Here is a 137,639-nt window from a genome sequence, read left to right as displayed (position 1 = left end):
GAAAGGCTTTTAACTGATACTTTGTCACACCCCTAAAGGAACCAGAAAATTATGAAAATAGTGACTAGATTCCATCAACTTTTCTGATCTTATGAGCACAAAAAAATCAAGAAGAAAAACATTGGTTGAACTTGCTCTACAAAAACTAGATGTGGCAAAATGTGTACAAGAAGATGGATGGGACAGAATGGGAATCTGAAACAGGCTGGAGCACGTGGCAACTGGCAACACAAGAGAAGTGGAGTAATATGTTGAAGAAAGGATAGACAACAGAATGAATGGTGCCTGGGAAAATTAGCTTTCAGCATGGAGAAGGAATAAATGACTTTCTGATGCATTAAAAATTTAAATGCAGAGCTTGGAGATGTATATCCGTGGTAGAGTGCTTGTCTAGAATGCCCAAGGCCCTGGGTTCAAACCTCAACACCACAAGAAAACAAAAGCTAACAAAATTTAAATGCAAACAACAAAATTGTAAAACACTTGGAAAGAAAGACAGGACAATATCTTAATGTCATCGGCATAAATATACAAAGTGCTGGGGTTTGAACTCAGGGGGTCATGCTTGCTAGGCAATCACTTTACCACTTAAGCCCCTCTGCCAGCCCTAGAAAAGATATTTTAAAATGTCATCTAAATTCATTCAAAACTGAAAGGAAAAGACTGATGAACTGACTCTGACTAGTGAAAATATTTATTTGAAAAAGACACTGAAAACAAAGTGAAAAAGTCTAGTTACAAGTTAGAAAAAGATGCTTATAATATATAGAAACTAAAAAGGATAAGAACTAAGTATAGATGAACAACTCCTATAAACCAATAAGCTATGATCAGACCAATAGGGAAAAAAATGGGCAAAGGACATAAATGAGCAAATGTGAAGAAAATTTGAAGAGCCAAAAACATGAAAACATGTTTATTCACTAGTAAGGAGGAAGATGAGTAACTTTATTTAATAGTCAGAAGTATTGGCAAAGAGGAAGAAAACTAGGATTTCACAAACTGCTGGCAGAGATGTGTATACTGGCTCAGTGACTTTAGAAAGTAATGTGGCACTATTTGGTCAAGACAGGTGTGTATATCCTCTGGCCAGCAGCATTGCCTTTATGGCTCTGTCCTAGAGAAACTCATCCTTGTCCCTTGCTGGATCTGCAGTGTTCCCAAAAGTTCATGTGTTGAAGGCATGGTCTCCAGCCTCCCGCACTATTGGAGGTGGCGGAACATTTAGGAAGGGAGGGTTAGGATAAGGAAGTTAGGTCATTGGGCGTGACATTTTTGGGATTTGGGGACCCAAGGCACTATGTGGCTGCCATGAAAAGAGCTGCTTTGCTCCATCACACATTCCCATGGTAGTGTATTGTGCTGCCACAGGCCCCAAGCAAAAGTCAAGTGATCATGGACAGAGAACAATGAAACCATGAGCCAAAATAAATCGTGCCTCCTTTGAAGTTGGTTTTCTCAGGTTTGTCAAGGTGATGGAAAGCTGACTAACACATCCATAACAAACATCCAGTACAGCAGTGCTAATTGCAGTGTTCCTTACATCAGCAAAAAAAAGGGAAAAGTCAAAATGGATGAATTTTGGTATGTTCAGTAAAGGAATACTGCATCTACTGTGCAGCTGTGAAGACTAAAGAACTAAAGCAACATGCTTCCCCATGAATGAATTTAAGCATGTAATGTCACATGGGAAAAAGCAAGTTGCAAAAATCAATACCAATTATTTTATATTATGTCACGCAATATTATCCATAGGAAAAGTACAAAATTTTCCTATGAGGAAGCAATTCAACCCTTCTGCATAGTGGTTCCTCTAGTGAGGGAAGAAGAAAATGAGGCTTGGGGCTGAAGTGAATTTGATTTCATCTGTAATTTCTGATCCTTAACAAATACCTAAATCCAATATAGTCAATTGAGGTGTTGGTGTGGTGAGATTATGTTATTTTCTGTATTCATTTGTCAGATTCTAAATATTTTTCTTTTCTAATTTATTGACACACATTAATTGCTCATAATAATTGGATTCAGTGAGATTGTTACATACACACAACATGCCAGTATTGATCAGAGTCTCAATTGGGCTTTCCCTCTATTCACCTCAGATTCTATTGTGAAGGACTTTCTACCACGTCTGATGCCATAACATGTAATTACTTTAGTTAGCTGTCCTGTGCATCTTCCTCCTCCATGTTATCTTTTGCTTCAGTAATGAAGCCCAAGACCACAGCCATGGCAAACACAGGCCAATGTGGCATGGGGGTATAAGTCCATGATACAAAGGTAGTCTTTTCTCCTCTTTGCTCATCCTGCAGTCAACAAACGTATGAATGTCTGTTAACTGCAGATCTTCCTGTGATTGTTTTTCTCTTTTATTTCCCTGGCCACACTTACTCCATGTTTGCCAGCTCACGTTTGTGAAATTTGTTGTCACTTTCTCTTTTTCTATTAGTCTACAAACTATTAGTCTACAAATAGTTGACCCTACTGCCTCTGGGCCCTATCTTTCCTATCCTCTTGCTGTCCCAGCTACTAACTTTGGGAAGAGTCTGTATTTATGACCTGGTTAGTGATGAGATTGTTCAGATCAAAGGCAAAGGTAACACTTTCCACCCCCAAACTCTCCTCTGCAGGTCAATGTTTATCCAATGAGAATAGTCTTCAGATATGTTCATTATGTCACTTCTTTACCTTACACAGAATTGTAGTGCCCTAATGTATCCACAGGGGATTGGTTCCAGGATCCCCTGTAAACAGCACACTCCACAGATGATCAAGTCCCTTATGTAAAATGCATAGTATTTGCATGTAACCCACAGTATCGTCCTGTATACATCATCTCTAGATTATTTATAATATCTAATGCAATGTAAGTGCTATGTCAATGGTTGCTATGCTGTATTGTTTAGGGAATAATGCAAGAAAAAGTGTGTGTGCGTGTGTTCAGTACAGACACAATTTCTTTCCAAATATTTTTGATCCATGGTTGGTTGAATCCATGAGTGTGGAGCTCATGGAGATGGAGATTCCTGTGTATTTCTATGCTCAGATCTCTACCATTCAACTTTCTACATCTACTTTAGCATCGCATTTCAGCAGCAATAAAAAATATTTTGGGATGGACAGGTAATAGAAATAGCTTTATTTAGATGAAAGTACAAATCACACCTTTTTCTGTATACATTTCCAAACTTTTCACTACAAATTTTTTCTAAGCCAAAATGGATCATGTTGTCTACAAGTCAAAACCTGCCTTTCCCATTGAAGATTTATCCCAGTCTTCTTTTTCAAATCAATGAGCTTGAGCCGCCATATTCCCAGCAGCACTTGCAAACACCAGGCAGGACTGTTCTCACCCCTGGTTTCCTCTGGGTCTGATTGCACTCCAACAATAGTATTTCACCCTGGTTTGGGGCAGCCTTCCTAGAAGTGGCCATGAGACACTTGAAGGGAGCTTGGCCCTCTGTGAACAGAATATGATTTCAACACACATGCCCGCCCTACATGGGTCACCCCAGGCAAGCAGGGCAGGTGGATGGTGGTGTTCTTTCTTGGCTTATAAACACATACATAATATCCTTTTTATTCAGCAAAGGCTAAAATATATACCATCAGGCCCTTTATGAAAAATGTGTGTCCATCCCTACAATAAATGATTATAAATAAAATAGACGGTGATTATTAATGAAATAAAATTTGGCTATTAATAAAAAACTATATAAGAAGGAAATGAACTATTTTTTCAAACTTCTGTAGAGCTCATCATTTTTGGACTGATACTTTCCTTACAATGACATTGTTAACTACCAGTTGATTTCTTTCAATGTTATTCAACTATTCATGTAGAACAGCCATGTACAGTGTAACGGTGCTTCCATGAATGACAGACCACATATCCAACAGTGGTCCCATAAGATTACATCACTTAGTGACAGTGTAGCCACCCTAGTTTTTGTAAGTTCCTTCTTCTCTATTTTCCCACACTGATGAAATCACCTAATGACACATTCACATCTGCCTGAATGTATCCTCGCCATTTATAAGATGCATGACCAGAAATACAGATGTGTGTATCAACCATCAGCTTAAATGACCATAGTTTTAAGCAGTTCCTAACAAGACTAATTCCAATATCTGCTGATGATTTAATGCCCTCATGAATAGGTTTGTGAGACTTCCCTTAGTTCCAGGAGGGAAGGCAGTGACCCTGTCTGTGGGGATGGGCCTGCCTCCTTTTCAACATATTCTGGGGCTTCAATGGCTGCCCTGGGGTCATTACCTGGAGGCAGCAACAGTTTGCAGGAGGTGTGGGCAGAGCTTGGACCTGCAGGCAAAGATGTCCTTGCAAATTCACTCCAGGATCTTGGCCTTGCTGAGAAAGATCTGGGGGGGTGTAAAAAGAAGTGGTGGCAACCTGAGAAGCTATCCCTGCAGTGGCACATTCCAGCATGGATGCTAAAGACTCTAAGCAATTTATATCCAGAATTGGTCTCCCAGGTTGATAAAAAAGACAAAGGGTAGAGCCCATTTCATTTCTTAGCTTGGTTTATAATTTTGACATGTGTTAGGTTAGCCACCATTTGTCTTTTTCTGCAGTCAAATGCTCTACCACTAAGCTATACCACCTTTTTTTCTGAATTGATAGATAATTCAAAGTACACCTGCATACTTGTATGCATTATTGTGTGCATGTGTGTGTGTGTGTGTGTGTGTGTGTGTGTGTGTGTGTGTATGCACTACTGGGGTTTGAATTCAGGGCCTCACACTCACTAGGCAGGTGCTCTACCTCTAAGCCACTCTACCTGCCCTTTTTGTGATAGACATTTTTGAGCTCAAATCTCACTTTATGCCTTGGCCAGCCTGGACCACAATCCTCCTATTTGTGGTTCCCTGAATAGCTGAGAATGGGGATAGGAGTGAGGATTGTAAGCACGTGCCTAGCATGAGTAGCTAGGGATGGTAGGCACATACCATAACACCTAGACATTGATTGTGATGGGGTCTTACAAACTTTTTGTTTGGATTGGCCTCAAACTGCGATCTTCCAAACCTTCACCTCCCAAGTAGATAGGACTACAGACATGAACCATTGCACTTGATCTCTGTATGTATCATTTTTGTGCAACCAGCTCTTTTGCAATATTTGCAAATTGATTAAGCAGTCATGCTTTTCCAGCATCCTCTTTCAGTTCACAGGTCCAGACTTTCTAAATACCTATATTTGATATTCACTTTACAGATTATGAACAGTACTTTTTATGATTTAATTTGACCCATACAAAGCCTTTCCACGTAGATGCTTTTCTTCTCAGCATACAGGCCAGGGTTCATGGGTCACCAGTATTCAATTTCTGGCTCATGTCATGCTTTCAGTGTTTTTCTCAGTATCCCCTGTTGCTTTTCTACTCCATCCCCATCATAGCCTTTCTCCAAACTATGTTAGATACATCTGTATATAATTCCTAACATGAGTATTTTATTCTTACAAAGGTTTGAAAGAGGTTGATTACTGTTAACTCTCTCCCCTCTCCACACTAGTCTTCATCTCCATTTAGAAGAGACACACATCATCTCCACATAATTCATGGACCCAACCTAACATGTTCCCCACTTTGACCCAAGACTCTTGCACTAAATTGGTGTCTCCAGCAATCATTCTGGAAGTCATGTACCTGCCTTCTGTCTATGCCCTGCCCCTTTGGGCTGACCCTTTGATTTTAGATTTGTCTGTTTATGGTTCAACTTTCTTTTTTTCTTCTGTAGACACTATCACTTGGATCATTGATGACTATACATACCTTAGTCTAAGCTACTCTTGTGCATCTCTGCACCAGAACAAGTTCACAGGTCCCAGGCAAGGAAAGGTCCCTCTACCTTTGCTCCCTGGAAGCCACAAGGCAGATGGAGGTGTTCAGTGAACATAGTGCTGGTGGGCTAGCTGGCCAGCTATAACTTCATTTGCCACATATTAGGCATTCTGGACATGTCAGACACAGTGCTAGGTCCTGGGACTGGAGAAATGAAATGCAATTGTCAACATCAAGAAAATCAGGCCAGGGGATATCCAAGATGGTGACTAGAGTACAGAAACAGACAGCATGAGCTCTGTAAATCAAAAATATTTCTGAGACCCTGGAGCCACACTTGGCAGAAGAAAAGCACCAAGAAGAATCAAAACTTCAACACCCTGAACCCCCAGCATGTACAAAGCTTCTCCATGCCATGTTACACTGAGAAAACAGGAGGGCTCCTGTGCTGCAAGATGCTAGCTCCAAACCTGCTTAGAAGACATCTGGCAGACCAAAAGGTGAGCAACAAACATCACACAGTATTCCCACAGCCACCCCTGGGATAAATCAGTGTAGCCCCTGGACAGATTGACCACCCACCCTGCAAAAAAATAGAGAAAAATAAACAAGGAACTGAAAAGGAACATGCAGTGGAGGGGGTAGGGTGCTGTAAGCACACTGGAGAAGAGGGGAGGAGCAAGGAGCTGATCTCCATGGGAACTTTCAGTAAGTAAAGGCTGGAAAGGCAGAAGGGCTGGCAGTAGGCAAGTGATAAGCCACTGCCTGAAATAGGACAGATAGCAGTCCACAAAACTCATCTCCTGAGCCACAGAGCAACATCCAAAGTCAAACAATGCTGCAAAATTGAAAAACAATCAGCAAACCATCATAACACACTGACAGCAGAGAGCCAGCTGACAGATCTCTGACCTTACCCCAGAGAAAGGGAACAAGGCAAAGAAACAAACCCCAAATAAACCAACACAGCAAAAACACAACTCAAAAGTAGGACAGCTGATGGGCAAAGAGCTATTCTCTGGAATCTGAGGACAATATATATACTCAAACTGCCACACCTCACTGAGGGAAGAGCTGACCAAGTAGCTGCTGCTAAAGACAAGAAAAAAAACTGGGGAGACTCCCCAACCACCTGGTGGGACTAGCCTCTCTTAGTAAGACTAAGATAGATCCTCTGCTTAAATACCAACACCAGGACTGGATGCTGAAGGAGTAACACAAGAATTACTAATACTGAAATTCTATTGTTCTTGAACCTGGAATTTTGTGTGTGTGTGTTTATTTCTTTTGTTTCCTGTTTGTTTGTCCATCTCTCTCTGTTAATTTCTTTTTTTGTCTGTTTTTATTTTACTTTTTTTGTTGGTTTTACTACTGTGAGTTAGCTAATACTAAATTACACACAGACCAGGGACAGAAATAGCATACATACACTAACCTAAAACCCAACACACCCACAAAACAAAATTAAACCAAGGAAAAGAAAACAGGTGATTGAAACCACAAATAGCCTATCAAGAACATAGTTACATAGTACCAAGTGGAGAGATGGGAAGATGAAAAAGGGATGACAACCACTCTCCCCTCAAATATAATTTAATACAGGATTCAGAGGGAAATGACGAAAATGGATATCCAGTTCCAGACTCCAAAAAAAGCAAAGATAAACTATGCCCAGGAACCCAACAAAGAGCACAAGAACTCTCTGAAAGAAGAAATTCTGCAGCTAATCACTGAGAATTTCTTGGAGATATTACTAGACATGGTCAACCAAATCATACAAAAGGCACTCAATAAATTCCAAAACACTAAAAATAAAGAATATGAGAAAACTCAGAAACAAATAAATGAACACATATCAGCTCTAAATAAACACCAAAGTGAAACAGAGAACACTATAAATAGAGATATAAATGATCTAAAGATGAAAATTGACAATATTAAAGAGGAAGTGATCATCCATGATATGGAAAACCTCAGAAAAAAGAATGAAACAGAAATATAAAACACAATAGGAGGCCACTCCAGCAGACTAGAACAAGCAGAAGGCAAAATCTCAGAACTTGAAGATGAAATGGAAATTAAAGGAAAAACTGAACAGTTATTAGTCAAACAACTCAAGACCTGTGAAAGGAATATGCAAGAACTTGCCAACTCCATCAAAAGACCAAACCTAAGAATCATGGGCATTGAAGAAGAAGAAGAGGTGCAAGCAAAAGGAATTTGTAATATATTCAACAAAATAATAACAGAAAATTTCCCAAATCTAGAGACAGCTATGCTCATTCAGGTACAAGAAGCCTCCGGGACACCAAACAGACTTGACCAAAATAGAACTACTGCATGACATATTATCATTAAAACAACAAGCACAGAGAATAGAGAAAGAATATTGAAGGCTGTAAGAGAGAAAGTGAAACCCAACATAACCTTGAAAGGACAGGTAGTACCAAACCACAGGATAAGAAAAGACAAGGAATGAGAGAGTAACATTGATTCAGCTGTACACAATTAAACCCTTAAAGAATAAAAACAACTAAATGACAGGAATCACCACATACCTATCAATACTAACACTGAATGTTAACGGACTTAACTCCCCCATCAAAGACACCTTTTGGCAAACTGGATTAAAAAGGAAGATCCAATAATCTGTTGTTTACAGGAGACCCATCTCATTTACAGAAACAAGCATTGGCTTAGGGTAAAAGACTGGAAGAAGATTTACCTAGCCAATGGCCCCCAAAACAGGCAGGAGTAGCAGTATTTATCTTGGACAAAGTAGTTCAAACTTACATTGATCAAGTGAGATAAAGAAGGACACTCCATACTAATAAAAGGGGAAATACACCAAAAGGAAATAACAACTATCAACCAATATGCACCCAATGTCAGTGCACCCAATTCATCAAACATACTCTGAAGGACTTAAAAGCATATATTGATTTCAACACAGTGGAACTGGGAGTCTTTAATACCCCCCATCACTAATAAATAGGTCATCAAAAAAAATCAATAAGAAATTCTAGAACTAAATCACACCATAGATAAAATAGACCTAGGTGATGTCTACAGAATATGTTACTCAACTTCCTCACAATATACATTCTTCTCAGCAGCCCATAGAATCTTTTACAAAATGGATCATATCTCAGGACATAAAGCAAGCCTCAGCAAATATAAGAAAACAGAAATAATCCCATGCATTCTATATGATCACAATGCATTGAAACTAGAAATCAACAGCAAAAACAACAGTAGAAAACGAGCAAACAATTGGAAGCTGAACAACACATTGCACAATGATCAATGGGTCACTGATGAAATAAAAGAGGAAATTAAAAGGATCCTGGAAGTTAATGAAAATGAAAACATGACTTACCGCAACCTATGGGACACAGAAAAGGCAGTCCTAAGAGGAAAGTTTATAGCCATGAGTGCATATACTAAAAGGACAGAAACATCTCAAATCAATGACCTAATGCTACATCTGAAACACAGAGAAAAACTACAACAAGCAAATCCCAAAACAAGCAGAAGGAGAGAATAATAAAAATAATGGCGGCAATTAATGAAATAGAAGCAAAAAAAATCATACAAAGAATCAATGAAACCAAAAGCTGGTTCTTTGAAAAAATAAACAATATTGACACACCCCTGGCAAACCTGAGTAAAATGAGGAGAGAAAAAACCCAAATCAGTAAAATCAGAAATGCAAAAGGGGAGATAACAACAAACACCATGGAAATCCAGATAATCCTCAGAGACTACTTTGAGAACCTATATTCCAATAAATTTGAAAATCTTGAAGAAATGGACAGATTTCTAGATACTTATGACCATCCAAAATTGAACCAAGAGGTTATTAATCACCTGAAATTATGCATAATGCTAAATGAAATTGAGTAGCAATAAACAGTCTCCCCAAAAAGAGAAGTCCAGGACCTGATGGATTCTCTGCTGAATTCCATCAGACCTTTAAGGAAGAACTAGTACCAACTCAACTTAAACTGTTCCAAGAAATAGAAGGGGGAGGAAAACTGCCTAACTCATTTTATGAAGCCAGTATTACACTTATCCCAAAACCAGACAAAGACACCTCTGAAAAGGAAAACTATAGGCCAATCTCCTTAATGAACATTGATGCAAAAAACCTCAATAAAATAATGGCAACCCAAATCCAACAACATATCAGACAGGTCATTCACCATGACCAAATTGGCTTCTTCCCAGGGATGCAGGTGTGGGTCAACATATGCAAATCTTTAAATGTAATACACACAGTAATAGAAGCAAAGACAAAAATCATTTGATCATCGCAACATATGCAGAAAAAGCCTTCAGTTAGATCCAATACCACTTCATGATAAGAGCTCTAAGAAAACTGGGAATAGAAGGAAAGTACCTCAACATTGTAAAGGCTATATATGACAAACATATAGCCAACATCATACTTAATGGAGAAAAACTGAAACCACTTTCCTTAAAATCAGGAACGAGACAAGGGTGCCCACTATCCCCACTCCTATTCAACATGGTCCTGGAGTTCTTAGCCAAACCAATTTGGCAAGAAGAAGAAATAAAAGATATACAAATAGGTAAAGAAACTGTCAAAATGTCTCTATTTGCAGACAACATGATCCTATATTTTATAGACCCAAATAACTCTATCCAAAAACTCATAGACACCATAAACATGTACAGTAAAGTGGCAGGATACAAAATCAACTTACAAAAACCATTAGCTTTTCTATACACCAATGATGACCAAATTTTCTTAAGGAAACAATTCCATTTACAATACACTCAAAAAAAATCAAATACCTAGGAGTAAACCTAACAAATGATGTGAATGACCTCTACACGGAGAACTACAAACCCCTGAAGAATGAGATTGAGGAAGACTATCAAAAGTGGAGAGATCTCCCATGCTCATGGATTGGTAGAATCAATATACTAAAAATGGCTGTACTACAAAAGCAATCTACATGTTCAGTGCAATTCCCATCAAAATCCTAATGACATTCATCACAGTAATTAAAAATCTACTCTAAATTTCATGTGGAAACACAAGAGACTGTGAACAGCCAAGGCAATACTCAGAAAAAAGAGCAATGCTGGAGGTATCACAATACCTGACTTCTAACTATATTACAAACCAATAGCAATAAAAACAGCATGGTACTGGCATAAAAACTGTAGACCCTTGGAACAGAATAGAGGAACCAGATATGATTCCACACAGCTATGCCAACCTTATTTTTGACAAAGGCACCAAAAACATATGATTGAGAAAAGACAGCCTCTTCAACAAATGTTGCTGGGAAAAGTGGTTATCTGCCTGCACACAACTGAAGCTAGATCCATGTTTAACACCCTATAATCAAAATGGATCAAGAACCTTAATATCAGACCTGAAACTCTGAAGTTAGTACAGGAAAGAGCATGGAATACTCTGGAAGTAATAGGTATAGGCAAGGACTTCCTTCATAGAACCCCAGCAGCTCAGCAGCTAAGAGAAAGGATGGACAAATGGGACTACATAAAGTTAAAAGGCTTCTGTAAAACAAAAGAAATGGTGTCTAAACTAAAGAGACCACCCACAGAGTGGAAGAAAATATTTGCCACCTATACATCAGACAAAGGACTGATAACCAGAATATACAGGGAACTTAAAAAACTAAATCTCCCAAAATAAATGAACCAATAAAGAAAAGGACAAATTAATTAAATAGAACTTTCTCAAAAGAAGAAATTCAAATGACCAAAAACACATGAAAAAATGCTCAACATCTCTGGCTATAAAGGGAATGCAAATCAAAACCACACTAAGATTCCACCTCACCCTTGTTAGAATAGCTATCATCAAAAACACCACCAACAACAGGTATTGTGGAGGATATGGGGAAAAAGGAACCCTCCTACACTGCTGGTGGGAATGCAAGCTAGTGCAACCACTCTGGAAAAAAATATGGAGGCTTCTTAAAAAGCTAAACATTGATCTACCATATGATCCAGCAATCCCACTCCTGGCGATATACTCAAAGGAATGCGACTCAGGTTACTCCAGCACTGTTTATTGCAATGCTATTCATAATAGCCAATTTATGGAAACAGCCAAGATGCCCCACTACTGAAGAATGGATTAAGGAAATCTGGCACTAAAACACAATGGGGTTTTACTCAGTCATGAAGAAGAATGAAATCTTATCATTCACAAGGAAAAGGATGGAACTAGAGAACATAATTCTGAGCGAGGTTAGCCAGGCTCAGAAGACCAAAAATCATATGTTCTCCCTCATATATGGACTTTAGATCTAGGGCAGATGCAGTAATGTTGTTGGACTTGGGTCACACATTAGGGAGAGCCCATACAGGAGTTATGGGGAGAGGTAGAAAACCCAAAACTTGAAAGTGTTTGATGTCCCCAATGCAGAGGTGCTAATACAGAAACCTTAATGTGACAGAGGTCAATATGGGAAGGTGATCAGGAACTAGTGAAAATCAGTAGTAATTCAGGTTGTAACACACTTGTGCATAGAAGCAACGATAGGAATCTCTCTGTATAGCTATCCTTATCTCAACTAGCAAAAATGCTTTGTCTTCCTTATTATTGCTTATGTCTTCTCTTCAACAAGATTGTAGAAAAGGGAAGAATAGGTTCTGCATGGAAGTGAGGAGGGTGGGTAGGAGAAGGAGGGGGTGGGGAGCAGAAATAACCCAAATAATGTATGCACATATAAATAAAAGAAAAAAATGAATAAATAAGATCAGTCCAGAGATGAAGTCTGAAGAAGAATGAAAAGATCACTATGGGTTTATTATTATCACAAGCTGGTGGTGTGAGTATGAAAGGCTGTGTCCTCCACCCAACTGAGGATGGAAGTGGGAGCCATTGCAGAGCCCTCCAGACATGTACCCAGAGGTGACCAGAGAGTCACACAGTTTCTTTGGCTTTCGAGGTAAAATTCAGAAGGCGACTTTTTTTAAGTTTTAGTTAAGATTATCTCCAGAATTTGTCCCTCACTCCATGTGGGTGGCAGAAAAGCATCCCTTTGTCAGAGGAGTCCCATGGACAGTTCCTGAAGAATGGGAGCTACCCTGCCCAGTGTTGCAGAAACTCTGCTTGGTGATGGGCATCCTGAAAGCACCTGCCAGGCATGGCTTTCACAACTAAAACCAAACACCTGTCCTTCATAAGACATTCTGGAGTCCTTCAAGGGGGACCCCCACTGCTGTGAAGTGCAGTTTCCCCAGGTCAGACAGCCTCAATGGCAGAGCCACACTATCCCTGCCATCCCCACTCACTGTCCAGGCCTCCAGCCTGTCCCCTCCTATCCATATTCACTTCAGAGTCACCTCTTACCACACAACTGCTTCTCCAAGTGCATGTGACTGCAAACATGCAGGTGTGGAAGAAGATGCAGAAAACATGCAGGGGGTGAGGTTGAGGAGAGAAGAGGTCTGGGAAGTGGCCAATTTCTGTGTGAGTAGATGCTGCTGGCTGCTTGGCCACTTGACCTTTGACCCAAGTCCTGGGAAAGCTCGGCTTCCTCTCTTTCATTGTATTTATGGCTCTGTGCAAGCTTCCTATTTATGTGAAGACTCTGACAGATGCAGGCTTTCATTTGGCCAGATACCAAAGCCAGAGGAAATTTTCCCTCTGTGGGAACAGCTGCCTCTCTCCAGAGCATGTGGCTCTGCCTACAAGGCAAGTGGGTTGTGAGGTGTTCCCTTGTGAGTGTCTTCTTGTACTTGAAGAAGATATTCCATGCCTGAAACTTTCTGTTGTGTGGTTCAAGAAAACATACTGCATCACACCCAGTCTCCTGTTCTCACTGCTGATAATTGGGACCAGAGTTAATTGTTACTTGTTAATTGAAGGCATTATTTATTGGGAGCTAATGGATATTTATTCCTATTTCCATATTGCACAGAATGCAGAAAAGAGATAAACGAAGTAGACTTTTCACACCGTGCTGGGCACAGCAAGTCATTTGATCAGCTTAGACTAACCAAGCATGGTTTCACTCATGGTTTCATTTTTTTTCTTTTTCTTTTTTATTTTCTTGATGGAGGATTGAAATGAAGGGAGATGCAGAGGAGGCCAGGCAACAATAGGAAGATCATTGTCTCCCATGACAAATAATGACAAGAAGAAATGAAATCACATACAGTGGGTGCTGAGGACCTGAGTCTGAAAGTGAGTGAACTCACCCTGAATCTCACTGACAGTCATGTGTCCTGGAAGGAGCTGTGCAGGGCAACCCTGGCCTCTCCAGAAGCTGGGGGACCCTTGGCTCACAAGATTCACCTTCAATTCCATGACACCCTCCTCTGACTAACTGTCCCAGAGCAACAACCCAGAGGCTTCCATTTTTAACTTGCAAGATGGACAAGTAAGCTTTGAGATGCAGGAACTCACTCAAGTCTTTGTACTATATATATACTGAAATCAGCTCTGCAGACAAAGGGCTCTGGATATATTTTCTGTGGTCAGTGGGAGAAGCCATTCCAGGGACAAAGCTGCCCCCTTCTTCTTCTCATCCAAACCTGCCCCTTCCCTGGCCAAATACTTGACAGATGACTTTTGTATTTGCAGAGAGGATATGGCTAATTTTGTTTCATTTGTTTGTTTTACACCCATGGAGCTCTCTGCATAGTGTGTTGAGTAATCTCTAATTATGTCTTTCCCTGTGCCCCTATGAGGCTGATGACCACTATCCTTCAAAAGGAAGGAAGCTGCTCAAGCATGAGTCACCTGGGATATTAAATAGAACCAAGTCACAAATAGTCTGTGCTCAGAGACCAGCGCTAGAGTTGGTGTTCTCTGTGGTTGTTATGGGGCTTTGAACGCCAAACCCTTCCCAGCCCTTCAGCCATGTTTTCTCTTCATGGAGGCACCATGAAGTGTGTTGGACACAGAGAATTGCTGTCTGAGAAGTTGGCTGCCATCAACTCCTTCCCTAGACCTCAGGGATCCTCTCCCACCTTCAGAGGGCAACCCTGTCATTATCTTCCTTGTGGACCATTTTACCTTCAGTGATGCCATAGTTCAGAGGAAAGGAAGCTCTGAGGAGGCCTCCTGCTGGGACTAGAGATCCTGGTATGCACAAATAAACTAAAGCCAGGCTGCCAGGTGTTGGAGTGGTGAGGAGACATCTAGCTGTTTGGAAACCACCAGCCTAATGGCTGCTTATGTTTGATGAGCTGTTGGAGCCTTGATCTCAGCAGCCTCCTGAGAATCCTCGTAGTCAACAGATACCAGGTTTGGAAATTGTTTTATGCCACAGACAAAGAAGTTTGTGGTGCTTTGATTTGTTCAGAGGGAGCTATTGTAAAAAGGACAACTCCTAGGGTCTGTTCTTCAGACACAGGCTGTGACCCCCATAAGAGACTGTCTCTAGGGCTGGTGGAGTGGCTCAAGTGGTAAGACCACCTGCTTAGGAAGCATGAAGCCCTGAGTTCAAACCCCAGTGCTGCAAATAAATAAATAAATAAATAAAGAGGCTAATCACTGTGTTCAAATGTCATCAAAAGCTGGAAATATCCTAAGTCAAAAGTGTGCCAAATACACCTAACCTACCTCACATGGTGACTCAGCCACACAGTGCATGCAGTGCTGGGTGTTTCCCTTCATGGGTGGGGTTGGCTGAGATCTGCAGCTCACTGCTGCTGCCTGGACTCATGAGAGAGAAGCAGGTTGCATAGGCCAAGTCTGGGAAAAATTCAAATTCAAAATTGTAAGCATGGGCTCTACTGAACAAGTCTCTCTTTTGTAACACCATTAGAAAGTTGAAAAACTGTAAGTAACCATCATAAATCAGGAGACATCTGTACTTACTTACTGTCTCCATTCAGATACACAGAGCCTCTCTGAGAACTCAACCATTTTCTTCATGCATTTACTCAACAAACACATTTATCAGCCAAAACTGAGTCATTATTGTGGAAAACGGGTGTTTTACCTACCACATGAGGTAGTCTTAAGGACTGAGTTAATACAAACAAACCCTTGTGAAGAGCTCTTGGGAGGTTTCTGATATTGTGCACTGGTTTTTCAGGGCCCCTCACTTCTGGGCACACATACCCTCAGTGGTGGGGCTTGGCTACCAGCCACCCATAGCTGAATCCTGTTCTGGAAATTGACCTTGGCTGAAGGAACCTGCCTCATCCAAGGTCATGCCTCCTTCCTGGTGACAGACAGTATCCTAAGAATGGTCATGGTGGGGATGCAATGTCCAAGCCCCCTCAACTGGATCAAGGCTATCTCTAGAAGGCATCCTGGCCCAGAGTTCCCAGAAGGATGGGGTGAGGTCATTGCTACATCTACATGGCAGCTGGGTCTCACCTTCATTCCATCCAGGCACTGTTCCTTAGAACACTCCACTCAAAACCTCCCTAATGCTAATCTTAAGAGTCTCCAAGACTATTTTCAACTCCTCATTATGCACACCCTACACCCAGGCCCAGTGTTGTCACTTTTGCCTCTCACAGCCAAATAAAGTGATTGATATCATGAAATGAGACTTCTCCTGGACCAACATGGCCTTGGCCGAATACAACACACTAGAGCAAAATTCAATGAGCTTTGACTTAGAGCTAGAAAGCAGTATTGAGACTGACATTGTTACAGGTGGCACGTTGTACTCCTGTAAAGAAAGGATTTCACTCCTCTCTTTCCAGAGACCCCAGTGAAATCACAGAAAAGAGATAAACAATATGTTAAAATACAGTTAATGAAAACCACTCACAGGCAAGATATTTCAACAAGACCATAGAGCTGGAAGGCAGAGATGGAGAGGGATGGAAAACTGCAAGTTAATCCACTTTTTGGAAGGATGTCTGTGAAAGATGGAGCACCAGTGAGCCCAGCAGAACCCAGAGGCTGGAGGTGAAAAATGAATTGGTACAGGGTGTGGACAGACCTTTTCTTTCCAGGACTTTTATAAATATTCAGTACTATTTAACATTTTTAGACACCTGCATGCATTCCACAGTTTAATAACAATTTAAATCATCTTAAATAGAGAATGATGACTATTTGGAAGAGAATTAAGAATTCTCCATACTCTTCCTTTGGATCAAATAAAATCTCACCCAAAGCCATCCAAATGCTTAGTGATGCTGTTGAGCAGGAAGGCACAGGGTCCTTTCCCTCTCTTGTCTCCTGGGGACAGGGGATGTCTCTGTGGGACTCTAGGACCCAGGGACAAGAGGTAGCATCCCCTGGTGTAAAGGACTAGAGAATCCATGTGCTCTGAAATGGTTCTTCTCCCTTTGGGAGAGTGTGGCCTACAGTATTTCTTGAACTCTGCTGAGTATTATGCAGAAAATTAGCGGGACTGTGATCTCAGAAGCTCTAACCACTTTCTTGTCAGAAACCAAGGTCACCAGGGACTCCAACTGAAAAGAAAAGCACATCCTGAAACAATCCACAGGAAAGGAGAGCCCTGATTCTTGTGGGGTTTATCACATCATGGTACTCTTCAGAGCCAAGGACAGGTGATCTGCCAGCCCAAGTGGAAGTGCCAGCTGGGTTGTTCAGGGAAGAGAGCATTGCCATGATTTTCCATCCTCAGCCTCCTGCCACTCATGTGGTACCATGGCAAAGAAGCACGTATGGGAGGAAGAAATTTCAAAGAGGTTTAAGTGGTGAGGAGATGGAAGCCAAGCTACAAATGACCTGGAATGGTTTGGACTGTAGACAAGGAAGTTGGGTCACTGCAAGAAACATGACCATATTTCACATAAGAAAGCACCAGGGAAGGCCAGTGGAGTCTCCACTCAGGCAGCCTGTCTCCAAGCATTGGTGGAGAGGTCAGTTAGTTGAAGAAGTGTAGAATGGCATATGAGATTGAGCAAACATGACTCATTCCCTCAGCGAATCTAAAGGTATGTCAGTCATTGTCACACATGGCTTTCTCATAGCATTATTCTAAAGAAGATGCAAAGAGTTGATGAAGCAAGCTGGTCATCCATTTATGGACAGGAGAAATTGGTGATCCAGACCCTGATGGTGGTGACAATTTTGGTTGTGCTAGTGCTTTCTGCATGCCTGACTCTGTCCCGTGGCCTCATTCTGGGCCTGTGGATTTCAGCTGGATTCACAGCTACCCAGCAAGCTAGATTGTCAGGTGGGGTCTTCCATTACAGGGGTGCAGCAGAGAATCCCAGGGCCTAGGGGGTGCTTTGCTAGTCAATGACAACATCAGATGTTGAGACTGGGATCCTTCAGCCTGGGGGAGAGTTCCATTATGTAAGTTCCTATTCCTCCCCTATGTGGTCATTCCCCCAAACTTCTTTCACCTATTTAACCTCCTCCCCAGCTTCCACCATAGCTCTTCCTTGACCTAGGCTCCCACTCCCCTCCTTCTTTTCAATCTTCTTTCTCCTTCCCAGAGCAAGCCCTGACCCTCTCAAATTGACCTGTCTTCTATCCTTTCCTGTCAGTTGTTGCTCCCAAAGGCTTCAACCAGATGATTTGATAACCTAAAGTCCCCTCCCCCAATGTGGATTTATTCTAGCTAGTATTTTATGTGAGTGATGCCTCAGTCATGGGGACACTCTCAATGTGGCAGAAATTTGTGCAAGGGACTGTTCCCTGTGTGTCAATTCAATCCTCAGGAACACTCTCAGATGGCTTTCAGAAGGACTTGCTCCTCTTAGGTGTGGATGGAGCCCACTGGAACTTGTTATCCAGAGCAGCATAGAACAAGACCATGGCAATGGAGTCCCCAGAGCAATTTGTTCTACTATATGGTTACCAATATCTTCATGGCTTGTGGTGGTCATCTTGGTAGCAGCTCTTTTTTGTGTGAGGTACACATTTACAGGCCCTGGGAGCTAGAGTAGGGATATCTTTGTGGTTGGCAGTGGAGAGAGTGTGGCTCTGTCTCCCCTCTGGAAGTGATAATCAAGCTTGTGGGACACTTGTGCCTCTTAGAGTGTGCAGAGAGATGCAAAGACAGCATCTGGGAATTCTGCCTGATACCAAGCAGATGTGGGACAGCTGCTGTGTCACTGGTGACCCCCAGTCTGTCCTGAGTAGGTAGGAGAGTTGTGGGGAGGAAAATGGCAATGGAAGTAACTGGGAACAAATGTGACAATTTTGGTCCATGTTCTACCCACAAAGCAAGTAATGTTTTTCTGAGCTTGGACAATCTTACAGTCCACTTATGAATCCATGAGGGTAGAGAAAAGTCATTTGCTCAGAAATGCACCTCACAGAGATCTCAACATTTAAATATTGTCTAAAGCAAGCCACATTGTGACAATCAGATTCACAGCCTCATTTGTGAAAACTGAGGATGAGGGAGGTGGCCAAAACCCCCCACAGCTGGGAAATGACTGTTCAGTGGGCTTGAGTTGAGTCAAGACTGGAGAATGTGACCCTTGTGCCAGTTATGTAGGAAATGACTTTGAGTTAAAGACATCTAAGCATAATGAAAATGAGATTCCATTTTCAGGACATTTTGTTCTGTTGCAGTATGACATGTCTCTTAGAAGATTAGTTTGTTTTGTGTTACTATAATGAAATACCAGAGGAACACTACTGTAAAAAGAAAAGAGATTTACTTCAGCTCATAATTCTAGAGATCCAAGGTTAAGGACCTGCATTTGGTGATGACCTTCTTGCTCACAGTCCTGACACAGTGCATGGCAGGAGAGAGTGCACACATGTGTGCATTTTCTGATCTCTCTCCTTCTTCTTATAGAGCCTTGTGGGAGGCCTTTAGGTCATTGGGGATGTGTCCTTGAAGGGTTAGTAGGCCCTTTAACCCTTCTTCCCCTCTTTTGCTTCTGGTGATGAGGTGAGCAATTTGGAGCCACCACACTCGCTCACACTATTGTGCTGCCTCACCCAAAACAACAGGACCAAAAGAACATGGCCTGTGGGCCAAAATGAACCTTTGCTCTTTATAAGCAGTGACTATCCACACAAGAAGGAATTTGGCAGCTTATCTAAGCATTTCAAATAATTTATACTTTCATAAATTTGTCCTACAGAATAGTCATTAGTCATTTGGCTTAGGAATTTTGTTTAATGGTATTCACTACAGCAAAATCTTGGAAACACATTCTATGTACAATAATTAGGGGAGAGTCAGTTAATTGTGGTCTTTCCTTATGATGGAATGTTATTAGGAATCCATTAAAAAGTGTCTTTGCACAATGGTAAGTGCTAATTAAAACCACAATGATGTGCCATTTTACCCCATCACATGATAAGCATCTATACATCTGGCTATCACGTGTATCAATAAGAACTCTAAGCAATGTGAATTCTCTGCAGTGCTCATGAGAGTAAAACTTGCAACCACTGAGAGATCAGTTTAGCAGTGCCCAGTGGGGCAGAATATACACATGTCTGGCAATTCTGCTGCAGGTTTAGTCCCTAGAGAAACTCTCTTACATGTGAAAAAGATGACATGCCCATGAATCCTAGCAGCAAAGGTGTTTGTCACAGAAAAGTCCTGTAAATGATACCAAATATGTTCATTCCAGTACTGTGCCTACATTGTTGTACATTTCCACAATGGTTCCCCATACACCAGTGGAGATAAGTGGCTGTATCGAGCCAAGTCCACTTGGATCCATCCCCCCAAACCATAAATAATGATGGGACAAAAAGCAATTTTAGGAAAATATATAGTACTGTTACTTAAGTTCATTTATTTGTGTTTACCTATTTAAGTTTAAAAACAACTCAATATATTTTTTAAGAATGTAAATTTATGAGAGGAAAATATAAAGAAATGTTTAAGATAATCACCCAAGTCCAAAAGTTGAGAGGTGGGAAAGGTACACAGAGATCTTTCACTGTACCAAATACATTTTTCCCCCCTGGGGGAGGTATAAGGTTGTTCTTTCTATTTTTTTGTAAGTATTAAATATTTTTTAAAAGATTACATGGTGTGAGAAGATACAAAGTAATATCAACTGAAAAATATGAGATATGAAAGTTTGTTCCATAGAATTCATACACTGTGCTGCGTAGGTGTACAATCTGTGTGTATATATAGAATATGTACACAGATTACTCATACACATACTGAAATGCCCATAGAGAATTACTGCTAGTACTGGGATTATTCGTGATGCTCATCTTCTTTTCACATCATGCATTCCTAAGTTAAATATACTGTTTCTGTCACCAGAAGAAATAATTTTTAAATAATAATGCTTTAAATTTAAAACTTGTATCCTATTGAGCCCTTGGATTGGAGTGTGTGTTGATCAGTTTCAATTGACAGCTTTCTGGGAGCCCTCCACAAAATATCCTTTGCAGTAAAACATGATTTCTGTGACAATATCTATGGAAGGCTCCTAATTGCTAGGGAATTGTCCCCTTTGAGACAAAGGTAATCATAGTGGTCAGACTGAAGAGAGATTCCTCTTAGAAGTTATCAGTCTTGGGAGAGCTATTGATTGGGGGGATCAAGCACACTGGGGGTGGGGGAAAGGATTACAGGCATTTTAAATCCCTGCACACCTCCCCCAGGAAAGCAGAAGGGACCCAGCTTCTAGAACTGCTTGGACTGATTCATGGCTGGCACTCCACTAATGGAAGAAAACACTGGCAATGTGTTCCCACCTGGCTTCTCTTTTCTCCAGCACCTCTTCTTTATAGACTATCACACAGGACAGAGGGCTTTAGAACAGGAAGGAACTACTCCAGGCCACAGTGTTTAATGGAAGAAGAACTCTGGTACCCACCTCCTGCTCATCTGATAGAGACTTGGATAGATTGGGGAGATTCTCACTCAGGTGGATTTAGTGAGTCCCCCCATCTACTTGTTCAGCACAGACCCTTTCCTCAGAATTGTTTCTGAATATGTAGGTCACACAAACACACAGAATAAGTGGGTTAAGTTAGCTCTGCTTATAAACTGCAAAATATTTCCAGCAGCTAAAAGTGTATTGTGCATAACTGAGTGAGCACTACTTTGTTTTCAAAGCCATCCTGCTGATACCTGAGACTCAGAGTCACAGAGAACTGACGGTGTTTTGCTTTCCTTTGTCTGGGGTTTGTTTCTCTTCTCTTTAGCCTGAGGTTTGTTCTCAGCTGGTGCATCAGAAACTTGGCAAGTAATCTTTCTGGACTTACCTGGCACCCTGGCCACCCAGGAGAGCCCAAGATACTTCATCTGAAACTTAACGATGGGCATCTCAAGATTCTAGTTAAAGAGCAAATCAGGGAGTGGGACTAAGATCTTCATTAAAGCTGGTGATGCTCTGATTTGTAAATGTGGCCCCATGTGTATTTTCAGTAAGTTTCTAACCATAGCAAATACAGATACATGTGAATATGATTACTTCTTTTTGTGTGTGTGGATGGAGGCAGTGCTGGGATTTGAACCCTAGTAAGGGCCTTGCACTTACTAGGTAGGCAAACTGTCACTTGAGCCACTCTGCCAGCTCTTTTTGTATTGGTTAGTTTTGAGATAGGGTCTCACTTCATGCCTGTTTTGGCCTAGACAGTGATCTCTAATTTGTGCATCTCCTTGTAGCTGGGGTTGACAGGCACCCATCACTATATCCAACCATGGACTGAGATGGAGTCTCCTGACCTTTGTCCCAGGCTGACTTTGAAGGTTGATCCTCCTGATGTCTGCCTCTTTAGTAGCTAGGATTACAGGCTTGGGCCACTGTACCCAGCTGGCCCTGGACATTTCAATGATGAGGAAAATATCAGGAGTGTGTCCACATACAGCAGGGGTTCATTGGATAAATGAGAGAACAAGAGATTCACAGGCTCAAAAGAGAACATTCTTGTTATATGAGGATGACAAGCCTTACTCAGCTGGGAGGTGCTTGTGACTAAGAATAAATGAGGAAGTGACTGTACAACATTGTGAGCATACCAAATGTCACTTTCATTTGCCTGATTAGATTATATACTAATCAATATACTGTTTTAAAAAATGCAAATGGGACTCTTTTCGAAACAACTTTAGTCCATTATCTCCCATACTTTTGTTCCCTCATTGTTATATAAATTTTCATGAGACAGGTGTCTGTCATGTGATTTCTGCCTTCCTCTGGTCTGGCTTAGCTGGAAGTTCCCCAGCTGAGATGGACTTCAGAGAGCCACACATCTGCCCACCTCCACGTGGGAAATGTGTTTTATTGAGAAGTCCTTAGGTGTGACAGTGTTTCTCAGTACATGACAATTAACCTCACTCATACAGTGATTTCTCTCACTTCATTTTCTGAGCAAGGTCTTGATTTGTTAGAGATTTACTGCTGAATCACTTATTATTCAAGCTTAACCGGTCCATCTCTGCATGGATTCTCTGAATTTTGCTACTATCTCACTATGATCTGTGAATGGAAAACATGGAAGGGAACTGTGGTAAGTATTCAACCCTCAACAGTCTCAACCTGCTCATGGGAGGATAAAGATCCAGAAGCAATTCTGCAGAAATCATTGTTTTGTGAATAAATTCTATTGAAATAATTGGACATCCATGAACCATGAAAACCAAACCACTTAAACCTCAATACTTGCACAAAAGCCAATTCACAACAGAGCTAAATACAAAAATTGAACCTTGAGAACCAATAGTATAAAACATAAGAAGAAAAAATTTTATTACACAGATTTAGTTAAAATGTTCTTTGTTATGTACCATCATAAACTACTAAAGAAGAATCAGCAACAATGTTTCTCAACATATTACATCATACAGAATTGCAAGAAATGCTCCCACACACATTCTATGAAGCCAGTATTATTCTGATACAAAACTCAGTTAAAGACAAGATAAAAAAGAAGACTATAGACCACATTATATGAACATAGATACAGTTATCCTCAATAAAGTCCTTGGAAACTTAATTCAACAAGACATTAAAAAGATCAAATGCCATCACCAAGTTGGTTTCATACCTCAAATAACATGTAAGCTCACCATAAGAAATTAATAAAAATAATAATAGCGCATAAAGGAAAAAATTGTGTAATCATTTCAATAGATGCAGAAAATACCTTTGACAAAAGTCAACATCTCTTCATGATAAATCCTGAAGCAATTAGGATTATAAGGATCATTCTTCCACTTAATAAAGGTATGACAAACCAATGGTTAACATTGTGCTCAATGGTGAAAAGCTGAATTTCCTCTAAAATTAAGAATGAGACAGGATGTGTACTTACCCCAATTATTCAATACAATCTTATCTAGAGCAACAAAGCAAGAGAAAGAAATGAAAGTGATATAAATAGGAAAGGAAGAAGCCAAATTTTCTGTTTGTAAATGACATGATCCTACATGTAAATGACCTGAAAGATTCCAGTAGAGCACACTTAGATACACAATTAACATACAAAAGTCAGAAGTTTGTCTACATGCCAACAATGAACTCAGTAAAAAAGATACCAGGAACACATTTCCATTCACAATAGTCCCAAGAAGCCAAAACAAAAAACAGGACAAATTTCACCAAAGATGTTAAAGACCTATACAATGAAAAAAATAAAACACTAATGAAAGACTGAAGAAGACACTAGAAGATGGAAAGACCTCCCATTTTCATGGATCAAGAGAATTATTATTATGAAAATGGTTGTACTATCAAAAGTGACCTACAGATTCAGTTCAATTCCCATAAAAATTCCAGTGGTTTTCTTCACAGAATTAGAAAAACAATTTCAAAAACTATATGGAAGCAAAAACAATTCTGAATAGCAACAGCAAAAAGGAGTGATGCTGACTTCAAACTATACTCAAGAGCCATAGTTACAAAAGTAGCATGGTACTGGCACAAAACATACATGTAGTTCAATGAAATAGCATAAAAGATCCAGAAATAAGTCCACACAGCTACAAACACCTGATTGTCCATGCAGGTGCATAAAACATACACCGGAAAAAAGTTTCTTTAGTGAGTGGTACTGGCAAACCACTCATTATACCCACATGTAGAAGACTGAAACTACAGCTCCATCTTCACCTTCAAAAAAATCAACTCAAAATGTACCAAGAGCTTAATGTAAAATGTGAAAATTTGAAACTCCTACAAGAAAATATAGGGAGAACACTTCAGGATTTAAGTACAGGCAGTGGCTTTCTGAATAGGACTCCGATAGCTTAGGAAACAATAGCAAGGATTGACTAGTTGGCAGCATGGCTCAAGTGTTAGAACACCTGCATTGAAAGTGAAAGGCCTAGAGTTCAAGTCCCAGTACTGCAGCAAAAATGAAAAAAGAGAAAAACAAACTTAACAAGGTTTCAGAAATGAGATTGTACCAAAGCAACAGGTACAGAATCTAGATAATCCTATTCAGCTGTTCATCCACCAAGGGATTAATACCCAGAATATATAAAGAACTCAAATAACAAACACCAAAATATCCATCCAATAGATTAAATGGGCAAATGAACTGAGCATACACTTTTCAAATGAAGTAATGTAAACGGTCAATAAATACCTGAATGTGTAACATCTTTAGCCATCTAGGAAAGGTAAACCCAAACTATATTGAACAAAATCTTCTCCTGAGGCTCAGGTTCAGGGAGGAGCTCCTCCACTGCTCCACTGGGCCCTCATCCTCCAGTACTCACTCCTTCTCCTCCTTGGGCTCCTGGTGGCATGCGCTTTCCTGTGTGGGATCAGAATGCCAAGGAACTCGAACTTTTTCCCATAGGTGCTGCAGGCATGCTTCTGGTCCCATTGGGCTGGGACCTGGTTGCCCATGGCACCTGCTTCCCCCTCGGCCAGCTTGAAGTAGATTAGCTTGCTGGTGAAGTCAAGGTCCAGGCTCTGCTTGCTGGCTGTGTTTATCTCAGGCCATCTGCATCCCAGGTGCTCTCCTCCATGGTGTGTTCTTCCTCTGACTTTGTGTTCTCCTCCAGTCTTTTCTCTTCCCATTTCCAGGGGAGACCACTCTGTACCAGCTGCCTCCACAGGAGGGTCCTCTGAGACTGGGCCATGCTCCATGGCTCCCTGTGATGGTGGCTGCTCTTTATCCTGGGCTGTGAGATCCAGCACCTCATCTACCATAGCCAATGTCTGTAAGCATGACTGGCTGTCAGAGTGCATGAGCATGTGCCCCTGGAGGGAGCTGGCCTAAGGGAAGACCTGGGGACAGTGGGGACAGTTGATCTTCTGTAGACAGGTAGCTTAGGAGTTCTGCTTTGCCCTCAGCAGCCTGTCTTCTCGGGGGTTGCCCTGCTCCTCATCACACGCAGGGCTCTAGCCTCCTAGTCCTAAGCATCGTCCTCTGCACTCTGCAGAAATGGACTGAACTTGTTAGTGCCCTGAGCATCCATCCTATGCAGGCAATAGAGTCCCCTCTACCTAGCTGCCAGCAGTGAAAAGAAGCACATCCTACTGTAACCTACCTTGTATTCAGCACCCTGTCCTTCAGCTGAGACCCTGAGGACACCCAAGCCATACTGCTGTGGGGCTCTGGGTTGTTGAAGTCTTATGGAGCCTCTTCCTTTTCTAGGAGGTGTCCCTCTGTCCCAATTTCTCTTTCCCTTCCCGGCTCCGGATGCCCCTCTTCTGCTTACAGATTTACACATGGAGATGAACATATGCCTTTTTCTCCACATCGTCACCAATTTCTATTGGTAAAAATCCAATGCCCCGACTTCAACAGAAGATAGATATCCTAGAGGGAATGAAGTGATGCTTTTGCATATGAAAGGAAAAAAAGGTTGAGATACAAATGATTTTTGACAATGTTACTGGTGTGAAAACCAGTTTTAAAATGAGGTTTATTTACTGTAGAGATGAATGCAAATCAGAACTAATTATCCATTGGTCTTGAGTTAAAACCAATTCATGCATCAATTTTTAGTTGTGTTCATTATTATTGCAATTGTTATTTTTGTTATTGTTTGAAGTTTCTTGTGTTTTTGTTTTTCTTTGCAACTCCCCACACTAAACTCTCAATATTGTTGGGAGAAGCCATGACTAGACTTGATGCTATGGTGAGATGTAGCAGGGGGCAGCTTCAGCAACATACCTATGAAGCCAGGGCTGCAGCTAACAGTAATGACTATTAAGCCTTGATTGTGCCATTATACTCATTAAGGTCTTGCTGCATTTTATAGTGAGGTTGAGGAATGTTTCTTTTTGTATGTTGTTCTTCTCACCTGCCCAATATTAAACTGAAATCTGTGACTTGTGGAAACCCTGGGTGAATCACAGCTTAGTCTGCACATCAAGCTAATTTGTTTCTATACATTTTAATGCTCTCTTTCCCTGAGGAGTTAAACAAAAAATGTGTGTGTGTTTGTGTGTGTGTACATATGTATATATATAAAAAGTGGTTTTTCAAATGCAGATTTTTGAAAAGCTTTTTTGAGATGCAAGTTTTTTCACTTTGTTAATGAACACAGTGCTGCAATTCAATCACTGCATGAACCTCTGGCTGTGAAAACAAAATAAAACCCCTTCAGGGCTGTTTTCGGAACAGATCCAGGGAAGATCCAGGTGCCAGTTTCAGACAGATTCATTCCACTTTCGTCTCTTTCCTCTTCTCTTTCTCCAAGAAGGAACTTGGTGATTTCAGCCCAGGCATTAAACAGAAAATAATGACAAATGTGTAGAAGTATGTTTTTCTAAAGGGAATTTAAAAACTGCTGCCACATGTCATGCACAAAAATGGCTTATGCTACATAAACAGAGAATCACATGTTTTGTTTTGGTACTTTTTTTCCTCTTTGTACTCAGAGGCATAGACTTTCCAAATTCAGTATGAAAAGCTGTTCTGTATCAAACCACCTAAGCAATAATTGTTCTAATTTTTAAAAATGGAAAAAAAGCTACATTGACATTAATTTTCACTTCAGTCAGAATGGATAGCATCAAGCAAACAACAAACAGGAAATGTTGGTGAGGATGAGGAAAAAGGAACCCTTACACACAGCTTTGTAGAATGCAAATTAGTCTAACCTCTATGAAAATCAGTGTGCAGGTTCCTCAAAAAATTAAAAACAGGACTTCCATAGGATCCAGCTGAGCAACGCTGGGTATATACCAAAGGGGCCCCAGTCAGCTTACAATTGAGATACCCGCATTCATATGCTTGTTACTGCAGTGTTCACAATAAGCAGGTTAAGGAATTAGCCCAGGTGCCCATCAAGAGTTGAATGGATAAAGTTTGGCTCACACAGGAGGCAGATAGGGAGGATCCCAGTTTGAGGCCAGCCCAGGAAAAAGGGACCCCTCAACAAAACAAGTGTAATCCAAGATTTGGCGGATGTTAGACAGGAGGATAGTGGTCCAAGATTGGCCAGGGCCAAGTCCTGAGAACCTATCTAAGAAACGGCTAAAGCAAAAGGGGGAAGAACTGTTTCTCAAGGGCTGGAGCCCCTGACTAGCAAGCTCCAAACCCTGAGCTCAAATCACAGGCTCTCCAGACAAAGGAAATGTAGAGTATTTACACAATGGAGTTTAATTCGGCCACAATGAACAAGGATTTTATGTCCTTTGCAAGAAAATGGATGGAACTGGAGATCATCAGTGACATATAACAGTCTCACAAAGACAAATACTGCAGTTTTCTCTCATTTATATAATCTATGAGGGAAGCTAAGGGCAACAGTTATGGATGTTGAAGAGGATAAAGGGATGGGGGATTAGAAAGGGTAATAGAAGAGGTGCATATGATCAAAGTGTTGTGGAAATATTGACAGATGAGAAACCAAGCAACACTCAGAGAAGAGGAGAATTCTCAGATTTTATTTACACCAGCAGACCCAGATGTGTTCACACACCTTATCTGGGTATTGTCTGAAGGATTCACAGGATATTGAAAAGGCAGTGCAGGGCATCAGGTTACAAGGAATGTACTAGGATTAATTGGGGAGCTAGTAGTAAGTTAGAGACCTAAGGTTGTTTAGATAACAACAGCAGGGGAGTCCTGCTTTAGAAAGTTTATTTACAAGAGGAGACAAAGTAAGGTGGGAATGGCTGATTATCTCTGCATGGTGCCCTTTATCTCAGCCCTGAAATTTCTTTTATGGCTTTAATTGGCAATTTCTCATTCTTTACAGTTAGAGATAGAGTTCTCTAAGATACCTGCTTATCAAGGCAGTAGAAAAGGAGTGTTAAGCATGAAAAAGCCAAAGCCTCCTAACTCCACCCTGAGAGCTGTCAATCACAAGTAACACCCATTGGTGAAAGATTATACTCAGTTTTGGTGAGCATTAATAAATTCATTTTTTAAATTTTCTTTTATTCATATGTGCATACAATGTTTGGGTCTTATCCACCTCCTTCCCCCAGTCCCCTCCATTTCCCCCAGCCCTCTCCCTCTCTCCTCCACTCCCTCGCTACCAGGCAGAAACTATTTTGCCTTTATCTCTAATTATGCTGAAGATAGATTATAAGCAATAATAGGAAGGACCAAGGATTTTTGCTAGTTGAGATAAGGATAGCTATACAGGGAGTTTACAGGCATTGCTTTCCTGTACATATGTGTCACATTCTAAATTAATTATTCTGGAACTAACCTTTTCTCTTGTTCTTGGCCCCCTTCTCCTATTGGCCTCTGTCACTTTAAAGATTCTGCATTAGTTCCTTTGCATTGGGGACATCAAATGCTATCTTGTTTTTTTTTCTGGTTCCCTGCCTATCCTCAAAACTCTCTGGTGTGCTCTCACCTCATTATGTGATCAAAGTTCAATCCCTTTGTTGTGTTTGCCCTTGACCTAAAGTCCACATATGAGGGAGAACAAATGACTTTTGGTCTTCTGGGCCTGGCTAACTTCGCTCAGGATGATGTTCTCCAGTTCCATCCATTTACCTGCAAATGATAAGATTTCATTCTTCTTCATGGCTGAGTAATATTACATTGTGTATAAATACCACATTTTCTCGATATATTCTTCGATAGTGGGGTTTATTGGCTGTTTCCATAACTTGGCTATTGTGAACAGTGTTGCAATAAACATGGTTGTGCCTTTGGAGTAACCTGTGTCACATTCCTTTGGGTATATCCCCAAGAGTGGAATTGCTGGATCATATGGCAGATCTATGCTTAGATTTTTAAGAAGCCTCCAAAATTTTTTCCAGAGTGATTGTACTAGTTTGCTTTCCCACCAGCAGTGTTTAAGGGTTACTTTTTCCCCACATCTTCACCAAAGCATGTTGTTGTTGGTGTTTCTAATGATGGCTATTCTAACAGGGGTGAGGTGGAATCTTAGTGTGGTTTTAATTTGCATTTCCTTTATTGCTAGAGATGGTGAGCATTATTTCACGTGTTTTTTGACCATTTGAATTTCTTCTTTTGAGAAAATTCTGTTTAGTTCACTTGCCCATTTCTTTATTGGTTTATTAATTTTGGGAGAAATTAGTTTTTTGAGTTCCCTGTATATTCTGGTTATCAGTCCTTTGTCTGATGGGTAGCTGGCAAATATTTTCTCCCACTCTGTGGGTGGTCTCTTCAGTTTAGACACCATTTCTTTTGTTGAGCAGAAACTTTTTTTTTTATGAAGTCCCATTTATCTATGCTATCTCTTAGTTGCTGAGCTGCTGGGTTCCATTGAAAAAGTCCTTGCCTATACCTATTACTTCCAAAGTATTTCCTACTCTTTCCTGTATCAACTTTAGCATTTGGGATCTGATATTAAGGTCCTTGATCCATTTTGAGTTAATACTGGTATAGGGTGGTAAACATGGATCTAGTTTCAATTTTTGCAGACTGCTAACCAGTTTTCCAAGCAGTTTTTGTTGAAGAGGCTGTCTTTTCTACATTGCATATTTTTAGTGCCTTTGTCAAAGATAAGTTGGTTATAGTTGTGTTGATTCATATCCGGGTGCTCTATTGTGTTCCACTGGTCTTCTGTTTTTGTGCCAGTACCTTGCTGTTTTTATTGTTATTGCTTTGTAATTTTTTTGAAGTCCGGTATTGTGGTACCTCCAGCGTTGGACTTTTTGCTGAGTATTGCCTTGGCTATTCGTGGTCTCTTTTGTTTCCAAACAAATTTAACAGTAGATTTTTCAATTTCTTTGATGAATGTCATTGCAATTTTGATTGGAATTGCATTAAATATGGAGATTGCTTTTGGAAGTATAGCCATTTTTACTATGTTGATTCTACCAATCCATGAGCATGGGAGATCTCTCCACTTTCTATGGTCTTCCTCAATCTCTTTCTTCAGGAGATTATAGTTTTCCTTGCAAGGTCATTCACATCCTTTGTTAAATTTACTCCCAGGTATTTGATATTTTTGTGGCTATTGTAAATGGAATTTTTTCATATATTCTTTCTCAGTTGGTTTATTATTAGTGTATAGAAAAGTTAATGATTGTTCTATGTTGATTTTCTATCCTGCTACCTTGCGATAGCTGTTGATGGTGTCTAGGAGCTTTTGAGTAGAGTTTTTTGGGTCTTTAAAATATAGGATCATGTCATCTGCAAATAGGGATATTTTGACAGTTTCTTTATCTATTTGTACTCTTTTTATTCCTTCTTCTTGCCTAATTGCCTAATTGCTCTGGCAATTAGTATGGAATGTCCTTCTTTATCTCATTTGATCAATGTCTACTTGTCTGAGATAAGTATTGCTACTCCTGCTTGTTTTAGGGGGCCATTGGCTGGTTAAGTCTTCTTCCAGCTTTTCATCCTAAGCCTATGCTTATTTCTATCAGTGAGATGGGTCTCCTGTAAGCAACAAATTGTTGGATCTTCCTTTTTAATCCCATTTGTCAAATGGTGCCTTTTGCTGGGGGAATTAAGTCCGTTAACATACAATGTTAGTATTGATAGGTGTGTGATGATTCCTGGCATGTAGTTGTCTTAGTTGCTTGAGGGTTTGATTGTGTGTAGCTAAATCAATGTTACTCTCTACTTTCTTGCTTTTATTTTCCTGCAGTTTGGTACTGCCTGTCCTTTCATGGTTATGTTGGATTTCACTTTCTGTGTGTGGAATCACTTGAAGAATCTTTTGTAGTGGTGGCTTTGTGGTCATATATTGTTTTAGTTTGTGCTTATCATGGTAGACTTCTATTGCTCCATCTATTTTGAATGATAGTTTTTCTGGGTAGAGTATCCTAGGGTTGAAGTTATTTTCATACAGTGCCCAGAAGTCCTCACCCCAAGCTCTTCTTGCTTTTAATGTTCTGTTGAGAAGTCTGCTGTGATTTTGATGAGTTTACCTTTGTATGATGTTTGTTTTTTCTCTCTTACAGCTTTCGGTATTCTTTCACTAGTCTCTGTACTTGTTTTAATGATAATATGTCATGGGGTAGCTCTATTTTGGTCAGGTATGTTTGGTGTTCTGGAGGCCTCCTGTACCTGTATGGGCATAATTTTCTCTAGATTTGGGAAATTTCCTTTTATTATTTTCTTGAACATATTAGGCATTCCTTTTGTTTACACTTCTTCTCCTTCTTCAATGTCCATGATTCTCAGGTTTGGTCTTTTGATGGAGTCAGTAAGTTCTTGCATTTTCTTTTCACAGGTCTTGAGTTGTTTAACTAATGTTTCTTTGGTTTCTCCTTTAATTACCATTTCATCTTCAAATTCTGAGATTCTGTCTTCTGTTCATTCTAGTCTGCTGCATTGGCCTTTCATTTTGTTTTGCATTTCTGTTTCATTCTTTTTTCTGAGGTTTTCCATATCCTGAGTCACTTCCTCTTTAATATTATGTACTTTCCTCCTGATTTCATTTATCCCTTTATTTATCATGTCCTTTGTTTCACTTTAGTGTTTATACAGTGCTTCTACAGTTTCTTTTATTTGTTCCTATGCTTTCTCAAATTCTCTATTTTTGTTGTCTTGGAATTTCTTGAGTGTCTCCTGTACATTTTGGTTGACCATATCCAGTATCATCTCTATAAAATTCTCATTGATTACTTGCAGGATTTCTTCTTTCAGATTGTTCTTGTGGGTTTCATGGGGTTCTTTGGCATAGTTTATCTTCATTTTGTTGGAGTCTGGATCTGGGCATCTGTTTTCTTCATATGATTCTGGTTCCTGTACTGGTCATCTCCCAAGCAGGTTAGGAGCTGGTGTCTGGTGGCATGGGAGCCCTCCTGGTTTCTCCATTTAATGTGGCATGGGGATGCTATGAGCAGGCTGGGCGTGTGTGGGTGTCAGGGTTTTGCCACTTCTTGGTGGTTTTTCCTGCCAGGTGTATCCCCAGCATCTCTCCAAGAGTTTACGTTAGGAAGCACGCTTTCTGCTTCCTCCCTCTAATCACCATCTTGGAATCTCTTCAATTTTTATCTAATTCAAAATCCAAGGGTTGAGAAAAGGAGGCAGAAATTGTTTGGGTTGAAATAACACTATAAATGGCAGGCACAGTAGGTAGAAATGAAGAAAGCAAATAATGTCATTGACTGACCCATTTGAAGTGGCATGGTTTCATGGAAAACTTATAAACCAAATATTAGATATCTGTCAATTAAAGGATGCTAAAGATGTCAAAAACATTTTTAAGGTAATGCTTCCTAAATGCCACACAACACACAAACACACACACACTCACACAAACATGGAGAAAGAACTACAGTAAATCCCATCTACTACCTATTTTAAACATAGCCTTAATTATATGGGAGAGTTTAGAATACAAACAGGAAAATAAGAACATTTGTGGTTACCCCCAAAATCAATCACAGTAATTAAAGATTGTAACAATGAACTTTATTAAAAACATGAGTCCACTCATTAACACAAATATCTTAATATTTCTGGTTAATATTAACTTTGAATTAAAATTAAAATTTGGAGATAAAATGTCCTTTTTAAAACAAAACACCAGCAAAAGAAGTATATGTGAAAAACTGAATTTTAGAATTTAAGGAATGCAAACATGGATGATCAATTTTGATGTTAAAAAAAACAGGATGTGGATAAGGTGGAATGATGAATAGTAATTTTTCTAGAGGAAGATCATTGGAGAAAAATATATTTATACATTCTCAAAGTTTTCCTCTCCAAATGGTTTACACTATGCCATTTAAATGGACTCACAGAGTGGATGCCTCCTTCCCCAAGTGGACAGTCCTAGATAGAGACATGAGTGATGGACAAACTGGAAGGTCTTGGCCTTCAGGTGGGGCATGACAGGAAGCATACAGCATTAGCTGTACATAGGTTTGGCTAAAAGTTTAGGCTGCATTTATCCTGGAAAATTATCAGACAACTGAAGAATGTGGACCATGCTGCCAGCCATCTGACATGTTCCCTATACACAGGTCAAAGTCATCACAGACTCTGACAACAAAAAAGTGAGGAATGCTTTTAAGTTCAAAAAGACTAAAAAATATTGAAACAGGGTCCAGTTTTATCTGCTGTCTTCTTCTGCTGTTCCTACCCTTGGGTTTTTGCAGGGTGGGGATTGCAAGGGCTGGGATTAAGGTCTCTCAATAGTTCTATGGACCTTGCCCTTGGTCTTGGGTATTAATGACAATTAGAGTCTAAGAAACAGTGATTTCTCCAGAAAAACTGGCCTTTTGGAGTGAAAATTGTCACATCCATTCATGATTCTGAAATCCCATGATCAAGAGGATCTCATCAGTGTTCTATTTGGCCATAGACATAGTTTGTTTCCTATTTCTTCAAATGGAAAAGGTAATTTTTATGATGAAATCTTGTTCAAATTAGCAATATCTCTTCTTAGTTCCAGCAACACTTGGTATCTAAGAGAGGGAGAAAGAAATAAAATGAGAGTCTTTGTCAAGTCCTGGGGGCAGAGACCACCTAATTCCTATGGGAGGAGGAGCCGATTGCTGGGACGCAGGCTGCATGAAGTGGAATATGGCATCCACAATGATGTAAAGAAAACCTTCCTGAACTAGGGCCCCTTCCTAGTCACACCCATCAACTAGATATCAGCCACTTTCCTCTTGATCCACCTTCTCCTGATCAATTTGGGGGCTTTTCCCAATTCTCAGTGCCATGTGTTCTTAGCACCCAGGATGCATATCCAGAAACACACTAATGAGCGAGGGAGAAAGACCTTCCCTTTTATGATTGAAAAGGGAAGAGTGGGTATGCAATTGGCAGAGCATAGGAAAGAGAGCAAGCAGGCTTCAGACAACACCCAAGTCCAGTCGCACCTTTTACTAAAGAGAAGATTGATGCCTTGCAGCCCAGGTTTAACTGAAGCCACATGAGCTCTTGTCAACCCTGAAGCTGGCCCTCTAAAAATGCTGAGGAAAAGCAAGGAAGGCAGAAAATTGAGGGCACAACAAACACAATGGATGTTGGGTCACCTTGACTAGACAGGAAGATAAATTTAAAAGAGAGGTTTGGAATATTTTTCCAAAGTAGATTAGGAAAGACCAGAAAAGGATTCACTCAAAATTGAAAGAGTGAAGAGAAAGCAGACAACTACAGTCCAACTCTTTGTTCTAATTTCATAAAGGCAATTCCAAACCAGATCATACCATAAAGCATTTGTAGAAATACTCTCAATATCTGGAAAAATGAATCTCTAAAGTAAAAAGGATTACACTGTACTTTACTATATTCTCTGCTCTTTGTAAATTTTATTTCCCCAAAGTGCTCATTCAGAAAAGGTTCCTTTTAGCATTACACAGTATTCAAGAATGGCATAGAAGCCTGGTGCTAGTGTCTCAGAGTTGTAATCCTAGATACTTAGGAGGCAGAGAACAAAAGGATTGTGATTTGAATCCAGTAAGAGTAAATATTCTAGAGACTGTATTTTGAAAATACTAACACAAATAGGGATAACACAGTGGCTCAAAATGTAGAGTGCCTGTGTAGCAACTATAAGGCCCAGAATGCAAATCCAGTACCACCAAAATTTTAAAAAAGTGGAAAAGAAGTATAAATATAAAAACATTTCCTGAGTTTCAGTTGTGATGTATTATATTTTTTTTCAAGGAAGGGAGACTGAAAAGTTTTATGTGGGTATTTTATTTCATGAAATTCCCTGACCAAAGTAAATATTTTAAATTGGAGTACTGATCCCATTGGAGGACTGGGAAGTTAACATGGTACAATGTAAACTGCCAGATTTAATATAAAAATGAAAAAGAAAATACTAAATAGCATTATGTGTAATTGGAGGAAGTTTTTTTTTGATACACTGAGTTTCCATGTAGTTACTATTTCTTCATTCATCCATCACCAGTTTGTGCACATGTGCTTTAACTATGGAGGCTGAAAGTCAAATCCATTCATCACCATGTTTTTCTTTGACATACAAAGGTTTGGTTGAGAGAAAAAAAAAACAAATTCCATCAACAGTTAATGGTGCTCAGCTCATTATATGGTGTAAGCCAAACATATGGGAAAATTCTGCGTTGAAAACATGAGGTCATGATGAATGACTGCTCTTCATTTTTTGCCATGTTAGAATCACCAGGGAGCTTCTAAAAAACACTGATGCCCAAATCTTATCCCAGACTATTTAAATGAGTCTCTCCTCTGTGTGTTCAAGGCATTCATCACCCCAGGTGCTTGTATCAGTGCAGTGTGATCTACAGACAGTGAATGGACCACCAATACCCATCACTCTTAATTCATCTCCACATCTCTTTCATGACTGACTCCTGACCTACTGGCTCTATGGATTTTACTCTTCACATTGACAGTTAAAGAAAATCACTCTCTTGTCAATTGCAATCAGTATCAAGCTTGTCCTGTATTCTCAATCAATCATATTGGGTGTTGATATACCTGGCATTGGAATCACTTTCCATTAAGTTAGTTAAATAAAAGACTCCCATAAGTCTCAGACCTGCAGATTCAATGGAGCTGTATTTTAGCCTCTTGACATGTTAAGTGGAAAAGGAAACAAGAAGAGAACACACAGCCTAAGAAACTCGTGACCTGTGCAGCATTGAAGTACTACCGTTGGCATCTACTTTTGGAGTGATGCCCCTTTACAGTACCATTTAATATCCTCCAGGTAATGTGAGTGTCCATGAGGTACAGCTACTGAGTTCTGATCAAACCATGCACATTGGGAAAGAGCTGGAGACATGGAGCTGAACACAACATTAACTCCTGGACCTGTCTTTCTCACACCAATAGCCTAGTTTGTAACTTAGATTTTTGTAATCAGGGTGCCTTCTCATTAATTTTAAATATTATCATGTACATGTCCAATTGAAGACCTAGAATTGACTTGGTCTGGGTTCTCTTGCACAAGCACAAGAGAAACTGAACAAATGATTCATAAAGGGCATGGTCCCAGAAGAAAGAGGCAATGGAGCTGGGGATGCTGGAAAGACAGGCAAAAGTCAAGAAAAGGTGGTTTCTGGGAAACTCATGTACTCAGAACCAAAAATGATTCTCTTTATACAATGGGGATAACAAACCACTGGTCTTACCTGTGGTGGTTAAAGTATTAAGAGAGCAGGGGTGCTTAGGAGCAGATTTCAGAATGTTCATAGGAGATGAAGATGCAGGAACTGACACGGTCACAGCCCATGGAAATTCAAGGTAAGAAAATGCAGAAGGTACATCAATTGTTGGACAGAACCAACCTTGAAGACAAAGCACAGTAGGAAAATGAGCTCAATCCTACACAGAGAGTCCATCATAAAGAATAAGTGCATCCAAGAGTCACATGTGTGATTACCTCTGCATGTTGATGCAGGGAATCTGCATTCATTTCTCCACTTGCTGAACAATAGCATTCTTTGGATAATCTCCTGTTTTAAGACATTTGTGGCATCCATGAAGCCACATTGAAACTCATGTATGTTGTCAAGTGAGTTTTCAGCAATATCACACTCCAGCATTTCAGGCTTCTTCACTTCAATGGAAGCATCAAAATTTGACTCTGAAAATAAACCCAGAACCATTGTTATTCATGCCCTTATTGTGATATAACACAGACATCAAGAAAAGAGAGTGGAATGAGACAAATAAGTGCAATTGTGGAGGTGAATGCTATAGACACTCTGATATTTGCATTTTGGTTGATGTTTCTGGCATATTCACAGTAATAATAAGATTGCCAAAAAACAATGGTACTTCCAATTTGTTGTCAAAGAAATTGTCAATCACAGTGTGAAAAGGACTTTAAGGAGCCACTAGTACAAGATCCAAGGCCAGTTCCACTTTTTACTAAATAAGAGACATGGATGGCTTTGGGCTGAACTTTAAATGAAGCCACATGACCTCTTAAAGTCTAGAACAGACCTGTTCCATCAACATTGAGGAAGAGCGAGGAAGACATCAATGGAGGCCACAGCAGGTACTCTGGATGTGAAGATGCTGTGAAAATCAAGCAACCTGGTAGACATCAGGATGAAATCAGAGCATGGAGTAATAAATGGAGGATTCACACACCACATGTTCCCCAAACCTTTCCTGAGTTGGCTTATTGATCTGGCAACTGTGAAGGTGACCAAGAGACAGAGTGACTGAGCCCAGGTGTTGAGTAATGGCTGGGCTTGTGGGAAGCCAATGGAAAGGAAAAGAGAGGCCAGATGGACAGGAAGACAGTTAAATACTACATGTTATTCACATGGGACAGGGAATACAGGTCCCTGGATACTCAGGAGCACTTCCCATGGGATTTTCACAGTGGGAGACTGTGGCCCCTTAGCCCAGATGACCTTCACCTCCTGACATTACCACCATGCAGCAACAGAGGCTCCTGGAGTTGATATTGAGAGTGATACAGGGTAAAGATGAGCATGATCCAGATACATTGGACATGAAGGATTGAAACCTCAATCTTAAGAATATCTAGATCAACCCAGCTACTTGGGATACAGAGACTGGGAGGAAGGTGGTCTGAAGTGAGATGGAACAACCAATGAGCAGGGCTTGGTGGATTGTGCCTGTCATCCCAGAAAGAGGACCTGATGCCTCAGGTCAAATGGTAGTTGCCCTAGTAGGAGTGAGACCCTGACTTCAAATGCCAGTAATACAAAAAAAATTGTTTGTTACAGATTTGTCAAGCACAGTCATTATTATCTACAAGCTTGTTGGGACATAAGAGGGTCATCGAGTTAACATAGTAGGCTAGGATGAGTCATAGTCCAATGATAAGATGACTTCTAAAGATAGACATTCAACACACCCTTGCTGCTCATAAGCTCATTGTCGCTCTACATGGCTCATGATCCCCTCTCCAACCTGCTGCCTATGGATCTGTGGCCTCCAAAGAGGACCTGGCTGATAAAGATCTGGCCTGCCACTAGGAAGTCAGCAAAGTGCTAGAGCCACCTGCCCTCTCATCTTCACTGAACAAAAATGGGCCTCATAAGTGGCTTACAGAAAAATTTCAGCCTAGACATGATGGCAACACTGGATTGGGGGTTCCTTTGGGAGACCAACTGAGTTTATTCCATCATGTCAAGAGTACTTACAGTTTTGATTCAGAGCAGGGCTGACTTTAGGCCCATCCAAGGGGAGGGCAGTGCCTCTGAGACATTCTTGTGAGTCCAATTGATCAGGATGAGTAAAAGGGAGAAATACTCTTCACCTGATGAACCTGTGAAGAGTTCTTTCACTTTCTCCTCTTGCAGATGACTGTTGAGTCTAGTGGAATCAGAAGGAACAAAAGATGAAGTCAAGATGGACTACATGCCACAGCAACCCAGCTAGTGCTGATGAGAAGCTTATAGGTGGAGTCCAATAGCATGGAGCTCTCCTTTCCAAAAAGACAAAGGAAACCATTCTCTGATGTGGGTAGAGCTTGATTTCCATGGAGCTGATAGGAAGGCAGAAGGACAGAGAGATTGAGTGTGACCCAGATCAGTGCACTGGCCAGCTAAATAGCTGATGGGAGGAAGGAGACTCAGCTCCACCTGCGAGGTGCAGTCTCCATAGCGGACAGGCAAGGAGAAACATAATGGTGGGTGGGCCTTTCAGAAATGACATTGAATTTTACATACAGCTATGCAGTGAATAATGGCTCCATCATTGTAGACTCCCAATGACTTGTGACTTCTAGGCCCTTTTCTATCAGTAGTGGTATGTGATAGGAGTTTTGGGGGGCATATTTATGTTTCATGGCACATTTGTCCATAACCTGGGGCCAAGAGTGAAGAGAAGAGATGTGCATCTCATCCTGATTTTAGCCTTAAAAAGGGAACAAGTGATTTCTTTAAGGGCAACAAGTACTAAGACTGCTTTGTTCACCTTGGTCACTCATCTTACAAGTAGCTAACCTTGCTAACTGGTTGAGTGAGTGATATCACTACCCACAGCAGTCTTTCTTTACACTCAGTCTGTAGCAATTTTCACCTCATGATTTGTAATTTAATTTAATCCTTCATCATTACCTGGAATTCAGGGAGTCCTCTTCATTATCATCCTCATCATTATGATTTTCTGCAAACAAATTCAGGAATGTCAGAGAGTCATTAAGTAATTTCCATCTGACCCATTTCAACAGGGTGCCCTATCTGGGCATGCAGATATAAATCATGTATGTATGAGTTCAGAATGCACTGGGAGAACTATACTCAATGATCTCCTATGTTGACTTTGGTAGTGGGGCAGGGGATAAATACAATCAAGGTGCCTTCTAGACAAGTAGAAAAAAGTAATAACAAAACACACTCTTTTGTAAAATTAATATACACTAATAAAAATACATGTAGAAAAAGAAAGAAATGGTCTGTGACAATATGCAGACCCTTTGTGCACAATGCCATGAATTGGTAGATCATTATTGTAACATCAGGTGTTCAACTCCATAAAGTTAAACTGTATTTTGCTCTCCCAAGCACTGGATATGTGTCCAATTTCTTCTGGATTTAGTTATCTATGTCTTTCTTCCTTTTAAAATGCTCATTGCCAGGCTTTAGGGGCACTGAGGGGTTATATTTTCACTTAAGTGCAATTCACGGGCACTCCCTCATTCACTCTTTACAGCTAGGAAGCAAAACATGATTTTTTCCACTTTACAGAGGAGAAAGCTGAAATCTAGAAAGGACAAATTAGCCACTTGCTACAGTCATGAAGTGAGTGCAGAGGAAAATATGGGAAACTCATTCATAGAAGGCTCTCAGCATTCTAAGAATCTACTTCTGGTCCTTGAGCACTGGATGGATACAGCTCCTGCCCAAAAGACCATATGCCATCCTTCATGGACAAGAGAGAAAACTGGAATACTTTGACCTCTGAGTGCATTTCTCCACTCTGTTCCCACCTAGGCTATTTGCATGCTGCTGTGACCTCACATGTGAATGGAAACCAGGACAGCTGGTAAGTGTTACTACTGGAGGTGTGGAATGGGCTGTGGTCCACTTACCTGCACTTATCTTGTAGCCAAAGGGCTCCACCAGCCTGCTTGCCTCAGTCAGTTGTTCTCCATGGTCCTGGCCCCAGTGGTTGTCAGAGGTTTCCTGAGTGTGGAGGTCCTTGATTTGCTGACTGAGGGAGAAGAGGGCCTCACTTTTTTCCTCTCCCATCTGAACTTGAACTAGGATATCATCTTTCCTAAGGTGGGACAGAAGAAATTGTTAGAATAGAAATGGTGTAGTGATACATGTTGAGATTTTGAGAGAGATTTCTGTGGGAATAACTCCATAATACCATCCAGGTATAATTCTGGCTCATTCCTTTGTGAACAGTGGCTTTTTCTGTTATTATATTCTGAATTCAGTAGTTCAGAGGAAACATGCTCTTGAGATATTTATAGACTCCCAGAAGTTTTGTGACTTCTAGGCATCTTTCTCTTAATATTAGGGCAGGATAAAACTTTTGTTTTGGGGGGGAGCTTTTTGTTTGTTTGTTTTGCTGTGAAATGCCTACCAAGTGAATGTGAACCATTCAGAAAACAGGTGCACCACTGGATCTTAAGCAGGCAGAAGAGAACAGCTCATCTCTGAGTGTGGGATATTCCTCACCCTGGTTCATTCACTCTATGAATGAGGAAGACTCTATGAATGGGAGAGACTACAAAGTGCCACTCAGAACAGACAGTGCTATTGGCTGAGTAAACAAAACGAGAGTAAGAGCAGTTCTTGACCTCTGCATCATGAATGTGGCTACCTTTGGCTTCTTTGTATGATCCATTGGGGCCACTCTCCATAGTTTTCATGATCGTTACCTTCTTCTATCACTGGTTGTTACCTTGGGTCCAATTCTGATAGTACTTGTTCTTCATTATCATCATCTTCATCTTTGAGATTTTCTATGATCAAATTCAAACAAGCTCACTTAGACATTAGGCAGTTCTATTCAGCCATTAGAAGTGGAGTGACTTATCTTGGCACAGAGTCATAAATTATCTGTGTGTGAATTCAGAAAGGCCTCATGTCTGTCTTAAAGAAATGCCTGCCATGACATTCTAACCCATGAAGTGAATGGCCCAATTGGGGGGATCTCCATAATAGCATCCTCTACATTTAATTGGGCAAAGAAAGAAAAATGTCTTTTGTTATCCAGATTCATATATACTGGAGTATCCAGTTGCCCTCAGGCCTTTCCATGGTACCTCCCACTGTCAGATAGCTGGTCCCCAGTCTCAGTGGCTTGACCATTGCTTTCACATCAAACCAATTACCTTCTCTATGAAGACGAAAAATATCCCCATCCCACCTATTTCAATACATGTAGTGATTTCACTGGATCCTTCATGCCTGCTTCTGTCATTTAATCAGACATGTTACCTGTTAAGTATTCCAGTACCCCACTGCCAGATTCTACTACGTCAGGACCCTATGCCAGCCCCTGTCAGTGAGTGACTTTGTCCTACTCTATGTATGCTCATGACTTTACTTATTCAAATGCTACAACTACCATCAGCACATGAGGAAACAAATTTCTTAATCATGTTTGACATGTGGAAACAAATCCAGGAAGGATAAATCACTTCTCACCCTCAATATTCCAGGGTGAGGATACCTGGGAAGCTTCCATTCTTAGCCCAGAGACTTTTCAATCTAACAAGCTTCTGCCTGTCATACCCTCCTTTCTCTGGGGTTGCTGGTAGAATCTGCCTGCTGTGCAAATGCCATGGTTCACCAGGGAGCACAGGGGGAGTTGTAATTTCCTCGCCTGTAACCAGTGTATTTCTTCTCTCCTCAAACTGAGACAGTCCTGCTCTGTTAAGGCTCCAAATGAAATGTAGATAGCAGGAGATCCAGGAAAAGATGGCTTGTCCTGTGGAGTCTTGTGTGTGCTGAGCACTGAGGAGCAGCTCAGTGGAAACTGGGCCTGTGGGCTCCTCACCTGGGCAGATCCCATGGGCTAGGTGCTCCGCCAGCCTGCACCCCTCAGCCAGCTGCTTTCAGTAGCCCTGACCATGATGGCTGGCAAAGTTGTCCTGGGTGAAAAGGTCATTGACATGCTGACTGAGGAACAAGGAGGCCTCTCTACCTTCCTGCAACTTCTGCCTTAACTGGGTCAATTCTCGTGCCTGAGCTTGAATTAGAAAATTGAATTCCCTAAGGTAGATATACAAGGGAAAATTAACAGTTAGAACTAAATAAATAACAGATTGTTAGGGCTTTGACAGACATTTCTATGAGAATATCCTCTTAAAGTTAGAATTCTGGTACATTTTGGGCAACTATATATAAGTTTTTGAAGGTTAAATACACTATCCAGGGCAACTACTGAAGGCTTAGAAACCCCTGAAGGTCATGTACTTTGTAGGTTTCTCTGAATATGCTTTTTTCTACATACATATAAATATGTATATATGTATGTATGTTTATATGTATGTATTGTGTATGTATATATATATGATGTGTATATGTAAGTATATGTATGTGTGAGCTTCATATACAGGGAGATGAATATAAATTCTACACACATATGCATTTAATTTCATTCCTTGCTGTGAATGTGAACCGCCTGTCAGTGACCTAGATGCAATATGAGGAACCAGGCATGAATTTCACTCTGCCTTATTACCATGCACAAGAGTACAGGAAATCACCTGAGACTGATTCAAACGACTCTACAAGTATCAGAAGGACAATACACATGGTTGGCTGAGTGAACAAAATTGGTTGAAATGAGCAGTCTATGTTTAAACTAGCATCATGAATGGGGCCACATTGTTCTTTTTCCTTTCAAGGACCCTCTCCAAATTTTGCCTGTTCTGATCATTCATTTTTGACATTGGCTCTTTTTCTTCTCCCTCATTTTCATGATTTCCTACAAATTCAGAAATGACAAGTCAGACATGAAGTAGTTCTGTGTCTGTCTGGTCTTCCAGGCCATGGTGACATAAACATTTGTGTATGATTTTAAGGTACACTGAGAGAATTGCTTTAAGTGGTCCCATATTTTCTCCTTAAAGAAATTGTCTAGGTTACTTTCATGATTCTTCAGAAAAACTATCTGCAATAAAATGAATCCCCATCATAGCGTGTTCTTTCTAAAAGTGGGGGAAAGTTTAAAATGCCTTTTGCTCCCTTGATCACCAGATCCTTTTCCAGCTTCCTTCTGGACTTCTCCATCTGTATCCAACCTCCTGTCACAAAGCCGTGCCGGGCTACAACTCTATGTCCTCCACCCCAGTGTGTTTCTCCTTTGGCTTCCCATGCAGGTGGTTCTGACCTTCGGAAAAGCCCAAGAGTCATGTGAAATGATAAGCTTCATAGAAAGTTCACTGGGGGAGATGTGGAGTGTTCTGTGAGCTGGAAACCTTGTAGCAGCTCAGAGTAGTCAGGACCTATGATCACCTCACCTGTGCTGAGCTTGCAAACAAGGTGCTCCACCAGCCTTTGCCCTTCATCCAGCTGCCCTCGACATCCCTGGTAAAAGGCAGTATCTTTCTGGGTGAGGAGGTCTGTGAGATGTTGACTAAGACAGAGGGCGGCCTCTCTCCCTTCCTGTAATTGCTGGCGTAATTGGGTCAGCTCTTTGCCTGATCATGAAGGAGGGCACAGTATTTCCTAAGGTAGGTAGCAGGAAACATCGGGTGGAAATGGTGTAATGATAAGTGATAAGTTCTTTAAGAGAGAATTCTCAGAATCCATCCAATATTAGTCTTACTGAAAGCATTGTGTCACATATTTAGTGATTAGAGCAAAAATTTTTGACTACTTATAGAAAAAACAAGTGAATTCCTGTGTCATTGTACATCTAGATCTAATGTCTTTGTAAATTTTTCTTTATCAAGTCACTTTTCTTGCTAAGAAATACCTGCAAAGGCTAGGCACAAAATGTAGAGAGCAGGTGTGTATCCCTCTTATTTTGATCATTCAGAGGGGAACTGTCACATATATGTGACTTTTAAAAACCAGGAGCATTTCTCACTCACCTGAACTCTACTTTTAATTAAAAAAATATTTAGAGGCACCTGCACACCTATGTTTATTGCAGCACTACTCACAATAGCCAAGTTATGGAAACAACCAAGTTGCTGATCTACTAATGAATAGCAAGGGCAATGCTCAGCAAGAAGAACAACACTGGAGGTATCACAATGCCTGACTTCAAACTATATTACAAAGCAATAGCAATAAAAACAGCATGGTACTGGCACAAAAACAGACATGAAGATCAGTGGAACAGAATAGAGGACCTGGATATGAATCTACACAACTATAACCAACTTATTTTTGAAAAAGACACTAAAAATATACAATGTAGAAAAGACAGCCTCTTCAACAAAAACTGCTGGGAAAACTAGTTAGCAGTCTGCAAAAAACTGAAGCTAGATCCATGTTTATCATCCCATACCAGTATTAACTCAAAATGGATCAAGGACATTAATATCAGACCCCAAACTCTAAAGTTGGTACAGGAAAGAGTAGGAAATACTTTGGAAGTAATAGGTATAGGCAAGGACTTTCTCAATGGAACCTCAGCAGCTCAGCAACTAAGAGATAGCATAGAAAAATGGGACTTCATAAAACTAAAAAGCTTCTGCTCAACAAAAGAAATGGTCTCTAAACTGAAGACACTACCCAGAGAGTGGGAGAAAATATTTGCCAGCTACACATCAGATAAAGGACTGATAACCAGTATGGGGAACTCAAAAAACTAAACTCTCCCAATAAAGGAATGGGCAAGTGAACTGAACAGAACTTTCTCAAAAGAAGAAATTCAAATGGCCAAAAAACACATGAAAAAATGCAAACCATCTCTAGCAATTAAGGAAATGCAAATCAAAACCACACTAAGATTGCATCTCACCTCACCCCTGTTAGAATAGCCATCATTAGAAACAACAACAATAACAGGTGTTGGTGAGGATGTGGGGAAAAAAGAACACTTATACACTGCAGGTGGGAATGCAAACTAGTACAACCACTCTGGAAAAAAAAATTGGAGGTTTCTTAAAAATCTAAACATAGACCTGCCATATGATCCAGCAATATCACTATCGGGGATACACCCAAAGGAATGTGACACAGGTTACTCCAAAGGCACTTGCACACCTATGTTTATTGCAGCACTATTCACAATAGCCAAGTTATGGAAACAGCCAAGATGCCCCACTGTCAATGAATGGATTAAGAAAATGTGGTATTTATACACAGTGGAATACTATTCAGCCATGAAGAAGAAGGAAATCTTATCATTTGCAGGTAAATGGATGGAATGGAGAACATGATCCTGAGCAAAGTTAGCCAGGCCCAGAAGACCAAAACTCATATGTTCTCCCTCATATGTGGATTTAGATCAAGGGCAAACACAACAAGGGGATTGGACTTTGATCACATGATGAGGCAAGAGCACACAAGGGAGGTATGAGGATAGGCAGGAAACCAAAAAAAAAAAAACCAACAAGATAGCATTTGATGTCCCCAATGCAAAGGAATTAATGCAGAATCTTTAAAATGACAGAGGCCAATAGGAGAAGGGGACCAGAAACTAGAGAAAAGGTTAGTTCCAGAAGAATTAATTTAGAATGTAACACATATGTACAGGAAAGCAATGTGAGTAAACTCCCTGTATAGCTACCCTTATCTCAACTAGCAAAAACCCTTGGTCCTTCCTATTATTGCTTATACTCTATCTTCAATAAAATTAGAGATAAGGGCAAAATCATTTCTGCCTTGTAGCGAGGGGGTTGGGGGGGAGAGGGATGGGGTGGGGAAGGGAGTGGGTGGGGGGAAGGAGGGAGAAATGACACAAACATTGTATGCACATATGAATAAAAGAAATTTAAAAAAAGAAACTGTGGTATTTATACACATGGAATTTTACTCAGCCATGAAGAAAAATGAAATCTTATCATTTGCAGGTAAATGGATGGAACTGGAGAACATCATTCTGAGCGAGATCACCCAGGCTCAGAGCCCAAAAATCATATGTTCTCCCTCGTATGTGGACTTTAGATCTAGGGCAAATGCAGCAATGTGGTTGGACTTGGATCACACGACAAGGGGAGACCACATATGGGACACATAGGAATAGGTAGAAAACACAAAACATGAAAGCGTCTGATGTCCCCACTCCAGACGAACTAATACAGAAACCTTAAAGTGACAGAGGTTATCATGAGAAGGGGATCAGTAACCAGTGTAAAGATCATTTAGAGATGAATCAACATGGTTCATAACACATATGTACATGAAAAAGCAATGCTAGGAATATTTCTGTATAGCTATCCTCAACTCAACTAGCAAAAACACTTTCTCTTGCTTATTATGCTTGGGTCTTTTCTTCAACAAAATTAATGATAAAGGCAGAACAGGATTTGCCTGGAACTGAGGGAGGTAGGAGGGAGAAATGACCCAATGTGTGCACAAGTAAATAAATGAATAATTAAAAAGAATCTTAAAAAATAATTAGAAACTATTTTCAATATAAGAAAATAAACGATGGGAAGGAAAATAATTTAAGGATCTACTTTGTGGTTCTCTAATTGCAGAGCTGTTTTCTCCTGGGATCTGCAGGTGACATGTCCACATTACTGTTGGTGCTAGTAACAGTCCTTGGTAATCACTTACCTGGGAGCCTTTGCCTCTTGCCCTTCTCTGGCTTTGCCACCCATTTTGTTTTCTGAAAATATAATCAGATGGAATGAGTCAACTACATTGCTACCACTTTACACACTGCAAACACAGGGACTTAAATATTCTTTGTTGAACTGTAGTGCTCTGAGAGGACCACTTGGATGTGACATGTGTTCTAGGAGTAGCTGGCTCTGTTTTCCCGAACCACTGCATAGATGATAGTCCTGATCCAATAAATCATCAACAAATGTCCACTATTGGAACACTGGAAAACAGTTAAGCATGTATTTTCTCCACAGAAATCCTGGGGAGTTTGCCTAGCTGCCTTCTGGAGCTCTCCCCCAACTTTTCCCATCACACACCTTCCTTTTGCTCATTTACATGGAGAAAGATAGGGAGTTTAGATTTAGGTGAAATATGCAAACTGCTGCAAGATAAAGACTACTTGTTGCTCTCCAGGGCACAGGATCCTTGCTATTCATCAAGGTTTGGGCTACCAGAATGCAGCCTTGCCTTCAGGGAAAATTCCATGCACAAGCAAGGATGATAGCACAAGGACGTTCTGGTACTCAGGAATTCTAAAGGAGGACAAGTTGGGAAGAGATGGACTGGAGCCTAGAGCTCAGCAATCTCAGTAACATCTCCAAAAGCATACATAAGACTACCATCCTCCTTGGACAACTGCAGATGCTGAGGGAATGCTCTTCAGAAATTATATTTAATAAGACAAGAGAAGCAGAGTTGAGATGACCCATTACAAAACAGACTGTGGGATTCACTCAGTCTCCTTACCCTGGTCTGTACTGTTTCCACACACTACATTTGCCAGTGTGTACCAAGGTGAGAAGTGTGGCATGAAACCAGGAAGAGTACAAGTTGCCTGACCCACCTTATGTCTGTGCTTAAAACTGAATCCTAGAGTTTGACTGAAACCCAGGTGTAGCAGCAGGACCTGGGGCAGAGAGAGCTGTCTAACAGACAGAAGTCTGAGGTAAAGGATAGAGAGGCTACATGGGAAACCATTGGGAGCCTTATTCTCTTTGCAGTGAGGGTGCTCACCTGACACAGCCGGAGGAGTGTGCACCATGTACTCCTCAGATAGGAAGGCTGGAGTGTTGGGAGGCTGGTGGAACTCAGACAGGTCATGGCTACTGGATGAAGCCAAACACTGCTCATGCAATGAGTCCTGCTGCACTGTGGTAAGGCTCCCATGTTCTTGCAGCTCCCTGATAGCCCAAGTGCATAGGGACAAGAGAGTATTAAACCATGAGACTGTGAACATTTTTTCAATTGCAAGGATGGATAGCCATATGATATGACGCAGAATACAAACCAGAGATACCAAGGAAGAGTGAGACTATAAAGGGAGTTTGAGAACCGTGTGTATCTCCATGTGTGTGTTGGGGGGTGGAGTTGAATTCAAGAGAAGGCGCTGCTCAATGCACTGGTCAGATAACGTGCTGGTGAGGAAGAAGACTCAACTTCCCTGTATGGGACAGGCACTGCATGCACACCAGGGGAACCACACAAGTTGCATTTTGCTCCTCTTTACTTGCAGGGTTCCAGTAAAGAATGCTTCCAGATATGGGCATTCCAGGACTTGTTCTTTCACTATTGTGGTTAAGATAAATCTTTTCTCCTAACATAAGAGAGTGTAAGGCATATTTTACTCACCTGAACTCTATTTTACTTTAAGAAATTAATTAGAAATGGCTTTGACCCAAGAAAATAAAAGAAGAGAAGTGAAATAGTTCAAGGATCTACATTGTGGTTGTCTAACTGCAGAGCTGTTTTCTCTTGGGATCTGCAGCAGACATATCCACATCACCTTTGGTATCATTAACAGTCCTTGGTAATCACTCACCTGGGAACTTTTGCCTCTTGTGCTTCCTCAGCTTTGCAACCAATTTTGTCTTCTGGAAAGATAATCAGATGGAATGAGTCACCTTACATTGCTACAACTTTACCAACTGCAAATGCAGGGACATAAATATTCTCTCTTTAACTTGGGTAATCTGAGAGGACCACTACAGGTGGCCATGGGATGTGTTCTAGAAGGATCTAGCTCTGTTTTCTGGAACCATTTCATAGGCAGTCCTGTTCTGTTAAACCATCAACACATGTTCAGAGCCTGAATAGGGGAAAACAGTGAAACATGTGTTTTCTCTCCTGATTTCCTGGGGGACCTTTGCTCACCTTGTCCTGTAAGAAAGCTTGCTTGTCTTGGTTCAGGTGACCAAAGACACTGAGATTAGACTTATGTGAAATCTAAATTCCCACAAGGGAAGGAATATTTTCAGCAATTTTGGGTATAGAATTTTTGCCATTCATGAAATTTAGGGGTGCCAGTGTATGAATTTCCTTTGAGGAAAATCCCATAAATAGGCAATGATAAAGGTGGATGTTTAGGTACTCAAAGGAATGCTTATTTAGGATAAGTCAGGAGGAGAGGGACTGGCAATGAAAGCTCAGCAATCATAGTAGCAACTCCAAAAGAATGGGTAAAACTACCACCCACCTAGGAAAGTGGCTGATGCTCAAGAAATACTGATCAAAATGACTTTTAATAGAGAGATAACCCACTAAAAACCAGACTGTAGGATTCACTCACTCTCCTCACCCTGGCGTGCAATGATTCCACACCCTGCATTTGCAAATGTGTACCAAGTCATACAGGTGTGCCATAAGTGCAGGAAGGGTAAAAACTGACTGTCCTTATGTCTGTTCATGAAAGAAGTCCTAGAATTTGACTCAAACTGAGGTGTATCTGCAGGGCTTGCAGCAGAGAGAGCTTTCTAACAGACAGCTGAAATAAAGAATAGGAAGGCTACATGGGAGACCATTGGGAGCCTCATTCTCTTTTGAATGGGTTCACTCACCATCTTGGTCTGGAATAGAGCAGACAAACTGCACTTCAGGAGGGGAAATATGAGTGCTGGCAGGCTGGTGGAAATCAGACATGCCATGGCAACTGTACACTTCATCCAGTGAGTGCTGCAGCACTGCAGTGATGTCCTCCACCTCTTGCAGCTCCCTGCTGAGCCCAAGTTTGTGAGGAGAAGAGAATGTTAAACAGTGAAAGTTTAGACTTGACAACTTCTCAGTTGGACCTGAAGGGAGGATAAATGAGGGGGCCACAGACAGCAGAGTGGTTTTCCCTTTGGAGAAGAGGAGTCAGGGTAGAGAGTGACTGTTGATGGAGTTGGAGAACAGTGTGTATGTTTGGGTGTGGGGATGGAGAGCAGCAGGTTCTCAATGCACTGGTTAGATAACATGCTGGTTAGCAGTGAGAATCAACCCTTGTGTATGGGGAAGGCATTGCAAGCACACCATGAGAACCACAGAAACTGCATTTTGTTCCAGTTTACTTGCAAGTTTCTAGTGATGAAGGTTTCCTGATATGGGTATTCCAGCCCTTGTTCTTTTACTATTGTGTTTAAGATAAATCTTTTCTCCACACATAAGAGAGTGTAGAACATTTTTCACTCACCTGAACTCTATTTTAATTTAAGAAATTCATCAAAATGCTTTTCAACCCAAGAAAATAAAAGAAGGGAAGCAAAATGTTTAAAGGTCTACTTTGGGGTTGTCTAATTGCAGAGCTGTTTTCGCTTGGGAATCTGCAGGTGACATCTCCAAATCATTTTAGGTAAACCAACAGTCCTTTATAATCACTTACCTTGGAGCCTCTGCCTCTTGTCCTTCTCTGGCTTTGCAACCAATTTTGTTTTCTGAAAATATAATCATATGGAATGAGTCACCTTACATTGCTACTGCTTTACCAAATGCAAACACAGGGACATCAATATTCTCTGTTGAACTGAGGTATTCTAAGAGGACCTCTGCAGGTGGCCTTGAGATGTGTTTTAGGAGAAGCTGGCCTGTTTTATGGAACCATTTCATAGACAATCAAGTTCTGTTAAATTATCAACACACATTCATAGCCTGAGCACTGGAAAACAGTTAAGCTTGCTTTTATTCCCCAGATACTTGGGAGACTTGCTTAACTGATTCTTGACCTTTTCTCACTTTGCCCTGTAGGACAGCTTGCTTATTCTTGGTTCAGATGTCAATAGACAGTGAGATTAGACTTATGTGAAATATAAACTACCACAAGGAGAGGAATACTTTCAGCAATCTCCAGTACAGGATCCTTGCTTTTCATGCAATTTGGGGGTACCAGGGTGTGACATTGTCTTCAGGAAAAATCCACACATAGGCAATGACAGTGGGGGATGTTTAGGTACTCAGAGGAATGCTTATTCAGAACAAGCCAGGAAGGGAGGGACTGGAGATTAATCATAGTAACTCCAAAAGTATAGGAAGGTCTACTATCCTCCTTGGACAATGGCTGATGCTGAAGGAACACAGTGCAGAAATGACATTTAACAGGGAGATGAGATAACCTATTAAAAAATAGACTGTAGGATTCACTCACTTTCCTCATCCCAGTATGCAATCTTTGTACACCCTGCTTTTGGTAATGTGCACCAAGTCAGACAGGTGTGCCTCAAGACTAGGATGGGTTAAAACTGAATATCCTTATGTCTGTGCATGGAAGAAGTCCTACAGTTTGACTCAAACTGGGATGTATCTGTAGGTCTTGTAGCTGAGAGAGCCTTATACACACAGGCAGCTGAGCTAAGGAATAACAAGGCTACTTGGGAGACTATTGGGAGCCTTATTCTCTTTTCAATGGTTGTACTCACCAGGAACATCCAGAATAGAGCACACAAATTCCTCCTCAGGTTGGGAGACTTGAGTTCTGGGAGGCTGATGGACATCAGCCAAATCATGGCAACTGGAAGGATCCAACACCTCACCCAGTGAGTGCTGCTGCACTGAAGTAATGTCTTCCACCTCCTGCAGCTCCCTGCTGATCCTAAGTGTGTGAGGGGAAGACAATGTTAAACAGTGAAAGTTTAGACTTGACAACTTCTCACTGGGTCCTGAAGGGAGGCTAAATGAGGAGCCACAGAAAGGAGAGTGGTTTTCCCTTTGCAAAAGAGGAACCATACATTTCCCCCCAACTTGGGCAGAAAGTGACTGTTGATGGAGTTGGAGAACCATGTGTGTGTTTGGGGGGTGGTCAGATAACATGCTGGTGAGCAAGGACACTTAACCTCCATGCATGGTGCAGGTATGGCAGTCATACCATGACAACCACAGCAGCTGCATTTTGTTCTACTTTACTTATAGTGGTCCCGTGAAGAAAGCTTCCTGCTATGGGCATTCCAGGACTTGTTTTTTCACTATTGTGTTTAAGATGGTACTTTCTCCTAACACAAAACAGTATAGAGCATTTTTTGATCTTCTGAACTCTATTTTAATTTAAGAAATTAATTAGAAATGGTTTTGAACCCAAGAAAATAAAAGACTGGAAGCAAAACAGTTTAAGTATCTCCTCTGTGGTTGTCTAATTGCAGAGCTGTTTTCTCCCGGGATCTGCAGGTGACATGTCCACATCATTTTAGGTGCCTTCAACAGTCCTTGGTAATCACTTACCTGGGAGTCTTTGCCTCTTGTCTTTTGGCTTTGCAACCAATTTTGTTTTCTGCAAATATTATCAGGTGGAATGAATCAACATACATTGCTACTGTTTTACCCAGTGCAAACACAAGGAAATAAATATTCTCTCTTGAACTCAGGTATTCTAAGAGGACCACTGCAGATGGCCTTGGGATGTGTTCTATAAGTAGCTGGCTCTGTTTTTTGGACCATTCTGTAGACAGTCTTGTTATAATAATTCATTAAAACACATTCACATCCTGAACACCAGAAAATGGTTAAGCATGCATTTTCCACCTGATATCCTGGGAGACATGTTTAGCTGCTTCTGGACCTTTGCTCACCTTGCCCTGTAGGACAGCTTGCTTGTCTTGGTTCAGAAGACAGTAGATACTGAGATTAGACTTATGTGAAATATAAACTCCCACAAGGAGAGGAATACTTTCAGCAATCTCCAGTACAGGATCTTTGCCATTCATGTAATTTGGGGGTTCCAGGTTATGACATTTCCTTCAAGGAAAATTCCATACATAATGCATGTCAGTGGTGGATGTACAGGCACTCAGAGGAATGCTTATTCAGGACAAGCCAGGAGGAGAGGGACTAGAACTCAGACCTGAGTGATCATAGTAACAATCCCAAAACTATGAGCAAGGGTACCAGCCTCCTTGGACAATGGCTGATGCTGAAGAAACACTGTTCACAAATAACATTTAACAGGGAGATGAGATGTGGGATGCAAATATAATCAGATGCAATGAGTCACCTTACATTTCTACTGCTTTACCAACTGCAAACACAGGGAAATAAATATTCTCTCTTCAACTCAGGTATTCTGAGAGGACCACTGCAGGTGACTTTGGGATGTGGTCTAGGAGTAGCTGGCTTTGTTTCATGGAAACATTGCATACTCAGGTTCTGTAAAATCATTAACACATGTTCACAGCCTGAACACTGGAAAACAGTTTAGCATGCATTTCCTCCCCCCAAATATTCTGGGGGACATGCTTAGCTATCTTTGGGACCTTGCCCTGTAGGACAGCTTGCTTGTCTTGGTCAAATGCCAATAGACACAGAGATTAGACTTATGTGAAGTATAAATTCCCACAATGGAAGAAATACTTTCAGCAATTTAGGGGACATGATCCTTGCCATTCATATAATTTGGGGGTGCCAGGTTGTGACCTTGCTTCCAGGAAAAATTCCATACATAGGCAGTGATAGTGGGGGATGTTTAGGTACTCAGAGGAATGCTTATTCAGGACAAGCCAGGAGGAGAGGGATTGGAGATCAGAGCTGAGCAACCATAGTACCAGCTCCAAAAGTATAGACAAGACTGTCATCCTCCTTGGACAGTGGCAGATACTGAAGGAACCCTGTTCAGAAATGACATTTAGCAGGGAGATGAGATGATCCATTAAAAAACAGACTGTAGTGTTCACTTGCTGTCCTCACCCTGGTGTGCATTGATTCCACAGCCTGCATTTGCTAATGTGCACCAAGTCACACAGGTGTCCCCTGAGAATAGGAAGGGTGAAAAGTGACTGTCTTTATGTCTGTGCATGAAAGCAGTCCTAGAGTTTGACTCAAACTGAGGTGTACCTGCTGGGCTTGCAGCAGAGAGTTTTCTACCTTGCAGACAGCTGAGTTAAACAATAAGAAGGCTACAGGGGAGACTATTTGGAGACTTATTCTCTTTTGAATATGTGTACTCACCAGCCATGTCCAGATTAGCACATACAAACTGTTCCTCAGGTGGGGCCAGTGGACTCTTGTGAGGCTTGTGGAAATCAGACAAGTCATGGCAACTGGAATGAGTCAAATACATCTCATCCAATGAGTCCTGCAGCACTGCAGTAATGTCTTCTATGTCTTGCAACTTCCTGCTGAGCCCATGAGTGAGGAGAAGAGAATGTTAAACAGTGAAAGTTTAGACTCCACAACTCACTTGGTCCTGCAGGGAGGCTAAATGAGGGGCCACAGAAGGCAGAGAGGTTTTCCCTTTGGAGAAGAGGAATCAAACAATCCCCCTCTTACTAGGTAGAGAGTGACTGTTAAAAGAAGTGGAGAACAATGTATTTGTGTTTGGAGTGGGAGGTGCCAGTCCCCAATGCACTGGTCAGATAACATGCTGATGAGCAAAGAGATACAAAATCCCTGTGTGGAGCAGGCATGGCATGCGCACCATGCCAACCACAGAAGTTGCATTTGATCCACTATTTTTGCAGGGTTCCAGTGAATAAACCTGATATAGACAATGCAGCCTTTGTTTTTTAACTATTGCATTGAGTCTGAATTTTTTTTCTAGTTGCCTTTTTGTGGTATTGAATCTCAGACAACCAACTGTTCCAAAAGAGCAAGTGCCTCTCCTCCCAATTCCCTAACCAAGGGGAGTACAGCAGTTCACCCTGATTGCAGGAAAACCTGAGTTTATTTCAACCTGGGTTTCCCTGATGGTAGGCTATTAAATTTGAAAGAAATAATAGAAGACGAAAACTAGTAGAAGGGCCATCAAGAAAATTGACCCCATCCATCTGGCAGAAAGGATAAAGAAGATATATTCAGCTGTTTGGGGTTTTCCTTGGACCTGAGGTGACACTACTGCATAACAGCCCATGATTTCACATCACCTGAAGAACACAGCCTCCTCCTCTTCTTTTTTCTTCTGATCATATTGAGTTCCTGAAAAATACATTCAGACAGATACAGTCATAATGAAAACTTCTGTTATGACCCATTACACCAGGACACTTTAGGCACATGGATGTAAGTATTCTTGGTGTGAGAACAGGATACCTTGAGGGAAATACCCAAAAGTCTCCAGATTTTGTCCTTGGAGAAATGGAAGGGTTTCTTATCCTCAATCACAGGGCAAGCTTTCCCTGTCTCACTCAGTTAACATGACAGTGCCCTCTGTTCTGAATCTGGTGATCAGTTAAAACTATGCTTTATCCCAATGAGCAGAAAAGCCTCAATAGTGACTTCCTAGAAATGTTTCTGCAAGATTCAGCCTCCCTTACTCTGTCAGACACTGGTTTTTCTTGGTCGAGTTGAGATTATATATTGAGACTAATCTGATGGATGTAATCTACAGACCCTTACAGAGAAAACACTTCTGATGCTACAAAGAATAAGATACTTTACTTTCAAGGGGATGGAGAGAGCCACAGCACATGCCATGCCTTCCAGAATAATTCCAAACATGTCCAAGATATGTTTGTATGCTGGTAGGTATATGGCACCTTCTCATTGACAAGACAACTTAGAGGAGAGAGAGATTGAAGCTTGGAGATAAGCAGCCATGACAACAGTATTTCCAATGACGTAGTCAAGAGTACAAACCTGTTTGGATGGTCACTAATGTTGCTCAGTATCAACAATTAGCAAGAACATTGCAGAAGAGATTAACTGTCCAGCTTACAGAATAAGCTCAGGCATCAGTGGTGGATGGGTCTATTTACAGTCTTTTCTACCTTCCCTCTCTGGTTAGTTTGTGTTCACCACTCTGAAATTTCCATTGGACCTCCACAAATATGGTTGGTATGAGTGCAGTTCTCTTTATAAAAGAGTACTTACCAGCTGTATAACGAGAAGATTCCTCACGGTCATCCAACAGAACATCAGTGATGCTGGGAGGATGGTGGGTGTTGGACAGGTCATGGTAACTGGAGGACATCTTAAGACTTTCATCCAATGAGTTCTCAAGAGCTTCCTTAACTCTCTTCTCCTCTCCCTCTCTGCTCAGCCTGCTGGGATAGAATGTGATTAAATCAGGAGGATGAGATACAAGTTTCCCAGGTGCTCCTGATAGAGGCATAATGGAGTTGTAATGTATGGTAGGGAGACCCCCATCAAAAAGAAAGAAAACAATCTCCTGGGATAAGGATGAGGTGTAGCTGCTTTGATGATAGAAGACAGGAGTAGGAACTCAGTGTACTGAGTTCAAAGACTTTACAGGCCAATTTATTAGTTCCACCTAGGTACAGATAAATACCACCAATCAATGGACACTGTGAAATCTGTGGCTGCTTGTGACTTGGGACTGTTCATTTGCAGAATCTTGTCATATTTTACCCATCCAACCCCAAACCCTGAATATTTATTATTACCTGGGGGACAGCCATTTGCAATCATTATCATTTCCCTCATCTTCATGATTTCCTGCAATCAATCAGAAATGTCTAGTTTAACATTGAGTAGTCCCTCATTACCAATTGTAAAAACACAGTGCCCCTGTGGGCAAGGAGACATAAACATCCATGGAGGATTTCAAGATAGAAAGAGAAAATTGTAGTGTACATCTCATATATAGTATTCTCGTGACTGGCATGCCTTGGTTTTATTATTCATCAGCTAACACTTCTCAGATTGATGTACCACCCACATTGCACATGGTGCTTAAAATGGAAACACTATTAAAAGTATCTTGTGTTGAGCTGGTGGAATGGCTCAAGTGGTAGAGTGCCTGACTAGCCAGCATGAGGCCCTGAGTTCACACCCCAGTACCTGCAAAAAACAAACAAATAAGACTGCAAACTGCTGGCTCAGGTGGCCAAAATCTGTTTGCAGAGCTATCATGTGCTGGTAGAGTGACTCAGGTGATAGAGCATCTCACTAGCAAGCATGAGGCCCTGAGTTCAAATCCCAGTATTGGGGAAAAAAACTATCCTGTGTTACTCAGTTCATCACATTATCTAGCTGCCTTTGGATTCTATACCTGCAACATGCATGGAAAAAGGAGTAGATAACACAAATAGAAAAAGATAAGGATATGAAAAAATAGACCAAATGCCTCAGTAATTACCTATATAAAGTGATATTCCCTGTATATGGAGAAGAGTCAAAATGCTCTTGAGATGCCTAACTCAACCTATTGATGCGGTGCACTTCCAATTAAAACACCAACAGGTTATTCAGAAGATAGCAAACCCAAAACCTCAAGTGTACTGGGAAAGTCAAAAGACTCACAAAAGACAACATTGAAAGAGAGGTAATCAATGAACTGATACCACCCAAATTCAAGAATTCTTACATAGCTTCAGCAACCTAGAAATGGTAGTAGTCCTGAGAGAATCCATTAATCATATAGCTCAGAAAGAAACCCTCACAGAGACACCAAAGAAAAGACCAGTCAATGGCAAAAGGACTCTTTTTAACAAGTGATGCTGGGATAAATGGACCTTCATGGGCCACCAAAATGTATTGAAATATAGTCCTTATAACTTTCCCCAAAATTAAATCAGAATGGATCACAGACCTCAAGTGTAAACCATAATCTGTCTTTTGCCCCAGTGCTGGGAATAAAACCTAGGGCTTTGCACATCTTTGGCACTGAGCTATATTCCCAACCTACAATCTTTGTATACAACTCCCAAAGATGATGAACAAAATGTAAGGTGACTGTGGGTTTGTGTTTAGACATATTGTCAAAAGCACAATTCACAAAAGACTGGATAAATCAGACTTTGTTAAAATTGACCTCTGTTCTGTGAAAAACATGGATAAGATAACTAAAAGAGAAAGAAAACACTCGGGGGAAAATCATTGTAAACATAGCTGGTGATATGTAAAGAAATGATTCTTACCTGGCACTGGTGGCTGACAACTATAATCCTAGCTACTCATGAGGCAGAGATCAGAAGGATTGCAGTTCTAGGCCAGCCTGAGCAAATAATTCATGAGACCCTATCTCAAAAAAAAATCATAAAAAAGGGCTGGTGGAGTAGCTCAACGTGTATGCCCTGAGTTCAAACCCCATTCCAAAAAAAAAAAAAAGATATGATTCTTTGGAGTTCTAGATAAGGGAGATAGTAATGAATAGGTGCTAAGGTGAACTTTTATGACCATAGAACTTTTCTGTGTCACTGCTGTGGAGGACATATCTCATTATATGTCTTCTAAAACTACCTAAGAAGCCCAAAAGAATGAGGGTCTTTATTTTCATAAATGCATTCAGGAAAATTCCATTCCTACATATGATGACTCCAGCTATTATGTGATCCATTTTCTATAGATCAGAAGACTGAATTTCAGGAAAGATAAAATGATCAATTGTCCAGAGTTAGAAAGAAAGCAAATAGTCTGAGCCTGGGAACCTTCCGTTCTTCCTCTGGAACAACTTTACTCTAACAAGCTGTCTCCCGTTCTGCTTTAACACTGGAGAGATGCTGCCCTCCTCATCAAAGGCCATGGCCCATCAGAGAGAGGATGATAGAGGAGGCAGACACTATGACCTCCACACTGCATTTATCTTTTGTGTTCCCCATTAAGAAAGTCCTGCTCTTGCCATTGCCCTAAAATTGACCTGGAAACCACAACAGCTGGTAAAAGTCACTTTGTAAGTGGAGTGTCTGTGAGCTGGTGACCTCGCACAGCTGTATGAAATCAGGGCTTTTGCTCATCTCACCTGGGCTGAGCTTGCGGAAAAGCACTCGGCCAGCCAACACCCCTCAGCCAGTTGCTCTTGGAGGTCCAAGGCCTGGTCATCACCACTATCATCATGGGTGACGAGGTCCTTGAGATGTATACTGAGGACAAATGACACATCTCTCCCCTGTTGTAACTTCTGCTCTAACTGGGACAGCTTCTTGGTCTGGTGTTCAATGAGGATGTTGGATTCCCTGAGGTAGAACAGAGAGAAAATGGAACCTTGCAGAGTTACACCATAGATTGTATGGGCTTTGACAGAGATGTCTGTAAGAATATCCCCAATGAGCCCTTGGGAGAATTCCAGCATGTGTTTTGTGATCTGTTTGAGACAAAAGAAAAAGGCAGGTAGAACAAAGGCCTCCCCTATGTCAGAAAATGCTCCTGCTATAAGATTCCTCCATAGTGTCCAGGTCTACTCTGTGACCAAAACCAGCTACATTCTGAAATCTCCATAATAAACACATCCTTTCACCTCCTCATTTGGCAATGGACAATTTTTTGGATATGGACTTTTTTTGAGAGGGTGACTTTCTACTGTCTCCTGGCCAAGGCTAGCTCTTAGTTCCCCCAGCTGACATTTACCTCAGAGCCACACATGGGCCAACCTCCTGCCCTGCACAGAGCCCCCTTACCTCAGCTTCTCAGTGAGCATCAGCATCTCTGTCAGGTCCCCCTCCTCGGGCTGCAGCTTCTCCCCCAGAACTGACTCAATGACTTTGAAGTCTCCACATTCTAAGAGAAGACAGATGCACCCATCCCAGTGGATAGCTGAAAACACTGCAGTGTCCTCCCTAAGACAAACATTGCCCCAGGGCAAAGGCTTTGTCTAGAGATTTCATATTTTAATATCCCAGTGTCTTTACTAGATTACATTTAATTGTCCCATTGGAGAAATCATGCTCAAATGTAAGCAAATTCTCCAATGACTCACTTGGTAAATGGCAGAGTCAGAATTCACATCACTGAGGTCTGACTCTGATCTGGACCACTGTAATTACCAAGCCTTGCACTTCTAAGTCAAAATACTGAACTGGGTCTGAAGTAGTGATTTCTTTTCTGCTCAGACACTAGAGCTAGACATTTCCTGAGTCTGTCCCAAGGCCCATTGTTACCTCAACAGTGTCTTGGGGATATCTTCCTTCTTCAAGTTCAAAATTGTTTCCTACAATTATATTCTGACCCTAAGAAAAGATGATAATGTGCTCTTCCAAAAGTTATCTCTGAACTTACTTAGAAGATGGCTAATTTTCTACTTTTTAAAGTTATTTTCAATTTAAAAAATTCTACCAAGATGTTTTGAAAAAGAAGTTGTATATAAATGAGGATAAATGCAGCTGAGAGTTGGAATGATTCCTTCTTAACTTGCTAGCTATTGTGCATGGCCCCTGTTCACATGATTCCTTGAGTCACAACAAACAGGGTGGTGGGCTGCTATTCCCAGCTGAGTGTGTGGGGGGAGATCCTGCTCTCAACCTGGCTTGCCTATTTCTCTGGCTGATGTTCTCCTCTGAAAACCTTCATTCTCACTTTGACCTCATGTCTCATAGCTGAGATACTTGTAGTCTACCTGGACCTGCTGGCCATTGAGTAACCCTGAAGAGTCACCAGCTCAGAGAGAGACAGGGCATATTACAGATTGTCTGATATCTCAGAAGTACCTTCCTCTGCTCTACAGAGTATCAAATGACCCTTCTGGAATATAAGAAGAACCTGTCCTTCAGGGTGTCCTAGTGCTTCCCCTCACCAGGGTTTCTTTGGTCTCAGCGGGGTCACTTATGATGCCACAGTTTCAGTTGGCAGCAGACTCCCCTGTACCTCCTTTGAAGCAGGTACTGTGCTCTATCTCCATGTCTCTAGCATGATCACTACAGAGCTTGGCCAATTAGAATTCAATGGAAGTTTAAACTCAGGGGAAGCTGGTGAGGGCCAGGCCAGGCCTCCATGTTGGTTCAACACTGATGTTTGCAGGAACTGACATGGTACAGAGAGTAGTGAAGAAAATATTTTGACCAGTTCTTGAGAAAAGCAGGCAATTCTCTCCCTTAATCAGAAATCAGCAATTAGGATTTTAACCCTAGACCCACCCTGTGCACTTTGTGATTCTTTTTGTCACCATTTTTCTATCCTTAGCAAATTCAGGGAGAAATATCAACTTCTATATTTCTAGGAATGTGGAAAGGATGAAATTTATTTGATAAAGGGAAATGAAGAATCAAGTTGGGGAGACATTTCATTTCATATAGAGAAAACACATGCTCATTCATCACTTGGGTGACTGTGAAACTACAAAACTTACTGTATTTCCACAGCTGGTTGGCCAGCTGTACACAGTAGCTTCAGATATAAGAAACTTCTCTTTGAGGTATTGGAGCTGCTGTTTTGTCTCCTCAAGCTGAAAGCACAATTTCTTGTTGATTTCTAGGATGTTCATTTCTGCCCTTGATGCAGAAAAAGGGCTGGAAGATCCTGCCATTATGGTGTTTGTTGCAGAAGAATCCAAGCCAGAGACTGTGGAGAAGAAACCAAAACACATGAACTCAAACAGGTGTCATCAGTTCTGAAGGATGACAGTAACTGTAACTATTAACTTACTGTTGAGAGAAAGTTGATCAACACCCCACTTGAGAGTCCTTAACCCTGTAAAGAAGGGTCAGGATGCCAGAATTCAGATCCAAAGGCACTACCTGTAGCTCAGACTCCACAAGGAGTGAGGGAGGTAGGGCCCAGACTGCCAGGTAATGTCCTGGAGCAACAGTAACAGAATTAGAATGTGGAGGGTGTCATGGAATGTCTCCTGCCTCCCAACTGTCAGCCTAGTTTGAAACATAACAGGTATCTGACCTCAGTGGAAGTTACTGTTGATGAGGGCTTTTTAGTCATCTGCTAGTTTCAATAGCGGTGTGCTGTGCCACCTCTCTTTTCTAAGAAGTTAAGCTTAATTTCTCATTCTTATGTGTGGCCAAAATCTTAAAGAAGAAATGACTTACAATAAGTTACACTTTCTTCACAGCTACCTAGAAGTCCATTTCTTTAACATTAGCGCATGTATTAAAAGGCTTTTTGTCAAATGAAAACTGTAAAACTTTGCAGATGTAAAAGTGTCATGTGTTGTTTGTATATTTGCCCATTATTTCCAACTGAGCTATATTATCATGCCATATATATATATATATATATCATGCTAAGAGAATAAATTACTAGTGTTTAAAATTTTTTCTGACCTTTATAAATATTATTCTTGCTACAATCTGTGTTTATTTACTTATTTTTATTTTCTTATTTTGCTGGGTGGGGGTACATTGTAGCATTTCAAAGACTTTAAAATGCATCAGATATATCACACTGGAATTCACCCCTCCACTGCTCTCTTTCATCTCCCCTCTCTGATTCCTGGAACAGTTTCAACAATTATTATTACTTTTTATACATGTGTATACATTATTTACACCATGTTCATCCTTCTACCCCTTTCTCTCAGCCTCCCCCTTCCCATCAGTGCTGACCCCCACTCCCACAAGGCAAAACCTGTTCAGCCCTACTGTTCTCAGATTTTGTAGAAGAAAATACATAAAAGATAAAAAGAGAAGCATGGCATTTTTGCTAGTTTGCAATAAAGATAGTTACATGGGGAGTTTTCTTGTGTTGTTTCCATGCATACATGTATTATAACTCCATTGTTTCAGCTCTATCTGTCCTCTTCACTCCTCCCTAGTCCCCTTCCCAGGGTGACCCTGGGCAGTTTAAGATATGTATATTCATTCCTATACCATAAGCATTATCTACCATCATCTTTTTTATTCTCCAGATTCTGCTTTAGGAATATATATATATATATATATATTAGAGATTTGAACTCCAGGCTTGGGATATCTCTACTGCTTGAGCCACACCTCCATACATTGCATTTCTATGTGGGTTTGTTTTCTCATTGGGGCAGATGTTGGCTTTTCATTAAATCCAAGTTCCATTGCTACCTATTTAACCTCCTCCTCTATAATGCACTGGTTTGGTTTCATTTACATTTTGTTTGCTTTGTTTGCTTTTATTTATGGATTGATTGATTGGTGGGACTTGTGTTTGAACACAGGACTTTACAGTTACAAAGTAGGAGCTCTAATGCTTGAGCCACACCTGCAGATCATTTTGCTCTGCTTATTTTGGAGATGGAGTTTCTGGAAGTGCTTGCCTAGGATAGCCTCAAACTATGATCCTCTTGATTTCAGACTCTCAAGTAGCTAGGATAACAAGGCATGAACCACCAGCACCCAGCAGTTTTCTTGATTTTGACACAGGGTCTCCCTATGTAGTCCAGGCTGACCTTGAATTCATGATCCTACTGACTCCACTTTCTATATGCAAACACACACCAGCTATTTTTGTTTTTTAATGTCACTAAACACCAGTTAATATGTGTTACTTGTGACTGATATCCTAGCTCCACAAGAGCTCCTCCCAAGCTTGCAGTGAAGTTAAAATTGTTATGTATATAACCTTGAGTACATGCTGTGAGCATCTGTTTTGGGAAGACTTATAAATATGCTATTTCATTGGTCTCACATATTGGACCAAACAGGGCTCATCATTGCTCAATAGACTGTGTGAGTGAATTAACTTAATGCTGTTGACTTGCAGTTGAATTCCAGTTATAGAGCATAATATGATCAAGGGTGCAACAGGGTCCAGTGACACAGAAGCTGAGATTAGGGTGAGAGCAGCAGGCAGAGTGAGTGATGCCCTGAACCACCTCCTCGCTTTCTCAGTGTCTTCATGATCCTATCATCTCTCAATAGTCCCACCAGGTGGGGACCAAGCCTTCAGCACATAACCTTTGACAGAGTTGTACCTCATATCCAACCACAACATCCAGTGAAGCTTCATTCAGGAGTTAGAAGCATCTGAATACTCTGATGCTGGGCTGTGTGCAGGTGGTCTTGGGAGGCTCTCTGCTGCCCAGAAGTTCCCAGACCAAAGAAGTAGCTGCTGAAGGTTGAGGGTCTATGACTCAGTCTTTCTTCCACCTTCCAATTATCTCTGCACCCATATTTGAGAGTACAGTATCTACATTCTGAATCCCAAGCTGCTTCCTCAACCACTTGTAGGCAGGAGAGAGGAGCATACCTGTTTCTCCCTGCAGACTTAATTTCATGAGATTGCCCTGTGTTCTTTTCATCTTCTCTGCTTGGTACCTCTGGCACCAGAGGCCCAGGGTGTATTGGACACTATGCCCAATCAGGTGGTTGGAAGGAATGGAAGGTTTTGGTTGACACTTTAATGACTTCAAAAAGAACTGAAATGTGTACATATTGTCATAGAGGAGAGATGTGTAATCTGGATCAGTCACTGACCCCAGACCTGCTGCGAAAGCATGTCTCCATTCCTCATACTAAGCATTAAACCTTCGGAAGAAAATGGCAGACTCATATTTTCCAACACCTAATATATTGTTTTATTACCGAGGGACTTTGCAAATATCTGTTGAATGAATGAAATAAAATTTAGAAGTTAGGAATGTGCCACCCAAACATATTAATTTGAAAACACTCTGCCGTTATCAATTTAATTTAAAAATGTTCACATACAAACCATGTTTAAATAAACTTTTAATTTTATTTAAAATTGGTTTTAAATAAATCAATTGGATTTATGGAATTTATCAGGAAGATAGTGCAGATCTCCCACAGATCCTATGTCTACTTCCCATTTATTAACATCTTAAATTGATGTGCTGCATTTTTCTTTATCAGTGAATGAGTACAGAGAAGTTCATACTTTACTCAGATTTACTTAGTTTTTACTAAATGGCTTTTTTCTACCACACTACATTTGGTCATCATGGCTCCTGAAGGTCCTCTTGGCTGTGACATTTTCTTAAGACTTTCTTTGTTTTTGATGCTCTTGGCAGTGCAGAGGGTATTGGACACCATGCCCACATAGTCAAAAGGGGGTTAGTCAGGGAACCATCACATTTTTCTCTTTTTTTTTTTTTTTTTGTTTTTGTTTTTCTTTTTTTTTTTCTCAATTGGGTGGTGGTTCAATGTCTCTGTCCGTGGCAGATAGTGGCAAGCCTTGTCTTCAGAGTCATCCTGTAACAGGTGCTTAAACTGCTTTTGCTGAAAAGCATTGACTCCTTACTTGGGCACATGAATTACCTAGAAGAAAGAGAAATTTTTGGTATGTTGGCCTTCATTTTGCATTCATCCTTGTCTTTGATCATCAAGAATAGAGAGTCTCTAAAATTTAGAAGGGAAGGAAGAACTACTAAGAGAGAATAAGGAAGTAGAAAGAAAACAAAGAAAGCCCACATAAACTCAGTTGATCATTTCAAGAAGAGAGTGTTCAACTGAAATGTTGTTAAATGGCTAAATAAGAGATGAAGAAATAATCAAAGGTTAAAATTAAAAAGCCACTGGTGACAATGACATGAGCCATAGTGAGGGAAGTAAGAAGATGAAAGCAAGAATGGAACAGGATTAGATTGAGAGTAAGTGAGAGTTCAATATTTAGATGTTGACTAATGTAGTCCACTAAATTAAGAAACACAAAAACATCATACTGTTAAATAACATGGAAAACATTTGATAAAACTCAGCACATGTTTATGACAAAGACAACTCTATAGCACACCAGAAATAGTTCTTTAATTTGCTTTAAAAAATTTACAAAATAGCCAGGCTCATGCATGTAATCCTAGTTACTCAGGAGGCAGAGACATTAGGAGGATCACGGTTCAAAGACAGCCCAGGCAAATAGTTCAGGAAACACTAGCTCAAAAAAACCCATCACAAAAAGGTTGGCTGAGTGGCTGAAGGCATAGGCCACTATAGAGTTCAAACTCCAGAACTAAAAAAAAGAAAACAAAAATTACAAAATAATCTATAGCCAGTATTATTCAGTGGCTAATTATTCAAAGTCTTAACTCTGAAATCAGAAATAAGTCAGACATGCCTAATGCTTAGTATTAAAACTTCTATTCAACATTGTACTAAAAGTCTTAGCTGTCACAATAAAGCAAAGGAAATATTAAATACAACTCTCAGTTTCAGATGATATTACTATCTACAAAGACAATTTATTTAAAATCTATAAAATTACTGGAGTTAATGGAGAAGTAGGAAGATCAATATTAAAAAGTTCAATGTAAACATGAATTATATTTCTATGTATATGAAAAACAGAAAATATAAAAACATCAAATAATAACAGTTTGATGAGAATAAATAAAAGACAGCTAATTTTCTATGCAGAAAACTACAAAAGTGATCCTTAATAAAAATATATATATATAAATGCAAAAGGTGAAGAATAGTGAAAGCAATCTTAAAGAGTAACAACAAAGCTAGATGACACATGGCCTATATCAAGATATACCAAAAATTGATATAAATTAAGATACTATTGTAGTGTCTTAAAGATAGAAAACCATCCCACTCACATAGCGTCAACAGATTCACAGCAAAGATTAGACTTCAATGCAGTGGAAAATCATCTTCTCAATAAAAGGTCCTAGGTCATCTGAATACATATACATAATGGGATTACATCCCAATAAGCCCATTGTTAAGTTGAAAATATTGTAATTTGTTGGCCCAGTGATCCTGCCATATACAGCAATCTACAAAGGCCTTTCATGATGCCTGATTCATATAAAATATAGTTTATCATGTATCTTCTAAATGTTTGTAAATGGAAAAAAGAGACTTGAAACTATTTCAGGAATGGGGGAGGGAGTAAAGAAGAATGATGGAGGGTGAATTCAAATATGATATATGGTAAGAACTTTTGTAAATACCACAATGTATCTCCAGCACAACAATAATAAAAATAAAATAAAATAGGAAAAAGGAATTCCTAATACTCTAGATACAAGAAAAAGAGTATGTCATCATTTTAAAAATAAACCAAAGAACAGTTAATGGATTTCTAAGTAATGCTATTGAAAAACAAACAAAAACAAAAACAAAAAAATGCCTTACTAAAAAAATCCTACCAATGATCCATGTACCACTCTTCAAACACCAATCCTTAACCACTCTTCAAACACCAATCCTTATTGAAAAGCACTTGTTTCAGTTAGAATTATTTTAAATGTAACACAACAGGAGGTGAAATAAATACTATTTCCAAAAGTCTTCTCAATTTTCTTTTCCATGGTTAAAAAAAAAGTTTATTACTCTTAGTTGAGATCTTAACTCTATTATTTGTCAAATAGTTTCATTTTCAGATTATTGAAGAGTTAACTGATAAGAATGTGTTAATGAGGATATGAAAAATGTCTTCTAAAATAATCCTTTATTCAAGAAATCTCACTTGAATAGTTAAAAGAATTCACGTGAAACCACCAATCTCTGTTGAAACCATAAGAAATTAACATTCATAATAATAATATTCTATTGCAAATAATGTAAAGGAGATCATTTTTTAAAAGGACATAAACAGGCTGGAAGCATGGCTCAAGTGGTAGAGTGCCTGCCTAGCAAGCACAAGGACCTGAGTTCAAATTCCAGTAGCAACAAAAAACCAAACTAAAGATATTCCAAGATGGCAGCTAGAGGGTGGAAGCAGAAAGCATGCCTCCTATAGTGAAATCTTGGAGAGACGCTGGAGACACACCTTGCAGGCAAAACCACCAAAAAGAGGCAAAACTTTGACCCCTCCACACCTCCAGCCAGTGCAGAGCATCTCCACTTCACGTTAAATGGAGAAACCAGGAGGGCCCCAGGGCCACCAGTAGCCTGCGCCCAGATGGCTTGGGAAGACATGGACCAGGTGAGCTTAGTGGTACCACAGTACTCCCACAGACAGCCCCGGGGCAGAGCAGCATAGCCCCCTGGACAGACCGACCTCCACCAGGGAAAAAAGAGAAACTGAGTAATAAGCAATAAGAACAATAAAGACATGCAGGGAAGAGGGTGGGGTGCACTGAGCACTGAAGAGTGGGGGAAGGGAATCCTTCCTGGGACTATAAATAAACAAGCCGGGCGGGCCGGGAGGCTCCAGCGGGAGTGGGGGTGTGTGCCCAGCAACCAGGAGCCAGAAAGCTTGTGAGAGTGGAGGAGGGAGGAAAACTCCACAGGAGAGGAGGGAAGACCCACTTCCCACGTGAGCTATAAACAAACATGGCAGCTGGCAGGAGCAGTAGCACCGCCCAGTAGTCATGAGCAGGAAAGCTTGTGAAAGTGGCGGTGGGAGGAAAACTGCACAGGAGAGGGGGAAAACCCACTTCCCACGTGACTGTAAACAAACATGCAGGCCTGAGAAAGCAGATGCAGTGTCACCTCCCCCAGTGTGCTTGAAAAGGGAAAAGCTTGTAGCAGAGGCTCCTGCACAGGAGAACTCTGAGTAAACAAAGCCTGTGGGGCCAGGTGAGCGCTAAGCTCACCCTGAAGATCTGCATACATAACACCTGCAGCAACAGCAAGCTGACAGCAGTGGGCAGGCAAGCCACAGCCGCAGATAGCCATTCACAGAACTGTCTCCAGACTCTTTTTTTTTCCTCTCTCCCTACCTTTGATGAGAAAACAACTGAACTACACCTGCATGCTGAAAAACTTACTGAAATTGTATTGCATTTGAACTTGGGACACTTTGTGGGTTTTTTTGTTTTTTGTTTTTTATTTATTTTTTTGTGCAGTTTTGTTCTATTTTATGCATCCCCTTTGATGAGACAACTACAGAATAACATCTGAGGCACCATCTCCAGGATTGGAGACTGAGACAGACACCAAAATTATTAAGACTGAAACTTCATTCCATTTGAACTTGGAGGGTTTTTTTTCTATTTTTCACTTTGTTTTATTTTATTTTTATATATATATTACTTTCATTTACTTATTTTTTATTTTTATTCTTATATTTATTCTTTTTATTTTTTATTTTCAATCCTCTCTCTGTCTCTCTAAGGCCTGTTCACCTTACTGTCAATTAGTGCAACAACACTCCCTGTTTATACCTTTGAAACTTTGTTTGATTCCTTATTTTCTTTTTTCCTACCTGTCTGTTTGTTTTTCCCTTTTCTTTAACTTATTTCCATCTCCTCTCACCCTTCCATTCTATATTAACATTCTTATTATTACAAGCTAGAATATAGATAATGGCACAGAGTACAGGGACAGTAACAACACCAAGGACAATGATGGGAAGACAGAAAAAAAAGGGAAACCAATTTCCCCACAGCAAAAAATTAGTACAGGAACCAGAGGGAAATGAAGAAAACAGATACTCAGATCCAGACTCCAACAAAATAAAGATAAACTATGCCAAAGAACCCAATGAAGCCCACAAGAATAATTTAAAAGAAGACATACTACAGGTACTCAATGAGAATTTTATAGAGATGATACTGGATATGGTCAACCAAAATGTACAGGAGACACTCAAGAAATTCCAAGACAACAAAAATAGAGAATTTGAGAAACCAAAAGAAGAAATAAAGGAAACCATAGAAGCACAGTATAAACACCAAAGTGAAACAGAGAACATGATTAAAAAACAGATAAATGAACTCAGAACAAAAATAGACAACATTAAATAGGAAACCACCCAGGATATGGAAAACCTCAGAAAAAAGAATGAACTGCAAAACAAAATGGAAGGCAAATCCAGCAGAATAGAACAAACAGAAGACAGAATCTCAGAACTTGAAGATGAAATGGTAATTAAAGGAAAAACTGAAGAACTATTAATTAAACAACTCAAGACCTGTGAAAAGAAAATGCAAGAACTCACCGACTCCATCAAAAGACCAAACTTGAGAATCATGGGCATCAAAGAAGGAGAAGAGGTGTAAACGAAGGGAATGTGTAATATATGCAATAAAATAATAACGGAAAATTTCCCAAAACTAGAGAAAGATATTCCCATACAGATGCAAGAGGCCTCCAGGACACCAAACAGACCAGATCAAATAGCATTACCCCACAACATATCATCATTAAAACAACAAGTTCAGAAACTAGGGAAAGAATATTGAAGGCTGTAAGAGAGAAAAAACAAGTAACATACAATGGTAAACCCATCAAAATCACAACAGACTTCTCAACAGAAACATTAAAAGCAAGAAGAGCGTGGGGTGAGATCTTCTGGGCACTGAATGAAAATAACTTCAACCCTAGAATACTCTACCCAACAAAATTATCATTCAAAATAGATGGAGCAATAAAAGTCTTCCATGATAAGCAGAAACTAAAACAATATGTGACCACAAAGCCACCACTACAAAAGATTCTGCAAGGGATTCTGCACACAGAAAGTGAAACCCAACTTAACCATGAAAAGACAGGCAGCACCAAACCACAGGAAAATGAAAAGCAAGACAGTAGAGAGTAACCTCAACTTAGGTATATGCAATCAAACCTTCAAACAACTAAGACAACTAAATGACAGTAATCACCACATACCTATCACTACTAACACTTAATGTTAATGGACTTAATTCACCCATCAAAAGGCACCACTTGATGAAATGGATTAAAAAGGAAGATCTAACAATTTGTTGCTTACAGGAAACCCATCTCACTGACAGAAATAAGCATAGGCTTAGGATGAAAGGCTGGAGGAAGATTTACGAAGCCAGTGGCCCCCAAAAACAGGCAGGAGTAGAAATACTTATCTCTGACAAAGTAGACTTCAAACCTACATTGATCAAATGAGATAAAAAAGGACATTCCATACTAATAAAAGGGGAAATAGACCAAAAGGAAATAATAATCATCAATCTGTATGCACCCAATTTAATGCACCCAATTTCATCAAACATACCCTGAAAGACCTAAAAGCATATATTAATGTCAACACAGTGGTTGTGGGAGACTTTAACACCCCATTATCATCAATAGATAGATCATCCAAACAAAAAATCAATAAAGAAATCCAAGATCTAAAATATGCAGTAGATCAAATGGACCTACTTGATGTTTACAGAACATTTCATCCAACTTCTACACAATATACGTTCTTCTCAGCAGCCCATGGAACCTTCTCCAAAACAGATCATATCCTAGGGCACAAAGCAAGCCTCAGCAAATACAAGAAAATAGAAATTATACCATGCATACTATCTGATCACAATGCAGTAAAAGTAGAACTCAACAACAAAAGTAAAGACAAAAAACATGCAAACAGCTGGAAACTAAATAACTTACTACTTAATGAACAATGGATCATCAATGAAATAAAAGAGGAAATTAAAAAGTTCCTGGAAGTCAATGAAAATGAAAACACAACCTACCGGAACCTATGGGACACAGCTAAGGCAGTCCTGAGAGGAAAGTTTATAGCCATGAGTGCATATATTAAAAAGATTGAAAGACCCCAAATCAATGACCTAATGATACATCTCAAACTCCTAGAAAAACAAGAACAAGCAAATCCCAAAACAAATAGAAGGAGAGAAATAATAAAAATAAGAGCTGAAATCAATGAAATAGAAACCAAAAAAACCATACAAAGAATTAATGAAACAAAAAGTTGGTTCTTTGAAAAAATAAACAAGATCAATAGACCCCTGGCAAACCTGACTAAAATGAGGAGAGAAAAAACCCAAATTAGTAGAATCAGGAATGCAAAAGGGGAGATAACAACAAACACCATGGAAGTCCAGGAAATCATCAGAGACTACTTTGAGAACCTATATTCAAATAAATTTGAAAATCTTAAAGAAATGGACAGATTTCTAGATACATATGATCATCCAAAACTGAACCAAGAGGAAATTAATCACCTGAATAGATCTATAACACAAAATGAAATTGAAGCAGCAATCAAGAGTCTCCCCAAAAAGAAAAGTCCAGGGCCTGATGGATTCTCTGCTGAATTCTATCAGGCCTTTAAAGAAGAATTCATACCAATCCTCCTTAAACTGTTCCACAAAATGGAAAGGGAACGAAAACTGCCAAACACATTTTATGAAGCCAGTATTACACTTATCCCAAAACCAGGCAAAGACACCTCCAAAAAGGAGAACTATAGGCCAATCTCCTTAATGAACATTGATGTAAAAATCCTCAACAAAATAATGGCAAACCGAATTCAACAACACATCAAAAAGATTATTCACCACGACTTAGTAGGCTTCATCCCAGGAATGCAGGGGTGGTTCAACGTACAAAAATCAATAAACGTAATAAACCACATTAACAGAAGCAGAGACAAAAACCACTTGATCATCTCAATAGATGCAGAAAAAGCCTTTGATAAGATCCAACACCATATCATGATAAAAGCTCTAAGAAAACTAGGAATAGAAGGAAAGTACCTCAACATTATAAAAGCTATATATGACAAACCTACAGCAAGCACTATACTAAATGGAGAAAAACTGAAAACATTCCCTCTAAAATCAGGAGCCAGACATGATGCCCACTATCTCCACTCCTATTCAACATAGTACTGGAATTCCTAGCCAGAGCAATTAGGCAAGAATAAGGAATAAAAGGAATACAAATAGGTAAAGAAACTGTCAAAATATCCTTATTTGCAGATGACATGATCCTATACCTTAAAGACGCAAAAAACTCTACTCAGAAGCCTCTAGACATCATCAATAGCTACAGCAAGGTAGCAGGATATAAAATCAACACAGAAAAATCATTAGCATTTCTATACACTAACAATGAGCAAACTGAAAAAGAATGTATGAAAACAATTCCATTTACAATAGCCTCAAAAAAAATCAAATACCTAGGTGTAAACCTAACAAAAGATGTGAATGACCTCTACAAGGAAAATTATAAACTTCTGAAGAAAGAGATTGAGGAAGACTATAGAAAGTGGAGAGATCTCCCATGCTCATGGATTGGTAGAATCAACATAGTAAAAATGTCTGTACTCCCAAAAGTAATCTACATGTTTAATGCTATTCCCATCAAAATTCCAATGACATTCATTAAAGAGATTGAAAAATCTACCGTTAAATTTATATGGAAACACAAGAGGCCATGAATAGCCAAGGCAATACTCAGTCAAAAGAACAATGCTGGAGGTATCACAATACCCGACTTTAAACTATATTACAAAGCAATAACAATAAAAACATCATAGTACTGACACAAAAACAGACATGAAGACCAGTGGAACAGAATAGAGGACCCAGATATGAAGCCACACAACTATAACCAACTAGTCTTTGACAAAGGAGCTAAAAATATACAATGTAGAAATAGCAACCTCTTCAACAAAAACTGCTGGGAAAACTGGTTAGCCGTCTGCAAAAAACTGAAACTAGATGCATGTATGTCACCCTATACCAATATTAACTCAAAATGGATCAAGGACCTTAATATCAGACCCCAAACTCTAAAGCTGATACAAGAAAGTGTAGGAAATACTCTGGAGTTAGTAGGTATAGGTAAGAACTTTTTCAATGGAACCCCAGCAGCACAGCAACTAAGAGACAGCATAGATAAATGGGACCTCATAAAACTAAAAAGCTTCTGTTCATCAAAAGAAATGGTCTCTAAACTGAAGAGAACACCCACAGAGTGGGAGAAAATATTTCCCAGCTACACATCAAAGGACTGATAACCAGAATATATAGGGAACTTAAAAAACTAAATTCTCCCAAAACTAATGAACCAATAAAGAAATGGGCAAGTGAACTAAACAGAACTTTCTCAAAAGAAGAAATTCAAATGGCCAAAAAACACATGAAAAAATGCTCACCATCTCTAACAATAAAGGAAATGCAAATTAAAACAGCACTAAGATTCCACCTCACCCCTGTTAGAATAGCCATCATCAGCAACAACAGCAACAGCAGGTGTTGATGAGGATGTGGGGAAAAAGGAACCCTCTTACACTGTTGGTGGGAATGTAAACTAGTACAACCACTCTGGAAAAAAATTTGGAGGCTACTTAAAAAGCTAGACATTGATCTACCATTTGATCCAGCAATACCACGCTTGGGGATATACCCAAAAGACTGTGACACAGGTTACTCCAGAGGCACCTGCACACCCATGTTTATTGCGGCACTATTCACAATAGCCAAATTATGGACACAGCCAAGATGCCCCACTACTGACGAATGGATTAAGAAAATGTGGTATCTATACACAATGGAATTTTATGCAGCCATGAAGAAGAACGAAATGTTATCATTCGCTGGTAAATGGATGGAATTAGAGAACATCATTCTGAGTGAGGTTAGCCTGGCCCAAAAGACCAAAAATCATATGTTCTACCTCATATGCAGACATTAGATCAAGGGCAAACACAACAATGGGATTGGACTTTGAGCACATGATAAAAGCGAGAGCACACAAGGGAGGGGTGAGGATAGGTAAGACACCTAAAAAATAAGCTAGCATTTGTTGCCCTTAATGCATAGAAACTAAAGCAGATACCTTAAAAGCAACTGAGGCCAATAGGAAAATGGACCAGCAACTAGAGAAAAGGTTAGATCAAAAAGAATTAACCTAGAAGGTAACACACACACAGACAGGAAATTAATGTGAGTCAACTCCCTGTTTGGCTATCCTTATCTCAACCAGCAAAAACACTTGTTCCTTCCTATTATTGCTTATATTCTCTCTTCAACAAAATTAGAGATAAGGGCAAAATAGTTTCTGCTGGGTATTGAGGGGGTGGGGAGGAGAGGGAGGGGGTGGTGTGGGTGGTAAGGGAGGGGGTGGGGGCAGAAGGGAGAAATGACCCAAGCCTTGTATGCACATATGAATAATAAAACAATAAAAATAAAAATTAAATTAAAAAAAACAAGCCAAACAAACAAAAAACACCAGGAACTTAAATGACACAAAATGGAAAGAAACTAAACCCATTTAACTTATACTGTTGATATACTACATATTGATAAGAAAAAGCTGTTATATTAAAATATAAGCACAGAGCACAAAAGAATATAAGAGAAACCAAAAATTCATGCGAAAAGTCAATCCATTTGAGCAAAACAAAATTAGAAGATTTCTAGGAAACAAGCTGAATGTAAAGACAGCAAAGGAACAACTAGCAAAAAAATAGGAGAAGTGATATTGTAATTTGATAGAAGTATGTGAGAGTTTTTCTCTAGTTTCTACTTTCACTAAAAATTTCTTCATTATTTACATCTGTAACACCCATTATAATTCCATTTCTACACTTGTGTTTAAGTCATAATACATAAATGTTCTTCAATTAGCAATCTATGACAATGATACCATGAATGGAGAGGGAAGTTACAAAAATTCAATTACTAATTGTCAGTTGTTCTCCTATGAAAGCTACACAGTAACATCATCAATACATATCACTTACCTTTTCAAGTAAGTAGCCGAGGACTAAAAAGCCTTTTCCATGCAGCATTTGTTCGTGCATGGCTACAGAACTTGTAAGTAGTCCAAATAGGAATGTCAAAAGAGTAGCACTGCATGTAAAGTACAGGTAATTTTGTTTTGTAATCATTAGATGTTTATTATAAACATAGTATTCCATTTCAGCAATTTGTTATGCCAAAAGACAACAACAAACATACTTAAATTTAATATCTACTTTGCTGACAAATGTTCTTATATCTTATACTCTGCAAGAATATATCTTCTCATAAGCATAAGGAAAATTTTATCCTTCTCAAATTAAATACAATAAACTAGAAATAACTGCATACTTTTAATATTCTACAAGTAGATATCAGACTTTATCCATATGAATAGGTATTCTCTGCTTCATGTAAATCTAATATAAACACACATTACTCTTTTATAGTAAAGACTTTATCACAACATTCTTTTGAATAATAATCTATTAGAGAATAGTAAATATGTATGCAATATTGTTTGAGAAGAACATACCTATTCTTAAATAAGCTCATTAGTTAGACCTGTTTTTTGTAAATATTTTGTTAACAAATACCCAGAGAAATATGTAACATGTCACTTATGCCCACAGATGCCCTCAGAAAAGCTTATGAGAGCAGAGAAAGGAAACAACTCATGTACTATTGAAATGAAAAGTTGTAAATTGCTACACAGTGTGTACACAAACACATAAAAACAAGCAAACCAGATAAAAATTAAGCACTTTGTATGTCTGTTGAATGAGTGAATGAGAAAACAAAAGGAAAATAAATGACTGCATCGAATTGATCTTTGATAATGTATGTTTTCAAAAAGCTACATAATTTTCAGCCAGAGGCACTAATACATGAATATAGTGTTCCTAAAAAATGAAAATATATGTTCCTTCATTATATGTGCTTAATGTAGTTCTACAATAATTCCATAAGCTAAACTTAATCAACATTTAAAATAATAAGATCTATGTAAAATATTTTATAATATACCCTAACTTACCTGTTTATATTCACAAGAAATGATAAAGCCACAAATTTCTAAATACATTTTAAACACAATAGTTCTCATTCTTACAAGTAATTAAGAAAATTTGGTAATGTGCAAAACATAACTCTTAAAGGAATCTGAAGTTATTCCAGCCTCTGAATTATTATAGTTTTTCCTTTTTGGATGCAGGAAGCTCCCACCACTTCTGAAATTTGACCATAGTAATAATATTGGATTTGTACTTACTATATCTGCATTTCTTGACTTTTTACCTTCATTTACATTGTTATTTCTCACATTGTTACCTATATTTTACTTAATATATTCTATTACTGGTTGGAAAAACACTACCTTAATTATTTTATGGACAAAATAAAGAAGTAAGAAAGGAAACCTGACCAAACATTAATTAAAAAATATGAAGTACAGAAAGATTTCCTTCCACTGTCAACACATGGCAGAATCAGGATTCAAACCCAATAAATCGACCCTTTTAGGGAAAAAATGGCTACAGTAGTGCAAATTCATTTCTAGTGCTAGAGAAACAAAAACTAAATGGCAAAAAAGATGGCAGTAAGTGATAGCACACTGGTATAAAAATAGCAGGACTATTTTTATTATGCAGTTATTGAAATCACTGGGAACAAAAAGATCTTTTAATAAGGGAAATTTCAAATTATTGCCTACAGCTAACATAAGACATAATACTAAAACCAGAAAAGCTAATGTGAAAATGCAAAGGCAAAAGAAAGAGTATTTTAATGTTTAGTATTCCTCTTCTATAACATAAATCTTTCCAATTATTAGGCACCAATTTTTAAAGTACCAGCACTACAACACTTGTACATACAATAGCACATGCAACACATGCACTTCTTAAAATTTACAAGCACTTTGATTTACAATGTATAAGTCTCTCACACCTCCAAATACTTTAGAATGTCACAATTCCCAATGTGATTTAAATAAAATGCATACATATTGCCCTAGTTGAGTGTACTGCACATTAAAAACTAACTCAAGAGTTCTGAAAGATGGCAGAGGAGTAGAAGCTTTCTCCATCACATTCCATGAATGAGAAGAGTCCTAGGTAACAAAGGAGACAACATTCAGAAGAGTAAAAGAAAGAATGAATACTGAGAAATATAAAGAGGATTGGATGGTGAAAAATACAGTGAAACAGAAAGGAAACAGGGCAAGTTAAGAAATCATTTGCAGCTCAACTCCCAAAATCTCCTGGGAGGAGAAGCCAAGCTCTCCACAGAGTGGTGAATGGCTGGGTGGGGTCCAAAAGAACTGAGACCTATAGGCAGAGCACCTGAGTCCCTCAGTCCACCACCAGTGCAGTGTTCAGTGTGGTATTTGTTCCCCTCAACAGGAACACTAGGGGTTACACATGTGTTTACCCATGGAGCATAAGGGGAGAGACCTGGAAGTAAGTGGGAACTTTCCTGACATATAGAATTAAAAGCACCATGTGGCCAGAAGTGGCTGCCAGTATAGAATAAGGGGAAGCTTCTAAGGTAGAAACAGCATGGGAGAACTGGCCCTTAAACAGCCTTGCCTTCAGCCCACATATACCACCAACCCATACTCAAGGAAACACAACAGTAGAGTCTCCACCTACTTCTCCTGTATCTGAGTGGTGCTGGTACCAGAACAGGTGCCTTTGCCACATGGACAAAAGTTTCCCTACAGAGCTATTCCACAGTCAATGGTGAGAAACAATACTGCAACACTCCCACTACATAGTCCTGCCTGAACACTAAGAATGCTTCAACTGAAAGGCCACTAGTGATTAAAATTTCCAAATAAAGAATTTAACCTCAGAAGTGTAAACCTGAAGGCAGAAACATGAGAAACATGAAAAAAACTCACGGTAATATGACACCTCCAAAGGCCAACAACCCTACAGTAACAGATATGAAGGATAGTGGAAAAAAAAAAGAAAGCCCAAAGAATGTAAAAGCATGACCATAATAATGATCAGCAAAATGAAAGAGGACATGTATAAAAAGCTGGACTAATTTAAAGAAGAACAAACAACCAGCTTGAAAGAAATCAAAGAATATACAACTAAATACCTGGATGAAATTAAGAAATCAGTGAAGGATATGAGATAGGAATTCAATAAAGATATGGAAATAATGAAAAAGACTCAAGTTGAAACTCTGGAAAAGAAAAACTTGATAAATGAAATAAAATAAAAATCAATGGAAAATCTCTCAAGTAGAGTGGACAAAATATCAGGGCTCAAAGACAAGATACATGCATTATAACAGTGATCTGAAGAAAAACGGAAAAAATGAAAAACTGTGCATGGAATATCTAAGAAATCTGGGACACTATTAAAACCCCAAACCCAAAAATCATGGCCATATACAAAGAAGAGGTAACAAGATAATAGTTTGAAAATTATTTTAATAAAATAATAGGAGGACAGCCCATTTAAGTACAGGAGGCTTTTAGGATGCTCAAGAGACAAGACAAGACCAATCCAAGAAATAAGATAGTCAAAACATCAAGAATGCAGAACAAGGAAAAGTATCAAAAGTTGCAAAAGAGTATCAAAAACTGCAAACCAGAAGCAACAAGTTACATTTAAAGGTAAACACATCAGAATAACAGATTTCTCAACAGAAACTTTAAAATTGAGGACATTCAATGATATATTTCAATCATTTTAAAACAATAACTGGCAACCAAGATTACTTTACCCACCAAAGATATCATTCATAACTAAAGGACAAAAAAAAACCCTTCCATAATAAACAAAACCTAAAGGAACTAATGACCACTAAAGTAGCATTGAAGAAGATACTCACAAAATTCCTACACATGAAAGAAGAAAATAAATGTAGCCACAAAAATAAGAGAAAAAATAAATCTCACCAGATGATCACATGAGCAAATGAAGAAAAAAGTAATCAGACACTACAAAAACAAAATGCCAGGAACTACTGCATACATTTTTAATATTAACACAATTAGTGATCTCAATTCTACAATCAAAACACCTGAAATGGTGAAGTGGATTAAAAGCAAGACCCAATCATTTGTTATCTACAAGAAACACATGGCACTGACAAAATGAAACATTGCCATAGGGAGAAAGTGTAGGAAAAAAATTCTTCCAAGCAAATGAATACTAAAAGCAGGCAGGAGTAGCAGCATCATATCTGAAAAAGTAGACTCCAAACCCAAATGAGAAGAGACATAGAAGGCAATTTAAAAAGGGGAAAACCAATTAAGTGGAAATAACAAGTGCAAATATATACATGCGAAATGTTGGTGCAACCAACTTCATTAAACAAACACTACTGGATTTAAAAGAACAAATAGACCCAATGCAATAACAGTAGAAGACTTCAATACTCCACTCTCATCATTAAATAGGCCATCCAGACCAAAACAAAAATCAACAAATAGACCTCAAAATTAAATGACACTACAGACCAAATGACTTAACAGAAATTACAGAACATTTCTTCTTGCTGATGCATAATACATATTCTTCTCACAGCCTATGGACTATTCCCCAAAATAGAGCACATTTTAAGACACAAATCAAGTCTTAGCAAATATTAGATAATTAAAATAACTCCCTGTATCCTATGAGACCACAATGGAATAAAACTAGAACTCAACAGGAAAAGACACTACAGAAAATACTCAAACACATGGAGACTGAACAACAAATTCAGTTCTCATTGAAGACATAAATGGAGAAGGGAACCCAAAAGTTCCTAGAATGGAGTGAAAATTAAAACAGAATCTTTGGGATATACCAAAGGCAGTTGTACAAGGAAACCTTTTAACTGTGAGAGCCTACCTAATAAACAAATAAATAAATAAATAAAGAGAAATCTGAAGTAAATAGTCTAATGATGAATGTTAAACTTATAGAAAAACAAGAACAAGCCAAACCCAAAACTAGCAGATGAAAAGAAATGATAAAGATTAAGGAGAAATTAATGAACTAGACACCAAAAAAATACAGAGAATCAATGAATCAAAAAGTTGGTTCTTTGAAAAGATAAATAAGATTGATAAACCTTTAGACAATCTAACTGAAAGAAGTAGGGAAAAGACCCAAAGTAATAAAATTAGATATGAAAAGGGGTATTACAACAAATACAATGAAATCTGGAAAATTTTGAGGGACTACCTTCAAAATATATATTCAAACAAACAGAAAAGTTTAGGAATAATAAATTCATCTATAGATTCATTTCTATATTCATTTCACCTACCAAAACTGAACAAAGAATATATAAATCACTTAAATTAATCTATAACAGGAAATGATTTTGAAGCAATAATAAAGAGTCTCCCAAAAAACAAAAGACCAAGAACCAAAGGATTCACTACCAAATTCTACCAGACCTTTAAAGAACAACTAACACCAATACTCCTCAAAATTTCCATAAACTACAAAAAGAAGGAACTTACCAAACTCATTCTATGAAGTGGGCATTACTCATTCCAAAATTGGATATGGGCACACTGAAAAAAACAGAATTAAATGCCATCTCTTTAATGAACATAAACACAAAAATCTCCATAAAACACTTCTAAACTAAATTCTACAGCACATTAAGAAGGTCGCATACCATGATCAAGTTGATTCATTCCAGGAATGTAAAGCAAGAATGTTCAACATACACAAATAAATAATGTAATAGAACATATATGCAGAAGAACAAAAATCACACAATAATCTCAACTGATGCAGAGAAAGACTTTGACAAAATTTCATGACAACTCTGAAACAACTAAGAACTGAAGAATATACCTCAAAATAAATAAGTCTATGTATGACAAACCTAAGGCCAACATCATACTAAATGGGGAAAAACTAAAGTCATTTCCTCTAAATTCAGGAGTAAGATAAGGGTGTAAACTCCCCATTACATTTGATATATTAGAATTTTTACCAAGAGCAATAAGGCAAGAGAAAGAAATACAGGGGATTTAAATAGACAAAGAAGAAGTCAAATTATCTCTACTTTCAGATGATATGATTCTATACTCAAAAGACCCCAAAGATTCCACCAAAAACCTTCTAGATCTAATAAACAATTCTGGCAATGTAGCAGGATACAAAATCAACAAACAAAAATCAGCAGCTTTTCTATATACCAACAATGAATAGGCCAAGAATGAAATCAGGCAAATACTATTCACAATATTCTCCAAAAAATAATGAAATACCTAAGTATATACCTAAGTAAGGAGATGAAAGACTTCCATGATGAAAACTAGAAAAACTTGAAGAAAGAAACTGAAGAAGGTACCAGAAGATGAAAAGACATTCATGAATTGACAGAATTAATACCACAACAATGGCTATATTACTGAAAGCAATCTACACATTCAATGCAATGCCCATCAAAATTTCAAAATCATTCATGTAGATAAAGTAAAATCAATTCAAAAAACTCACATGGAAGCACAAAAGATCCCAAAAAGCAAAAGTGATCCTGAATACAGAGGCTAACATTTGAGGTATCACAATACTAGACTTCAAGACAGCCATAAAAAAAACTAAAACCAAGCAAACAGCATAATATTGGCACAAAAACAGTCACAAAGATGAATGAAACAGAATAGTAAACCCAGAAATACAATCACAAAACCACAGTTATGCAATTGTTGACAAAGAAGCCAAAAACACACAGTGGAGAAAACAGCTTCTGCAATAGTGATGCTGGGAAAAGTGGTTATGTAACATGCAGAAGCCTGAAACTAGAACCCTATATTTTACCCTTTTGGAAAAAACATTTCATAATGTATCAAAGAGCTCAATGCAAGATCTGAAACTTTTCAAGTACTATAGAAAAAGAAGGGAAATCTCTGGTAGGTACAGGTAATCATTTCTGAATAAAACTGCAATTGCCCAAGAATGCAACACTTGATTGCATCAGTTTCTGCACATCAAAAGGAATAATTACTAAAATCAAGAAACACCCAACAGAATCAGAAAAAAATCTTCACCACTATTAAATGGATAAGGGATTAATATTCAGAATATACCAAAAGTTCAAAAAACTAGGCTGCAAAAGAACAAAAAAAAATCCAATAAATAAGTGGGCAAATGAATTGGAAACAGTTCTTAGAAGAAGAAATACAAATGGTTAATAAATACATGAAGTAATGGTCACCATCCTTAGCCATAATGAAAATGCAAATCAAAACTACACTAAGATTCCATCTCATCCCAGTTAGATCCTTAAGTGATAACAGAAACAGCAACTAATGCTGGCAAGGATGGGGGAAAAGGAATTCTCATACACTGTTGGTGGGAATGTAAACTACTGCAACCACAATGGAAATCAGTATGGAGGCTTCTTAAAAAACTAAAAATAGACTTACCCATGTTTATTGCAACTCTCTTCACATTAGTCAAACTGAGGAAACAGCCAAAGCGCAGAAGTGATGCCGAAGATAAGTGAAATATAGTACGTGTGTGGACATCTACATGTGTGTGTACATACATGCATATACATATATATGGAAAATTACTCATCCATAAAGAAAAAGAGTTATGTGATTTGCATGAAAATGGTTGGAACTGGAGATCATCATGCTAAGTGAAGTAAGATAAGCTCAAGATGGGGGTGATGTAAGCACGTACACTATACATCTAATTGGAATTGTCATTATGAATGCCCCCCCTTATAACGAATATATCCTTTAAAAAACAAGGCCAATTATTGCATGTTCTCACTCATTTGTGGAACCTAGATCTAAAATGATGATGAAGATTATAATGATGACACAAAGAGACAAGGATGATGATGACAACAATGAAAATGATAATAATAACAATGATCATAGGACATGAATGTAAATGGGGGACAATCCAGTAAGGATTAAAGGGGTAGGAGAAGGAAAGGATATTGAGGGTGAAGTGAAAAGTACACTTTATAAATACACATGAAGAGTAGCATAATGATACCCACCAAACACTATGTGAAAAAGAGGGCAGGAGATAGGGAGAGAAGGAATAAAATATAATGGAGGAGGTGAACTTATTCACAATGCACTGTATGCATGGATGAAATTATCACAATGAAATCCCCTTGATTAATTAATACATGATAATTCAAAAATAAAATTAAATAATGAATTTGCAGATGCAAATGCTATTTCTTCCTAAAGCTTTCGTTTTGAAAGTTAAATAGAAATCAGGCAGAATATGATAAATCTTACTTAACAATGGGTTTTGTGAAATGAGGATACTTAATACTCTTAACCGTCTCCTAACCTCCTGCAAAAGGTAAAAGCAGATGATACAATTAAATAATTTCAGTTATACATAACATCCCATACTACTTTCTTTCTAAGTCTTCAACAATTTTTGCCATGCTACCTCTAATTTGACAAGTTATACATTCATAATATAATGTAGGGATTTAGTAATGTAGTTTTTGTTTTGTTTTGTTTTTTGAGACAGGGTTTCTGTATGTAGCTCAGGCTCACCTTGAACTCACAATATAACTCAGGTGAACCCTGAACTCATGATGCTCCTGCCTCATCCTCCCCAGTGCTGGGATTAGCTCACATTTATTTTTCAGAATGGACAACAAAAGGCATGTCTTCAACATTAGAAAACAGTCTGAGGAATAAAACAATTCATGAAGAAAAATATAGCTAAAAAGAAAAAAACACCTTTAAATAAAAAGGAATTGCCACAATAACTGACTTTCAAAAATATGATGACTTTTAGACCATACTGAAGATGTTTCACAAAATATCATGTTAAAACATTACATGGAATTTCACAACTAAAAATAGAGAAACAGTAGTGTCTTTGAGGTCTCCACCTTTAGATCTCCTCTATCTGGAATCCAACTACTAACCTCCTTTGGCGCTAACATACAGAATATTTCTGTTATTACAATAAGTCATCAAAGTGATTTCTTTTTCAAGTACTTTTACACTAGGTTAGATGGGAAACCATAAGCCTTATGTTGACTTATGAGGTCCTACATAATTTGACCCCAGTACTTGCTAATTTCATCTCAGCATTATTTTCTTTTTAAAATACCATTAACCATGTCTTTGAGGTCATTTTATTACAGAAGATTTAAAACTTAAAAGATTCACTTATTAAAGAGAACAGGTGTCAAAGTAAAAACTCACATTTCTATCAGACTATTTCATTATTCAATTCAGGCTATAGTGATAGACCATATTCTCAAATACATTAGAATACAGATTTAAATTTCTTAAAAACTTATACCATTTGTGTTAACATTATCAGTTGTAAATGTGGACAATGCTGGTCATGTACATTTAAATAAAAATAATTAAAATATCAGTATGTATTGTTGAGTTATTATTGCCTAAGATGTAACCATCATCTTTGCAGCACCTAATAAGAAAATGCTTGAAAGACTATTAATGATCACTGACTACCATTTTGTCAAGTTCCTACCATTTTTCTTGTTACATATGAAAAAAGCAGCACATACAGAATAAATCTGTGCCAGACATAAAGCTAGATCACTTTGATCCCTAGATTGATATTCCTCTCCTACCATAACATGATCCATAACTTTGAAAATAAACCTATATCTTTGTTCATTTAATAATACTTACATTGGGCCAGGCACTACAGATGTCCAAGGCTGACTGTGGAATACATGATTTAGTCAAAAGGACATGCAGGAAACAAATAAATAAATACAGAATTAAAAATAAGTATGATTACAATAGGAAAAAAAGGTCAGCATAAACTGGGAAAAATAATCTAGGATTCTATTTTAGATTGCATGGTCAGGAAAAGTCCTATCAAAAGAATAATATTTTAGGTTTTAGTTCCAATGCAACAACTTAAGATTTATTAAATGCAGTAATGTTAAATATTTTAAGTTCATGTGAATGTTCATTAAGAATCAATGAATGTGTTCACCTTCAGTTCCTATTTTATGGTTCCTGGTGTCAACAAAAATAATTTGTTGATTTTGATATGAGATAGTTTAAGTTTTATAACAATCTGTGGATCCAACTCTCAGTCTGCAGAGATAATAGCTTAAGGCTATTCAGAATTATGTTTTCTAAAGTATCAAAAATAAAGATAACTTGCAGATATTTGAAAAAGCATGAGGAAAATTAACCAGTTCTCCTTGCCCAGATATTAAAATGAAACATAAACTTTCTTCTACAGATAATTTAAATATACTATTCAATTATTTTATATATTTGAGAAATATTGCACTGCAATAGTTATTCTCCATTTCTAAAATATTGGTTATTTCAAGGCATCTGAAATATTTTTTACAATATACTTCATTCATTCCTATTTAGAAAATAAAAATACACTGAACAGTTCAGAGAAGATAGAAATAGAAAATAACAGTGCTCATCAATCATTAAAAAGTCAGATTTAAGTATTAAAATGCCTAAAACACATGTCCTTTTTAAAGTCTCATTCTTTCTCTTATTGATCCGAAAATGACAGGCATGTTTGTTCTGAAGAAAATGAGAGTAGGAAAATATCTACAACAGTAACTTAACAACTGTTTTTTCTAAATGTGATAAAGGTATCAGGAAGAACCCATAACAACTTAGCTTCAAATAAATTCAGAACATTCTTAGAGATTTCTACATATGTAAGAATGAACATTTATATATATCATCTTCACTGACTTTACAAAAATTCAGTGAATTTTTGTAAAATGCTATCAAGGTAATACAGAACACATAATCTTTATATTTTAGAGTAAAATGTTTTAATTTCTAAATAAAATACACATAAAAATGCCCAGAAATATGCAAAAATTTCCTGCCCAAAGGCAGTTTTATGATAAAATATTAGGCATGTTCTTATATTAATTGATTTACTTAATACAGAAAAGTGCTCATTCAAAAATATTTGAGTTCTCACTACAAAAAATTTTATTGTACTAGGTGTAAGAGAATTTAAATTCACACAGACAGCAATTGGCTTCCCCTCTTAACAACTTCTATGACTTTTGGCAAATTATTTAGCTTCTCTAAATCTATTACCATCTCTAATAACAGGGGAATAATAATTCCTATGGTATAAAAAATGTGGAGAACAGTTTCTAAAACATATTAAGCATTTATAAATGAGTCATCATTAAATAAAGTTCTAATTACTTTTATCTACTATGTCTTCATGATGAGATTTGTCTCTGTTAAAATTCACCCTTCATTCATTAATTCATTCAAAATATTTACTGAGATGTTATTTTGTGTCCAGTTTCCACTCTCCTATCCTCCAACATATATGCTTTATGTGTGGGTACAAAAAGAATGACAACATGTACATCATCATGAAGGTCTCACAAAAAGCTGTTTCTTTGAAAAGACAAACAAGATTGACAAACCCCTGGCAAATCTGACTAAAACGAGGAGGAGAAAACATCCAAATCAGTAAAATCAGAAACAAAAAAGGGGGGATAAAAAAAACAAATACCAAGGAAATTCAGGGAATCATCAGAGACTACTTTGATAACCTATATTCCAACAAATTTGAAAATCTTGAAGAAATGGACAAACTTCTTGATACTTATGACCAACCAAAACTGAGCCAAGTAAATATTAACCACTTAAACGTATCTATAACACAAAATGAAACTGAGGGATCAATAAAGAGTCTCCCAAAACAGAAATGTTCAGGATCTGAGGGATTATCTGCTGAATTCTATCAGACCTTTAAAGAAGAACTAATACCAACTCTCCTTAAACTTCTCCATAAAATAGTACTGGAATTCCTAGCCAGGGCAATAATGCAAGAAGTCATAAAAGGAATACTAATAGGTGAAGAACTTGTCAAAGTATCCTTATTTGGAGATGACATGATCCTATACCTCAAAGACCCAAAAACTCCTAGATACTATAAACAGCTTCAGCAATGTGGCAGGATACAAAATCAACTTATGAATAACATTAGCTTTTCTATACACCAATAAAGAACAAATTGAGAGAGAATATATGAAAACAATTCCATATAGCCTTAAAAAAAATCAAATACCTAGGAGTAAACTTAACAAAGTACATGAATGACCTCCATAAGGAGAACTACAAACCCCTGAAGAAAGAGATCAAGGAAGACTAAAGAGGGTGGAAAGCTCTCCTGTGCTCATGAATTGGTGGAATTAACACAGTAAAAATGGCTATACTACCAAAAGCAATCTAAATGTTCAATGCAATTCCCATAAAATCCCAATAACATTCATCACAGAGATTTAAAAATCTACCCTAAAGTACATTTGGAAATACAAGAGGCTGTGAATAGCCAAAGCAAAATTCATTCAGCAAAAAGAGCAATGCTGGAGGCATCACAACACCCAACTTCAAACTATATTACAGAGCCATAGCAATAAAAGCAGCACAGTACTGGCACAAAAACAGATATGAAAACCAGTAGAACAGAATAGAGGACCCATATATGAATCCACACAGCTATGCCCATCTTATTTTTTACAAAGTCACCAAAAACATACAATGGAGAATAGACAGTCACTTCAACAAATGTTTCTGGGAAAAGTGGATATCTGCCTGCAGAAAATTGAAACAAGATCCATGTTATTACCCTGTACTAGTATCAACTCAAAGTGGATTAAGGACCTCAATACCAGACCAGAAACTCTGAAGTTAGTACAGGAAAGAGCAGGGAATACTCTGGAAGCAATAGGTATAGGCAAGGACTTCCTCAATAGAACTCCAGCAGCCCAGAAACTAAGAAAAAGGATAGACAAATGGGACTTCATAAAACTAAAAATCTTCTGCACAAGAAAATAAATGGTCTCTAAACTGAAGAGACCACCCACAGAGTGGGAGAAAATATTTGCCAGCTATACATCAGACAAAGGACTGATAACCAGAATATACAGGGAACTTAAAAAACTAAACTCTCCCAAAATCAATGTACCAACAAAGAAATGGGCGAGTGAACTAAACAGAACTTTCTCAAAAGAAGAAATTCAAATGGTCAAAAAACACATGAAAAAATGCTCACCATCTCTAGCCACAAAGGAAATGCAAATCAAAACCACACTAAGATTCCACCTCACCCTGTTAGAATAGCCATCATCAGAAACACCACCACCACCAAGTGTTGGTGAGGATGTGGGGAAAAAGGAACCCTCATACACTGCTGGTGGGAATGTAAGCTAGTAAAACCATTTTGGAAAACAATATGGAGGCTTCTTAAAAAATTAAACAGAGATCTACTATAGATCCAGCAATACCACTCCTAGAAATATACCTAAAGGAATGCGACTCAGGTTATTCCAAAGGCACCTGCACAACCATGTTTATTGCTGCACTATTCACAATAGCCAAGTTATGGAAACAGACAAGAAGCCCCACTATTGACAAACAGATTCAGAAAATGTGGTATTTATACACCATGGAATTTTACTCAGCCACAAAGAAGAATGAAATTTTGTCATTAGCAAGTAAATGGATGGAGCTGGAGAACATCATCTTAAGTGAAGTTAGCCGACTCAGAAGGCCAAAAATCACATGTTCTCCCTCATATGGGGACTTTAGACCTAAAAGAAATGCAGTAATATTATTGCACATGGGTCACACACTAAGGGGAGAGTGTGCACAGGAGGAATAGGGACAGGGAAGGCAACCTAAAACTTGAATGTGGCTGATGTGCTTACTGTAGGCGAGCAAATATAGTAATCTTAAACTGGCAGAGGCCACTATGGGAAAGTGACCAGGAAGTAGTGAAGAGGTCTGGTAGAGATGAACCATTTCAGGTTGTAATACACATGTGCATGGAAGCAGTGCTAGGAATCTCTCTGTACAGCTGTCTTTATCTCAAACTAGCAAAAACGCTATGTCTTTCTTATTATCTCTTATGTCTTCTCTTCAACAAAATTGGAGAGGAGGGCAAAACAGGTTCTGCCAGAAGAGTGGGGGGTGTAGGAGAGGAGGGGGAGAGGGGAAGGGGGCAAGATGTCTGAAACAATATATGCACATATGAATAAATGAATAAACAAAAAAAATAATTTTTGGAACTATGATCAAGGTAATACATATAGTTCACATTAAAAGTTTACCTCCAAAATCTTTGAATAAATGATGTAACTGCTGAAACATTTTTCTACTATCTTAATAGGTGCAAAATGATGAAAGACACTATAATATATAACAAACTTACAAACTATACAATATTAAATACAATTATATTATGGACAAATTATGTATACTATGTATCAAAATGTTAAGATCAGAATGAAGATATAGCAGAATCTATCAGCTCTTAGCATTTTAAGTAACTGTACTCTCCATCAAATGTATACAGAACACTTTCACAAAAAGCATAAAATCTCTTTATAGTATTCATGGATAATGTTCTAATTTTCTATTATAATACCAAAAATTAATTTATTTTTGCAATATACATTATTGTACCAGGAAAGAAGTCTACAAACTAAACTATTTGGTCTTTCTTGACCTGACTACTTTTCTTCTTTTTGCTATGTGAAGAAGGTTCTTAGTATTTTTCCCTAACAAAAAAAGCACTGGTCACAGTAAAGCCCAGGCCTCCTTCCTTCACTTTATTAATGGGTAAGACCCTATTAATCTCATTCTGCAGAGAAGTAAGTGTTTCAGATAAATGTTACTTACTCCTTTAGAGAGTAAAGGGGATTTTTGTTGTTAAAGTCATGTTTTATACATTTATGTAATATATCCTATTGACAGTCTACAAGTCCAATGCCCTCTGCCACAGATTTGAGAGAACCAAAGATGAATTCAACACAGATTTTAGTCTAAAATTCCATAAGTAATTTATACATACATGAATAATGAAGGGTTAAATGAAATAATTGTCATAAGAAATACTAAAATAAAATGCTCTGAGAGGATTAATTAGATATGATAACAACAGAAATCAAGGAAGGATTCCATGGAAATACTGTTATATGAAATGAGACCTACTAAATTAGATTTGAACACCAAGAGCTGTGGAGGAGAGAAACAAGTACAAATATTCATGGTAGGCATTTTATACAAACTGAAAAAGGAAAAGGTAAAAAATAAAAACAGAACATGCAAGTCATAAACTACCTGACTAAAGTTTTAATTTATTCTGTAGTTAATGATAAGTAAATGTTTAGTTTGAGCAACAGAATATGATCGGAATGATAAGACCAATATTAGTATGCAAAATAGTATGGAAGAAGAGTTAATTCATCCAAGATGAAGAGACAGAAAATGAACAATTAAGTCAACAAGTAAGGAAATATTAAAATGAGATAGATATATTTCTGCAATATAATATGTGGGACTCAAAAATTGAATTATTACAATGATCAAATGGAGTAAAGAATGAAGCTAATGAAAGTCCCAATTATTATGAAGATGGTAGACCTCTTAATCAGAAGACTTCAGAACACGAGTGGATATGGGACTGGAGCCAGTAATTCAGTGTTATATATTCTGAGGTTCAGGGACCAAAAAGACCTCTGTATGACAACATTTCATAGTGGCTAAGAATATAAGAATACAAGACTTTCATGAAATTGAATAAAAATCCCTAATAGAATGTGAATGCTATGAAAGCAGAGATGTTTTCTGTTTTGTTCACTGTCACATCCCAAGTGCTACAAGAGTGTCTGGTACTCAACAAACATTCAGTAAGTATTTCCTGAAACAATGCCATAGAACTGACCAAACTGAGAGAGAATGAAAAAACCTGAAACACAATACAAAGGTACAAAAGACTGATCTTACAAATGACAAATGTTAAACATAAAAGTACAAAGGGAACACAGACAAGAATATGAGAAATACATTAAGAATCATAGGAAAACTGGAGAAAGAATATCACATAAGTCACAGTAGGTAAGACTCATGACAAAAAGTTGGTAATTTTGTAAGACTCAACAATTTACTTTTACCTACCTTGCATGATTGAAAATCATATTTCACACAATGCTGAAAACCTTTTCCTTTGGATTTCAGTGATGTGACTATTAAGCAATTGCCAAAATATGAGAAGAATAGCCAACTCCTTTGCTAGTACAAAACCTGTAATGAATATGAGAATGGTATAATAACCAGATTAAAAAAACATATACATAATGCCTATTAAATATTATTATACATAAAGATAAAACTTAATTCCCTGTAAAGTAGAAATTTAGCATGGATCAAATGAAAACTAAAACATAAAAGAGCTATAGTAACTAAAACACAAAGAATTCAATATAGGAAATAAAGGACTACTGAAAGTTTAATATTTCAGTTTAAAATGTCAGGTTACATAAAAACCAGACTTCATCCACCATTGAGGACTATCTTCAATTAGCAAACAAAAACTCATTTATACTCAGATCATATTTTGAATATCAGCTTACTCTCTAATTCTGATATACCTTAGAAAATATTTTACAAATAAAAAAGTCAATTTTGATAAAAAAAAATACAGCTGATCAACAGAGTGTATTTTAACCAAAGTAAGAAAAGTGACTTATTTGAATAAAATCTTACATGATTATTATTTTTTCAAATCATATATCAATTATGTTCATAGAACAAAATAAGTCAAAGCAAATGAAATCTAGTGGGAATGTGGGTTTTTTTTTCCCTCTCCTGGATGAGGCACCAGCAATGTGAAGCACCCCCACAATGGATGGGCAGGAAAGTCTGAAACCCTTGAGTGTTAAACTGTATGTGGGAAAAAATAAGTGAAGAAAACTCACGTAGACATAACTGTTAAAAGGAATAATTGTTGGGAGCCATAAGTCGCCATCTGACAAGGTCGTTGCAGTTTAGCAGGATCCTGATAAGGTCAGAGACTGCAAGTGCACCATGTCTCTCACTGAGGTTTTGAGGGGACATGGAGTGGCTCCCTTTGTCTGGAGGAAAGAAACATTAACCTGAAGGTATTTGTTTATGAAAGGTTGGGAACAGGTGACATGTCCTTAGTAACCAGGTCTGGGTTTTGTGTATGTGAAACCAGGTGAAACTAAGTGAAAACAGGGAGGTCTGGGTTTCATTAGTGAAACTAGGAGAGTCCAGGTTTCACTTGTGAAACCAGGGAGTTTGGAGGGAGGACATTGTTTTTAAGGTACAGGGCATTGTTTTCCAGGTGTAGAAGTTCTTCTTGCATTGTATAACTTCCTGCTTTGTACTGCTTATAAGCTTGATGCAAAAATAAAAAATTTGGCAGTTGGTCATCAGCCCTCTGGCCCTTTTGATGTGTGTCTTGTCTGTTCATTCCTTCCCTGAGGCCTTTTGTGTCAAGAACCTCAGTGATCCCGGCAGTAAATCATATTTATTTATCTGAATGTTTACAGTTTTAACATATATATATGTGTATATATATATATGTATATACATACATATACATATATACTCTATCTAATATAGACTTAATACTATATTATATAACTACAAAATTTAAATATTTAAAGGAAAAAGTCCTACAGTAAAGCATATTACTCACCAATAAAAATTAGGTTTACCGTTATCAAAATTAATGTTATTTTTGGATCCATGAGAAACCAGGTGTTCAGGATGAAGTCATTCTGATAAGGCCACTTTGCAGTAGGAGGCAATGCAATTGCCTACAAGACAATGATAAAAAGTAAAGCATCAGGTAAAGAAAATAGGACATCACTGAGGAGAAACCTGGACTTCACAGATAAAAAAAGAAATCATGAATGACTACAGAAAACAGAAACAAGTATCTTACTTCAATAATCTCTTATATCCTGCTTGTTGACTATACCAGTATTACATTTGCAAATACTGAATTAAATTTTATTTCTACATTACAGTGGTTTTCAGACTGTTCTTTTATATTTCCACTCTAAGGTTAGAGAGAAAAGAAAAAAAATTTCCCCTCTAACTTCACCAGTACCGTCTTTTATCCATATGCCTCAGACTTTTCAATTTTCTATGGTTTATGTTGCTTCTCTTCTGAATATTTCTATACTTCATTTTATTAAAGGATGTTCAACCTTTGCAGCCCAAAATAACTGTACTAGAGAATGCTAATGGAATCAGTATTGAAATACAAATGTTAATGACAATATTTGTGATACTCACAACACTGAAACAAGGAGGGGAAAAAATGGGATTTGTTATTCAGAAACTTAACCATTGAAATTTATGGCTAAAAAAGTATTGAGGTTCACTTACAGGAAGAAAACCAATAATATAGGACTTAACTTATAATAAAGTAAAATTAAATCTAGCCATTCTAAGGAATGAGATAAATGATTGATAACTGACTTGCTTGACTTATTTTCCTAGAAGATAGCTAAATTCCTTCACATAAAAGATTCCCAGTATGATTTGATAATTGACCTTTCTCCAAACACATCCTTCATATCATTAATAATGACCTTCCTTGAAAAGAACAAGTAGCTTACATAATAAAAATCCTCAGCTGGGCTGGGTGTAGATCAAGAAGTAGAGAACCTGCCAAACAAGCACACGGCCCTAAGTTCAAATCCCAATTCTGCAAAAATCCCCATTCCACCAAAACTCCCAAAATCCTCTGCATATAGTATAAAGTTTAAATTTTTTCAGGTTCTACAAACCTCTTTATACACACTACAACTCCAAGAAACAGTTTTATTCTCTTGTGCTACCTTACCCCATACTACAAAGTACACCAAAATATACCACCTGTTCTACTTGTTTTACAGCTCTCCTTTTTGTACATGATGTTGCTTCTACCTAAACACCCTTCTTCCAGAAAAATCCCAATCATGCTTCAAAACCAACCTAAAATGCCCCATCTGTCAAGCTTTCCTGGACTTCAATCTAACGTGGTTTCTCTTTTCCATTGTTTTTCCATAATTTTTAGTACCTAAATCTACATTATCACCTATACCTCCTTATTAGAACAAGGGAATTTTTTTATCTATCCATTATAGTTCTTCAAAAGAAAGAGTATGATCCACATTACCTACTCATAACTTAAAGGTGTAGAAAAGAGATCTGGTCAATAAAAGTGGCCAAAGTGGTCAAAATGGCCAAGGACTTGTAAGTATTTCTCATTTTAAAAATAATGCCTATACGTAATTTCAAATAAACAAACTCTACAAGTGAATAATATTGCCCAAACAATGTCCTTTCAGATATTAATGTTTCAGCAACTAGTTCAGCCAGCTTTATTGTCAAAGACATAGCATTTTTTGACTTTTTACAAAGGAAAAATATTTTACATTATTATTTTGTTAACTAGTAAAATGTTTTTTTCTTTGCCAAGTTTATCAGTAGTTAACACATCTGTAAGTTTCTCTAAAGCAGAATGTATTTAATAGTAGCTGTACCTGAGCACTAAGATGAACAGGAGAAACATTAAGGACATTGAGTAATAAGATGAATGTATGGAATTATATTTATCTTATAACATATATGCTAACTTCTTTACATGTGAAATATTGTAATCCTAACTACTTGGAGATCGAGATAGGGAAGATTGTGGTTCCAGGCCAGCCTGGGCAAAAAAAGTGTGTGAGAGCCCATCTCAACAGAGAAAAACTAGGTGTGGTGCACCTGTTATACCAGCTACATTGAGAAGCATAAAATAGGATTGCGGTCCTAGTTGGCCTGGCAAGAAGCAAAACCCCATCTCCAAAACAATGAAAGAAAAATGGCTGAATGTGTAGCTCCAGGAGTAGAGCACCTGCCTAGCATATTTAAGGTCAACCCCCACCACCAACAAAAAAAAGATTTGTGGATTTCAACCTTTTCCCAGAAATAGCATGATCAATGGCTCTTTTACATCACAAAAGTGGCTGGGTTACAGCACTATCACTGGAGTGATCAAAAGCATCCCCTTTCCCCCAGTGATCTCAATTCCTATTAAATTTACTACCCATACCCAATTGCCTTGAAAGTGTATTACCAGTTTCATTATACTAGGCTAGGCCTAGATTAAACATAAAATAATGCATGAAACCAAGAAATACAGAAAACAAATTGACATAGTCTACCCTTCAAGTTTTATGTTGAAAACTAAAAAATATTGAAAACCCAAAGAAAACTAAATAAAGGAAAAGGCAGCATTCAATATCATTAAGATAATTATTCTCTCCAAATTGTTCTGTACACTTAATACACCACAATCAAAACTACACTATTTTTTTTATTGATGGTACTGGGGTGAGGACTCAAGAGCCTTGCACTTGCTAAGCAGGCACTCTACTGCTTGAGCCATATCCCCAGTCATTTTACTTTAGTTATTATTGAGATAGGGTCTCACATTTATGCCTGGGACAGCCTGGACCATGCTCCTTCTGGTTATGGAAGGGATGTGTAGCTGGGATGACAGGCACGTGGCACCATGGCCAGTATTTATTGGTAGAAATGTGGTCTAGCAAGCTTTTCTCCTGGTTAGATCTTGAATTATGATCTTTATGATCTCCACCTCCCAAGTAGTTAAGATGACAGGGGTGAGCACTGGCACCCACACTACACAGCAGAATTTTGAATAAAATTTGACAAATATATTCAACAATGTATATAGAAAAGCAAATATTCTAGAAGAGCCAAAACTATTTTAAATGTGAAGAATTAAAGTAGAATATTTACATTACCCAACTTTAAGAAGTACTAACTACATAGCCATAATAATAAAGAAAATGTGACACTGCCACAAGGACTGAAATCTAGGGTAAGCATATAGACTACAGAGTTCAGAAATAGATTCACCAAACTATGATCAATTAATTTTCAAGAAAAGTTCAAGTAACCCCAAATGAAAAGGACTGTCTCTTCAGCAAACAGTTATGCAACAAATGGATATGCAAACATATAAAACTTAATTCCAACTTTGTCTCATGTCATTTGAAAATAATTAACACGAAAGTCATTAGAAAGAAAATAAAACTAAACTGATACCATTGCACAACCATTAAAATGCCTCAAATTAAAAAGACTAATAATATATAGAATGCAAATAGAAATTTCTATAACATATAGAAAACTGAGACTCTCACACTACTGATGGAAATATAAAATTTTATGCTGGAGAGAATTATATGACAATTTCTCCTCAGGGTAAACAAATACTCACCATAAAACCTAGCAATTTCATTCAGTTATTTAACCTGTGCATTATGTATTCATTGCAGTTTCACTCACAATAGCTGAAAACTAGAAATCTGAATGTTTATTAATTAGAGGATGAATAAATAAACTGTGATATATCAATAAAATATAATACTATTCAGAAAAAAAGAGTTACAGAAAAAATACTGATAAAAGCTATAACATGGGCAACCTCAAAAGTATTATTGTAAGTAAAAGACACCAAACATAAAAGATGCAGCTATAAGTAATTAACTGATTCCTAACACCATAAAAAGCAAGCCATCCCTCTGAAAAAATTATGACAGTGGATATGACAATTTTCATTGAGAAAGATGTTCTAATAAAACAAATGTTTCATCATTTAAGTAACAAATTGTATGAAAATGTTAGTACATCTCAAAATCAAAAAGGTCTGTTTCTAAGAAAAACTTCTAGACAAAAATCCAGAACCTTAAAACACTAGGCTAACATGCTCCATTTTTAAGCAACTAGTTGAAATAGTAACCATCATCAAAGATTCTTTAAATGTTTACATTCAAATACTTTTAAAAAGCAAAAATATATTTGCAATATACAGGATGTATGACACAAAACGTGATCTTTTGAATTTATATGTAGTTATAATTTATTAATTCCTTGTACAGCTATTGTTCATGAAAACATAACCAAGCAGCTGAATTTAATTTTAGCATAGAAAATCTTTTCTGAAAAAAATTTTTAGTTGCAGTATTTTTATACTATCAGTATGAAATTCTACTATCAATTAACTATAAATGTTTAATCACCATTTGGTGATAAGTTTGCATTATAAATGATAAGGACCACTTTGTACTTAACATACTACAAGACATTCAGGGATGAAAACCTAGTAGTGTTTTGGTAGCTATTGAAACTTCCTTAGTACGACTCCTAAAAGTAAGGTACAGATTTTTTTCTGATTCTCATTCCCTTTTCTTACATCTTCTCACCATCAGGCTCTTTGTGAATGAAATGCTTAAAATAATAAAAAGTGAAATGTTTGTCTCATCTATACTATTACTGAAAAGAAAGGATAAGAGAATTAAGGAGCTTTATAGAACAGAAAGTGCCAAAATATGAACTTTTGTGGTACTATCCTCCTCACAGTCTTTCCATCCCAATGCTCATGAATAACATTACAGGTAACTACAATTTATGTAATTCTGAATCCTTCTCTAATCTGTATTCTGTAAAGTGGCAGCCACTTTATTTATTGGGGAAAAAATAAAACCTAAGGGCTTAGTCCCAGATATAAGGATTGAAAGGTCATATACTGTTCTACACACATATTTACATACACGTTTATGCAAACAAATTCCTGTTAAATAACACTAGAATTTATAAGAGTACAGGTACCATATTCATTAAAGTATATTTTTAATCTTTTCCTTCCAAAACTAGACTTTAGTATCCAACATAGAGAATGAGAAAAAATTCTCTATAATGCTATGTGCCGTTATGAAAGGAAAAAAATCTGTGGTTTATCAGAAAAAAGTTTAGAATTTGAAATGTCGATTTTTGTAAACCATGGATCTTTTGTTTAAGTATCTTCTGGAATAAAAATGTTCCATAATTCCAAACATGCTTATCTGACTATTTTTTAAGAATCACATACAATATTCCAAAAATAATAAACTTGTTTTCTAGAAAGAGCTACTGCTCTGGAACCAACAGTCAAAAAACTTCTACTGAACTGCAGAACTTATAGGAAGGTAAAGGGTGGCTGGTGACAAATAATAGAGTTCAAAGTTATTTTTTGAAATAAGCCATAAGGAAAAATTAATAATTTTGTCTGAAATGTTGTGTAAATTTTATGTTCTATTCCACAATATATGTTCATTTTTTTTCTTCCAATCTGATCTCTGTCTTTTTTTTAAATTTTTATTGTTTTATTATTCATATGTGCATACAATGCTTGGGTCATTTCTCCCCCCTGCCCCCACCCCGTCCCTTACCACCCACTCTGCCCCCTCCCTCTCCCCCCCCGCCCCCTCAATATATGTTCATTTTAATACAGAAGTTTCCAAAAACATAGCAGAGTAAAATAGACACTTTGAAAAAATATAGCCTGTTGTAGATACTCCTGACATCCATCATAGTTTCACATATGGGAGACTGAGCACCATGAAGCTGGGATAATTTGGTAAAGGACTCATTCATTACACAAAACTGAAACATATGTTGTAACATTTTAATTGGTTATTTTTCTGATGGATTTTATAGTACCCACTTCACAGTACTGAATTTTCTAAAACTTAGGAAATCAAAATAGTATTGTTTGGTTGATGCAGTATTGTATTCATTCACTCTCCAGGTTTTCCATTAATATAAAGGACAAATTATCCACATATTTCTACTTATCTATTTGAACTCAAGGCAATTTCAACAAATCTATATTATATATAAAATATAAAACAAAGTACAAGAAACTTTATGAATATATAAATGAATATTTATATCTAATTTTTATATAAATAAATATATAAATATTTATATAGCCCCATAGCAGCTATCATGTCATCCACAGCACTCATTTTTCAGCAATACTTGTTCAATTAGCCCAACTTCTCTGCTAGTCTGTAAATTCCTAGCACTTATTCATAGAATATCTGTAAACTTGCTCCATATTTCTGCTTCACGTTACTACACCACAGTGCTCCAACAGCTCTGTCATGCTGGTTATACTTTCAGCACATGGATAATAAAGTTCATCTCCAAATCAAATTCTCCATCAACCAGCTGAAAGTAAACAGAAAAAAAAAACAATAACTAGTGATAATGCAGATGGTTATTTATAACAATAAAAGAAAACAATATAAAAATCAACTAGCAAGGACACACAGCTAATATAAAAATTTCAAGTAATTTGGTGTAAAAGTAATTTTGACTCAAAATTTACAAGCAATAAATATAATAATTAAAACTAGCAAACAAAAATACATTTTCCAGAAAATGTATTTTGGTGGTACTAGGGATTGAACTCAGCAGGGATTGAACTGCTAGGCAGTTGCTCTACCACTTGAGCCACTCAACCAACCCCAAGAAGTCCACCTTTAAAAATGGTGAATAACTTCAATGAGGATTGGAGTAAACAGATGAATGAAGTAAGTCAATTTAAAACTTGGATGAGAAATTCACTAACATGAATGAGAAACATAGCAGATGAAGAATTTAAAAAAGAAAACTGAAGAGAAATCCTGAAAATGAAAAGCTCAATAAATAAAAATTTGAAACTTAATGGAGAGCATCAACAATATTCTAGGTCATGAAGAAAAAAGAATATTAAGGATAAAACACAAGGCTGAGGAATTGTGACATTCAGATAGCAGTAAATAAAACAATAACAAGCAATCATAACCACAACTCTCAAGAATTCTGGAATGGGATCAAGAGAACAAACCTAGGATTAGTCCATGAAGCAGAAGTGGATGAGATAGAATGGAGTTTAAAAAAATCCTTAGAGAATATTTTAGAGCAGGTTAATGATGTCCTAACCTTCTTTCTATATAAAATATAACAATAATGAGAGGCTACTTTCTATTATTTCTGTGTAGTTTCACTTTAAAGATAGTTTGATTATCAATTTAGCATTAAGAAAAAGGTAAACAAGCAACTATCACTGCTAAGTACCAGTAGTACATTCATCCAGGAAAAAAATTTTAAATAAAGGAACTATAAATGGATAAGCTATAATCTAATAAATAATTTAAATGACTTTCAAAACCAAATTATTAATAATATTCTAGATATACAGCAACCTTCAGAAGAGAAACAATCATTATCAGTAGATGCTGATTTTACTTTTTTTGCCAAGCAAGCACAGTCACATTATTCTTAAGGCATCTGGATTAAAAGTATGCAATAAAATTTAGATAAGGTATGTATAATGGGCATGTTTTTCTGAATTAAAAATCATAAAGAATCAGGCACTGGAGGCTCATACTTATAATCCTAGCAACTCAAGAGGCTGAGATTAGGAGGATCATTTTTTGAGACCAACATGGACAAAAAGTTTGGGAGACTCCATCTCAACCAACAGCTAGATGTGGAGTGTCCAGCTATGTGAGAGGTTGAAATCACAAGGGTTGCTGTTCCAGGCTAGTCCAGAAAAAGTTCACAAGTCCATGACTCAACAGAAGAAGCTGGGCATGGTAGCACACACCTGTCATCATAGCACCTGCAGGAGGCATAAATAGAAGTATCACAGTCCAGACTGGCTTAGGCAAAAAGCGAGACCTTATCTGAAAAATAACCAAAACAAAAAGGGCTGGAAGCATGACTGAAGTGGTAGAATACCTGCTTAGCAAATGCAAAGCCCTGAGTTCACACCCTAGTACCACAAAAAAACAAACAAAGCAAGTATGGGGTTAGTCAGAGGACATTATTTCACTTCTAATTGTATGGGAAAATATGGATAAGATAGTTAGACAATAAAATATTTAAAATTTCCTGAGAATTTTGTTGCTTTATGATAATAATACAAGTCAAGTTTCTACCATGTAGCATTTAACTAGAAGAGGACTTATTAATTAGTAAGGGGCTATAAAATTCAAATTAATTACTGGAATACTTGTAGTTAGCAAAGCTAAGTGTTAAGAAAAAAGCCATTAATTATGTTTACTAAATAAATTAATGAGTCATAAACTTTCATAGTATAAGAGGAACCTTAAAATGGATAGAGTTATTGACATGAGGAGCCTTAAAGCATGATAGAATTGTTGACATAAATAATTTATCAAATTCCCTAAACTTTTATAACTTATATTCCATCAGTCTACTGAAAAACCTATATTAATCACAATTAAAAATTAATGTTCAAATTACTGTAGGGTCACAAAAAATTAAAAGATGGCTTTTCCTAGAAAAAATATTAGGTACTTACAAAAATTCACTTAAGTAATCACTTGAAATTCATTTCCAGTTTATAAAATTTATAATAGTTCAGGATAGCACCAAAAAATAACATGATTCTAAAGTATTCCATTATAGTTGAGAGTGAGAACTCTGGAGTCAGGCTTTTAGGATTAGAACTCATTCCATCCACTTATTAAAACTGATCTTAAGAAAGGTGATCAATTTCTTTCTTCCTCATTATCAGCAGAATATAGGTCGATGAAATAGTATAATTAAAATATTTAAGCTTTTTTACTAGAATATAGTTCATCAATAATATTTCCTTTGTTTTTTCAGAAATAAAGAACTGACATATCATTTTTTAAAAATGATGAAGTTAGTAATGAAAGTATCATTAAAAGTGAACACAGACTTAATAGTAAGTACTCAGTTAATATCATGTACTACTACTTTTTTCTTCTTGGGCAGTACTGCAGTTTGAACTCAGGGCCTCACAGTGGCTAGGCAGGTGCTCATAACACTTGAGTCACCCTACCAGCCCTTTTTGTGTTGTTTATTGGTTTTGACATAGGGTTTGGATTTACTGGGCTGGTCTAGATCACAATCCCCCTATTTGTGCTTTCTGGCATTGATGGGATGCACATCACCATACTTAGCCACTGGTTGTGAAGGTGTTTCATGAACTCTGCCTGGGCTGGCCTCAAACTGCAGTTATCCTAATTGCTGCTACTTTCCCAAGTAGCTATAATAATAGGAGTGAGCCATGATGCTGGGCTTTTATTTACAACTACTTCTACATCCCAAATATCTATGATCAATTAGTTTATAATAGAACAGTGTTTGAACCAAAAGAACACTTGAGCTACTAAATGATACTGTTTTTGATGAGAATATCTCAGTATACTTTTGTTTGATATACAAAAGCCAATTTATATCTTCCTCCAGTGAACATATATTTTTTTTCAAAGCAAAGTGTTCCTAAGTTACACTATGAGGAAAGTTTGTTTTGTTTGATATTGACTAGCAAATTTAATTGCATATGTTCTTTAAAAAAACGTTCAAGGTAAAAAGGGTATGTTACTTGCAACTGATGTGTATGATAATCCAATTCAAAGGAAAGTGAAGTTTCTATTTAATTTATTGTGTCATTGCAGATAAAATATAAAAGATGACTGTCATTTTAGGATTCAACTTAAAGCCTCTTTAATAAACTTATTAATTACTTCATCATTTTTCATCATGAAATAAATATCAAATGTCTAGTTTATTTTTGCAATCAATATTCACTGGACTGAGAAGGACCAACCAGTCTAATATAAAGTAATATTAGTCCCCAGGGAATGATAGAACATCCAAATAGCCTGGATCATTTCAGAGAATTAATAAAGGTGGTTGAGAGTAACTATAAAGAGGATTAAATTCCAACAGTACTACACATTAGTCTAATTTACTTAGTGAAAAACAGATCACTTCAAAAATACTACATGTGTTTCTACAAGGTATTTGACTCAGCCTGGTCGTATTTACATAATAATTTGTTGCTTATTACTTTTGGGTTATAGTAAAAGCTAACTATGTGCTTTCTTAAAAGTCAATAAACAGCATTATTCCTGGAGATTTAAATTCTATAGAGGAAACTAGGTTCCAATAACCAGCCAAAAAAATGATCTTAAACCCTTCAAGTTTCTTTGACTTGGTGTTGATTTCCACACATGAGTTAACACATATGCCAATTCTAAACCACCACATCTAGAAAATGAATCAAAGGTTCAAAACCAATTTTCATTACAACTGAAATCTGCCATACAAGTCCTACTTAAATGAGTAATTTTCTAATGTAATTAGCATCATTAATAGAAGGAAATTAACATATAAAATGACAACTTATTTTACAACTTATTTCTCTACAATGGTGATACAAATTTTAAGTTTCAGAGAACCCTATAGGATTACTTCGTTCACTGTAATTATTAATCGCTGAAACCAGAATGTATCCTGTGCTTCCTATGTATAGTCTATATATTTTATTACATTTACTCTAAGTAATCCTGAGTTATTACTATTCCAATTTTATAATGGTGGAAACTGAGCTAGAAAAAAGTTAGTAACATTCTAAATGTTGCAATAAATATCAATATTAAGCTGAGGATGTGAACCCAAGTCTTAATAACTATAATAATGTAGCATTCAGAAAAAGAAAGCCACAAAAATCCTCCTATATAAGTAACCCTACCTTTACAGGTTCCAGAAAATAAGATCATTATCTCAATAAATAGTTTTAATTCTAAACCCCCTATATTAAGCAAATACTCATTAAAGCTGTTAAAAAATGATGCAGTACCAACAAAGTAAGGCTTATAGAAATGACAGACATTTCATGAAAAGATGCTAGTATATGGAAATAAAATGCTTCAGCTTGAAATACAGAAGTAAATAAAAACTTATTTTAGAGCATAATCAATTTCAACCAAGAAGTAACTGAAAATTAGACAATATTGTAAATTTTTATCATGTATTTATTATGCTAACAGATTTGCAAGAAAGAACATATTGAATTTTCTCTGGATGATTTAAAAACATTAAAGTGGCTCTCATTCATCTTGAAGAATTTAATATGTACAAAAATAAGATAATACATGCTACCTCAAGTTCCCATTCACCTTAATGAATTGGTAATATAAACATAACACAAAAAATCCTATAAACCCTCGCATAGTAAATAATCCATATTTTTCAAATAATGGGATAAATGCCACTTAACTTGCTTTTATCATTTTAAAAATGAATGGCTCTATTACTGATGCACACACTTTGCTATACTAGTCCCCTTCAAGACTTTAAATAACAAAAAACTATATGAGTGATAAAATTGTTAACAAAAGAACAAAATTCAGACATTAAAAAATTTGAAACAATTAATGAAAAAGTAATGCGAATTCCAAATAGCACACAACTGAATCACAAGGTAGCTTTGAATTAGATATGCATTGTTTGTAAAGAGTAGTGACTTTTCAAACATTGTCCTCTGTTAGCTATCAACTAAGAACACAATAAACATCACTGACAAAGTTGGAATTACTAAGCACAAGGAAAAACTACAATGTATGATCTTAAAGAACTAAAACAAATAAAAGTAAAAATCGACATGAGGGCTTCCCACAGTCCTTAATCTTCTTAATGAGAGAAATCCAACTTAATTGTTAAAGAATAAGCACTGAAATGAGCTTTGAAATCAGACAGCTAAGAAAAATCTGTGTCCTAGATGAATGGACCAGGTAACCTGTCAAATATGGCTTTACCACTAAGCTGTCCATAAAGGACTAAATTATTGGATAATTTCAGTTAAAACATTTCAAATAGAATCTTTCCAACTTATCTCTTCACTAAGCAACAAAATCCATCTTAATTAAAAAGTTATGTAGCTCATATTAACTCATTAAAAATGTTTAAATTACACAAGGTGTTTTCTTCAGCTTCTTTTCATACTACTTAGTACTATGTAGTACTTAGTACATTTTAAGTTTCTGTTCTTGAGAGCTTGTTTGGAGGTTCTAGAAGGGAGCGCAGCTACTCATATACCCTTGACCAAAGAAAGGTCCTTCTCTATCGGGGATGGTCGTCCTCTTCGACCGAGCACGCAGCTTCGGGAGGGATACACATGGAGTGGTGAGGGAGGAAGGGGACACCCGCCTAGCCAGCCAGATCAGCCGAATCAACCCTGGCGATCAATGGGGTGACAGATGTCACAGCCAGATCGCCCTCACATCCTAAGTTTCTGTTCTTAATGTCCCCTGGTTCACATACATGATAAGTGAACTGTGTTGAATTCAACACAGGACGAGAATTTAAAGAATGAGTTTTCAACTACACTGATGTACCTCCAAGTGAAATTATTTAAGATCTCATAGTAAAGAGTTTCACAGCAGATCATAACCTCAGGAATCCTTTTCACTTCAAATATTTTTCCTTTTAAACTCCAGCCTTTACACAACGTTGATAAAAACAAAGCATGACCCACAGATGGCAGCTGAATGCTGTGATGGCACAGATCACAATTCTATTTAAGTATATACTTTACAGAAAGATAATTCCAATACAGGAACAACATTGTTAGCAATACTAAAACAGAATGTCACAAATACCTTATTCAGTTCATATGAGAAAATCATGCATTACAGTTCACTGGGTCTTAAATTTTTCCCACCGCTTCATTCACTATTTTCTCCATCAATTCAAACTTGGATAACCCACAAAAGATATTATCAATATGTATAGATACTAATGAGGTATATCTATATTATTTTGGAATTAAAAATTAATGTTTATCTATATAACTTGTCCTTTAAAGCCCAAAAGCATAAGTGTATATAAGCGATATCACTGATAAAATTGATATTTAACTTCTTATATATAGTTCAAAGATATGGCAATAAATCAATTTGAGGCATGGGTTGTACAAAAAATGTATATGAATTCAACCTTATTAAAAGATGTTTCATTTTTACCTGAACATGCATACGTCACTGCTTTTTTGTATATATATGAATGTATATGTGTGTTTGTATTTTAAAAGATGTCAATTAATATTGTGCTAATCATGTATGATGGTACTAGCATTATAAAACAATGTCACTCTTTAAGACATACATGACAAACTGTTAAAAATGATATTTTGAGAATAATCTTTGCCATCATAATTTCCTACAGCCTCACAGGGCAAACCATGAGCATTTGCAAAGAATAATATCACAACTAAGAACTTGCCTCTCCTGCATGTTAGAATCACTATGCTACATCTAGAATTATTTCATTTATTATCCAGAAAGGGATTCCTTTATGGGAATAAAAATCTACATGTCAGAATTGCTTTTATATTTTGTAAGTACATACCTGTCTTAGTCTTAAAAACATTTTTATTAGTACTTTTTGTTAAGTCAACACGGATGGAAAGGTCAAACTGGAGCAAAATAGTAATGCAAACAGGCTTAAAGCAAGCTTTATTGAGAGCGCACTCTCAGGCGAGGTTCACCGTCCCCAAAGAGCAGGGCCGGAGAAGTCGCACCGGAGAAATGGCAGCCCAGTTTTTTTATAGCCTGGGTGAAGTCAAGAGCTTAAGGTATTATGGGGCATCGGGATAGGTCGAGGTTTGGTGGGGAGGAGCTCGGGGTAATATGGACCTGTAGGATAGGTCAGGACCCATTGCCTGCCAGCAGGAGTTGCCATGGTAATCATGAAGCCTCTAATGGCTGTGCACCATAATCACTTGCCCCGGAGTTGCCGTGGTAACCATGAAGGGAAGGAGGGGATGGAGTGGAAAGTGAGCAGAGAGTCCCTGATCACCATGGGGTGGCTGCTCACTGGCCAAACATCCCAGACTCTTTGGTATAGGGACACAGAATCAGTTCTGGCTACTTCCTGCTGAAAGGGGGTGAAGTTAAGGGCTAGGGATGTCTTGGGCCATTTGACCGGTACAGCTGGACCCAATGGGGAGGAGCTGGTAGTCATGAATCCTGGAGCATCATCTGGTTGAACGTTACCCGAGTTAATTGGCATATGAGTGAAATCGATCTGCCAATTTTTACCAGGCTGGCTACCATGGAGTTGGTGGAGGGATTGGCGGAAATGGATTCCACCGTGGGGGGTTTTGCTTGACAGCAAACAGAGCAGACCCCCTGGACCTGATGGATGATGGATTGGAGGCCCCTGGGGTGAAACAAGTGTTCCAGGAAGGAGAGAAGGGCCTTGGCTAGGGAGACCCAGTATCCCTTAGAGGCTAGAAAGTTAAGGAGGTTGGCTGTTCCCGTTTTAGAGTCCTGCTGGAAGGGGGAGCACAGAAGGAGGTCATCAACATATTGTAGAAGTGTACTGGGTTTCTGAAATAGGAAATTGGGGTCTACAGGGATATTGGTTAAGGTCCGTAAGAGAAATGTGGATGGGTGAGTGGTGTGTAGCCACAACCGGGACTGAGATGTCCCAGACAATGGGGTTGACTGGAAAAGGAAAGGTGGGTGGAGCAGGTCCAGGAGGCAAAGGGGTTAGGTGGCTGGCAGAGGCCAGAAGGAGTGAGTGGGAAGCTAGAGGTTCTGGTAGGTGGGTAGGGATGGTTATGGAGGCCCCAAGCTTTGTTAGAATATCTCAACCTAAAAGTGGGGCAGAACAGGATGGGATGATAAGAAAAGAGTGTACAAATAGTATACCTCCAGTAGAGCAAGGGAGGGGCAGAGTTTTGTATGGGCAGAAGGGAAAGCCGTCAATTCCCATAACAGAGACTGATGAAGGAACTGTTAAATCCAAGTGGGCAAGCAGCAGAAAATAGGTAGTCCCCATGTCTAAGAGGAAGGAAATGGACTTACCCACTACCTGGAGTATGACCCTGGGCTCAGCAAGGGTGATTGGGGTCCCCGAGTCAAGGCATTGTCAATCTTCTGCCAGTCTGAAAAAGTCAGGGATCTGGATAGCTGGTGGGGCTGACCCTCCATGAGGAGCCGTAGGGGGTAAGCCCTGTCCAGGACAATCTGATCCCCAGTAACCCACCTGTTTGTATTTTGGGCAGGGTTTAGTTGGAGGTCTCAGGTTGGGGCACTGGCAAGCCCAGTGGCTTTTTTTGCCACATTTGAAGCAGGCCCCCAGAGGGGCTGATAGGAGGTTTCAGGTTCCTCCTTTGACTCGGGGCTGTAATCCAGCTGGCCACAGAGCTGCCACCAAGGCTTGGGTTTGGAGGGCCACCTTTTGTTGGAGGTGTTTTTTGGTGGGTTGATTCTGCTGTCTCTTTTCAGGCATTAAAACTTTAAATGCCATTTTTATCAGATTCTGTATAGGGGTTTGAGGGCCATTTTTGGCCTTTTTTAGTTTAGCTCTAATACCTGGTGTGAACTGAGATATAAAATGTTTAGCCAGGATTGGTGCCCCAGCAGGGGAGGTAGGGTCTAATCGGGTATATTGGGTGAGGGCCTCCTGGAGGGGGTTAAGAAAAAGGGTCAGGAGGCTGTGAGGCCTCCACTGTGTAGGTCTTTGGCACATTATGTCAGTGTCCCCACCTGGGCTGACAACCCAGGGCTGCATGGGGCAGAGGGTTTCCCTTATACATGTTTTCTCCCTGAGTGCTGGGTTTTGAGGAAGCCTCAGAGAGTGGCCCTTCCTGCGTGCATCCCAAATATTTCCCAAGCACTCCCTGATGTTTTTAGGGAGGGGGCAGAAAAGAGGATGTCTCCCCATGGCAGGAGTGGAGCTGGGCCCTGGTGGTGTGCTGGGACCTGGCCAAGCAGGCTCCTGAAGGAAGTGCACTCCACTGAGCCCTGTAGGAGGAGCTGTTACCCCAGCATAGGGGTCCACATGTGCAGTGGCCAGGGCAACTGCAGCTTTTGGCAAGTCCAATGAGTTGGGTGTGGACTGAGGCTGGTGTGGAGGAGCCTGGGTGTGGAGGAGAGACAGGAGCCCCTAGCCTGTAGTGTTCTGTTTCCATAATCACTGAGGATGACAGCCATGTGGAGGGGCCCTGGAGCCAGTGACCCTGCACAGTACCCAGACCTGGGCTTCAGGTAGCTGGCTTAGGGGCCTTATGTCCTGCCAGATCTCCTCTCTGTTTCTCTGCCTGGTAATGGAGTACAGTAATGACAGCTTCCAGAAGGTCATTGAGGAGAAGAGAAAGGAACATGGACTTGGACATGGACATGTCCTCACCTCTTGGAGAGGACAAAGGAGAGGGGGTGGGGAAGGGCGGTGTGAGCGAGTGTAGGAGGCTATTGGGGATGTAGGAGGGCAGGGAGTAGGTGGAGCAGAGGGTGTGGGAGGCAAGGCCAAAAGAGATGGCTACTTGGGTGGGGGAGGGGGAGGGCAAGGGAAAGCTGGATGTGACGATGAGGGTGGCTGTGGTCGGTGGTGGGGGAGGAGCGAGGAATTCAGTGGATTCAGATAAAGGAGAAGGGTTGGGGTATGGGGGAGGGGACCCAGAAGGATTGGGTGTTTGAGCAAGAAGGATCTGGGAAGGGGAACATTGGAGGCAAAGAGAGGGGCAAGAGCGCAGCTCCCAAAAGGCCTGTACATATGGGACTTCAGATCATTTGTGGGTTTGGCGACAAAAATTATCAAGATCAGTGAGGATATTAAAGTCGAAAGTGCCCTATGGAGGCCATCTTGAATTGTTGTTTAAAGTATATTGTGGCCATGCAGTGGTACAATAGAAAATGAGCCGTTTGTGGCGGAGGTCTGGAGAGAGTCCCAAATTTTGGAAATTTGAGAGGAGACAGGACAAAGGAGTCCTTGGGTCTGGCTTGGATTGGGAGGACCCCATTCCTGAATTGTCGGAGAGTCTCAACTTTTAGAGAAGCATCCCTCACTAAAAGAGGAGACCCGGTTCGGAGGAGGCAGCCTGGACAGGGGAGATGTCTCTCCAAATGTCCAGGTGCGAGGAGAAACAGAGGGGCTGATCCTGGCGTGGCCACGACTAGGACAGAGGCCCGAGGAGAAACAAAACAAGAAAGGAGACTCACCCAAGCTGGAGCCGGAGTGTTGATCTGGAGAGGAGGAAGGGCCTCAAGCCAGGGCCTGGCCCAGGGCCCTGACTGCCTGGAGTTGGGTGAGGCTCACTTCCTCCTGGGTTTCGGCACCAAATGTTAAGTCAATGCAGATGGAAAGGTCAAATTGGAGCCAAATAGTAATGCAAACAGGCTTAAAGCAAGCTTTATTGAGAGCGCGCTCTTGGGCGAGGTTCACCGTCCCCAAAGAGCAGGGCCGGAGAAGTCGCATCGGAGAAATGGCAGCCCAGTTTTTTTATAGCCTGGGTGAAGTCAAGAGCTTAAGGTATTATGGGGCATCGGGATAGGTCGAGGTTTGGTGGGAAGGAGCTCGGGGTAATATGGATCTGTAGGATAGGTCAGGACCCATTGCCTGCCAGCAGGAGTTGCCATGGTAATCATGAAGCCTCCAATGGCTGTGCACTGTAATCACTGTGTGCCGGAGTTGCTGTGGTAACCATGAAGGGAAGGAGGGGATGGAGTGGAAAGTGAGCAGAGTCCCTGATCACCATGGGGTGGCTTCCCACCAGCCAAACACTTTTGACATAAAACTCAAATATTGTAACACACTACACAGCATCATAATTAATCTAAGTCTGAAAAAAATACCAGATATTGAATATTAAAAGATAAATTACCAGAGAGTTTTTTCCGCATGACTGTCATTAAGTTGCTCATTGTACACTTAGGCAAAAAGTGGAAAAAGCACTTGAATCCCCCCAATTGAATGAATTGCCCTGTGAGTTGAATGTCTTACTACAGCTTTCACATCCTACATGCAAAACCAAAAATCTTCATTAAACTTCTATGGCATGATTTTCATGCTATTTCATTTTTCCAAATATCTTTATAAAAAATTTAAAAACATGCTTCCAGATTCCAAGATGGCAACTAGAAGAAGGAAGCAGAAAGTGTGCTTCCTAAAGTAAAATCTTGGAGAGAAACTGGAGATACACCTTTCAGGAAAAACCACCAAGAAGAGGCAAAACCCCGAGTCCTCCACACCCCTAGCCTGTGCATAGCATCTCCACTCCACAGTAAACAGAGAAACCAGGAGGGCTCCGGCACTGCCCAACATCAGCTTCTATTGGCTCGAGAGAAGCAGACCACCAGGTAAGCCAAGCCACACATGGTACTCCCACAAACAGCCCTGGGCCAGATCAGCATAGCCCCCTGGACAAACTAACCCCCACCCAGGGAAAAAAGAGGAAAAAACAAACTGAATAATAAACAACAACAAAAAGACATGTAGCAAAGAGGGAGGGGCACCTTGAGCTCCAAAGGGGGGGAGGGGCAATCCTTCACAGAACTGTAAATAAAAAAGCCAACCTGAGAAGGCAGGAGCTGTGGCACCTGCCCAGCAACCTTGGAATGGGAAAGATTGTAAAAGTGGCTGTGTGAGGAAAGTGCCACTCTAGAGGGGGGAAGGGACACTTCCCATGTGAACTGTAAATAAACATGCCAGATGGAGAAGGTGGGTATAGCGTCACCTCCCCCAGCATGCTTGGAGAGGGGAAAACTTGTAACAGTGGTGGTCTTGCCCAGGAGAACTCTAAATAAACAAAGCCTGCAGGTCTAGGTGAGTGTTAAGCTCCCTCCTGAGAGTTGCAATCAGTAAAGCCTCCAGCGACAGGTGGCTGACAGTAGCGGGCAGGTGAGCCGCAGCCTCAGATATTCATTCACAGAACTGTCTCCAGACCCTTGTTTTTCTTTTTTTCCTTTCTCTTCCTTTGATGAGATGACTGAACTACAAACCTCATGCTGAAAGACTTACTGAAACTGTACTGCATTTGAACTTTGGATATTTTGTTGTGTTTTTTGTTTGTTTGTTTGTTTGTTTTGTTTTTTGGGGGGGTTTTCCCCTTTGATGAGACAATGACAGAACTACTCCTGAGACACCATCTCCAGGATTGGAGGCTGAGGGACTGACACCAAAATTATAAAGAGTGAAACTTTATTGCATTTGAACTTGGACATTTTTTGTAATCCTCTCCCTGTCTCTCTAATGCCTGTTTAGCTTACTGTTGATTAGTACACTATCTCTCCCTGTTTATTTCTTTCACACTTTTTTTTGTTGTTTTGTTGTGTGTGTGTTTTGGTTTTTTTGTTTTTCCCTTTTTCTTTACCTTCTTTGCTTTCCCTCTCCTCTCACCCTTACATTCTAGATATCACCACTGGTATTATTACAAGCTAGAAAATTCTTAATTGCACAGGGTACAGGGACAGTAACAATAGCAAGGGCAATGATAGGAAGATGGAAAAATGAGGGAAACCAGTTTCCCCCCAGCAATAAATTAGTACAAGAACCAGAGGGAAATGAAGAAAACAGATACTCAGATCCAGACTCCAACAAAACAAAGTTAAAATATGCCAAAGAACCCAATGAAGCCCACAAGAACAACCTGAAAGAAGAAATCCTGGGAGGGAGAATATGGTTGATGCACTTATACATGTGTATGAGGATGGAGCATTGAAACCTGTCAAAATTGTTTTAAGTGTGGGGAGCGGGATTGAGGTATAATGATGGTGGGATTGAACCTAACCAAGGTACCTTGTAAGCACATGTGGAAATATCACAATGAGACCCCCTGTACAACTACTATATGCTAACAAAGTGTTTAAAAAATTGAACAAATTCATATCTGTACTCAATGTGTACAGACCTTTTTGTTATTATTCCCCAAACAGTTCAGTATAACAACTATTTAGACAGCATTTACATCGTACTAGGTATTGCAAGTCATCTAGAGATGAGTGCGAAGACACAGGAGGGTGTGCTTAGGTTATGTGCAAATATCACACCATGGTATACAAGGTGCCTAAGCAGAAGTGAGTCTGCTATGAGGAGGGAGGTATTGAAAATTATCCCCATAGATACTGAGGGTCGAGTCTGGATATGCATGTGCATGTGTGTGTAAAGCTCAAATCCTCCAGGAACAAAAATGAGACCAGCTGTGGTGGTTGAACAGTCTAAAGATTTTCTATTGTCCACTGATGATAGACCAGATTCAATGATATTCAGCAATTTAGATGCAAGATTATTTTTTAATCAGAGATAGAATGCAGAAATCACAGGATTTTTTTTCTCAGAGATAGGCATTCTAGAAAAATATTTTTTCTCTTAAAAAAGTTTTAATTTTTGATTCCTGAGTCACCTGGGCAAAGATGGCAATGAGACCATGGAAGCAGAGCTGGTGTGAGGCAACCACAGATGAGGAAAGCAGCAGGCTAGAAGCCTGAAGAGGAAAGGACCAGAGAAGGACTAGCCCTGCCAACACCCTGAGTGCAGTCCCCTAAAGCTCATTTTGCAACTCTGACCTCCAGAATTGTAAAGGAATCGATTTGTGTTTTGCTAAACTGCTAAATTTATCATAATTTGTGTTTTGCTAAACTGCTAAATTTATCATAACTTGTTATAGCAGTCATTGAAATCTAATACAAACACAATAAAAAAAATCCTGCTGGGCACCAATGGCTCATACCTGTAATCCTAGCTATTCGGGAGGCAGAGATCAGGAGGACTGCGTTTCAAAGCGAGCCCAGGCAAATAGTTCTCAAAAGCATATCTTGAAAAAAACCCTCACAAAAAAAGGCTGGTGGAATGTCTCAAATGGTAGTGTGCCCGCCTAGTAAGTGTGAGACCCTGAGTTCAAACCCCAAGGCTGCCATAACCCTGGCATAACCCTGCTTTATGAACAGAATTCTATAGAATGTACTTTTTTATCTTCTTTTATCCAACGTGCAATTACAAGTCACTTAACAACAGGGACACATTCTGAGAAATGTGTTGTTAGGCAATTCCATCATTGTGCACATCGCAGAGTGTTCATGCACAAGCTAAGATGCTACAGTGTCGTTAGGTGATTGGACAGTGAATGGATAAATCTGCAAATATGAGATTTATCCATGCTGCTGTACAAATTGATGATGCTTTTCTTTTTATTGCTTGGTAGTATTCCATTGTATGGATATACCACAATCTGCTCATTTTCTCACCTACTGATGGACATTTAACCGGTGCCTGATGTTGGCTGCTGCTGTTATGAATGTCCATGTGCAAGTCTTGGTGTGAATGCACAGTTTCAGTATTCTGTTAAATTCCTTGGAGTGGAAAGTCTGGCTAATGTAATGGTTAAGATTTTAGAAAGCAGCCAAAGTTTTCTAAAGTGGCTTTACCATTTACATTCCCTCCAGAATGTAAGAAAGTGTCACTTGCTCCACATCCTTGTCAACACTTGGTGTGGCCAGGCTTTAATTTTAGCCATTTTCATAGCACGCAGTAGGACCTCATTATGGTTTAATTTGCATGTCTCTCCTGACTAGTGGTGTTGATGTGTGGTTATCCCCACCTCCTTTTCTTCTGTGATGACATGTCAGTTCAAATCTTTTCTCTATTTTTTGCTTGGCTGTTCTCTTATTATTGAATGTTCAGAGTCCTCACTCATTCAACAAATCTGGGTCAGTGGATACTATGTGCCAGGCACTGTGTGCCCCAGAGAAGAGGCAAGCATCCCTTTTTCTAGTGGGGTGGTTTTGTCATAGCATAGGAAGACAATGACAAGTCATGCTGTGGCAAAATATATTTTTCAAATATGGTGTCAGTAGCCAGGCCCAGTGACTTGTGCCTGTAAATCCAGCTACTCAGGAGGCAGAGATAGTGAGGCTCATGATTTGAAGCCAATTGGGGGGAAAAGTTAGTGAGAACCCATCTCAATCTGCAAGCTGAACATGGTGGCATATGGCTGTGATCCCAGCTACAGTGATCCTTAGGTTGGAGGATCACTGTCTGAGAGCAGCCCCAGGCAAAGTGCAGGACTCTCCCTGAGAAGTAACTAAGAAGCATGTAAGGCTGGGGGAGCATGACTCAAGCCATAAAGAGCCTGCCTTTCAAGTGCAAAGCCCCGAGTTCAAACCCCAACAACACTACCAAGAAAATGCTGTCAGTATTCTTTCTGCTTTCGGAGATTTTCCAGAGCACTGGAAAATCCCACCACAAAGTAGGGGTGACTTCCCTTCTCTTGGTCCTGGGTATCGGTGGCAACACTGACACTGCAGGATTTGGGGATTAGGCCATAAAGAGTGACAGGACTTCCACCTGTACCTCTTATCCTGTCTCTGTCCATGTCTTTTCTTTTCTCCCTCCCTCTCTTCCTGGGTTTTATGGTTTGGATAGTAAATGTCCTCCAAAAGTCATATGGTGGAACATTTAGGAGTAGAAGAAAGTTTGGCCTTGATCTTGCTCTCTCTCTCATTGCCATTAAGCGAGCACCCCCTCCACCACGAGCCTCCAGTAAGACACTGTGAAGGTAAGATACTGTGCTGCTTCTCCACAGTCCCAAAAGTAATGTGACCACAGATTGAAACCATGTGTCAGTATAAACCTTTCCTCCTTTTAAGCTGATTACCTCAAGTATTTTGAAAGCTTTCTCTCTCTCTCTCTCTCTCTCTCTCTCTCTCTCTCTCTCCTTTTCCTTCCTTCCTTTCTTTTCTCTAACTCCCCTCCTCTCTTCCTAACCCTACCTAAGTGACAGCCAGCATTGACCACTACATGGGTAGTGAAAGGCCTCCCGTAGCACCACCTACACCTTCAAATCTCTCAGAGCCTGCACTGTGAGTTCTCCTCCAACTGCAGATTTATGAGTGAAATTCACATTGCTATTGTTTGAGGCCACAAGATTCGGGGATGGCTTCTTATAGAACCATGGATGACCCAAACAGCAGCCCAACAAAGAATAGCATCATTAGATCGAATGCAAAGGAAATGCTCTGTGTTCTGAATAGTTTTTTCCTGCAACAGATGGGAATATTTATTTAAACACACCCATCTATATTTAAAGTTTTAAATATAGAAGTGAAAACTAAAAGTGTGTTTTTCTAATTTTATAGGCATTTGCCTTAGAAACTTAAGAATTCGCTTTTCAGGTAGCTGTCAGAAAGTCACAGAATTTCAGAGCTGAAAAGGATGTTGGAATATACAGGCTGCAGACTTCAGGGTGCAGGGTAGAAACCAGAAACCAGCATTCTTTCTGTATAAGCTGGAAAATAAAGATATGCATTCTTTCTGACACTTCTCTAAATGACTTCTCCATTTAGAATAGGCTATATTAAATTTGGTAAGAAAACATTTCCATCTTTCTACACAAAAGCACTTCTTAAATAACTAAATTATCTCCAAAGTGACTCAAATTCCTACTTCTCACTGCCCACTCATGAGTTTAAGTGCCTCCCGGAACTTAAGAGGGTCTGGGTCCCCATCCCAGCTCTGCTGCATACTGCCTGCATGACTTTGCTCAGTTCATTTCATCATTTCCTGACTTCTTCACTATAAGATTGAGATAATAGCGTAGTACAAGATAGGACTCATCGGATAATTAAGGTGGAGGCCACAAGATTTTGGAACATCAAGTACGTTTCAGGTGCTTTAATATGGGGCATTTATTCCAAAACTGGCACCCACTTCAACACAAGCCCCTTGAATTCTATTTAGGAGTCTTTCTTACTGGGAGGTGAGTCTTCCATCTTTTCAACTCCTTTAGTTGGCCTTCCAAAAAGTCCATGAAGATTTGTGTGAGTTGTCATACAGGGCTTTATCCTCATGGTGATTAGGAGGCATTAAAATGATTTAAGCAGAAAAGAGGCATATTCAGAAGCTGTATTTAATAGTGATCAGTTTGAATGCAGTATGAAGAAGGGACCAGGAATGTGGAGTGGCCAACTGACTGGAACATAAAGAAACCTGTTGGGGAAGCCAGGTATGGTAGCACTCAACTGATCCCAGCTCTCTGGAGGCTGAGGCAGGAGGACTGGGAGTATGAGGTCTGTCTGGTCTATATAGTGAGTTCCAGTCCTGCCTGGTCTATATAGCAAGACCCTGTCTCAAAGGAGGAGGAGGGGGAAAAAGAAAAAGAAGAAAGAAGAGGAGAAGGAATAAAGGAGGAGGGGGAGGGAGGAAGGGAGGAAGAAAAAGAAATCCGTTAGGGGTTGTACTGAGATTTATGGCAAAGGACATCAGGTAGAGTAGAGGCAGTGACACACGAATAATAATTATTATTATTATTGCTAGTGTTTGTCAGCTGTCCACAAACAAGGAATTGTGTAGAAAAAGGACTGTCAGCCAAAGGACACAGAGTGGCAAGAGAAAATGTTATCATCACAGAAGTAAAGAAGAAAGTATGTGAGGAGGAAGAAACAGACAAGATGGAATTCTGTTAAATTGATGAAGAGAAAACTAAAATAGTAACCACTACACTAATGACTGCTGAGCAGCCACCCACCCTTAACCTGGTGACCCTCCCCATCCACTTATGATTTTCCACCCCTTGCATCTTCAACAGTGAGGTCAAGAGAGTGGAGCGTGTGATAACCCACAGAAGTAGGGCTCATTACTATTCCTAAAAGACAACGTTTAATTGTCTCAGTGACCAGTGTTTTTCCATTAGGGATCTCCAGTGTCTGCTGCCATCACTATGCATGGCTCCAGTGACACAAAGAAATGGAAGCTAGCAACAGATCCAGATCACAGATTGGACATTTCTTTAATGGCACCCATTGACTGCGGATCTCTACTGGTATTTAGTAGCCACTTATAGAGGTGGCCAGGGCTGAAGGAATGCCCCAGCAAAAAAAGCAGCAGGTGTGTAGCACTATCTGCCATCCCATAGTCACATCCATAGCTGAGCTTCTTAAGTTGAACAGACCCCAGTAAGTGGTCATGCTACATGTGCACCATGTTGAAAATACACATTTGAAATCACACATCTAAAAGCCATATTCAATCATGACAACACTTATTCCAAGTCCATTAAAAAATTAAAGACCTATGGAAAAAATTTTAAGACTTCCATGTGGTTTGGGGACTGCATCCTAAAACACACTCAGTCTAATGATGCCCCTAGAAACATCCCACGAGGCCAGGACAACCACCCAAACACTCCTGACCATGCAGAATAAGCAGGAGGCACCATGCACTGAGAATCTGGAGATGTTTCATGAGGGCTTGGTCCTGAAATAAAACTGGGTCATGGAGGGGTGGAGAAGAGCAGCCTGGGGAGGAGGTGGGGTGTCACACGGAGAGATAAGCAAGTCCGGCTTTCCAGAGCATAGCCGGAAGTGTCCATCCATCTCTGCGCACCTGGCAGGCCATCCAGACATCTGGATTCCATCACCAAGGTCTCCATCGTCCACCTAGCTGAACCTCAGAACACAGACACACACATCACCGATATTTCTAGTCAAAATACCTAAGCCATACTGCCAGAGCTTTATCTTTGCACCTGCGAATGGGCAGTCCCAAGGCCGTCGAGATACAAGGCGCAGCAGGAGTGCCACCTTCCTAATTCTATGAGGGTTCCTTGATCCTGATCCACGGAAGCTATTTCTTCTCAGGAGAGAACGTCCAACTTCCTTCAGACTATAACAGAGTCTACAAGAGGATGGAAATAATCCAAAACTTGTCCCTTGGGCACAAAAACAAGCGACACCAACGCCACGCTCCCGACCTGCATGTTTGAGGGAGCACCTCCCGCCTTCTGTAGTTCTGCGCTGGAACACACGGGGGCAGCAGAGGCTAGCCTGCCGGGCAAGGCCAGGCGAGAGGGTTTAAAGCCCTGCTGTTTAGCTGGGGAGGAAGAACAGGGCAGACGGAACTTGGAACTTCCGCAATAACAAACAGGGAAGGGTGTGAGGGATGCAATCAGTAGCAATGGCAATAACTTCACCCTGTGCACTGAGCTGGTGGAGAAAGATGACTGACTGATAGAGAAGTTGATAGGTAGATAGATAGATAGATAGATAGATGGATAGAGATAGATAATAGATATAGGTAGTTGATAGACAATAGAGAGGTAGGTAATAGATATAGGTACAATATATAACTTATGTATTTACATAAACTGTTATATATATGTATTGTATATGCCTTTATATATGCTTATATAATCTATCTTATACATTCCAAATATATACATTTTGCGTAGAGAAGCTCTCATTCAGAACAGAACATCTTCCTATTCAAAATTGGCATCAGTGGCAATGTATTTGCTAAATAATCAGAGGGGAAATGGAATTAACAGCCTAAAAGCAAAAGGACAAATTCACATTATATGGAAATGCAACATATATATGGAGGTTTGTATCCTCACACAAAAAGAGATTTCAGTTTACAAAGTGATTAGCAATACAAAGATTTTGAGTATCGATCCCCATTCATGACTGTATTGTACAGGTACCTTTGGACAGTTCACATCTGGGCAAGGCAGTCATGCAGGTAGTGGCTGTCCACACCCACACCCCCACCCTGTAAACTCACTGTGGTCACAGTGAGAGCAGATGGTGATTATGGCAGAGGAATGAGCAATGTGCTATGAAGACTGCAGACAGAGGACCTGAGCTCTACATAAGAGGAAGGGCCCTGAGGCCTACCGCCCCCCCACCCAGGAGGTGGTACTTCAGAGAATGAGTAAGAATTGACCAGTTAAAGTGTCAGGGGGCATGTCAGACAGAGAGCAATGTCAAGGTGAAGTTTATAGAGAACTGGAAGGAGAAGTTGGCTTGAGTTAGAATGAAAGGCAAGCCATGGGGAAGATGGTCAGGCCAGAGAGCGAATAGCCTTGCACGCCGGCTGACTCCCACCATGGCAACGGGGCAGCGGGCAGAGAACTGGGTTCTGGTCATAGCTAAGCCAAGGTAAAGTTGGCAGGACAGCCTGATTGGGAGGTGTTGGTAAATTCTCTATACCAGGGACCTTGAAACTTTAACTGCAACCTGCAGTAAGGAATACATTTACAACCCAACTCAATATACAGAAACATACATGTGTGTGCTGCACATTCACATAACACAAGCTTACACGTGGTATGTGATAGACTCTGATACTGTCAACAGGGAGATATTTCCTAGCCCACTAACAGGTTGCAACAATCCACTAGCAGGTGAGTAATGCCATTCTGTGGGCAATTTGAAACAGATGGTTCTTGGTTGTAGGGCTGTCCCATTCATTGTAGGATGCTCAGGCACTGTCAATTCAAATGTCCCCTGGGGCATGACATCCCCTACCCACTGAGCCTCACTGCCCTAGCTGAAAGGAATAATCTGGTTTGCATTCAGCCACATGAGTGGCCCACCTTCCATAGAGGAGTAGAAACTGAGGAATCGAGGGGCAGGGCTCTAGGGGCAGGGGGAGGTCCTGGCAATAATAAGCTATAAGCAGGCATATTGTGTGATCTGGCCCCTGCTTACCTTGTCACACACAGAGCATGCCACCCTCTCTCTGACCCACTATGGAACCACACTTGCCTGCCTTCATTTACTCAGGCCCACCAAGCTTGTGTCCATCTCAAAATCTTTGAAAATCCAGCTCTGCAATATGCTTTCTGCTTCTTTCTCTGCTCCTGTGGACCATCAAGGGTCTTCTTAAATGTCATATTCCCAAAGAGGCCAGCCTATTTCACCAACCTAAGGAAGCTCCCCTGATGTGCTTGCAAGGCACCCCTAGTTGTCACTTTGAACGCGTACTGTAAAAGGCAGTGACATGAATATTTGTGCATTGGATTCTTCACCTGCTAGGACTGTGAACATGATGAAAGCAGGGGCCTATCTGCTCCTCTCATCCAGACTCCCTGGAAACAGAAAAGAGCTGGTGAGTGAGTGAGCACATCCACTCAGCTAACCTCACCGTGGGTCCCATTTTTATCCATTTACAGATTGACACTAATGTGCCTTTGATGGGCTGGTCTCCTGGGATAATTATCATTTCATTTAAGTAAGAAACATTTAAATGTTCAGAACTTTTCATATAAGATAATAAAAATATGAATTTCTCTAATGAAAGAATCATTTCAATGTTATCTAGGACCTGAGTAATTAAGAAACCGTAACACTTGGGGTTTTTTTTTATTTGAGAAGTCTACTCAGAACTTCTCTGCATGGTTCGTTTTTTGATAATTGAGGCTGCTATTTTTTTTTTGTCATTAGAAAAGCATTGCTGCAGTTAGCACATTAAATTTCCTTTAAACCATTAAATTATTAGGATGTTACATTCAGCTTAACTCCATCTATATAACATCTATATAACTAAATAACAAAATTAGTTCTCAATATACACAAGAACTATTGGCCTGGGCTGGCTTTGAACCGTGATCCTCCTTATCTCTGCCTCCCAAGTGGCTAGGATTATAGGTGTGAGCCACTGGTGCCTGGCTGATATGGTCCATCTTAAACAAGGGTTTGGAGCTTGAAGGAGACATCCTGCAGATTGAATCAAGCAGGAAGAGCAACAGATACTCAGCAGCTCAGGAGTCACCCGCGTGACTGCCCTAACTACAGATCTTTTGTTTTGTTTTGTTCTGTTCTGTTCTGTTCTGTTTTTGTTCCTACAACGCAGGATGAGAATACCACACACGTGTCTAGTACCATGTTGCCAAGGTGCCCAGCACACTGTCCCGGTGCAGAAACAGGGCACACTGCTCCAACACCATGGAGTAGGAGTAGTTTGTCTAAATCGTAGTAATGTTTTCCCTTGAACTCATTTATTCACCCATTTATCAATAAATATTTATAATAAGCCAGGTGCTTTGGTGAACAGGTGCAGGGGTTCCCAGCAACCCCAGAGTATCTGGACGCAAGTCACCTGTGACCAGAGATTATAATACACTGGTGAAATTATCCAGGTGGTGGCAGGAGGCAGTATTAAACATAAGAATTCCTACTCCCTGCGTAGCTCAGCTCTGGAGAGTACAAAAGTGGTTTTTCCCCACGTCACCTTGTGACGTATGGAGCACTCAGATGCACACACGGTTATCAGGACATATGGACATTTTCTTTGACACAAATCCTAGATAGTCAAGTCCAAAGTACCCTGTGAAACCGGCCAAGAAGGCTACTCTGCTTGGTGTCTAGGGAAAAGAACAGAGAAGCAAAGGTGTACAGGACATCTGTACACCAACCACTCCAAGCCGACAGCGGCAGAGTGGACATGCCCCTTCATCCATCCTGCTCTACCTCAGCTAAGGATCCATCTCAGATTCCACTTCCCAGCCCACACCTTCCTCCACCGAGCCCCTGGGCTGACCATCCTGTGTTTCTATACCACATTCTCCTGTTTTAAAATCTGGCAGCCAGGCACCAGTGGCTCATGCTTTTAATCCTACCTACTCTGGAGGCAGAGATCAGGATACCCGCAGGTCAAATTCAGCCCCAGGGAAAAAGTTCGTGAGACCCTATCTAGAAAAACCCTTCACAAAAATAGGGCTGGTTGAGTGGCTCAAGGTGAAGACCCTGAGTTCAAGCCCCAGTACCGCAAAAAAAAAAAAAAAAAAATCACTCTGACAAGCATTACTTAGGAGCTGGGTTGCACCATAAGGAAGCATGCCAGGTCTTTGGGAGGTGAGGTGATGGTTTTTTACTTCGCTGAACCCAGGGGTGCTGCGTTAGTCACATGACAAATGTGTGGGAACCTGAAGCTCTGCAGACCTGGAGTCACTGAGCATTTGGGGCCATGAACCTGTCAGCTCTCAGAGAAGATCAGAGGCAGAACTTTAGAGATTTCTCCTTCATCTGGCTTTCATTTACCCTACTGACTTCCAAAATAAGGTGACTGAAGCCAGTTTAGCAGCAAGCAGGAGTGACAGCTGTCCCTAGGCAGACTGCACCAGCTTTGCCAACGTGCTTCTTTTTCCTTCCCACTCACTCTATCTTCAGAGCCTGCTAAGTTTATCCCAGCAATACTAATTAGAGGTGACAATGACAGAAAGTCCCTGCAAAACCTTCTAGAAATCCATCACTTCAGCAAAGACAGCCACGCTTCTATCATTTCTTGTGGTTTCCCCCAACCATCTGTAAAGTGCTAAAGTCTAGTGTTTAGAGAGCTGAAATGCATCTCTAGAACCAAGTGTTAAAATGTGAGGAGTTCCAGGAAGATACGAATTCAAATGAGGGATCCATGCAAATGTGTCAAGTACATATCTTTCCCTTCACCTCATTTGGGGATTTCTGTGCATACTTAAAAGTAAAAGTAAGTAAGATAAGCTGTTTTTAAAACGTTATGTCTTCCTCGAGTTGAATAATCATTTGCCACCTCTTCCACTGGAGTTCAAGCTTGCGGCCCTACAAGGAAATGTAAATTCTGAAAAGTCTGGCTTGACTAGGAAAACTGGGAAAGTGAAAGTCAGGGGAAATGAAAGTTTCCTCAGAGTATGACATGGTCTGCAGACTATGGGATGAACACCTGGTTAATCAAATGCATTTAAAATATACATCAAGCCAGATGCAGTGGCTCAAAGCTGTAATCCTAGCTACTTGGGAGGAGGCAATTGGGAGGATTGCAGCTTGAGGCCAGCCCAGGCAAAAAACTTGAGAGCCCCCATCTTGATCAATAAAAGCTGGGCATGCTTCTATTATCTCCACAATACAGGAAGCATAAATAGGAAGATCATGGTCCAGGCTGGCCTGGGGATAAATACAAGACACTATTAGAAAAATACCTAAAGCAAAAAGGACTGGGGATGTGGCTCAAGTGACAGAGCGCCTGCCTAGCAAGCAGAAGGCCCTGAGTTCAAACCCCAGTACCACCAAAATAAAATAAAATGTACATTGGAAAACAAAAGGTAAGAGATGAGAAATGCTAACAAGGAGGACAGCATGAGCCTAGGCCATGAAGACTGCAATATTCATGTGTCCTGTGTCTCTATGTTCCCTATCAGCCATCCCTTCTGATGGTGACAACCACCAGACTCGGGCTGGACCAAGGGCTCTGAGAAAAGTCCTGGAGGGGTGATGCATACCTGTCCTGTGGGGGAAATGCAGTGACCGGTCTTTTGAAAGAGGCACTGAGCTGGCGCACACTGCAGTTTGCTGCAGCTCAGCATATGCTGGGCCCACATAGAATAACAGCTGTCAGCCCAGGGAGGGCCCAATCATGATTTCTCTTTCCATCCCTTTCATCTATCACTACCACACTTACTCTTGCCATCAGAGATTCCATTTCTTTTCATATGTCTGAGCAGTTACTCACTCACCAGCTACACTTAACACGTGTGAACTCTGAGCACATTTCCCAAGCTGCTTGCTCACTCATTGTCCATGCCTTGGGTGTCCTTCGAGATTCACCTACAGCTCATGAGCTGCGAACTCGCTCACTGTCTGTGCCCACTATTCCTTGTGAGTTTCACTCACCTTATTCTCTACACCAAAACTGAATATGCTGATATACCAAAGTCACATCCCAGGAAGATTCTAAAGTTCATTTGGAATAAGTTTGGGGAACTTTCTCCCTTCGAACAACCTAAACCGTTAGCTGGAAGCGAGTGAAGGAAAATATCTCGTAAGTGGCAGAATGTTAGAGCTGGAAACAAAATATGATGACCATAAAAACAACACCGGAAATATCTAACTCCCCATTGAGGGTGGGATGCAGAATAGCATTAAGCCACAAGGCAAAAAGGGTACATTTATGCATGGCAACAAAGGAACACATAAGAATTTTAAAAATTATTTACCACAATGGAATGATAGGTGGTTGTTCCGCTATTTTTTTAATGTGCATTAATATTCCAATAATAAAATGTATAAAAGTTGGTAAGAACTCCTCCAGAACCTTCAATTTCCTACGCCAGCACTTTCTTTGAAGTCTGGTTAGCCTGCACTGTTTTACTACAGATCTTTTCGGAATGATTAGGCTGTCGTTGGTCTTTAGCAAACACACGGTCTCCATGTCCCTGTCTTCTTTGACAAAATATGTGGCAGTGGCCTAAAAATTTAAGTTTCAAATGTGTGCACAGTACATTGACGCACCACCAGGTGACAGTACTAGTGGAACGCTGGGGCTCTGTGAGCAACACCAACAAAAAGAAAGCAATTGGGAGTAATGCATTCTGCCAAAGTTACCCATGGGACATAATGGTAGACCTCAGGAAAGTTTTGGAGTTTTAAAAACAGATGTTCTCATCACATGTTTGAACTCCAGCACCTCTTAAATGGTCAAACCTTAGACCCTGGCTGCTTCTGCCAGTGCCTGCAGATGGCCTTCCCAGCTGCTGTTTCCTGTGGAAGTTGTGAAATGTGGCAGCTCTGTCCCCAGGAACACTGGAGACTTCATTGCTCCTGTCAAATTCATCAATCAGCAGTCAGATTCCATCCTTTCCTGCAGTGACAAGGACCTAATGCTTTTCCTGAGCTTTATCTTCTGTGAGGAACAGAAGGTGCCACCTTCAGTTAGCAGCACTTTATCCTTTCTTCATTGTTGTTTTCTCTAAGGATGACCTCCCCCCCACCCCTGACATGTCCATTTTGTTCCTTCTCAGGCTGACTTGTGCACTTTTCCTGTGTGCTGCAGTGAAGGTTCTAGACTACAGACATGGGTCTGGTCATCTTGCCTAATGTACCACCTTCTCTTTTTACACCCAGTGTGTGATGGGGTCATACTGCCTGGACCCTGCTCCACCCCAAAGATTCTTACTGTGTAACCAGGGAGTCCTAGCTGTTCCTACATCTCAGATTGTTATGAAGGAACAGGTGGAAGGCTCCCAGCAGAACCACGGGTCCATTGTAAGTGCTTGGGGAATGTGAGCGTCTGTCTCTTAGCTTTTGCTGTTGTTTGGGGATTTCTGTTTTGTTTTATTTGGTACTAGGGATTGAAACCGGGGCCTGCAGAATGCCAGGCAAGTGCTGTACCACTTGAGCCACCCTCTAACCCTTTTTTTTGTTTGTTTTTTATTTTTTGTTTTGTTTGTGCTCACTTTGCCCATGCTGGCTAGAGACCACCATGATCCTGCTACCCCACCTCACAAATGAATTACAGGCATGTGCCACCACACCTGGCCAATCCCTTAGTTCTTATGAGTCCCCAAGAAGCCTGGTTGTTGGCCACATCAGTGTCAGGTGCCCAGTGGTTCCACCTCAGGGCTGAGTCCTGGAGCAGAACATTGTCTGTGTTCTCTGCCCAGGAGCCCTCTCTTTGAGGAATTTTCCCTCTCTTTATAGGACTCAGGTATGCTATGTGCTATAGTCCCTACCACTTCGCTTCGCTGAGGGAGAGGGCTTGACCAGACTAAGCCAATCAGATTTCAGGTAAGCAAAGAGAAAATTCTGTATTTCCTTTCCAGTTTCAAGTCTTCTTTTCCACACACTGTTTTAGCATTTTCTTCTTGGCTCTCTAGCAACAGACAGGAAGAGATTGTTTCACTGCAGTGACATATAGCCTCTGAGATTTACCCTGACAATTTGAGTGTCTCAGTGATGTTGAGCAATGCTACGCAAGTGAACTGGACCCTATTCATGTGGAACCAGAAGCCCAGGCTCTGCAGGATCTTCCCCTCCATGAGTTCCTTGTTCCCAGCCACGATGGGGGACTGTCTACATAGCTATATAGTCACCACACCCCACATGGGCTGGCTTCACACTTGGAGAATAATTGAGTTTCTCTGTCCTTCTTTCCCTTTTAGCCCAATAAAAGTTCCAAGTTTCTCTGAGAAGAAGAAACCAGCTTATGTTGGTGCCAATTTCTGTATTCACCTGACATCTAGCTCCCTGCAGCTTGTAGAATTGTACAGTTGAGCCAGAAAAATCAGGAACCCAGGCTCTGAAGTCCTCACAGTCATGGCATAGGGTCCTCTGGCCCAGCAACCTGTGCCCTTAAAGAATTTTGTTCAAGATTCCACAGGTAGAGCATCTAAAAGGAGGTGCAGAAACATGCTTTTCATACCCAGAATCTACAGAATGTTTGAGGAAGAAGGTTTTGAGAGTGCCCAGCCAAAGTGGATAGAATGCAATTTTAGATCAGGTCAAACAGATGATAAGGCTGTATCTGCCACAGCAGGCACAGTGCCTGCAGTTGCTGGGATGGTGATGTAGACATGGTCTGAAAGTTGACACATGGCAATGACATCAAAAGAGCATGCATTCCTTGCTGTAATGGAAACAAGAGAATCAAAGACCTCAGGAGGCAGGAATGCAGGGCTTGTTTGTTCTACCCACGCACACCCACTCTGCTCCCAGCCAGTCCCTTCATCTGGGCCTAAGGAAGCCATGGTGAGGGAATAGCAAGACATCTTAAAGGATCTGTGCTGGCCATTCTCACGGGACTGGAATGCCCATGGGAGGGTCAACAAGGGAACTGAGTTTCAGGACCAAGGTGAAGAAAAGAGGACACACATTGCAGCAGTGACTTTCAGAGGGTAAGTGGGTGGGGCTGCCTTCTAATATGTCTGTACATTTCCCATCTCACACCCTAACCTGAGCTCAGTGGCTAGCTCTGCCCTGGGGCACCTTACATCAGGTGACATGGTTATTATTTTGGTGACAACCATGGTGGCAAGAAATAGCAGGTTAGAGGGTGACCTGGATAGACCCAGTGAGACAGGAGACTAGATAAATATGACAAAAATAGAGGTGACTGACAGCTCAGTGCCTAATGGCCCAGAATTTGAGGATGTGTTGGCTTATCTCCTCCAAGGGAAAAGCAAGCTACTGTACCATATTCCCCCACACACACCACCATTAAGAAGGAGACCCAATACCAAAAAATATCTCTGGTTTATAGACAGCGCCAACTCTATTTGAATGTCATAAACAAAAACACTTTCTGGGTGACCCAAAAAAATCCCCTGGTTTGAATGATAGCATAAATTCTGCTACCTGACTATTTGATGTTAGGCAAAACCTCCTAGATCCTCAAAATTGAAATGAAATCAGTAGAAGGGCTCATTGTTGAGGCCTTCAAAGCCCTCCCTCACGTTTCTGTGACTGGCCAAGGCTTATGTAGTCAAGGTCTCCTCTGATTCTTCTCAGTGGTGTCACTTAGTTGCAATATCAAAATGTGCATGCAATACAGGCAGAGGGACTGAGCCGTGCATGACACTAATCAACTCATATTGTCAGTAAGACTCCAGTTAGATTCATTACTTTCCTCTTCACCACCAGTTCCATTCGCTTTCTTAATTGGTGAAGCTTCTAAATTTAGTGCAGTACTTAGTAGGCCCACTTATATGGTATTGCTATTGTTCCTTATTACTTTATGACTATGGCAGTACTGAAGGTCACCAAGGAGACTAGATTTCCACACACCCCTGTCTTCATTGCTTAATGGCAAAGATAGCTCTCCCTTGGTAATCGGGATTGGCTTCCCCAGCTAGCATGGGAACACTCTTTGGGCCTATTCACTTAGAGATATATGGAGCCAGATAGCAGTCTTGACTTCAGTTCCTTGGCATCATTGCCATGTTCCTCCTTGTGGTAAATTCTTCCTTTGAGAACAACAACCTGCAGTTGGAGACCATGTTGTAAGCAAAAGAAGCAAGAACTATGCAAGTGTGTTATTAAGTACAGTGGTGAGAGGTTCCATTTCCACCACGACCAGTGGTTCCTGCACCCTTGGTTTTCAGCTGTGAAGAAACAACTCAGGTATAGATCCCTGATTTTGTAGACTTCATTCCAACCTCTCCAGGTGTTGGCTCCCAACTGGTGCCATAACTGAGTCCTCAATGGTTTATTTCACCATTCTAAAAGGAGTGATGAGATTTCCTTTTGAATACCAGTGAGTCCTCAGAGTTTGGCAGTGGGGGAGGTTGTAAAATAATTTCCTTGGTCAGAAGCAAAGCTTTGTGGCATAGCATTACCATGAATGAGGTGTTCAGTAAATTCCCTCTTGGTTTTATATAGCATAATATCCAGCATTCATCCAATCATTCTGGTAAGAATGAGTCACTAGTTGCTTCTTATTGGGAAGGCAGAAGTGTAACCTTACTGCCTCCAAGTGGCTGCCTGGTTCTCCCCAGCCCCAAGATGCGGTACTGTTAGAGCTGGTCACTGATGCTGACAATGGTCTCCTAAGGATGGAGGTAGATATCAGCCTTGCTCAGGGATGCTCATGATGTTGACCCCATGCATTCCAATCTTGGGCTCAAATGCCCACCATTGCTCACTGAGAGGCTCCTGGGGTGGCTGGAGAAAGAGGCTGATTAATATTAGCAGGGTACGACGTCTGTCTACCTAATTATAAGAAGTCTCTTTTAAAGTGAGATTGCCTTAGTAAAAATCACATAGGCCACAAACCTTCTCACATTACAGCTCATAAGAGAGGCCTATCACATTCTGTTCCCAGATCTTTTTGTCACTTATTGTATAGTCTTGATCCTTCCAGTCTTTGTCCATGTGACCAAACAATTCATAGGCCATAGCCTATGAATGACTGAGTTTTCACCTCAGGCCACTTTTCCTTCCAGGAAAATAGATAACACTTACCACTTGTAATTCAGCTTGGTAAAGAAGTGCTCTTCTCTGTTCTCCTCCAGTGCTGCACCTAACTAGGGATATAATGGTGGAGTGGTCCAGTGCTCGTGACCAAGCATATTTAGAATTCTATTTGTAAACTGCATTCAGAGTTCTCTTCCTTGATCAGACTAGTTCTACAGAACTACCCATGGTTGCTTAGTTGTAGGTTGGGAATAAGATGGGGTAGGCATATTGGAGTGGAAGCCAACCGTTCAGCTTAGTTATTCCTGCAGGACCCATTTGAGTCCAGTCCTACACCCATATCACCTCCAAATGAAAACAAAGTACTAATCATACACCCATCTTTCTGGCTTTATTGCTCAGCTAAGGTTAAATGGTGAACCAATGTCCAATGGTCAGTCTCTACCAGCAAGCCAAGAGATCATCTCAAAAGAGAATGGTTAAATTTCAATGGACAGCATAGCTTTGTTCAAAACCCTGTCACTATCACCCATCAGTGTAATGGAACAGCACAGGAAGTCCATGGGACAGGAGGAGATCTCAGTCACTATGCCTTCCAGACTAATGAAGGTAGCTTCTGGTGTTTCCTACCTATTAGAATAAGAAAAGGAGGAGGAGAGAGAAGGAAGGAAGAGGAGGGGGAAGAGGGGAAGGTAGAAGAGACAACAATTTCCAGGTTAATGATTGCCTACACGCCAGAAGCCGTGCTGATTTATTCTGGCAAAATGATCACTCTCAGCTCCTTCTGCTGAACTATCATTAGCCTTATGATAATTCACTATCACTTTTCCCAGATCTGAGCTTTCCAAGATCTGTATCTTCTACACTGACAAAACCATCATTTTTAATGGGCTTGCGAGAGAAATCTTCCAAGACTTTGATGTGTGTGTGGATGGGGCACATTAGTGAGTTACCCTGGACGTAGCTTACTATCCTTCACTTCCTTGGTCAGTGTGCTAACGTGGAGGCTCTGTTCACAGCTGGGTGTACCTATTCCATCTCTATGAATCAGGAAATAAAGGATGGGTTAAAGGCATTCTGACATGATGAGATCCAGGTTAAATCCCTCCTTACCACATGACCCTCCAAAGTAGCCTTGTTCTGACCAGCAACCTCAGTCCTACTTTCCAGGAAGCCACTAAGACAGTGTGACCATTACAGAAGAACAAATCAGCCTGGATCCTAGAATAGTATGCAGCTATTAATCTGGAAATTGTTTTTCACCCCCTTTATTCCAATAGGCAAGGAACATCAGCAGCTGTCTTCTTCAATCTGGAAGGCATAGTGACTTGGATCTCACACTGTCCCATAGACTGTCACGCTGGCTCACTCTCCTGACAGAATTATGATAATACTATATGAGGCCATATGGTAGGAGTAACTGTGTTCAGAACAAACCCATACCTTCCTTTGTAATGTAGCCATTCTCTGTGGAGAGTATTTCTTGACTTGCTGGTAGAGACCAGGACTGACCATTGGATATTAGTTCACCATTTAACCTGAACTTCCCATCACGGATCAGGTATTATTTGAGCTATAAAGTTAGCAGGTTGGGCATATAATTAATACCCATTTTCATCTGGCAATGATATGTGTATGGGACTGAGCCCAAGAGGGACCTACAGAAATAAACAATTTGTACATGTGATATTCTAAACCTCTTGAATCTGAGCCAGCCCCCAACCATTTCAGAAATTTCTGGGTATTTCTCTTCTTATGATGAATGACTACAGGTTTCTTGAGGAAAGGACAGAAGACAGATTCACAGTATGTAATCATCTTCTTACCAGAGGTCCTTCCTCCAGCAAACCTTGATTCCTTCACTTACTCAAGGAATGGGTTCAGGACTTTTCTTTATGGTGACCCATGTCAGACCTTCTTTGGACAACCCCTAGAGTCTTAGAGTACAGATCAAAGCAGCCTTTGTGGACTGCTGAAATATTTTGCCCCAAAGACCCCGTGGTTCAAAGCATGCTAATTAGTTGTGCCTGCTGCAGTGAAGAGGCCCACCTTGCTGTCAGTGATTCTAGGCTCCTATTTGACCTCAGCATTCCTGGGTTCCATTGTCACTGTTAAAATCAGTGAGTTTCTTTTAATAACTGCAGCTCTGGCCTGCAAAGGCTGGGCATTTAACCGTTTGTGAAGATGTTAGTGCTTCCTCAACCCTGAGGGTCTCATGGATTGGTGTTCATTATCACTCCACTCATTCTTTGCCTGCAAATCTCATCTATGAGGTTCTTCATAAGAGCTCATGCACACAGCATTCTTGTACCTTTAAACTACATTTCTATTAGCCTTAAAGAGCCAGAGATTTCTGATGTTTTGTATAGACAGTCTTACAGAGTGAAATAGACTGAAACTCTTCCTAAAATAAACCAACAACTTCAATAGACTGTGTCCCAGGATGGGCCTGGACCAGAACTAGAGCAGCCTCCATCCTGAATGTCAGCCTTTCAGAGGGCAGCCTTTCTTCAGATGATTTCCATCATCCCAGAAGCCTCACATCCTCAGATTGGTTTAAGGTAGACAAGTAATGCTCTGCCGGAAAGAGATGCAAATTCTCTATGAAGGAAGATTACTTTATTCTGGGTCTCAAGTTATTCCTATAAATACAAATATAACCAAGTGCACAAGAACACAAACACCATGAGAAGGAAGGGAGGCAGGGGGGAAAGAAAGAAGGAAGGGAGGCAAGGAAGGAGGGAGGAAGGAGGGAAAGGAAAGGAAGGAAAGAAGGGGGAGGGAGGGAGGAGAAAATAAAAGAAGAGAAAGAGAGGGAGGAAGGGAGAGAAAGGAGAGAAGGAAGGAAATGAGGAAGTAAGGAAGAAATGAGGAGAGGAGGGAAGAAGGAGAGAGGAGGGAGGGAGGCAGAAGGGAGGAAAGAAGGGAGCGAGGAAGGGGAGAAGGAAGAGAGGGAGGGAGGAAGTTCTATTCAAAACTTGAATGGGGTCATTGTGGAGCATGCTGGGAAAACTGAGCAGAACCAGGAAAAGAATGTGTGGAAAGGAGATAAGACAAAACAATCTCTCCAGTTTGGAGCCAGGCCAGTCACATCCACACATTGTGACAGAAATGATCACAATTACGACAAGGAGAGTGAAAAACAGAAGGATGAAATTTAACTGAAATATGTTCCCTCTGCTTTTATCCATTTGGCAAAGAATGACATGTTGGGAAACAAACAGGCTTTACAAGAACCAGAAATTAAGAACAGTGAAATCAAAAATCCCTGTACCTAATAACAAAGTGGTGAGATTGTAAGGAAACTACTGGGCCTTGTGAATGCTGCAAAGGCAAACCTTGGTGAGCATGATACTTGATGCTTTGTTTTCTCCGATCCTGTTCCCATCCCTCAACTCCTGCACAGGAAAGGATGACTTATTCATCTGTTTGCATCATCATCACTGAGCTGTGCTGCAGGCAATACCATTCCATTTGTGTGATGATGAAGCCTGAGTGGGGAGAAGTTCTATGTTCTATTGTCTCCCAAGGTCATCTGACACCACTGCATGAAACCTCTTCCTCCCACTCAAAGATGCTCAGTTCTTTATTTTATGGCTAATATTTTACTCTATAATGAAATGACAATTAAAATAATGTAATATGATTAGATATAATTCAACATCTTTTTAAAGATGCTCAGTTCTGAAACAAGTCCCCCCACACTGGAGCCCAGGAAGCCAAGGGAAAGAAGGGGTGTCTTTGAGAAGGTAGAACTATGTGGTTTTGCTTTCTCCAACTCTCCCCCACTCCCCCACACACACCTGCAGCCAACCTGTCTTCTAAGTGCCCTTTACATTTTTCTCCATGTGTTCACTCCTACTCAGCTTTCAGGACCAGAGCAATTCAGCACAGATAGTTATTACAGACTTCTGCTTTGATTGCTTTTTTAAATGTGTGTTCCTCCCTCTGAACTGCCCAGCAGACTCTGTTAGAGCCCAGCCAACAACTTTACCCCTTAAATCTTTCTAAACAAACATTTCTATGGGGGATACACCTAATTTCTATGGGAACATACCCCTTCACAGTGGGTCTGGGACATTCATCCCACCCAGCACCAAATGTGGATGCAGTGTTCTTTCAGTGTACATGGGAAATTGGCTCCAGGATCCTACCCGTGGATACCAAAACCCGAGGTGCTCATGTAACTTAAGTACAATTGTCTTTGCATATAGCTTACACAAGGTTGTCTGTATACCTCAAATCATCTCTAGATGACTTATAACATGGAACACAATGTCAGTATCATATAAACAGTTATTATACTCTATCATTTAGAGAATAAGAAGAAAAAAGTCTGCATGTGTTCAATACAGACACGTTTTTCTGAATATTTCCTGAGTTCAAACATGAATACAACCAAAAAAACCCTAAAATACAATAATATACCATAAAGGTTAAAACTATATTGTTACAATATTAATACAAAAATATAGTCTGATTTGTAATCATCCTGATGAGGTTCACACTAGATGGATGGATGGATGGATGGGTAGATGGATGGATTGATGGATGGAGCAAGCAAAGAATGAAAGAATAAATGGGTGGTAGGTAGATGACTGAAGGAAAAAGAGAGGGAAAGATGAATTGATTTTATTTTCTCAATTTATCTAGAAAATTTGTTGGCATATTGGTTGACACACTGTTGCCAGACTGATTGATTAAGGACAGAGACCTCTTCCTCCTGCCTTCAGAGCCGATTCCATTCCATCTCCTGGAGACTGCACCCTGCACTAGTAGTGCTATTGTGATACTGCTCCTTCTCTTCTAATATTGTAGCTACTTCGTCACATAGTGTGTCCTGTCTACTGTGCAGTTCTCCACCCACTGACCACTGTGTAATTCCTAAACTAAGTCCTCCTGGAAAAGCTACCATAGTGAATCTTCTTTTATCTCCTCCAATGTAGCAAAAAGATCATTTGCACTTCCTAAAAAGGAGGGGAGAGGAATTCTGTAGTTTCTGTAAGTTCACGTGTTCATTATGTTCCCAGTGCAGACTAGATTGTGTGGGAAATATCAGAATGAAGAAAACCTCACCCATACCCTCCAGAAATTTAAGGAACTCTGTATGTGATACAATGCTACCAGCTCCTTAAAAGAGATCAACAAAGTGTGCCATTATTAAAGAAAATAGACATTTTGAGTGCTTAGTGTAAGCCTCCCCTTGAAATTCCCTAAAGACCTGGGACAGGTGTCGGGGGAACACGCTCAGCCCAGCATTATTGATTTGGTTTTTAATGTTTGTTCTAGCCGCTTTCTATCGTGACAAAATACCTGAGGTGAACAACTTAAAAGAAGAAAATATTTTCCAAGCACAGTGCCTCACACTGTAATCTCAGCTACTAGACAGGCAGAGATCGAGAGGATGATAGTTTGAGGCCAGCTTGGGAAAAAGTTAGCAATACCTCATCTCAACAAATAAGCCAGGTGGGGTGGTACATGCCTGTGATCCCAGCTATGCAGAAGGCATAGATTGCAGTCTGAGGCTGGCCCTGGGCAAAAAATGTGAGATAATATTACAAAAAAATAACTAATGCAAAAAAGGGCTGGGGCGTGAGTCTACTGGTATAGCACCTGTTTAGCAAGTGCAAGGCCCTGAGTTCAAGCCCCAGTACCACCAAAAAACACACACACAAAGATTTGTTTTGACTCTTGGATTCAGAGGTTTCCATTCATGGTGGCGTGGCCCTCGTACTCTGGGCCTGTGACGCACATGTGTCATAGCAAGGACCTGTGGTAGAGGAAGCTGTTTGCCTCATGCAATGTGGAAGCAAAGAGGAGGAGAAAGGGGCAAGGTCCCAATGACCTCCTCAAGCGCACCCCCAGTGACCTAACATTCTCCCACTGGATCCCAGCTTTTATAGTCCCACCATCTGCACCTCCCAACACCACAGGCTGGCCACCTAACCTTTAGCACATGGTCTTTGGGAGATGTCTAAAGTCTGAACCATATCAATGTTCATATTCTTTTCACACCTGTATCCACAGGTGAGCAAAGCCAGGATCAGGAGAAACATGGGCAACAGAGTCACCAGGGCTATCTCAGTATGGATGGGACACAGCCAGTTCAATAGGCAGTAGACAACTCTGTCCACAGAGCAGAAGCACAGAGAAGGGGCAGACAGGCCGCCACAGGTATGGGGACATCTATCTTAGTCTAACTTGAACCGGGGTCCACCAGGAAAGAGAACATCAAAACCTCCTGGCCAGGGAATGGTCAGAGCACAAAGGCGGGATAGGGGAAAATAAGACTGCACTGCAGAAACAGCAGATGAAACACTGAATAATGAAATCCAAAAAGGCCTGGCATAGAAGTGTCATTTGGAATTGACATTTTAAGTCATCTTAAGTCAATGACAGTAAGCCATTTTATAAAATTTAAAGTTATTCTAAATATGTACCTATGTTATGTATTGTGTCTCGCATGGCCTGGCGTCCAGAGTCTCAAAAAAAAAAAGTAACCAGAGGCCCAGACAAGGCTTATGAAAGAGTGGGATTTCATTAAGAAAGCTCAGTAGACAAGACAGCAATAGTGTCCTCACACAGGCACTCACAGTATTTATACTTCTTATTTTCCGATGTGCTTATTCAATGGCATTACTCCCAAGAAGCCACTATCATATTAAAGATAATATTAAGAAACCTCACCAACACATCCAGCTGTAAAACCTACCAATGGTGGTATGGACTTGGAACTTAGTATTCCTAGGAATTATGGGTATACCAGGAAAGATAGGATAGAGTCTGCTTGGCACCGGCATGGTAGGCCTCTGAGAGACAGAGGACACATGGACCTTTTTCCTCACCTCCAGAGTTGCTGACAAGATTCCTTTTCTTTTCAACCTTCAGCTGGTGAATCAACAAAGTTACCAGTGATGCCCCTTGTGGCTGCCATAATCCACAAAGACTTGCATGGGCAGGAGAAATGTGGGACAGGGGTGCATGCTGTCCCTCACAAGTTCAGGCCTTCAAAGGACTCAGTCCAAAGTGCATAAAGACCTCTGAGCCTCCATGAAGAGATGTGCTCAGAAATGGCATGGCACGGCCCTTAACTCTGTTCAGTTCCCCTCAGACTTGAGGGTGGAGAGATTCACCATGAAGTGTTATTTAATCTGCTGGGGACTGTAGAAGCCACAGAGTGGTTTCTACACAACAGGCTTTTGTTCTCACAGTTCTGGAGGTCAAGGGCCCAATACTGCGGCATCTTCTGAGTGCCACCTCCTAGTTCATAGAGGGCATCATCTCACTGTGTCCTCACAGGGCTGAAGACAGAGGCTGCTGTGGTCTCTCCCTGTTCCTAGGACACAAATCCTAACATCAGGCCTCTACTCTTCTGACCTCATCTAAGCCTAACCATCACTAAAGCCCATCCCTCCATCACACTGGGGAGTTAACGATGCTGGGGGACATAAACATGCAGTCTTCCTCAGAGAGGGACTCATGCCTCATAAGACCAGGAAACAGTCTACACTTATCTTTGTCTAGAGTCAGCTTGGCAGTCACAGCCTCTACCTCGGCACCATCTTGTGAGCTGGGTAGAGAGAAGAGGTGCACAGAAAGGACCTTCGAGCTCTCTCTCTACTTCATGGCAAGCCCGGAGCAAACGAACTTTCTCCAAATTAAGCTTTCAATGAGGAGGTGACTTTTCATATCTGTGATTGTTAAACTGCCAGTCACCAAAGTAGTAGTTAATGAGCATGGGCTCCTTGAATCCGTATCAGATGAATAGTAATGCTGCTCCTCTGTTCAGTGTGTGTCTCTGTAGCATGTTTCAAGTTAAAGTTTTCTGTGGGCAGCAGATTCATGGTAAATTACCCATGGTTCTTTGCTGGCATGGTTGCTGATGTCTTATACTTACCATACATCATAATAGGCAAATGCTTTAACATGTATGTCATATTACAACAGCATATGGACTCCTTAAAAAAATCCCACAGGTCTCTTCAAGGATAGGATTGCTTATAGGGTTGATTAGGAATGGTCCAATAGACAAGGCTGTCAAATGTCTCTGGCACAAGAAAGAAAAAGGGATCAGAACCTGATGCCCCCTCATCTGCCCAGCCTACCACTTATCCTCCAACAATGACACCAGCCCCACTCTGCTCCTGCCTCAGGAATGCAAGGAACCCAGATCAGCTTCTTGTGACAACAGTGGGCAGGGGAGTAAAATTATCATTTAGATTGCATCACAC

General features: G+C 39.6%; 1 long non-coding RNA gene across 2 annotated transcripts; it reads right to left on the bottom strand.

Moving 5' to 3' along the window:
* Nucleotides 1-65,034: 65,034 nt before the first annotated feature.
* LOC141415070 (uncharacterized) lies at nucleotides 65,035-110,474 on the bottom strand. 2 transcript variants are annotated; one of them, XR_012440096.1, is made up of 5 exons: nucleotides 110,200-110,474; nucleotides 93,234-93,354; nucleotides 91,688-91,813; nucleotides 75,765-75,873; nucleotides 65,035-65,665 (listed from the first exon to the last, which is right to left on the bottom strand). It is a non-coding gene; the product is annotated as an uncharacterized lncRNA (long non-coding RNA). The 2 variants fall into 2 exon arrangements; XR_012440097.1 differs by lacking the exon at nucleotides 110,200-110,474 and adding an exon at nucleotides 94,165-95,793.
* Nucleotides 110,475-137,639: the final 27,165 nt, after the last annotated feature.

The sequence above is a fragment of the Castor canadensis genome, chromosome 12 (assembly GCF_047511655.1).
Source record: "Castor canadensis chromosome 12, mCasCan1.hap1v2, whole genome shotgun sequence".
NCBI classification, from domain to species: Eukaryota; Metazoa; Chordata; class Mammalia; order Rodentia; family Castoridae; genus Castor; species Castor canadensis.
The sequence above is the reverse complement of the archived record's forward strand: the minus strand, read 5'-3'. Positions and strand labels throughout refer to the sequence as shown.